Below are 121,896 nucleotides of genomic sequence, written 5' to 3'. Positions count from 1 at the left end.
CACACACATGAACTACTAGTATGGTACTAAACAATCAGAACAAAGATCAACTCTAAACATGGATATGCACATTGGAAGACATCACCTCTAGGTACAGTGGGTATGTAGGTCCACTAAGAATTCCTGGAGCTGTGTCTACAACTACAAGGTCATTTTGGCCTTTACATAATTCTGTGCTGTTCAGACCTTTCTGAGTCTAATGCCAAAATCATTTTATGGATGCTCATCAAAACCTTGGGCCACCTTTAAATCATCTGGCCCGTGTTAACTAATTACCCAGTACATGAACACCTCAGCATGCTGCATGATAGAAATAATTTTACTGTAAAATTAAGAATGGGAAATATTTGTGGCTGGTAATCACATGTACATGCACCCAAATGTGTAAGCATGCAGGTACACACCCACACTCTATTTTTCTATTACTGGAGATAATGTTTTGGGTTTCTTTGAACATGGAAGTACTCTGGGTGTAAAAGAAAATCAAAATTAGAAGTCATTATCATCCTAATTGTCAAATTACTATGACAAGACTAAAGCCAGAAATCCTAGTTCTGTTTTCTCAAAGTAAGAGAAAATCCTTGTTACGAAAGCTACCCTGGCCCAAAATGAAAAGAATGGCAAGGATCATTAACACAAATAATCTGGGGGATGTAAATAATTTTTGAGATAATAAACTAATATTAATATTCTGCAACAAACCTTTAGTCCAGGGTACAAACTTTAGAATATCAAATCTCACATGATAAAAATTCAAAGGTGTGAAGAGTGGCCACAATTATTAGGAAAATTTTTAAAGGGGTAACAAAATATCCATCTTTTATAAATTCCCTCTGCATTCTCCACATGTCATAAAAAGATTTGGTTTAGCTTTCAAATATATAAACAAACAGGACAGAGAGGGAAGTTCACTGCTGGGGTTTGCAAAGAGGAGCATCTGCTGATGGGCAGACACTGTAGAGTGGCTGCTCAAAAGCTACTTTATGTGCATAATGGTGGTCTTCTCGGCTACAGTACAAGTGCTTGTGCATCAAGTATAAAATACAAGCCTTTAATCACATAGATCTGCTTTTTAGCTTTCGTAAATTTAAAAACAAAAAGGATAAATAAGGCACTGTACTTTCAAAAACTAAAACTGCTTAGTTCCAAGTTTAAAACCCAAGGAACAAGAATATAATATATAACTTCCCTTAGTCTCAGAGAGAGACTCTGTAAGTTCCCTTCTCCATATGAGCTGCATTTTCTGACATCTTCAACTATGCTCTCCACTAACGGTAGATTTGAAAGGCTTGAGAAGCTTATAAAAGCAGATTTAGTTAATGCAAAATAAAGGGTTGCTTCTATAAAAGTTTGATTCCTAGCTACTACCCTTCCAATCATTTTGCATCCAGTCGTTTCCGTTTGCCATGGGAAGAATCTGGCTTTGCCTTCAGCTTTCGCTTCCTCTGGGCTGTACTGGTCTCAACAGTTTTTGTCAGGAGGCGGCTCCGAGTCTTTCCACTGTTCTGCTTCCTGTTTCTGGCTTTCTGTGGCTTTGAGGATTCACTTGCTCCTTTCTGCTTTGCAGGTTTTGTCACTGTTTCCAAGGTGGTAGGCTGGGTAGATTTTTTGTTTGCATTTTCTTTTTCTTTCCTGGAGGGAGGACAGCTCTTCCCAGAGGACCTTTTAGAGATCTTCACTTTATTCTCTTTCAAAAATGTTTTTCGGGCCAGTTGGTTGATTTTGTCCCTCGCTGGCTTCCTGGAAGTGGAGGATTTGGTGGCAGCATCAATATGCTTCTCTCTGCTGGTTTTTGCCATCAGTCCTTTGTCCTTCTTATCCTGAGTGCTGCTGCTTTCTGTTCTCTTGCGTTTATTTGGATTTTCTGCTTTGGGTAGGCTTTCAGACATCTGCTTCCCTTTCCTTCCCTTCATTCCATTAGTACTCTTGGTCTTAAGGGGAAATCCATTTGCATCCACTTGCAGGGCAAGTTTGGGGGACATCAGAGGATTGATGCAAACACTCTTTGAATTCTGCTTATTTTCCAAAGACAGACTAAATGGGCTTTCCATTTTCTCATTCTTGATCAAACGCTGCTGGGCTCTGAGCTTTCCTCGAATGTTGGAATATTTTCTAAGGATCCGGGTACTGGCCGGAGTCGGCGAGTTTGTGGGAGTATGGCTATTTCTACCTTCTTTAGCTTCTACTGTGCTATCTTCGGAATTGGGGCTGAGGTTATTGACATCCTCTGGCTCCACTTGGTCAGGATTCTCTCGAAATTTAGCCCAGAGCTTTTGTGTTTTCCAATTGTTACGAGCAGGAGTAGCGCCAGGAAATTTCTTTAAGTGTTTTTTCAAACGTTCAGCCTGTAGTGAACTGGGATACAGGTTGGAAGGAGAGTACTTCTGAAGAGAGTGTTTGACAGGGGGGATGTCTCCTGGAAGTCGAGTGTTGAGTTTCTTCACAATGACAAGAGATCTGGTTTCTGTTGTTTCTAGGAACCATTTACAAACATTAGATAATTTAAAGTTGGTCATAAACAGCATCTGTACAGGAGAAAACTTTTGAATTTCTAAAGAACCCCTACATTTCCGTGAGCGTTTTTTGCTTTTCCAAATCTCCTTCAGTTTATCTGACCTGTTCCTTGCTCTTGGTGTTGGCTGAGCTTCTTTCTCCAACTGGATCCAGCCCTTCTGAACTTTCATATATTGGGCATTGAAGTTGGCAATAAGCTCCTGGCTCTCTTCCTCAGCACACCATTCCACAAACTTTGGTTGTTCAGTTATCAGTGTGTCTATGTCATCCTCTTCTGAGAGATCTCTATGCTGCAAGGTTTCGTTTTCCTTTGGTACTGAGTTCTTTTCTGTTTTCGCTTTTGTAGTATCAAAGGAGTCCAGGGAATGGGTATGTCGTAGGTTGTAGGTTGAAGAGGTCAGTCTGGAAGGCCTTGGCACACATTTTGGTGGTCCAACAGCATCACTGTTTCTACTCTCTGACAGCCCAGGTGTGCTAACGGACACATCCCCATCACCATCTTTGTTTTGGGTATTTGTACTAGCTACCTCAGTTATAGCTTCTTCCAGAGGAAGTGAAGGAACAGAGCCTGGACTCTCTTTTGATTGTTCTGGAAAAGTACAAGGAGTATTTTCTGTGAGGTCATCAGTATTTTTCTCACTCAACATAGATGGAACATAAATTTCAAGTTTCTCTCCAGGCAAAAGTTGGCTATCTGTGGTTGATAAATCACTATTGGGGAAAGTATCTCCTTCATCCTCTTGGACTTCCTTTGCCAACAAGTTTTTCAAACTCTGCCTGGTGGTGACTCCACCTCCCTCACTATTCTGCTCAGCATCTTTTGCAGAGGGATTCCCATTAATATCGAGATTTTCAGTGTCTTCTTTTGTACTGAAACCACCAGTCAGAAAATCCTCCAGTACTGTACCACCAGAGTACCAGTCTTTTTTAGAATGTTTTGCACCAGAAGTTTTAGAAGCTTTCATTTCAGGACAAGATGAAGAAGAATCTAAAATTTGATGGTTTAGGCACCTATCAGCAGATGAAGAATCTGAAATTTGACTTCTCAGGCATCTATCAGAGGCTTCAAGGAACTTTCTACCTTTTTTCTTTTTGTCTAAATTCTCTTCAAGTGATTCAATGTTTTGATCATATACACCATTTTCTGAAGTCTGTTTTCTATCACTTCCCTCTTCTAGTTCTCCTGTACTACTTGGTGCTTCAGCTTCCCCAATCTCATCAGGGTTTTCACTATTCAGTGCAATGTCTTCTTTCAATAGTGGATCAGAATCTAGCACTTGAGTGTCTTCAGCCTTGGTCTCAGTCCTGATGCTCTGATGATTCTCAGCCTTTTCTGGGCTTAGGGGAGGCTCAAAGTCCATTAGGGGACTTTGATCTGAGCACAGATTTTCCTCTCTGTTGGCTGGTACAGGAGAACTGTGAGGCTCAGAAACAATATCTTCATTGCCTCCCTTAGCAATGCTTTCAGTACAAGAAACCAGGTGACAATCTTGGGGCACATTCACTTCCTCTGATTCTAGCAATTCTACTGGCTGTGGGTCTTGTTCAGAGAAAGATATCCCACTTGAAGTTGGAGCTGAAATCGTGGTGCTACCTTCTGACACATCTTCTTCAGGACGGAGATCTGAGGGAGGACAAAGCATGCTGGTAGTTTCTTTTGACTCAGAGATGTTGCTCAGACTTGCATCATTCATCATGGGGCTAGTCTCAGGTTCTGGGGGATCCTTTTCTGGTGAAGCATCTAAGTTTCTTTCCAGGAGAGAGGTTATTTCTTTACTAAACTCTTCAGGACTATCTTCTCTGGGTGGCTGTACCTCTGCTATAGATTTAGGGGAGGACATCACAGGTGTCTGCTTGGGAGTAGCCACTGTCTCTGATGACAGATCCAAGGAGCTAGCTTTTTCTTGAGGGTATAAATTTCTAGCCAGTGTGCGAACAGTTGGCAGCTCACAACAATCACCATTGAAAAAGTAACCTCGTGTACTCTTTCTGGCTGTTTTCCTAGAGGAGAGTATTGATCTCTGGTTTTCAAAATGGCATTCTGTTATTGGCTGACTGATATAAACAACATCACACTGATTATCATAGTCATTGATCCTCAACCCTGATGCTCTTTTACTTTTACGAGCGGTCTTAAGAGAGGTTGACATTATCTTGGTTCGTGCATGTCCATTAGATGCTTTGTGTACAGTTGACATGGGGCTGGGAGCTAACCAACCATCTTTGGAATGATCAAACTGGCCCCTGTCACTGGGATGTAAATGGTAACCCACTTTATTTCTTCCCAGTGAGTGAAGATGGTTCTCTTGCTTTGGCCTTGCGTCTTGTTCACTTGCCTCTAATTCTTGGTGCAATGGTGTTTTTGAGCTACACTGCAAAGCGTTCTCTTTGTCAGCAGTTCTAGGTGAATTTCCCATAAACCCTGAGTCCCAAGCCTCTTCTGATAAAGCTTTGAATACATTTCTTTGAGAAACAATATTGCTGTTACACTCCTCACTATCTTCAGCTACCACTTTTACTGTCATCAGACTTTCTACTAATGTTGAACTCTGTACACAGTCTTTTCCATCCTCACACATTTTCACACTTGTATCTTCCTCCTGTCCAGTGGTTTGCCCCTCCAAGCTCTTTGAGATGTAATGGAAATCGAGTGAGGAAGAATTAGATGCAGTGAAGTATCCTGAAGTGGAACTATCCACTGAACTCCCAGAACTGGGTTTAGTGGTTGGAATTTCAGAAGAATTGTTCTGGACCAAAGTCAAGGCATTCTCTCTTACATCTATAGAGTTTGTCTCATGGGGAGGCTCCTTCAGGGCTTGTTCTGTCAAATGAAGAGAGTCGTGAGAACCTGATGAGTCTATGAACAAATCTACAGGAGTAAGAGACTTCACATCAAGACACACGGCATCCTTTTCCTGATGTTTGGTACCTCGCTGGGCACAGCCAGCATCACAGGTGGATGCATCCATTGCTCCGGAATCAAACTGCTGCAGGTCCTCAGAGGCAGGCTGAGATTCGGTGTACAGATCACTCAGAACACGAATGAACTGCTTCTGATGATGAGTACACAACTTGACCATAAACTTCTCCAAAGGGGACTTCGACTGATTGTTAGAATCTACTGCTAGTGCTTCTGTTGAGTTCTCACTAGACGGACAAGAAAAGAGAAAGAGAAAGAAACCATTAGTATTGACATTCTCCCAAAGATCCATTTTCTACAGCAGGAAACACACCAGAAGTTATGTAGGTAAAGAACAAGTACACTCTGGCTAAAACTGCTTCTCAGTGAATCCAAATAGTTTTGATGTCATAGAGAAAATATATTGTTGAAAAAAAAGTTTCTTCTTGAAAAAAACTCCAAACATATGGTCAAAATATACTTGGGTTTTAGGCTTGGGGATTCTTGTTAAATAGTAACAATATATATATATATATTTTTTTTGTTGTTGTTGTTGTTGTTGTTGTTGTTGTTGTTGTTGTTACTCTTGGTAGGGAGTTAAGCAGTGCTAGGGATCAAACCTGGACCTCTCTCGAGTATGTGCTCTAGTTCCCGAGCTATTTCTCCAGACAAAGTAATTATTGGTTTTAAAGTTTGCTACACTGACAAAAATTCAAACTAAACTATACTATACTATTCTATACTATACTATACTATACTATACTATACTATACTATACTATACTATACTATACTATACTATACTATACTAGAAATCATGGGTTAGAAGGAGAGAACTTAGGGGCCAAAACGATAGCACAGTGGTCGGTGTTTGCCTTGTACACCATCAACCTGGGACAGACCCGGGCTCAATACCTGGCATGCCATATGGCCACCCGAGTCTGCCAAGAGTGATTTCTGAGTGCAGAACCAGGAGAAACCCTGGTGTCACCAGGTGTGGCCCCAAAACAAACAGTAGAGAACTTAGAGCTAAATTTCTCATCATGGCCAACTGGCTACACTATAAAATCTTTTTATCTTTCCTTGGAGGTATGGAGAAATAAAGAATAATTTCTTATTTCAAATACAGAGGAAGTTGAAAAGATGAGCAAATTCTCTTAGGTTTTAAGTGAACAAGTAGATATTAAATCACTCTATAATCTGTGAAGTATCTATTATGGTAATGCATGTCTTCAATCAAGTCCCACTTGTTATTCTAGATCTTCAATAAATATTTTATAGTAATTCACAGTAAGTCCAGAGGCTAGAGTGATAGTACATAGGGTAGGGCACTTGGCCTTGTATGCGGCTGACTTGTGCTTGACCACTGGCACTCCATATGGTCCCAAGTGAGTGCCAATAGTTAGATCCCTGAGAGCAGAGCCAGGAGTAAGCTCTGAGCACTGCTGGGTGTGTCCCCCAAACAAAAACAAATTCTCCTGAGGTCTATCTCTATTAAAGCACCATTTAGGGGACAGAACAATAGCATAGTGGGTAGGGCACTTGCCTTGTACACAACCAACCTGAATTTGATCCCTAGCACCCCATATGATCCTGAGCCCTCCAGGAGTGGTTTGGAGTGACCCTGAGCACTGTGGGTGTGACTCCAAAACAAAGTAAAAAGCACCATTTAAAAAAATTTCTATATGTTACTCAGAACAATACTTAAAAGTTTTATCAGGACACTGGGGGCTAGGCATTGGGAGTAAATGACATTAGTCTAGTCTAGGCAATTCCTACGTAAGACAGCTAAAGGATCTAAGAACTGCCTTGTGCTTCTGATAAATGAGTTTACTAAGTCCATGAAGTTCATATGCCCAGTTATCTAGGGATTTATATAACCTGTCAATCTTTTTCTTTCCGGATTATAAGTCCTCAGAAAATTATCATCTGACTCCTTAGGATAGCAGAACACTGAAGGGAAATAAATACAGGTGTACAAAGACATTATTTGATAATATATTCTAGCTAATTCATTTATTTTCTAGTGGTTTCCCTTAAGAGACTACACTAGTGCTGTAGTCCCTACTCTTCTCTGGCCCCAAATGCAGTATGATTTTCTTGAGAAGAGCTCAGTGTGGAATATAAAAACACATATTCTATTTCTAGCTTTGACATTTACCATTTACAGTCTCTTAGGCAAATTACTTAACTTCTCTGAACTTTGATCTCATTTCTAAGTTGAAAGTGAATTTCAGTATTTCAGATCCTGACTGTGAGATGTTAGATACAAATAAAGCATAAAGCACAGCACATGAACTCAATTTTAATTTTCCTGTTGTGAACTCAGGGAGAATTAAAGATCCAGTTATAAATAAAGGTTGCTGAAATGTCTACACACACACTAAAACCAAGAAACTAATTGCAGACTCTTCTATTTTAACTTCTTAATAAGAAAAGGTTATTTTGTTTGTATTTGACTTTTATTGACCTGTAAAATTTATTGGCAAGTTAAATGACCTAGTTTATATATTTTATAATTTGTTTCCTATTAACTGATCTTGTTTTAGTTTTCAGGTAGATACCATACTTAGATACCACATTTTATATTTTTATGTTCTCCTTTAGCAAGAATAAAAGATAAAAAAGGGGGGGTAGGGAGGATGCTTCCTTGGTTTTCTTTTGGGGCAACATCATTTACTGAGACAGAAATACAGTAAAAAAGGATGGTGTTGATAGTAATGTATATATCTGAAAAATTACGTTTTGTACTCATTAAGTTTCTGAATCTAAGCTATCAGTTGGCAACTGTAAGCCCACCAGACCCTTCACTTGAATCTGAAAGCCTTTACATTATGACTAACCTTTGTCCTGATATCATTAAGTAGACCTGTTACAATCGCTAACTTTATAACTACAGTAATATATTTACTTTTTTTTTTTTGCCACACCTGTGATGTTCAGGGGTTATTCTCAGCTCTGTACTCCTGGTGGTGCTCAGAAGTCCATATGGAATATCAAGAATCAAACCTGGGTCTGTGGCATGTAAGGCTATATACTCTGGCCCCAAAATTTCTTTAGACTATTCCTCTATATTATCTAGCTTCCTAATTTTTATTTTTTCTAGAAATTCTCAATAGTGCCTAAGCTTGAATTAATTTTAATTCTGTACCATCTGAACACTTAATTTTAAAATTAACATAACTTCTTGAACTTTGATTCTATAATTTTTTTATGTTTAAAAAGTAGAGGTTTAAAAAAAAAGTAGAGGTTTTATCTAAGTTTTATTTAATTTTTGAAGGGTTTTTTGGGCTATACCCAGCCATTTCAGAGGCTATTCCTAGCCTTGTACTTAGGAATGTTCAGGTGGTGCTTGAAGGACCATGTGATGGATGATCCCACTGGGGCCAGTAGGATGCAAAGCAAGTAGCTAGACCCCCAAGATATCTCTGGCTCAGTTCTGCCTAAGTTCTAAATAGCAAGTTTTCTTTCACTTTTGCTTCTAGATATTCCATTTTTTGGGTATTAGCTATAGGCTTTTAATGAAGTCTAAATAAGCATTTACCCTCATTTAGAATATTCTGCATAGAAAACACATAAAAGGGCAGCTTCTGTGCATAGACTACTTACTCAACTCAATGTAAGGGAAAGCATTATGTTTTAGTACAATGATTACAGCAGTTAAGCCCTTCACATTGACTATACATGATCTTTACAAGAATAGTAACTCATCACAGACTGTGAAATCACTTCTTTGATCTCATGCTTCTTCCACTTAGCACGACACATGATAGTCTGATGAATTATTCATCTACCAGAACTGCCTCATCACCACTACCACAGAGCAGCAAGATCCTGGGTATATAAATGGAGGAAAGGTATGTAGAAGAGGAGATAACTATGTTCTTAATTGTCTGCTTTAGTTTCAGAGCTTTCTGTCCTTGGTGAGAAATGGCTTGTATGAACTTGTTCTATCCTTTGTTTCATGCCTAATTCTTAGGGGTGTGGTAGAAGGATAAGATAATATTCACAGAAATTTGAAAAGGCACAGTTTAAGAATGGTGTGCTATTTCACAATCCTATCTTTAAAGATTTACTTAATGGTGTTTTTCTAGATCAGAGGTTAGACTTGTGTTAAACTCTTACTTTGTCAATACTTAAAATCCAAAGAAAAGCAATTCCATGGTCAATAAAAATGGTGGGTGTTCAATACTTAGGTTACCTTACATAAAAGAGAGATCAAAAGGAAATGTGAAAGAGTTAAAGTGCTAATTTCAAAAATTCAAATTCTAGAATTTGAAATGGGCAGATTTGGGTATTCTTTCTAATACCTGATTCCTAATTAGCAAACTACAACCAACAAAACAATCAACAACCCAAAACCAAAAGCAACACAGTGAATGGTGTTTGAATCATTCTAAAGATTGGTTCCATGGTGAAACAGCCAATTTCAGTAGTAATGAAAACAAACAAGAGTACCCCATAGAAACAAGGAAATAGAACAGACAACAGAAGATAAAATTAAGAGCTGTCAATTAATTTAGTTTGCTTCTTCACATCAATACAAGAAAATGTAGAAAAATGCTGGGCGTTTCTCCAAGGCAATGAAAGGTAAATGCCCTAAATGCTTTCTATCTAAGCCTTCAAGCAGAGAAAACTGTAACTGTATTCAAGAGCCTGGATAAGTAATACTAGCTGTACTCAGGACATTCATCTATCTGTGCCTATATATTTCATCTATATATCTTCATACCTGGATTCAGGGATATTGCAAGAGTTAGATCAAAACTATGCATGTAATCCATCCATTTGTCCTATTGTAAAGGTGAGATGGAATATACTTTGTTTTTTGGTTTTGGGTCACACCCGGCAGTACTCAGGGGTTGCTCCTGGCTCTGCGCTCACAAATCCCTCTTGGCAGGCTCAGGGGACCATATGGGATGCCGGGATTCGAACTGCAATCTGTCCTGAATTGGCTGCATGCAAGGCAAAGGCCCTACTGCTGTGCTATCTCTGACTCCCAGAATATACTTCTTTCATTTTCTATAAAGCAAGTTATATCTTTTTGCTTGTTTTGGTTTTTGGTTTTGGGCCACACCCGGTGACGCTCAGGGGTTACTCCTGGCTATGCACTTAGAAATAGCTCCTGACTCGGAGGACCACTGGGAATTGAACTTGGGTTCGTCCTGGGTCAGCTGCATCCAAGACAAACACCCTAGCGCTATGCTATCGCTCTGGCCCCATATAGTTATATCTTTAATTGGAACTACCAAGTTTCTTTCCATTGAAAACTGAAGTAGAAGAGACATAAAGGGGGTTGGATAATCAAAGTTACATGTCCTTGATATGTGAGTATACAGGATCACAAAATAGAAATGATCTCTTCAAGTAGTTTAGGAGTTGGAGTGATTCTATAGCAGATAGGGCATTTGCCTTACAAGTTTTTATTTTATTTTCCAGGCAGTATCAGGCAGTGCTCAGGCTGTATTCCTGGCTCTGTGCTCAGGGATATCTCCAGGTGGTGTTTGGGGGATCATCTCGGGACTGAACCTTAGTTGGGTGGGTACAAGGCAAGTTCCTGACCCACAGAACTATCTTTCCAGTCTTCCTTAAGAAAAAAAAAAGAATGGGCCCGGAGAGATAGCACAGCGGCGTTTGCCTTGCAAACAGCCAATCCAGGACCAAAGGTGGTTGGTTCGAATCCCGGTATCCCATATGGTCCCCCGTGCCTGCCAGGAGCTATTTCTGAGCAGATAGCCAGGAGTAACCCCTGAGCATCGCCGGGTGTGGCCCAAAAACCAAAAAAAAAAAAAAAGAGAGAGAGGCAGGAGAGATAGCATGGAGGTAAGGCGTTTGCCTTGCATGCAGAAGGATGGTGGTTCGAATCCCAGCATCCCATAGGGTGCCAGGAGCAATTTCTGAGTGTAGAGCTAGGAGGAACCCCTGAGCGCTGCCGGGTGTGACCCAAAAACCAAAAAAAAAAAAAAAAAAAAAAAGTTCTTTTTTTCTTTTCTTTTTTGCTTTGGGGAAGGAACAGAATACAAAGCCTTATATATAAGAGAGAGCATGAGTTTTACCACAGAGCCATATCCTTGGCTATAAATTATCAGGGTGCTCATATTTTCCCCTTAAAATGTATTTAATTTATGCAGTGCTAGAATCAAACCCAGGTCCTCACATATGTAAGACAGGTGCTATAATATATTTCTAGCATACATTACAACTATTTTTGAGGGCCGGAGAGATAGCATGGAGGTAAAGCATTTGCCTTTCATGCAGGAGGTCATCGGTTCGAATCCCGGCGACCCATATGGTCCCCCGTGCCTGCCAGGACCAATTTCTGAGCCTGGAGCCAGGAATAACCCCTGAGCACTGCCGGGTATGACCCAAAAACAAGTATTTTTGAAAGTATGTATAGTGCCTAAAGGTTGAACTATAGCTACTGATGTTCAAGGCTTATTTCTGGCTCTGTGCTCAGGGATTATTCTTGGTGGTACAGTACCAATTGAGACCGGCCACTGCAAGTTAATCCCTGTACTATCTCTGGCCCCATTATGATTTTTGAGTATAATCCAGGAGAAGAAAAATTTCTTACAAAGTAACTCAATGAAACAAATATGTCAAGTTGTATCAATCTTTCAGATCTATCACATTACACAAAGTATCACAATTTATATATTATTATGAGTTAAATGAACATTTGGAATTTTACCCAGGAATCCGATTATAATCACTTATATGAGAATTGAGGATGTGGAGGGTGTTGTTTTGGGTATTGGGCCACAGCCAATTGTGTTCAGGGACTACTCCCAGTGCATCTGAGCTAAGGCACTGGAAATCGAAGCCAAGCCTTCAACGAAAGGCTTTACCCTTTATGAAAGAACACACTCAACCAACTGGGCTATCCAGCCAGTCTTAACAAAATGCCCTTCCCAGATCTTCTCCAGCAACAATAACAACCAAAAAAAAAAAAAAAAAAAAAGCCAACCAAACAAACAAACAAAAAAAAGAAAAGAAAAGAAAAAAAGAAAGAAAAGAAAAAGAAAAAATTCACCAATAATTTGCTACAAACTACCAAACTGAACTCTAGCAACAACTATCTAACACACTTTGGCTCTAAACCTTCAGTCTGCAGCCATGTATCTTCTTCATCCATTCTTTTCAAACATGTCAGACTCTGCTTAGGCACACAACCCCCCACCCCCAATATTCCAGAGAAACTGCCTTTATTTGATGTATTCTATTTTCTTTTTCTTTGGGGGGGGGGGGACACACTCAGTGACAGGGGTTGCTCCTGACTTGGGGGACCGTATGAGATCAAACCGTGGTCCGTCCTAGGTCAGCGCATGCAAGGCAAATGTCCTACCACTTGCAACACCTCTCTGGCTCCGATGTATTTTCTATTTTCTAAATTATTCTATTTTATTCATTCTTCTCTAAAAATGACAAAAATGTATTACATTTTGGTGCTTAGTAATAAAATATAACACAGTAGCACCTTTCAGTAGCTACTGGAATGGATACCTAAAAAATTGTGTTAACAAAAAGCTTCCATTTAATGTGTTTATAATCATCTTGAATAGGCAAAAGATTCCCCACTCTTTATCAGAAAATCTTTTTCTTTGGTTTTTGGGCCACACCCAGTGACGCTCAGGGGTTACTCCTGGCTATGTGTTCAGAAATTGCTCCTGACCTGGGGGACCTATGGGACACCAAGGGTTGAACCACAGTCCATCGTAGGTCAGCCACGTGTAAGGTAAACACCTTACTGATGCACCACTGCTCCGGCCCCTTTATCAGGAATTTAAATCTTGATATTTATGCAATCATGAACACATTATCCTAATACCACATTTAGCTATTACAATGATATTCTAACTTTGTCACCAAGTTAAAAATAATTAAGATTTGGGCCCGAAGAGATAGTACAGCGGCGTTTGCCTTGCAAGCAGCCGATCCAGGACCAAAGGTGGTTGGTTTGAATCCGGGTATCCCATATGATCCCCCGTGCCTGCCTGGAGCTATTTCTGAGCAGACAGCCAGGAGTAACCCCTGAGCAACGCTGGGTGTGGCCCAAAAACAAAACAAAACAAAACAAAATTAAGATTCAAGGGATGTAAGATTTCAATTCTGAATATAAAGTTTTTCCAACAACTGAAATGCAGATAAATTCAATACAACTTTATCATTTTAAACCTCAGACAGCTTCTATATTCCTAAAGTCTTTTAGTACCTAAAAGCTTCCTTAAAAAGAAACAATTAACAGTTTCATAATATCCTGAAATAAGACAACTAAATACAGCAAAGCAGCATTGCAGGTTTCTATTACAGTTCCAATATTTTTTGTTTTGACTGAAGAGTTAAAACAAGATTAGCTGACCAGAATACCAGTCTAAAATAACTAAGCTGGCTGGTTATGTGGCTCAGGAACAGAGCATTTGCCCTGCTCTGTGAGGCCCTAGGTTTGATTCCTAGAGTCATTCACTTGAGCATTAACAGGAATGATGCACCTACCCACCTGCCTAACCAACAGGAGCAACCTAAAATAAATTAGTAAAACAACATCATCTCCATTTCAAAATTCTAATCAATATAGTTTACCTTACAGCTTTCATTTAATTTTATTCTAATTCCTCCCACAAAATTGACTATTATTAGGTACTTTACACACAAACATATGTATACATATGCATATGTGTGTGTGTGTGTATATTTTATATATGTAGGTTTTTTTGGGCTATGTTCAGGGTGCTCAGGGGTTACTCCTGGCTCTGTACTCAGGAATCACACCTGGCGGGCTTAGGGTACCATATGGGATACCAGGGATTGAGCCTGGATTGGCAACATGCAAGGCAAGCACTGTGCCATCACTTTGTCCCCCCACACACTAATCTTAGTACACAAGACCATGTACTAAGAAAGCAAATGAATAATGACAGTAAAGGATTTAAAGTAGGCCATCAAGGGCTGGAGAGATAGTACAACATGTAGTGTGCTCACTTTGCAACCAACCAACCCAGGTTGGATCTCCAGCATCCCGTATGGTCCCCGGAGCACTCACTGCCAGGAGTAAATCCTGAGTGTAAAGCCAGGAGTAACCCATGAGCATCACAAGGTAAAAAATTTACAAGTAGATTCATCATATTCTCCTACACTTGGGATATTCTCTTCTCTTTAAACTCTACCTTCTCTTCAAGATCTACCGCTTCCCCCACTGAGTTATTAATGTTGACCTAACTATGTAATGAAGTTATATCTACTTTATGGTAATTTCATAACTCAGATTTAACTTTCTTCCTAGAAAGCAAAATGTTTACTTGAGAATAAATCCAAATAAAGAGTTGAAATTTAAAATTCCATGTTGTGGGGCTAGAGCAATAGCACAGTGATAGGCCATTTGTTTTGCCAACCGGGATTGAGCTAAGTTTGATCCCTGGCATTCCATATGGTTCCCTGAGCCTGCCAGGATTGGTTTCTGAGAGCAGAGTAACTCCTGAGAGCCATCAAATGTGTCCACCCCCCAAAAACAAACACCAAAACCAAAAATTCCAGGTTGAGGGACCATAGTATGTAAACAAGGCTAATAAATCAAACTCCCCAAGTTTCAATGTACCTCATCTCAAGAAATTGAGGCCAGAGAAAATACCTGAGTAGAAGGTGCATGCTTGCTATGTAACAAGACCCCCAGGTTAAGCTCCTGTTACCATCAAGCATGGCTCTAGTGGACCCTATCACTACATCCTTGGGCCCTAGCATAAACGTTATATCCCTGAAGTCCCCTGAGCAGTGGCTGGGAGGCTCCTATGAAACAGAGAAGGATTAGAATAGGGCCAATGTTTTTATAACCAATGGATTAATCAAGTCCTTTGACATGACTTGATTAATGATCACAACAATATTTTGCTTAACATCACTGAACACTACACAAACATAATTACATTATATATAATTTTTACAATTAAAATTAGGGACCGAGGGGCCGGAGAGATAGCATGGAGGTAAGGCGTTTGCCTTTCATGCAGAAAGTCATCGGTTCAAATCCCAGCATCCCATATGGTCCCCTGAGCCTGCCAGGAGTGATTTCTGAGCATAGAGCCAGGAGTGACCTGAGCAATGCCAGGTGTGACCCAAAACAAACAAACAAAAATTTATCAGTTATGGGCCCGCAGAGATAGCTCAGTGGAGTTTGTCTTGCAAGCAGCCGATCGAGGACCTAAGGTGGTTGGTTCGAATCCCAGTGTCCCATATGGTCCCCCGTGCCTGGCAGGAGCTATTTCTGAGCAGATAGCAAGGAGTAACCCTTGAGCGCCGGCGGGTGTGGCCCCAAAACCAAAAAAAAAAAAAAAAAAAAAAAAGAAAGAAAGAAAGAAAAAAAATTAGGGGCGAAGTGGTGGCTCAAGCAGTAAGGCATCTGCCTTTCCCATGCTAGCTTAGGACGGACCACAGTTCGATCCCCTGGTATCCCATATGGTCCTCCAAGTCAAGAGCGATTTCTGAGTGCATAGCCAGGAGTAACCCCTGAGCGTCACTGAGTGTGGCCCCAAAACCAAAATAAATAAATAAATAAAGTAAAATTAGCTGAGTAAAAAACTTTTTAGATGCAAAAAATAAAAAGAATGATCTTTCTCACAGGTAAGATATAGAGAAACATGGCATGGGAATAACAAACGGTCAAAGATAACAGAACCTAAGAATTTATTTACAGAATTAACTTCCACAGGGGTATGTGGGGGAGGGAAGTAAGGGGAGGAAAGCAAGGGAAAGAAAGCAGGTACTTTGGTGGAGGAATACTGAAACATTGTATGCATAAGTTGATATTATAAAGTCATGGTGTTTCAAATAAGCACGCATGTACAAGTGCACACATTCACACAAATTCAAACCCAAACTCCTTAATTACATTTATCTTTGTTTTGGTGCCACACCCAGCAGTGTTTAGTGACTATTCCCATCAGCCCTCAGGGACCACACATAGAAATCTGGAGCAGAGTGCTGAGTTTACCACCTGTCTGCTGTATTTTAAAAATACGTACATGTGTCTGACTCGTATAACTCAATACAGGTGATTCAGTGTAGGACTCAGGTATCTGTATCTTTCAGAAGTTGACTAATACTGATGATATCCAAACATGCCCAGAACATTTAATGCTCTAATATTCATGGTAGAACTAGCCTGTGAACAACAGAAATAGAAACTGGGAGTGATACTATTATAAAGTAAGAACTCTTTAGGGTTTTTTGTCTGTTTGTGGGCCACACACATTGATGCTTAGAGGTTACTTTGGGTTCTGCAATTTAGAAATTACTCCTTGCGATGTATAGGGGACCTTATGAGATGCCAGGAAATTAGCCCAGGTCAGCCTGCGTTTGCAAGGCAAATGCCCTATCCACTGTACAACTATTCTAGTCCCTCCATAGGCTAATTTTTATAAAGGTATCATCATGTTCATATGGTTTATAAAAACTTAAAACTTGTTTATTGGGGGGGGAGTTCCAATAGTGCTCCCTGACCCCAGCAAAAAATCATTATATGCTAATATAAATCACTTGGTTAGAGAATCTAATACTTATAAATTCTCACATATTTTTGCTCTTTCCAGTTTATTTTCCAAAATGAATACTACCCGTTACAGCTTAAACTGTTAATTACATTCCAATTAACCTTTTAAAGTACTTGTTTCATTTTAAGAGCATTTCTCAAACGTGTAAATGTAGTTACCTCATTAAAAACAAAAAAATCCAACTTCTAGGTTAAGGAATAAAACTGTTAAAATGCACACCATTTAGAAGCACAATAGACATTTGAATAATTTTGAATGCTTTTATTTCCTATTTTAAAAGAACTTTCGACCTAACATCACATGAATTCTGTTTTTAAGTACTTGAATCAACTTGAATTGTCTTGAGAAATTCAGTTGTAGAATATATAACCCCAATATTTATGACATGTCTTGTATAATTCTTATGTCCATTAGACTTCTCTATTTCCATGGTTCAGACACTTTATTAAGACACAGTCTCTGAATTATCCCAAACTATCAGCAAAATTAGAGTAGAAATGTTTGGTTTATAATAATTCTTCACAAAATAAGGTAATAATGAAGTAAAATCCACTTGCAGATTAGATCACAAAAATAAACTCATTGGGACTGAGTGATAGTAAACAAGTAGGGCATTTGCCTTTCACACAAGCTAATCTGGGTTTGAACCCAGGTACCATGTAAGGTCCCTCAGTCTGCCAGGAGTGATCTCTAAGGGTAGAACCAGGAGTAAGTCCAGAGAACTGCTGTGTATGGCTCCAAAACAAAGTAAAAAATCATTTATGAGATGCTAAATTATAACTCAACCACAATGATCTATCTGAATATTACATGGGAAGGCCTTACAGCTTGTTTTAGCCCTTATCTCTTAGTTCCCTTAAAATAGTTTAAATGAATCCCATAAAGAAAATGAAGGTTGGGGAGCGCACTTAGATAGTAACAAGAAATAAATAGTTGTATATTTGAAATTTCAAAGAAATAATTCGATTTCCAGAAAAATGTCTATAAAAAATGTAACAAACTAAGGTGAACAAATGAAGCCGACAAACAAGTGGGTGGAACCAACACAAATTTTCAATTTTATAACTATTGGCCAGAGAGCAGAAATATGTAGGGAGCCTAACAAGATAAAATGAACTAAAAGGTAATCTAGGCTTACTACCAATGATAACATTAAAAAAAATACCATAAAAATGATGAGAATTTTTTTTTGGGGGGGGGAGCACAGCCGGTGACGCTCAGGGGTTACTCCTGGCTATGCATTCAGAAATTGCTCCTGGCTTGGGGGACCATATGGGACACTAGAGGATTGAACTGTGATCCATCCTAAGTGAGCTGTGTGCAAGGCAAACACCTTACTGCTGTGCCACCACTCTGGCCCCTTGAATCATTTAATGTATATAATTTTACTCAAATCCAATCAAAGCTCTCTAAAATATTAGATTATACATATCATTTCTAATCTTTACTATAATTTAACTGTACCCTTACTAAGTATGAGGATCACTTAATATAAAACTTTTCTTTTTGCAATTATGAAGACGAAGCCTTTGAGAACTTCACAAATATAAGGCAGATGCTTTACAATTGAGTTATATTCCTTATACCAAGATCCTAAAGACCACAATATAATTGTTGAAGAGCATGTATATGTTGTAGTTTGTCTTATGAAAAGAAAATGCCAGTATCCTAGCAATGATCAGAGTAAGTTTCAATACTGTTCAGGACTCTGGGGATGATAGATAGGAGCTTGGCTATGTGATGATGGAGGGCACCAGGGCCCACTTGGGCATTACTGGTGGAAAGAAAGGCCCTATGGCTTGTTTCACCCCTTATCTTATATCCTGGTTCCCTTAAAATAGTTTAAGTGAATACAATGAAGAAAATAAGGAAAGGGGAGAGCAGCAAATTACCAGAAGCAGAGATGAAAAGCAGTACTGATTCAAAATACTGAATCATAATTTTGAAGAAATGTCATTTGTTAAAAAATTTTAATTACCTTATGTAATTTATGGCACACCTTGAAATATCACACTTTTTGTGAATTTTCTTAAAAAGCATTTTAAGCTTAAAAATTAGAAACCAAAACTTTTAAACAGTTTTCACAACAAAATTTATTAGAAGAATAGTGGTTTTGAAAAGTCTAGCATCCAGTGAGAACTACCATACACAACATTACAGCTGGGAATGTTTCTCCAAAATGTCATGGTCAAATAATACAATGGAACCATTAAATCTTACACATGCACGAAAGAACTAGCGCCTTTGACATACAATGCAAAAAAAAAAAAGGGGGACCACATGGATTAAAGTTTTAAGTACTCATCACATACATTAAGACACAGCTTATTGTAGTCCAGTCAAAAATCAGAACTGCATTAAAATTTTTAATGTAGTGCAATCAAACCAAAAAACTTAATTTGTGATCATAAGTGCTCTACTACATACATTGATCATAGCAAGAACAAAAAGTTCAAATCACACAGTACAAAAAATCTGTAAATAAATATAAACTACAGTACAAGAGAAATATTAAATTATACAATTCCGTCAAACTGTAAACAGTATATTGAAATGAGGTCCATAGAGTAAAGGGGGTTCCTGTTTTGTTGCATGACACTTGAACTTCTAGAAATTTGTAATATGCCATTTTTCATGATCTTCAAAGGCTATGGGTTTTATATATGGAGAATTCTTTTTAGATGTAAGATATCAAATATTAGTGCAGAGGAATAATCTGTTTTGTTAACCACAGATAGTACTGTAGAAAACAAAAGGAGTTTTAAAAAGAATAAAGACCCTCAGTAGACAAGTCTTAACAAGATGCAAAGGGCTAAAACACTAGGATTAGAACTTCACATCAACAGAAACTTGTCACTGAGGACTTCAAGGCTACAAAATATACTGACAAAATTATCTGCTGATATGCAGATCTAGACCTCTGCTAATTCTTTTGGACATCTACATGCTCATATTATAGTACCAACTTTGGCAGAATCACTACTAATAAACTCAGAGCACTTCTGGCCCAATGGTTCCATCACAGTGGCCAGTGCACAGAATTCTCTATAAAGACATTGCATAAACTAGAATGTAGAGGTCAGACACCCAAGGACCAGTGCTTGAATTTAGTAGTAGTATGGTGAAGAAGCAAGAGCCACATAGAAGAGAAATTGCATCTGCTTCAGTGAACAGAAGCAAGGAATGTCATTTAATTGTGCTGGCTATTAGTGGCATTTAAAAGTTGTTTACCTGTGTGTCAGTGTGTATATAAATATATATATATATGTTTTACATGTGCTGGCTATATGTTTATGCACATTTTGTTTGTTTTTAAAATACATCATTAACAGGAACCCCCATATTATCTGTTCAGTAGTAATAACTGAATATATAGAATGCCACTATAAGAGTGTGAGGCACCGTGTGCTGGAGAGTTATATGCAGCTTTAAAATCTGTTTGGCTGAGTTATACCTGGATACCTGAACTGAGTTTTAAGTTGACATTCATCAAGGATGTGCTACCAGCACGTTGAAATAAAAGCAAAACAGAAAAATACAAGTCACTGTTAGGTTTAAAATTAGCATCAAAGTACCTGAATTGAGTGAGAATAGTGTGTAAACTGTCCCTGAGGGTTTTCAAACAGTGTGTACAAGTTTAATTCCTAAGAACACTAGTTTTACTTAACAGTATGGACTGATAAAATACCAATGTCTGACATTTTAAAGTGGAGGTTATAAAGAATTTATGCAAACACTCCATTTTCTACATTTCTTCTCAAAGCAGCAATAATCTGCTGTAAAGTATTGATCCCATCAGAATAAGCAATGTGTGGGAGTCAGATAAAGGTTTCTATCTTCGTCTGGTTCTCTGACAGCACAGCATATCAATACCCAATGACTATATCTTTCCTAGATCAGAATGAAACTAATTTTGACTAGCAATATAGGATTAGACTTTTAATCAAACACTTTGCTATTACATACTAAAATTTCATAAACTTACTAATGCTGGTATACTAACCTAGTTCATCATCCCACCCTCATTTTAGAAATATACCCTTCCACAACTTAAAAACATTAAGATCCATTTTCAGTCCTCTGATGTAAAAAGCATGTCAGTGAATTAATATTAAAAATTTACACAGTAAAAAGGCTTGAATTTCAGCCAAAGATTCTAAATACTGCTCATTCCCTGAAGACTTAAGGGAGAGAGAATCCCTACCCATTTTACTAGTGATTTATTTCTCTAAAATGGTCTGACACAATTTTTCATTTTGGGGAATTTTCCCCTTACCTCCACTCAATTCCAAATTCTTACGCCTGAAATGCTTAATGGAGAAAATGAGGCAATCACTTGGAATTGCTTGAAAGTACAAAGTATTAGTTTTATTTTTAAATAAGATTTATATAAGTGTGATCTGACCCCGTATTATGCAGTACGTTTTATATTTTTAAATAACCACCATAAAACTTACAGTACCTAAGACTCTGAAGATAAATTAAGACTTTAGTGTTGTAACAGAAAAAGTGCTGAATAATCCCTTTTCTAGTACTTTAATCATTTCTGACAAGTGCTTTCCTACTGATGGTAAAGTTGACTATTTACCTTCCCACTATGCAGGAAAAAAAAAAGTTATCAGGATAGAAAAACTTTTAGGAGTGTAGCACCGGGTATTTACCAAATAACAGATGTTATTTCACTTATTCTGAGGGGGTAAAAATACTCTATATTGAAATTCTATTTGGCTATTGAATGTTAAAAATCCCTGCTCTACGGTATCAGCATCCTGTGTTTAACCCCCCCACCCCCAGTCCCCTTACACACTATCCACTGAGACTCTAATCTCTAAAGAGATTATTTTAAAATTTATGTTTTCAGGACATACCTGAGAAAGGGTGCAATTATGCAGAACAAGGAACCCAAGACTGCACTAATACTGGTTATAGGTTCATAAATTCTTTCCCAAGACAAATCTAAAAAGTCTAAGAGGTATGGATTTTCAAATATGTCTTACTGCTTTAGATTTTTTTGGTATGTGTGTAGGGTCTTTTCCAGTGTTGAAAAGAACATCTTGAGCCTGTTCAATTACAGTCCAAGATGGGGTAAAGAGTTCATTTCCATATTCAAACAATAAAGATTAAATATTATAATATTTGCTACATCCAATAAATCTATGATTAACTAAAAGTGCTTGCTTTCCAGCTTCTGATACAGCTCTAAATGAATTGAAAATCATAAAATTAACCCCATCCCAAATACCTGCAGAATTAACCCATGCTCCATTGTTTGTGAAATCAACATTAGCCTTGATTCTAATTTTCAGGCTCTCCAAAGAGATTTTTGATGATAATATATAGTCTAATGATATCCCATTATTTTACTGTGATTTAATTTTAGTACTGTAAGACAGAATCTTTAGACTTTTCTCAAGTTTATATACTTTCCCTTTCTAGTTACCAGTCTTTCCCCCGCAAATCTTTATAACATGGGCACACAGATTAAGTTACAATATTTTATTACAAGGCTAATGTCTGCTTTTAAAAAAAGGCAACTGAGAGTTGATCTGGGAGTACGAGACGGAGGTATGTTTCCTTTCAGTCACCATGTTGACAAAGCCTACTCAAGTCCCAAGGGCTGAAATTCAAAATAAAACAAAACACTAAGAGTTTGGAGTTCTGCATTTCTTGCACTACAATTATATCATTTTACTTTCAATATATTTTAAAAACAATTTGATTTAAAAAATCTATAGCTCAATAGTTTCTTAAAAGGGATTTTTGACTAAAGCCATTAAGATTTTAATAACACTGACCTGAAGACCTAATTATTTCGGAGAGGTAACAAGAAAAACAATCTTTGATATCTTCATAATGGTCAAAACTTAACCTACTAACCTTCAATGTCTTCTAAAAAGATTAAGAAGAGCAACTCAATCTTTTACCATAGTCTACTACTAATGACAGCAACCTGAATACACAGAAGGGGAGATTACACATGAAAACCACCTTGGCATTTAAAGAAAGAATGGCAAAAGAAAAAAAAAAAAAAACCATAATGATCTCAAAATGCTATCTGTAGGAGCAGCTGTTAAATAAAACGACTCCAAAGTGTCGATCTGCTTTATGTAAAATAATTTCAGGTTCTGACACAGGCTGACTCACTAATTTGTTTGGTATAAATAACTGAATCTAGGCATCACTATTATGGGCCAACAAGATGGAAGAGAATGACAATGGCTTAGAATCAGGCCTTGCACCATGTGCTTATGTGGGGTGGGGGAGACCATGTTGCTCACTAGGAGCTCCCAGGTTGCTATGCACACTACCTAATGAATAAGGTAGGTAGCTATGATACAGGCCTTTGAAGGTAGTCAGCTTTCACCAAACTTAAAGAGTTCTCTCCTGGAAATTGGGGATTATATTTCTCATTGTTATGAGAATACTCTTTCATTTTATTATCTGAACCCATATAACTCATAGTATAGCTCAGGTAAAACACTGGGAAATGGAAATGCCAATTGGTTGAGGTAACAGTTTATAGAAGATAACCAGAGTTCTAAAAGCACTTCAATATTGTAAAGTAAAAGTGTACCAAATAAAGCTAATACATACATACTTCACACTTGTTGAGCTTGCTCACCAGAACTGAACAGTATTTAACTTCACATAAGGACCCCTATTATCACACAAAGCCTTACTCAGATTCATGATCTGCTGCAGCAAAGGTTCATCAAGCAACATCTAAAAACTTCAGAACAACTTAATATTAAAAAGTATTATACACAAATATAAATTATTTTTCCTGAAAGAGACCTTGTCCTTCATGGTATTTGGGGAACAGAAAAAAAGCGTATAGCTCATCACATAGTTCAGAATCACTTGTAAGCCTACTGAACAAAGAAATATATTACATTACTGTCAAGTTAAATGACTATGGTCAGAAATGAGAAAGCTAATGATGATGCCAACTACTTATCTTTCCACAGAATTATTTCACTTTTGATTTTAAAGCACTATAGCTTATCTACTCTAAACCAAAGTTCTTTCACAAAAATGCAAGACCTGATTTTAAATACATTACCTCTGACATTACTTTGAGTCATAAATAGTTTGAGTACTGTCATTATCCACCTATTGGCAAATGTGAGGAGACAAGGCTCTGTGACAAAGACAGCTGTGAACTATAATTTCCAATACCATAAAAATAGTCAATTATTTGGGCCTTGCAAAACTCTTGGTTAGCAGAAATTAAGCATGCGAATAGACCAATCCCTATTACATAATCATATGGACATCCCCAAACTAGAGTATCTACACTGAAAGTGCCAATATAGAAAAGAGGCAAATCAAGAGAGAAATCAAATTTTAAAAGATCACTGCGGCACCAAGAACTGACAGCCAGCCATGTGATGAGCCACCTCCAAGAAATACATGGTATAATGGAACTCTGAACACAAAATTTAACATTAAAAGTGCACCTGAATATTACAAACTAACTTTACAAAACCTACAATAAGGTAAAATATATATCTTTTGAAATATTCAGCAGCTTTCTGTTTTTTTTTTAAGGGTTTTTTTTTTTCTTTTTGAGAGGCTCATGAAATTTTAAAGGGACCACTATCTAATTTCAACCATGCTTCACAAAACAATAATGGCTATTTTATATTGCAGTTACCAATGTAATGCAATTAGTGCTTTAAAACAATCTACACTCAAATAAGGGAAAAAAAAAAAAAAAAGAGACCAACCGACCTTTGGAGGAAATATGCTTATTCAAAAGCTTCTTAAAAAAGAAAATTTACCTGAATATCAAGTCATGACTGATCTCAAGTGTAATGTTAAAAAGCTTCACAGACATGAAATTACAATCTTCAGGTCTCAGGACTTTAATCTGAGAAAGTTTAGAGTTTGGTTTGTTTTTTAAATTCACTTTCTAACCAAAACAAATAATAAGTACTCAAATTTTCACTATTTACAACTCTCAGCCTACAATCTGAAATGACACAATACAAGTTCTCTTATTTAACTGCAGCATTAAAGGGTAGGCACACCATTCTTCTGCTGCTCGATTGTCATCCACTGAAACACACATAGAAAATATTTATGTTAGTAAAATGATCACTCCATGTACACTACAATGACAAAATTTACATAACTCAACTCATACATCACTTTATAGACAACTACATTGGATTAAACCTCTCTGAACAGTAAAACTCTACTAAAAGTTAAACTTTTAGGGCCAGATTTTTAAATGGGCCTTTAATGATGCCTTTCTGAGAGGGGAGAAGGGGAAGCACAAATTAATTGCTCAAAGGACCATTTTGCAAGCAGTCTTAGGTTACCCCAAACAATATGCAAAAAGATACTGTGGGCTGCAATTAATTGTGTTTGACAAATTATTGAATATGGAACAAAGGAGGCATTTCTTCACAAGTGCAGCCTTTTGCTTTCAGCAAACTTCCTTCAACTGCTGATGAAAACCACACATTTCATAAAATATTTTAATTGCAACTTCCAGCTAGGCTAGAAAATATTGCAGAGTCATATACTGCTCTGAACCCAAATTTTTCTATTGAGACAACTAGAAAGCTAATAAGAAAACAGGCTCAGTCATCCAATGATTAAACTGATAAAATAACCAAACCAAAAGATGAACCCAAGTCCATGCTATCTTAAGAATGAGCAGTGTATGTATTTTAATAACAGCAATGGTGTGCCTAACCTTTGAACACAAAGGTTGTTGAGGGAAAACTATCTTTAACCTACTCAACTGCTCCCAAGCTTCCAAGAAAGAATGTGTACCATAGGAATATCTGAACCTACTTTTCACACTGTTAGTATCCATCTGAAATTAACTTCTCAAGTGAACAATCCAACTTTGACTTTTAGAACTAGTCTTGTTTTTGGTTAAGCATTTTAGAAGGACCTGGCCACCTTTCTCAGCAGATTAGAATATAACAAGTATATGGTATGGGATTCTGACTTGAACAAATGGTAATTTATACTAGGTCACAATGCAAAATCAATTTCATGGCCTTACTTATCACTTATTATGGCCCAAAAATTGCAGAACATTATAATTTAAAAATCTCATCTCAAAAAAGAGCTTAGATATTCTTCAAGGAGTGCTTGTACAAACATGATCTAATAGTCCTGAACTGTGTTGTGTGCTAAACAACCATTAAATAGCTAAATGCCAGGAAAAAGTTAAGAAGGGATATTAAGAAGGATGCCAAGAAACAAAGTAACTCCAAAGTAATGAATGAATAAAAATTAAATATGACCTTCCCTCATCATTACTAGTATTTGGATTACTTATAAAAGAAACTCCCAAACTTGACTTCTGGTTGGATTACTGTTAAAAGTGAAATTTGACCTATTATCATATTATGTTTCTCTCACCACATAGATCCTTCATTAACATGGATATTTGGGCAAACTACTGATGCAATAAATTCCAGGTATCATTTCTGAAATAGTACAATTATTCATACACATTGTTTCCCCTTATTTCTCCCATTCCCAATAAACAGATATTGAATATACATTAAACTAGCTGCTGTGATGACAGTTGTTTGCACATGATCTAAGCACATGACTCTATCTGTAAAAGGATTTAAGAATACAAAGTAACTAAGTCTGCTAAAATGAGGCATCCTCTATTGTTTTATGTAATGTACCCTGACTGCTCCTGAGTAAGAACGGAGCTCGTCCTCCATGAGATAAGGCTATAATCCTCACTTGTTGGTGAGACCAAATTCTACCCTTAGAAAATTCCAAATGAAATCACAGCAAAGGTAGTGTTACAGAGTAATTAACCGAAGCATTTCTGAAGGTAGTGTGTGCACATTTCCATCTCCTTTCCTTCTGGGTGAGCACTGAATAGATTGTTAATTTATTGAGTAAACTTCATATTGAGTTAGAAAAAAACCATTAATGTAAAGTGACCCAAATAAACATTCATCAGTGAATCATCCAATTATCTAAATTCAAAGGTTTGTTGTTCTTAAGAGTTTTTCCTTTAGTTTAATCCTTCAGTTAGTTGAACTGTATAAGAAAAAAAATTTTAATTTTATAAGATGACTTTCCAATTTGTAGTGATAAAGCTCCCAGTATGACGCAGGTGGTTTCTAAAAGGGGGCTTTTTTCTTTTCTCTTTTTAAATAAAGGCAAATACAAACTTTAAAGAAAAAGAAAGAAAAGCATGCAGGCTCTACAGGCAAGGAGTCCACTTCCATGTATCTGTTCTCTGTGAGGTAACTCAATTCTCTTTTGTAGAGAAACATGCAAAAGGCCAAACAATATCCCGGGCCATACTGCACAAGAAAAATTTAAAGTATGCAACATTCAGAATGCACCTTTCACATCCTGACACACAAGTCAATGCAAAATCTGCAAAGGACAAGTGTCACAGTGAAAGAAGTTAGGTGCAAGCAATGATAGCTGAACAATGCAGTAGTGCTCACCCAGTTTGTTACAGTAATTGGCACTCTACAATATCCCTACTCATTTTTTGATTCATTTGCACTTTGTGCTGCCTCTCCCTGGGGATCTAATTCAATCTTTACAGAAACATCTGGCCCCTCCGACCTCATTAATTTCATTTTTTTCTTTGGAGGGTTTTTCAAAGTGCCCAGCCTCTCCTTCACTTTGTACTCCAGTGTACTGTGGGGAATCCCATAAATACTCTGAGCTTTGGAAACACTCATTTTTCCACTCATAACCACCGAGATGGCTTCCTCCAGTATCTCACTGTTGTACTGTCTGTAACGCCCTCTTTTCTTCCGAGGCTGCTTGGAGCCAGGATCTCCTTCTTGATCCGATGTGGGATATGGCTGTCCAGAGGTAGACTGCTCAGCATCTGAGCCCCAAGAATCAGGTCCAGCATCTAATATGCTTTTTCTATTTTGTTTTGGAAGAATAGCCCTTAATTTTTTACTAATTGCGCTCTCCGTTTGTGAACCCATTACCAAAGAGCTATAGCTGTACTGATCACCAGTGCGAGACTCCCAAGAAAGATCCATTCCTCGAACTTGTGGTATCTTTAAATCTACAGGAGATGAATGGCTCGCATCCTTTTTTCCATCTTGTTTCGTGTGAAGTGCCATTTTTTGAAAGGCAGAATTTTCTGCAAGAAAAGGAAGGTCACTGATGTTGCTGAGTGCACCATTTCCTTTGAACTTCATACGGCTGAAGTTGAACTCGTAATGTGGTTTTGCCCAAGAGGCTTCCCTGGATAATATTAAGTGTTGTCCATGATTCTGTAATCCAGATGGCCCAAGGCTGGCAGCTGTGGACAATTGGTTTCTGCTCAGTAGTTCTTCACTAATCTGCAGGGATCGAGCCAATGGAACTTTGAGTGATGTGGAGTGTCCAAAACCTTCCCTGGTTCCATCCTGTAAGCTTCTTGGAGGTACCCCATCACCACTCCGAAGTCCGTCTGGGCGGTACTGGCTGGGTCTCCCAGGTCGCCTAATTGGATGGAAGGAAACTGATGTGAGCAGGACTTGCACAGGTAGGGAGGGATGGGTGAGGGGACCACTCCTTTATTAGAAGGCCTTGCTTGGGTAACATCACTTTGTGTTATTTATTTATTTTTCTCTAAAATTAAAAAAAAAAGGGCTCAGCAGTTAGTTTTAAAACTTGCTCACAAAAAAAGGAAAAGGAAAAAAGAAAAAAAAACCCAGAAGCTTTTTGGGCAAAGAAAAATTAAACCTGTCAGCTGGTCTCTGGTTGGGTTCACAAATTTTCGGAGAAAAAGTTTCGCGCAACTGTTTGAAAATAGCACCTTAATTATTAATTACAAAGTAATCATCACTCTCCATAGATCTACACAGAATTGTGTTACCAATGTGACGTTACCACTAAACAAGTACAGTAATAAAAGAGTTAAGTCAAATTATTTATTTTTAATCAACATATTCAACAGTCATAACAACCAGCTATAAAAACATTTACATTGGTGGAACCTATTAACTGCTCATTTAATCCACGAACAAGTTGATGTTTATTATAAAAAATTTAAACAGCTCCAAACAATGTTTCTTATTTTGGTTGGGGGAAAATATAGCTACTAACCCCAACGAAGAAGAACCCCAAACTAACTAAATGATAACTTACCACACTTCTTCATTTTAAAAGTTAGTTGCAAATAACTGAGTACCATTCATTATCCATTGAAAAATTATCCAAGATTGCAAGAAGTTGCCTTTATTTCCCCCCAAAACTTTGCTCCTTATGTACTCAAAGTAACAGAAATATAGAAAAAAATCTGTAGCAATTTTCTTTAGTTAAAACAACTTCCCATCTCAAAATACCAAGCATCAATTTTGCAATTTTTAAGTGGACAGCTTTTAAATAAGTATTAAGAAGTCAACAACTTAGACAAAGTCATAAAGGTTTGTTTTCACAACAGATACTATTATCAATGATCAAACTGGCAACTGATAAAGCATACCTAAAGGGAATCAATTTACTAGGCCAAAACTGGAACTTTGCTGAAATAATGAAACATTAGATATGTTCTCCAAAGTCTAAGGGGATTCTATATAAATTTTCAACTTAGAGATGGGTAATATTTTCACTGTTTTTTGTCTTCCAGAAAATAATACCATACAGAAAAATTCTACCAGAGTGATAAATACAGCAACCTCAACCATATTATACATAGGCCTGGCAGAGATAGTTAAAGGGAATCTGAAGCAAGGAATTTATGCATACTGTACTTGTAATTTTCCTGAAGTTCTTCACATAACCCAAAATTTTATATATGTATAAATTATAATGGAAAGAAACTTTAAGAAAAAGACTTGGTAACTTTGCAAAATTATTACTAGATCAAATTACTTTTAGATCAAATAAAGAAGGAAAGAAAATGGAAAATGAGAAATTTCAGAAAATATAGAACTTCAGAAATTAGCAAAGAAATTTTTCAATTTGAAAGTAATGAAGAGTGAACTGAAGAAAGTCCATTGATTATCTATTTATTTCTGTAACAGATGAACAATTTCCCCAAGTCTCTAAGTTAAATAAACTTAAATACTGATTAATTTAATTTACCAACATAACTTTTTACAAGTAAAGCTGAATTTATTTGTATTATATTTTATTTTTTGGTGGTGATAAGGATTGAACCCAGGACCTTACACATGCAAAGTGTTTAAGGGTGAGCTATACCCTCAAATCTACCTAAAGTCAACGTTTAGTTATAAAAATTTAGTTTACTCCAGTTTTATCAAAATGACTTCCTAATACAGTATCTAATTATCTTAATAACTGACTTTTATAAATAGCTACTATATATACAGAGAGAAAAAAATCAGATATTTCTTTTTTTGTTTTTGCTAGATTTAAATTGGATTTTGGTTAACACTAGTTGATATTCAGGAATTTCTCCTAGCTTTGCATTCAGGAATCATTCCTGGTGGTGCTTTTGGGGGTACATATGGGATGCTGGGGAACAAACCCAGGTCAGATGTGTGCAAGAAAAGTGCCTTACTTGCTGTACTGTCTCTCTGGTCCATATCAGATCATTCTTACACCATAAAATTAGGTGTTAAGAAAACCGTTAGTCTGCTAAGACTATCAAAATTATGTGTATTAGTAAGTCTTGGCAGCCTAAGACAGTTATCCATCCACATCTACAACCAATCTTATTTACTTCAAAAACAAAAATACAACTACACGTGCTGAACTGCCACACATTAAAAATTTCAGTTCAGATCAGCAAGACAAACAAGAATAAAACATCCGCCTCAACCCCACATATTCATCAATACCCCATTAGAGTTACCAACTTATAAATTATTAGATTTTCCAATTCAACAATAAAGAACACAAAATATTGCCTTTTTACTTGAAACCTAGAGTTATTTAAGCTGGGCTTCATACTTCCAAACACTCAACAACAAAAAGTCCAAAGACATTTTTGCCATATTCCTGATTGTTTACTACTTGTACTAAATTGGCAACATTGATTGTAGACAAGTGTAGATACAATAGACTTGTGGCTCTATTTAATTAACCTGATTTTAAAGTGCTATTCTGAAGGAGTTTTCGATCACAAGGGAGTGACATTAATTTCTGATAAATTATCTCCTAAAAATCTTTGGAAGGCTAAAATATTTTTATCTTACCCGTTCCCTTGAGTACTGGAGCAACCTGGAGAATGGCTCAGGGAAGTGCTACCAGCACATGGACTTTTCTTAGTGGAAAGATCAAGTACACCGTCTGTAGAGACACAAAAACACACCTGAGGATATTAAAAATTAGGAACAAATGTGAATTAGTTTTTCAAAAAGCACAGTAGGCCCAGGGTCGATTAGATATACAAGCAAGCTATTTCTGAGTTATTGTATCATTAATAGCATCAAGATTGATCACCTTTCCTCCTAAAAGAAATTGGCAAGCTCCTAGATGTTAAATATTTTATTAAGAGGGCAAAAGAAAGGTAAAGCATGCCCCTGAAGATGTCAGAATATAGCGGTAATAGAAAACAGTTTATATTTCCTCATTATTTATAATATAAAAGTTTATATTATAATATGAAGTCTGGCAACAGAAATGAGACAATTTTCCAAGTTTGTCTTGATCAAAGGATATTATTTTAATGCCTCATTGTCACAAATCAAGCTCTTTAAGAACTATGAAACATTTAAGGTCAAACTGAGTAAGTTACGTAAAGTTAGTTTATATAGTTAAATGACATAAATTTGTGTATATCTATATCTACAAATATAAATATATGCACACACTACATAAGATAGTCTGTAAAATGAATTAGTTGTATGCTAAGTTTTTTGTTTGTGGTGGGCCTCATGTGTCAGGAATATTCCTGGTGGGCTCAAGGGATGGACCATATGGGGAGCAGGAGATCAAACCTGGGTTGGCAGTTTGCAAGGCAAGCCCTTACCAACTGTAGTATCTCTCTGGCCTCAAGTTTTTAACTTGTGATAAATTGAAATGCCCTAATTACTACTTGAAGAAACTATATTTGAATCCAGTTTTCTGGGGGAAAAAAAAGAACCCTGCAGAATTCAACATTCATTTGCTGAAATATATGAAGACAAGAATTTTTAATTAAAAGTACAATATGTGGGACTGGAGAGATAGTATGAGGTAAGGCGTTTGCCTTTCATGCAGGTCATTGGTTCAAATCCTGGCATCCCATATGGTCCCCATATCCTGCCAGGAGCAATTTCTGAGCATGGAGCCAGGAGTAACCCCTAGTACTGGCAGGTGTGACCCAAAAACCAAAAAAAAAAAAAAGTACAATATGTATGTGGGCAACATTTAAGGAAGAAGAATGGAATAGTTTTGATGATAAAGAGACCTTTAAAAAATAAATCATATTTATAAAAAGAGTAACACATATTTTATTAAACTAAATAAAATCTCAAAACTGTTTACTGGATCATAAAACAAAGAAAACATTTTCCCCTAAAGCTGTAATTCCGGCTAAAATAAACAAAGCAAGGTAATAAAGCTTCTAATTTTCAGTTAGCAAACAGAAAGGTTCTTACTATCTACTTCAGTAGATAGTAGATAGTAGAGCCCACACCGTGCATGAATGAGATCCCAAGTTTGATCCTGGGGACCATGTGGTCATCTACCTTCAGCACTGCCAAATGTGGCCTTGGTGATTCCCTACATCTGCTGCACTCCATTTTCAAGTAACATGGTATAACTGGGCCCTGAACTGGTACTGCACTGTGCAGATAATCGCCAGGATTGGCCCTCAAATTCTATAGCACACTGTGAAGGCATCACCCAAAACTAAGTAAATAAATAAAAAATCCTACCTAATAAAGAACTCACTTAGAATGGATGTTTGAAGACACAGTAACTCTTTTTCAGGCTGCTAGAAATAAATAGGCAACTAAATAAACAAAGAAAGCCCACTACTCACTCTTACATAGACTAAAGGTCCCTCAGAGACACTAATATTTCTAAGACTAAATTACAGTCTTATAAAATCAAATATCCTGTTTGAATTGAATCCCATTAGAATCCTAATACACAAACACACTGCTTAAATGGTTTCCAACCAGTCTTATGTAGGGACTTCTAAGTCAATTATCACATACAAAAACCCACAGATTAAGGCTGGGATTAAAAAAAAAAAAACCTCTGGAACTAATTTTTTTGAAGTATAGTTTAAACTTTTTTGTTTCATTTCAAGTATATACATGATCATAATATCATCTGGCTCAAATTTCTCTTGGTGAGAGTAAGCTGTCAACCAAACACAGTTATAACACAAGTTGTAAGAAATTAAATGATACAGTTATAACACAAGTTGTAAAAAATTGAATGATACTAAAAGGAGTCATTGTATGTTAGTTTCGATTAGTAATACTAAATAAATTACTGTTTTTTCTATTTAATTTTTTTATTGCAAATAAGAAGCTTTTGATGTAATATTTGGAGCAAAGTTATTTTTAACAAGTCACCAAACTTCAAGCACATAAAACTATCCTTAAAAAGACAGAAAAGGCTGGATAGCATGGAGGTAAGGCGTTTGCCTTGCATGCAGAAAGACGGTGGTTCGAATCCCGGCATCCTATATGGTCCCCTGAGCCTGCCAGAAGTAATTTCTGACCATAGAGCCAGGAGTAACCCCTGAGCGCTGCCGGGTGTGACCCAAAAAAAAAAAAAAAAAAAAAAAAAAAAAGACAGAAAAGAACAATTCTCCGGAGAGATAGCACAGCGGTGTTTGCCTTGCAAGTAGCCGATCCAGGACCAAAGGTGGTTGGTTCAAATCCCGGCGTCCCATATGGTCCCCCATGCCTGCCAGGAGCTATTTCTGAGCAGACAGCCAGGAGTAATCCCTGAGCACCGCCGGGTGTGGCCCAAAAACCAAAAAAAAAGAAAAGAAAAGAAAAGAACAATTCTGCAAGTATGGTAACAAAAGATATATTTGGGCAACATGCATTCAGAGTTCTCACTTAGAAATCTTTCAGAAATCGGGGCTGGAGAGATGGCATGGAGGTAAGGCGTTTGCCTTTCATGCAGGAGGACATTGGTTGGAATCCTGTTGTCCCATATGGTCCCCCGTGCCTGCCAGGAGCAATTTCTGAGCCTGGAGCCAGGAATAACCCCTGAACACTGCCCGGTGTGACCCAAAAACCACAAAAAAAAAAAAAAACCTTTCAGAAATCATATAGAGATTTTGACAGTTATTAATAAATCACCAGAAAACATCAAGATAAATTTTCAAAAATAATACTCTTTAATAAATAACTAGAACTAGCTCACTCACTGAATATAAATTCCTATAAATCATTTAAAATAAGCAAAAAGAAAAAATCCTTAGGCATGAGTTTTCATAAAAACTTTCCCCCCTAAAGCTGTGATTCTGGCTAAACTGAACAAAGCAAGGTAATAAAGCTTATCATTTTCAGTTAGTGAACAGGGAGGTTCTTATTATCTATCTACTTCAGTTAAAAATCACTCCAATGGTCAAGAGCCCACACTTGGCATCAATGAGATCACAAGTTTGATTCACTCTGCAAAATACACGTATCTCACCACTATGAGGTAAGATACATCACAACTTTTCTGAACACTCTGGAAGTGTTTATGATAATAAATAGCATGAGTATGGACTTCACCAACTTATTATATGTAGTAGTTTTTTTTTTTTTTTACAAAAAGGCTCAAAGATCATTTATCTTGTGAAATTAAATGCAAAATGGGGTCACAAAGCAAAAGAAATATTTAATCTATTTGATAGCTAATATTCAAAAGACTCAAGTTTTTGCTAAACAAAATTCATAACCTCCTAACTTTTTTCACTTAATTAGGACCTTACCAGCTCTCTTTCGAAAATACTATTCTAAGGCTAGTTCATAATAATATAAATGCATGCATGTGCCTTTTTTTTTTTTGGGTTTTTGGGTTTTTGGGTCACACCCGGCAGCACTCAGGGATTACTCCTGGCTCTATGCTCAGAAATCACTCCTGGCAGGCTCAGGGGACCATAAGGGATGCCAGGATTCGAACCACCGACCTTCTGCATGCAAGGCAAACGCCCTATCTCCATACTATCTCTCCGGCTCCATGTGCTTTTTATTTGTATTTATAAAAACATGAATATACTTAACCTCATTATGTCTGTCCTCTCATTATTTCTAACCAAAGGAGCTGCTGCCACTGCTATTTTTTTAAAATTCAAGTAACACACATTTTGATCTTACGGTCTCATGATTTTGTGTAGAGAATAACATCTACCTAACTAGCATATTTACTTTTCATATAAATGCTAATCCTATACTGATGAATATGGTGGGGTTTTGTAGTTTTTTTAAAAATAGTTATGACAATAACTGGAAAATATAGAAGACAGATAACTATCAAGGAACTTAATGATTAGTAGCAACTTGCAACCTAATTTTCCTGAGTGGCACATTCATCATGTTTGTGGGTTGTTCTAGTTGCTCTTCTCTATAACTACCTTTTATAGATAAAAATTTAAATTTAAATAGGAAAAATTTAAGAATTACATTATTTTTATCCTATTTTTATAACTGGTGTCTACTTGCCAATATTTTTTTTCTCCCCAAATTAAAATATTCAAGGGCTTAGGAAACCTTGACATCAAACCATACCTTGTTCGCTAGGTTCTGACTGAGACTTTTTGACAGTAAGGTCCAGAGGTGAGTCTTGGTCAGCCATGAGAAGTTTGCTGAGCACAGGGTTCTGAGTAGTTGCAGCCGTGGGAGAGGTGGTGACTGGAGATGCTTTCGGCAGGCTTTGGTTCTTTGTGCTATTGGGCTGGCTGGGGTCCTGAGTAGAGCTATTTTTTGAGGTATATTCAGCAGCAAATTGTTGGATCATTCGCTGCATGATCTCACGGGCCACTAGGGGAATATTGGGGTCGGAGACCCAGGGACTGTCTGTAAACAAAGATTTATTTACTTTTAAAGTGGGACAATATACTTAAAAGAGAAAAAAGAGACAGCTTTCAAGCAAACAAAATTTCATTTTATATTTTCTTAAAGTGCAATAAATATCCTAAAATAGTATTTCCTCTTAACTATATTGTTAATCTTTAATCATAATCTCTATAATTGCAGAATTAAAAAATAAATTTATTTCTAAACATTTCCCACTCTGTCACAAACCCCATTAAAAATTCAAATAAAGGGATGACAAATCTCTGGGCAAAAATAAATCACTTACCTGATACAGAAATGCCCAAGCACCTCTCTTATTAAATATAAATTCCCCTATTATTTGATTGACTTTACCTTATTTCCTGTCACCTGTGCCTAAATTGTTGAATAATGGACTCAGTTACTAAGTCCTTAAAATCCAATCCTTGTTAAATTTGAAGGTATATTAAAAATCCAGAAGGAGATGCCAGAGAGATAGTACAGTGGGTACGGTGCTTGTTTTTTAGCTGACCTGGGTTGGATCACTGGCATGCCATATAGCTCCCCCAACCACCACCAAAAGCAATACCTGAGTACAGAGCCAGGAGTAGCCCTGGAGAATTGCAGGGTATGTTCCTGACCCTCTCCCTAGCAACTGCCTCCCCCCCCCAAATCCAGAAGAAGACACACACTAAAATTACAAGTATTAAGAAGGCAGGTAGGCTATAACTAAAATTATTTTGAAGGTTTGTAAACAAAAATTATGAGACCTTTTTCCCAGACTTAGTGATTCAGCAATTTTAGGGTGAATTCAAATACTGGCATTTTTAACAAGTTTCTTAGATCAGAGGACTACAATTTTAGAATCAGCATATTAACTTTAAGAATGAGTGAGAGGACCAGAGTGATAATATAGGGCAGTGGTCGGCAACCTGCGCTCGAGAGCCACATGTGGCTCTTTATACTTTTTTTTTTGTTTTTTGTTTTTTTTTTGGGGGGGGGGTCACACCTGGCAGTGCTCAGGGTTTACTCCTGGCCCCATGCTCAGAAATTGCTCCCGGCAGGCTCGGGGGACCATATGGAATGCCAGGATTGGAACCAATGACTTTCTGCATGAAAGGCAAACGCCTTACCTCCATGCTATCTCTCCGGTCCCACTCTTTACACTTTTAATTTGGCTCTTCTGTGTGCCAGGTGGCTGCTCCAGGAGTCAGAACTCTGCTCCTAGCCTTTGTCAGTGCGCACCCTGTGTGGCTATCAAAATAAATTTCAATCGTGGTTTTGGTGAGATTTGGCTCAGTTGAAAAAAAAAAAGGTTGCCGACCACTGATGTAGGGTATTTGCCTTGGCTGATCCAGGTTCAATTATTAGCATTCTATATGGTTCCCTGAGTCCACCAGGAATGATTCCTGAGCTCAGATTCACTTCAGCAGTGCTATGTTTGGTCCAAAACCAAATAAAAAAAGATGTTTAGGAGTTTAACTACCAAATCTCAAGGCATATTACCACATTTTCAAAGAAATTTTCTGAACATCTGAACATGTCCTAACAACCATTAAGCATGACAACCTAGGAAACAGAAAAGGCAAATGCTAATTTTAAAATAAAGGTTATATAAATTCAGTAACTTAGAAGATGTTCAGCCTTGGAAGGGACATTCAGTGACAAATGAAATAAAATAAAAATATTTCATATTAATATTTCCCATCCAGTGCTATTTAGGCCTGACCGCTTAGCTTCCAAGATTGGGAGCATTCAAGTTGGTAGCTGTAGACTTTTTTTTTTTCTTTTTTTGGTTTTTGGGCCACACCCGGCGATGCTCAGGGATTACTCCTGGCTGTCTGCTCAGAAATAGCTCCTGGCAGGCACAGGGGACCATATGGGACACCGGGATTCGAACCAACCACCTTAGCTCCTGGATCGGCTGCTTGCAAGGCAAACGCTGCTGCGCTATCTCTCTGGGCCCATAGCTGTAGACTTACATAAACATTTCAATCACTACCACATGGAGTGACTAAGCTTTAAGAGTAGAGATTTTTACTTTTATGTATTCAGTTCCTAACTTTTGCTTTATGTAAACAATGATTTCATATTAGCCTGAGTTACATTTGGTCAAATCAATCACTATCAAAATGTTTCTTGTGTGTGTATGGGGGTCCAACACACAACGTTGCTTAGGGCTTACTCCTAGTTCTGTACACAGGGATCTCATCTGGTAGGCTCAGGAGACCATATAAGATGCTGGGATCAAATTGGTCCAGCTGAGTGCAAGGCAAGCGCTTCACCCTTACTATCTCTCCAGCCTTGAAAAGATTTTTTGTTTGTTTTTTTAAAGAAGAAATGTGATCTAAAAATGTAATGACCTCTACAACTTGTACTAATGGCTAGTGACAACACCCTTAATGAAAAACTTGCATCTTAATGTCACACTCATGACCTTTATTAAACTTAACGTGTATAAGTGTGTTTGTGTGTATGTTTTGTTTTGTTTTGTTTTTGGGCCACGCCTGGTGACGCTCAGGGATTACTCCTAGCTATATGCTCAAAAGTTGTTCCTGGCTTGAGGGACCATATGGGACACCAAGGATCGAGTCTGTCCAAGGTCAGCCGCTTGCAAGACAAACGTCCTACTGCTGTGCTATTGCTCCAGCTCCTAAACTTGAATACATTTCTAAGACATTATAAGACAGTTCTCAGAAAATCTGAAACTGTATCCCCCGCCCCCCCCCCCTCTGTTTTATGGGCTATACCTGGGGCATTCAGGAAATACTCCTGGAGCTGTGCTCAGAACTCACTCCTGGCAGGCTCAAGGAACCATATAAAATGCTGAGGATCAAACCTGGGTTGGTGGTGTACAAGGAAAATACCCTCCCCACTATGCCATCGCTCTGGCCCCTTCTGTGCCCTTTGAAAGATTATCAGAAAAAGTATTTACTTTATCCACAATTAGAGTTGTAAAGAACTTAGGTTGATTTATAGAGAATATATGACTCATAATTATTCAATATGTCCCCAAGTAAACATCATTAATTTTTTTTTTCTTTGGTTTTTGGGCCACACCTGGCGTTGCTCAGGGGTTACTCCTGGCTGTCTGCTCAGAAATAGCTCCTGGCAGCCACAGGGGACCATATGGGACACTGGGATTCGAACCAACCACCTTTGGTCCTGAATCAGCTGCTTGCAAGGCAAACACCACTGTGCTATCTCTCTGGGCCCCATCATTAAAATTTTATGACACTTAAAAACAGATTATTTTTCTGAAAGACAATTTTCAATGCTAGAAAATAACCATAAAGTTAGAGTGTTTAATTTAAATTTTAATAAGGCTTACTCTACTGTTGATAATTATTTTAAAGCTAAGTATTATTTTAAACCTAAATTTTCTCTCTGGAAACATTCCATACATATGCTAGATGATTTAAGGAAAAAAAGGCATCAATTAGTACAGGCTCAGAAGTTATTGCTATCAACAACAATGGTTCCTAAAAAAACTTTTATGTCTTTGAGATGCCAGGGTTCTAATCCAAGGTTTCACACATGCCAAGTCAAGTGATCTATGAGCAATATGATCTGATTCCTAAAAATAAGCATTTCAGTCATACATTAAGAAAACACAACCCGGGCCCGGAGAGATAGCACAGCGGTGTTTGCCTTGCAAGCAGCCGATCCAGGACCAAAGGTGGCTGGTTCGAATCCCGGTGTCCCATATGGTCCCCCGTGCCTGCCAGGAGCTATTTCTGAGCAGACAGCCAGGAGTAACCCCTGAGCACTGCCGGGTATAACCCAAAAACCAAAAAAAAAAAAAAAAAAAAAGAAAAAAAGAAAACACAACCCTCTGTCCAAATGAAAGATTGTATGTAATTGTATATAATTTCAAATTTTAATATCTATCCTTTTATCCCCTGAAAATCTAGAAAATGTGTGATGCATGATAAATTTCCAAAAATGATGTGGCTTATGAGATATTGTTTAACTACAGAAATTTAAAAAAATTTGTGAAGAATCAAAGATTTTAGAATACCATGAATTACTACTTTCTGCTTTTAAATACCTGCAACGTATTTGCCACTTTGTTAAATGAATGACTAACATAATCATACAATATGATTTATGTTTTTTAATCGACAATTCTGTAATTTAAACTTCCGGGTTGTTTTTTGAAAGGTTTTTGGGGATATATGAGTTCTTCCACAAACATTGTAAGACACACCCAAAAACATAAACTTGAAGAACTGAGAATAAGAACACTGTCAGATCAAAATTTAAATAAGAAAAACATGAATATGGCACAGCCACTTATATATTTTAGAAATGTAAATATAGAAGTTTATTTTTTAAGAGACAAAAGCAAGCTGAACAGAAATAAAGACAAACTTTTTAAATTAGAATCTATTATAGACCCACCAAAGTCTAATTTCATCACATCTATATTTCTATCAAGCTATAGAAATATAAAACTTTCCCCTGCGGGGGGAGAAGGGGGAAAAAAAAGAAATATAAACCTTTTCATACTAAAATTATTCCAAATGCACAACTTGAAAAGCTTGAAAATAAAGGACCAAATATACATAAAGTTTATTTATTAAAAATAAATGATTCTCTATAAGCTCAGAGCTCTGCATAAAAAATATTTTGGTTTCAAATGTCAATCCTTTCATCCTTCAGAAAGTTCTAATTACTATATATATAAAAATATTATTCATATATAAAAAAGATGGAGGAAACTTTATTGTAATAAAGAAACAAGTTTTAGCTGCCAGTACACAAATTAACTAACTTTAGATACAATTCTGGAAGTTTCTTTTTGTTTGTTTTTGTTTTGGGGCCACACCTAGTGACATTCAGGATTTAGTTACTCCAGGCTCTGAGCTCAGAAATTGCTCCAGGCTTGGGGAATCATATGGGATGCTGGGGATTGAACCTTGGTCTGTCCTAGGTCAGCCATGTGCAAAGCAAACACCCTGCCACTGTGCTATCGCTCCGGTCCCTCTGGAGGCTTCTTATTCCTTGAAGTTTAGCTTAATTTTAATATTTTATTCCTCCATTATAAAGAGGTGAGACTTTGTCATATAGTAAATTCTTTTTAGAATCTGCAGTAGATTACTGACTTTTAAGCAAAAAATGGATGAAAAGTGGTTCCTCTATATAGATTATGAAGAGAAATTTCTTTTTACAGATAATAAAGTTTGTTACAGCATTAAAGATGGGCCTGAATAAATTCTTAACAAAAGAAACAACAAAGTGATACTTTTGCTTAACAAACTGATAAAATCGATCAAGCATCCATTTATAATTTAAATTTATAGTTTAAATGTGAGTTAACTTAATAAGTCTTATAATAATAAGACTAAGAAAATGATCTGACTGTAATTGTGAATTGAGGGCATAATCATTAGGGATATTAAAGTGAAAAGGTGCAAGAAAGTATTTAAAGAGAAGTGAGATTCCAGCATTAATAAAAAAAAAAAAAAAAGCTCGAGTAAAGGTACACTAAAAAATAATTCTGCCTGCAAATATGATGGAAAAATGTCAGTGAAAAGAATAATTTTGTATATTCTTCCTACTCTGCCTCAGACTTAATCCCTTTTGAGAATACTGATGACATCAAGCAGAAGTCCAGTTGGCTTTCAACTGTCACAAACTCATCAGAAGAAGCACTATTATAAGACTTTTTAACTAGTGTTCAGGAAGCTATGCCCATCAACTCTGAGTGAAGAAATGAATTTACAGAAAAATGAATAAACTAGAAAATAATAATACTTTTTTTGTTTTAGGGCCACATCTAGCAGTACTAAGGCATATTATTACTCTTGGCTCTGTCCTGAGGATCACTCCTGGTGCTTGCTTCTCAGGGGACCCTATGAGTGCTGGGATCAAACCGTACCCACATATGATCTCTGGCCCCTCAAGGATAATCAGGATTATTAATAGTTGTTAGCAAATTTTCTTAGTGCCTATCATAGTAATTCCTACCTTAGAATGATAGGGAAGGCTTAAGAACAAATAAATAAAAATTCACCAAGTATTTGATAGCAAAGCTATCTCACCAGAATATGCCACAAATAAAGCCTCATGAAAGTCTTGGTTGACTGAACTGAACTTTGTGGAAAAAGAAAACATTAATATCTTTGTGAAGAACCTCCAAACCTCAAGACCCTATAACTGGAGAATGTTTTTGTATTAGAATTAGTTTTAAAAAAATTAACTGAAATATGCAAGAGACTATCTTATGCAAGATGCTATCTTAAACATACAGGGCAAAGTTTTACTATAAAAATATATTAAAAATAAAGTCAGAGTGAATAAGGGAGAAAAAGAAATGTATACAAATCTAATTTAAAGATATAACTTTACACTTTCCTCCAAATGAATTTCATTGAATTACTCATCATTTCAGAGAAAAAAGGAAAAATAGTTCCCTTACTATTCTAAATTTAACTTGAGAAAAGTAATATATGGAACGATAAAGTATTATTAAAGAAAGTACTTGTTAAAGTAACTTCTTAAATGACATTAAGGAGAAAATAGAAGACAAGCAGATACTGAATATCATTCTTCACTGGAACCAACCTTTTCTATAAAAGACTGCATTGAGGAACTCTTCTGCTTGTCTCTCGAATCGAATGATTTTTGCTTGCTCTTGTTTAAGCAGAGCTTCTTGCCCAGCTCCCGAAGCTGGTTCATCCAGACCGACTAAGTGTCCCTGCAAAAATATTTGGTAAAATAGTTGCACAAAAATCTTTCCCCATTCAATAGTAAAAACAGATACAAAGTCAAAGTCAAATATAAATAAGATGCAATAAATCAGTTTTATTAGTTAAAAATTTTAAACCAGGATAAAGTGATTCTAAAAGAACATGGAGTGGTTTTAGGGGGTTATTGTTTGCTTGTTTGCTTTTAGTTTTTACAATAACACACATATAAATTCTTTTATTTTCTTTTTAAATTTTCTAAGAGTCCATCAAGCTCTCTAAAGTTTGTGGGCAGGGACAAATTATTTATTTTAGTTTATTTATTTTTAATAATAATTTATTTAAGCATTGTGGTTACAGAAAAGTTCATAGTTGGGTTTTAGTCATAGAATGTACAACACCCTTCACCATTACAACTTTCTCACCACCAATATCCCCCATTTCCCTCTCACCCTCTACCTCCTGCCTGTCTCTGGGAGAGGCATTCTACTTCTCTCTCTCACACACTCTCGTCTTCTTTTCTAACACTGTTGTTCGCTCTATTGTCAATGAGGGAGTGCCACGCATATCACTTTATCCCCTTTCAGCACCCAGTTCTTGTCCAGGGTGATCAGTTCTAGCTATCATTGTTCTGGTAGTTGTCAGTGCAGTTCTAACTGCACTCACAGCTGTTTGTGGTAAGCTTCATAGCATGAGCTGGTCCTCCCAACCCTCAGCTCCATTAGTCTCTGGATATTATTACCATTCTGTCTTTTATTTTTCTTATATACCTCCAATGAGTGCGACTATTCTATGTCTAGCCCTCTCCTTCATTTCATTCAGCATAATAATCTCCATGTCCATCCATGTATAGGCAAATTTCATTACTTCATTTTTCCTAATGGCTGCATAGTATTCCATTGGGTAGATATACCACAGTTTCTTTAGCCACTCATCTGTTATCTGGTACTTGGCTTGTTTCCTGATTCTGGTTATTGTAAATAGTGCTGTGATAAACACAGAAATGCAGAGGGCATTTTTGTATTGTGTTTTTGGTTTCCTATGGTATATTCCTAGGAGTGGTATTGCTGGATCACATGGGAGCTTAATTTCTGGTTTTTCTTTTTATTTAAAGAAATATCCATACTGTTTCTCAGAAAGGCTAGATTAGATGGCATTACCACAGGCAGTGAATGCGAGTTCCTTTCTCCCCATATCTATGCCAGTTCTTGTTCTTTGTGATGTGTGCCATTCTCTGTGGTGTGAGATGAGACCTCATTGCTATTCTGATTTCTATCTCCCTGATGATTAGTGAATCCACATATAAATACTAACCATGCTATACTTTTTTCTGCAGGGTTTTGACCCATCCAATGGTACTCAATACTTACTCCTGGCTCAGGGATCTCTCCTGACAGTGGTTAGGGGACCAGAGGTGATATGTGGTATCAAACTCAGTATTTACTATCTCTCTAGTCAAAACTGTACCTTTTAAAGAAAAAATTTTCTTGAGGTTTGAATAAACTGACTCAATGTACTACAAATATAAGCTGTTCACAACTCAACTTGGACTAACCTCAAATCTCAATCGAGATTCATGCTTTCCCTCCACTATGTTTCCAACAGACACAAAACATACTTTTAAAAGACCATGAAAAGAAAAATGTGAGAAAGAACTGACACCTGAGAGAGAATACAGAGGTTGTAACACTGGCCTACCGTGTGTGGCTGGCCCTACCTCTAGACACCCTGAACATCACAGGAATGAACCCTAAGCACAAAGTCAGGAGTAATCACTGAACACTGTGGGAAATGGTTCCAAAATAAAACAAAGAAACAAACAAACAAAACCCATAAAGGGCAACAGGAAGTACTCTAGAATGAATAATTCTTAGACCATTTCAAGTTCTAAAGTTTAGTAAGTAGGGCCAGAGAGTAGGGTGCTTGCCTTGCACGCAGCCAAATGGGTTCAATCCTCAGTATCCCCAGCATCCATTATAGATCCCTGAACCTACCCCTAAGCATGATGGGTATGCCCTACCAAAATATACAAACACAAAGATCAAACAAACATTTTAGTATCTATTTTCCTCTATGAAGCACATATATACATATGTATACTCATACATGCATCATGGAAACTTAATAGTATACTAAGAAATGGGGTAATATACTTGGCACAATAAAAAAACAACACTCTGAAGCATGTTATGCCTTACAAATAATTGGCCCAAATACTTAAAATATATTCAATGATAACTGCAGCTAACTTTCTATATTCTTCACCACTGGAACTGTCCACAGTACAAACAAAATTAGTATTCTGTAAAACAATTTAGCATCAGTGTAAACAAATGGTTTAAATAAGAAATCACAGCATACCCCAATTAAAACAAGGAGCCTTTAATTTTCCATGATACATAGCCACAATCTGTTTAAAATTTTATTTAACTTATTTTAAGCATTGAAAATCATTATTAAAATATTTGTCTTATTTGCCTAAAGTCTCTTATGAAATAAGTTAACTTTTAAAAATGAATCATACTCTATTTCTGGTACAGGTTTGACATCAGTATTAGGAAAATATATTAATGAGTAATATAAAATCATTATAGCAATCTATAGTGCCATTTCACTACTGAGTAACTTTTTTTAAGTCAGACATTACATGATATATGTTATACTTAAATATTCCTCAGTGCTACAATTGGTCGTTTCATGTAAAACTTTGAACGGAAAATTCATACTTTAACTTCTTTAATATGGCATGCGGGTTATTTTCTAGACTAAAGCAATATAGAGAAACTAACCTGGCACTCAGTGCAGCTCTATGTTCTCTCTTGAAACAATGATCTATTTCAAGCTAGATTCTGTTATATACTTACATGTAGTTTATTCATAGAAGTTATAGTCACTCATTTTTTAAATTGTAATTGACTTAATAGACATGCCAGCCATATAATTCACCTGAGTAGAAGTTAAATACTCAGAGCTGTGAGACCATCACCACTATTTAATGCTAGAATGTTTTTATGACCCCCTAAGGAAACCCTGTACCCATGAACAGTCAGTTCCACTATTTTTCCCACTTGTTCCAACCCTAGTCAACAATTTTACCTAAAATTTTGTCTCTAAGTTTTCCTACAAATGCAATTATACACCATTTCTATACCCCCAATAAATGGTGGTAGGATGATAAGCCTGAATACATTCTCTAAAAAAAAAAATGCAAAGCATGAGTATTTACTTTTTTTTTTTTTTTTTTTTTGGTTTTTGGGCCACACCCAGTGATGCTCAGGGGTTACTCCTGGCTATGCGCTCAGAATTCGCTCCTGGCTTGGGGGACCATATGGGACACCGGGGGATCGAACCGCGGTCCATCCTAGGCTAGTGCAGGCAAGGCAGGCACCTTACCTCTAGCACCACCGCCCGGCCCCGAGTATTTACTTTTTATTTTATTATATGGATGTACATTTTATTTATTAACCAGTTAATGAGTATTTGGGTTTTCTTTTTGGCTAGGAATATAGTAATGTTACATTTAATATATGTACATGTCTGTATCTTATGGCTTGTGCTTCATATCAAATATTTTTATTTCATATCAGATATTCATATCAAACATGCTATCTTTTTCACTATACAGTTTTAAAATAAACTTTCAGGTCTACGGTTTATTTCAAGTTAATTTATCATGTAAAAAATAAAAAATAAATCTTTGTGGGGGGGGGTCTGGTAATAACTGATTGTGCTCAGGGAACCATATGGGACACTGAGGACTGAATCTGCAAAAGCATATACCCTACCCAGCAGTCTCCAGCCCAGAACCAAACATTCTTTGAAAAAAGAATTACTGGATATAAATTATACTTCTAAGAGACTACTTCAATTGAACTGTATCACAATGCAATGTTGATAAGTATAGTTTGTTTTGTAATGTTGGGGATCAAACCCAGAATCTCAGACATAAGAAAAGTGCTTTGTTGCTGAGCTACAATCTTGGTTGAAAACTGTCATTCTGTAATAGGTTTGAGATGTGATATATGAATTCTACCAATTTATTCTATTATAAAAATGTTAATTCAGGTTCTTTGAATTTTTACATCAACTTTAGAATTAGCAAGCACATCAGGGGCCGGAGTAAAAGGCACAGCGTGCCTTGTACACAGCCAACCCGGGATGGACCTGGGTTTGATCCCTGCATCCCATATGGTCCCCTGAGCCTTCCAGGAGTAACCTGAGTGCTACCAGGTATGATCTAAAAACAAAAACAAAACAAACAAATTATCATGTCAATTGCTACAAAGGGGTGGCTGAATGTACTGAATCTACAAATTAATTTGTCAAATAATGTCATAATATTAAAGCTTTCTATCAATAAGCAAGTGCTGTTTTTCAATTTATCTAAATTTTTTCTTTTTTATAACGTAATTTGTAGCCCTACACTTCTGTTAAATTTATTCCTTAGTATTGGAATAAGGAGATAGTTTGGGCTACTATCACCCACTGTACAGGTCACCAAACGGTGCTTAGGGCTTACTCCTGGCTCTGCACTTAGATCATTCTTGGCAGTACTTAGGGTATTGTACAGGGTGCCAAGAAATAAAAGTATGCCTGTTGTGTATAATGCAAGTGTCTTTCTATCTCTCTCTTTTTTTTTTTGGTTTTTGGGCCACACCCGGTGACGCTCAGGGGTTACTCCTGGCTATGCGCTCAGAAGTCGCTCCTGGCTTGGGGGACCATATGGGATGCCGGGGGATCGAACCGCGGTCCGTCCTAGGCTAGCGCAGGTAAGGCAGGCACCTTACCTCCAGCGCCACCGCCCGGCCCGTCTTTCTATCTCTTAAGTATTTTTATGTCACCTAAATAGAAATATATTTTAGATTTCCTATTTAGATTGCTCATTGCAATACTTTTTTATTGCAAACAATTTTTTCATAAAAACTGGTCTGTGTTCCTGCTGAATTCACATATTAACTACTGTACTAATTTTGTAGATTTCTTAGAATTTTCTATATACATTGGGACCGGAGAGATAGCTTGGAGGTAAGGTGTTTGCCTTGCATGCAGTAGGACAGTGGTTCAAATCCCAGCATCCCATATGGTCCCCTAGCTTGCCAGGAGCGATTTCTGAGCGCAGAGCCAGGAGTAACCCGAGTGCTGCTGGGTGTAACCCAAAAAAACATAAAAATAGAATTTTCTATATACAACTTCAACCGTGTCATCTGTAAACTGAGATTATTTTCCTCTTCTTTGGAGGGAAAGATGGTTCTCTCTTGGTAGAAAAACAAGGCTGGTGATCAATATAAAGACAAAAGAATGTGGTGTTGTTGGGTCCTACAATTCCAGAGACTAACTGAGCCACTTACTAGTAATGTGCCCGCTAAGGCTTGTACTAGGTCATACTCAGTGACCATGTGATTGATATCAGGGATTGAACTGGGTTCAGCCTCCCATAAAGCATATCCTATCTCTCTCTTTTATAATCTAGATACCTTTCATTTATTTTTCTTCATTTCACTATTGCTTTTGCCCTAGTATCAAGGATAAAAATTTTTTGTACAATGATAAATAGGACTATTGCAAACAAACATACGTGCAGTAATCCTCAATTTAGGGAAAAACTGTTCATTCTTTTACCATTAAGTATAATGCTAATGTATACCTTTTTGTTTGTTTTTGGGTCATGTTCAGGGGTTACTCTTGGCTATGTGCTCAGAAATTGCTCCTGGAAGGCACGAGGGACCCTATGGAAAGCCCAGATTCGAACCACCATCCATCCTGGATTGGCTGCATGCAACACAAATGCCCTATCACCGTGCTATCTCTCCAGCCCCATGTTTAATTCTATTACTTTTGTTTTCTTCTATTCCTAACTTGTTCAGTATTTTTAATCATGAAAAGCTAAATTTAGGGGCCAGAGCAGTCGTGCAGCAGTAGGGCATTTGCATTGCACACGGCTGACCTAGGATGGACCTCAGTTTGATCCCCTGGTGTCCCATATGGTCCCCCAAGCCAAGAGCGATTTCTGAGCGCATAGCCAGGAGTAACCTCTGAGCGTCACTGGGTGTGGCCCCAAAACAAAACAAAATTTAAAAAAAGAAAAGAAGGGCCCAGAGAGATAGCACAGCGGCGTTTGCCTTGTAAGCAGCCGATCCAGGACCAAAGGTGGTTGGTTCGAATCCCGGTGTCCCATATGGTCCCCCATGCCTGCCAGGAGCTATCTCTGAGCAGACAGCCAGGAGTAACCCCTGAGCAAAGGGAGGGAAGGAGGGAGGGAGGGAGGGAGGGAGGGAGGGAGGAGGGAGGGAGGGAGGGGAGGGAAGGAGGGAGGGAGGGAGGGAGGGAGGGAGGGAGGGAAGGAGGGGGAGGGAGGGAGGGAGGGAGGGAGGGAGGGAGGGAGGGAGGGAGGGAAAGATAAGAAAAGAAAGAAAAGAAAAAAGAAAAGGCTAAATTTAGTCACATGCTTGGGGAGGTACATTTGTGATCATGGAGTTCATACCACTTATTTTATTAATATACGGAAATTACTTATTTCAGGGTATCAAACCAACATTGTACACCCAAGATAAACTTCACTGGGTAACAATATAGTAAACAGCTTGTTTATATTGCTGGATTTGGTATGGTTGTATTTAAAAAAAAAACAAATTACTTGAAGGCTAGAGCAATAATAGAGCTTGTCTTGCATAAAGCTGACCCAGGTTGGATACTCAGCAATCCACATGATCTCCAGAGCCCACAAAGATAATTCCTGGGCACAGAGGCAGAAGCAAGCCCTTAGTACTGCCTGACATGGAAACAACAACCTGCTGTGAAGAAGGACTGAAGGTGGAGGGGAAACAGGAACAACTGATGAAGAAATGGGACAATGATGATGCTTGGGGAGGCATATGTGGTGCTAAGAATGGAAGCAAGATAGACTGCATTATAAGACAAGTTCCTTGCCCCTCGTAGTGTCTCTCCAGCTTAAAGATGCTGCCTTGAGCATGTATAATTCTAATAGAAATGACTGGGTTCAGGTAAATTCTCTGGCAATTCTTTCTTGTCTCCCTTTATAAGCCTATGGTTGATCTTTCTTGTAGTGGTATCATCATACAGAACCACTCATTGTTGTACTGTTTTTAACCACTTCCTGAAACAAAATTACACCACCACCTGACTCAATAAAAGGCAAAGCCTCTGCAGGAACAGGTGTTGCCAGTCAATTTTTGAGGTTTGCTCCATCCCTATAGGACTTTTCACTATCCTTTTTGCTGAACTGTTAAACTGGCCTTCCATTTCATGTGTTGCTACTAGAATCAGGGTTTTACTAGCCTCCTCTCAATTGTTTCCCACAAAAATTATTCCAACATTTCTTGCAAGCTTTGTTCCAAAGAAAGTTAGTTCTTGGGAGAACTGCAGAGCTCTCTGTTCTTGAGGCCTGTCTTCTTCTCCCAGAAAAATATTTGTTCCACTGTTCAGGATTAGGACTTTAAGTGGCCCAATTCTGAGTGATATCTATACTCTATGAGAAAGGCCCAGTCAAGAAAGCAACGGAGCTTAGTATTTTCAGTAAACGAGGTCTGGAGTGTATTACCACTTTGAGAAAAGTTGAGTAAAAGAAGGGAACTCTAAGCATTTGGACCTAATCATTGTGGAAGAAAGTTTCTACAATAGAGGCCGGTGAGGTGGCACTAGAGGTAAGGTGTCTGCCTTGCAAGTGCTAGCCAAGGAAGGACAGCGGTTCGACCCCCACCATATGGTCCCCCCAAGCCAGGGGCAATTTCTGAGCCCTAGCCAGGAGTAACCCCTGAGCATTAAATGGGTGTGGCCCAAAAAAAACAAACAAAAAGAAAGTTTCTACAATAAGGGTGTGGCTTAATAATAAAAGCATAGAGGTCTTGACTTTAATACCTAGTGTCGCCCTCACACCACACCATGAGTCTTGGCCCTCCTCCTCCCCCCATACTCCCCCCATAAGTAAAAGTCAACTGAGAGTCTGCAATACAAAATTAGAAGGCATGAGATGCACCCAGAGTACGTCCATTCTGCTCAAAATTGAGCTCAGTCTTGGTTCAAAAACCACTCTTATTCCGTTTCGGCACCAAACAAACAAACAAACAAACAAACAAAAAACACCTCTTATTTTTATTTACTGCGACTTTGTTAGTTTCTTTGAACAAATACTTCTCCATTTGCTTGAGATATTTGCAGAGTTTAAATGGTAATTTTTTTGTGTGTGTATGGTTTTTGGGTCACACCCAGCAGTGCTCAGAGGTTATTCCTGGCTCCATGCTCAGAAATTGCTCCTGGCAGGCACAGGGGACCACATGGGACGCAGGGATTCGAACCAATGACCTCGTGCATGAAAGGCAAACGCCTTACCTCCATGCTATCTCTTCGGCCCCTAAATGGTGATCTTAAAATTATTTTTTTACCAATTAAATGGCTGTTGTGCTTACTTGTATTTACTGAGAATAATAACCAATACAAAAATGTAACACAAAAATAATAAGTTTTCAACTGCATGTAGTCATTAAGTTAAAAATATTTAATAATGAAGACCAGAGAGATAACATAGAAGGTAAGGTGCTTGCTTTGCACACAGCCAACCAGGGTTCAATCTCCAGCATCCCATATGGAGACGATAGGAATGATTCTTGAGTGCAGAGCCAGGATTAACCCCTGAGTCTCACTAGTTGTGGCCCAAAATAAAAAAATAAAATAAACAAATCTGGCTTTGGGCTTGAATAAAAATATTTAACAATGATATATCAACAAAACATTACTAATCCTCCCTCACTGCACAAATATAAATCAAAATTAAGTGGCTCATCAAAATGTTGGTATATGACATTACAGTATGAAGAAAAGAGGTAAGAGATAAAAAAATTAATTCTTGTCATTTCCCCTCTTCTATGTTTAAATTCTAGGGAGTGATTGTGGAAAATATACCTGAATTCTAAATAAAGCCCACTGCTGTTTCCACTTATGAGAATTTCTATTTCCTAGGAGTTGTTTCATAAAGATTCAGAATTTCAAAAAATGAAATAAAATTCAGAATTTAACTGGTTTACCTAGATTCGTTCCTAGCCAAAGATGATTCTATCACATCAGGAAATACTCTGACTCTATGTTTTTAAAAAAGCACATATGCCTAGAACATAATACCCTCAAAGTTTTGGTTCTATAGCTCAGAGAAGTCAGTATGTTGTTGTTGTTGTTTTTTAATTCTATCCTTTATAAAGAGTTAAAAACAAAAGCAATGGGCCAGAGTGATAGTACAATGGGCCGGGCTTTTGCCTTCAGCAGTTGACCTAACTTTGATTCTGGCATCCCATAAGGTCTCCCAAACCCTCCCAGAAAAATTCCTGAGTACAAAGCCAAGAGATACCCTTGAGAAACATTGGATATGACCCCAAAACAAACGAAAAAGCAAAGGAGTGGGGAGAGGGAGGAGAAGGAAGAGTACAAAAGAGTACAAAAGATTACAGGTCTGGTTTATTTTTACTTGAATGATAGTACAATTAACCCTGCCAAATTTCCTGGATATCTCTTACAAAGACCTACACTATTTATTTAATAGAATCATGATTTAAATTTCATTAATACAAAGATATTATGAACCCTACTTAGAGGATCAATTTAAAAATCATGAAGTCTATTATATTATTCTAAAGTAAGTCCATCTAGATTAAAGATCACTTATTACTTTTCTATATTAAATAGGAGCTGTCAAATTTAGAACTAAATCTTGCCAAAGCTGTGAAATGTGCTAACATAGTATTATAGGATATTTTTCTCCCTGAAAAAATATTAGAAAAATATGTTAAATCAAGTGCTAAAACTCTATTATATAACCTTAAGAAGTTATACATTTTATCACATGTATAAGCATGAATTCTTCAATAAAATTTATATAAGCTTTAGCAGAGGTTCTTCAGTCCTTACATACTAACAAGAATATCATATACCAATAATATTTATAATAGTTATAACATTTGTATGCAACAGTTCTGCCATATTTCTTTTTTTTGGGGGGGGGTTTGGTTTTGGGTTTTGGGCCACACCCGGTGCGCTCAGGGGTTACTCCTGGTTATGCACTCAGAAATTGCTCCAGGCTTGGGGGACCATATGGGACACCAGGGGATCAAACTGCGGTCCATCCTAGATTAGCGTGTGCAAGGCAAATGCCTAGCATCACTCCGGCTCCTCCATATTTCTGTTTCTTTTGTTTTGGTTTTGGGTTTTGGGCCACACCTGGCGGCGCTCAGGGGGTTACTCCTGGCTCTGTGCTCAGAAATTGCACCTGGCAGGCCTAGGAACCATATGAGATGCGGGGGGATTCGAACCACCATCATTCAGCATGCAAGGCAAACGCCCTATCTCCATTCTATCCCTCCAGCCCCTCCTCCATATCTCTTAAAACAAATATATTACACAGAAATTGTATATGTCTATGCTTTTATAATAATGCTTGTTTTTCTTTTAAAATTTTTGTTTTGTTTTGTTTGGCCAAACTCAGTGTTTCAGACCTTTCTCCTCCTCAATGCTCAGGGATTACTCCTGGGTGTACTCAGGGGTGTTAAGGATTGAATTCAAGTCAAGCTGTGTCCCTTACTGTACTATGGAGAGGGGAGAAAAGAAGAGGGGCACTTATCCATCAATGCTAGGTGTCTCTACTGGCTCTGCACTCGGGAATTAATCATCACATGGGATACTGGATACTGAACTTGGGCCAGCCTCTTACAAAGCAAATGCCCTACTGTACCCATTGTATACATTATTTTCTTATTTGGGGGGTGGTGGGATTGGTCCTGATCACTCTAGTGCTCTGCTGGCTGTACAATCCAAAGTTTTATTTATTTTATATCATGTAAATTTATAAAGCTATGTTTTTTAAGTTTGTTTATAAAGCTGTATTTTAGAAGTTTCATAACTTTAAACACTCCACCCATCACCAAAGAACCAATATATATCTACCAAAGTCAATTGAACCCTCTCCCGCCCTTTCATCCTCAGTCTATTGTTCGTCTATCCAGTGGTCCTCAAACTATGGCCTGCGGGCCACATATATTTGTATCTGTTTTGTTTCTTCATTGCAAAATAAGATATATGCAGTGTGCATAAAAATTCGTTTATAAGTTTTGTTTTTACTATAGTCAGACCCTCCAATGGTCTGAGGGACAGTGAATTGGCCCCCTGTTTAAAAAGTTTGAGGACCCCTGGTCTAAATAGTAGAAATATTTCATTGTGATTTCACTACCTCAGCTACTTATAGAATCTAATTTTTTCCTTTGACTTAGTTTCCTTACTTTGAGTCTTTACATCTCAAGTACTAGTGAAATCACCCAGCATTTCTATCTCAACTCCTGATTTATAATTACCAATTAATAGTAAATTTTTTTTGTTTTGTTTTGTTTTTGGGCCACACCCGGCGATGCTCAGGGGTTACTCCTGGCTGTCTGCTCAGAAATAGCTCCTGGCAGGCACAGGGGACCATATGGGACACCGGGATTCGAACCAACCACCTTTGGTCCTGGATCGGCTGCTTGCAAGGCAAGCACCACTGTGCTATCTCTCCGGGCCCGTAAATTAATTTTCTTTCTGTTATCATTGCACACTCTTCAAAAAGAAGAGTTAGCCATGATTAACTATATTGTTAGCCATGATTTGGGAGCTGGAGATAGCTCAATGATTTGAGCTAGGGGGCCAGAATTCAATCCTCAGGACCAAAGCATCACCTGGTGTACCCCTGAGAGCACTGACAGGTGAGTCCCCTAATCCAACAAATAAATAAACATAAAGTCATCGTTTTTACTGAAACTAACCAGTTCGTTTGTTTGTTTCTGGGTCACACTCGGCAGCGCTCAGGGGTTACTCCTGGCTCTATGCTCAGAAATCGCTCCTGGCGGGTTCGGGAGACCATATGGGATGCCAGGATTTGAACCACTGTCCTTCTCCATGCAAGGCAAATGCCTTGCCTCCATGCTATCTCTCCAGCCCCAACTAACCAGTTTCTTACTGCTGGGTTCTCCGGATAAATTGTTTTTAAAAGTCTATTTATGGGCCCGGAGAGATAGCACAGCGGCGTTTGCCTTGCAAACGGCCGATCCAGGACCAAAGGTGATTGGTTCGAATCCCGGTGTCCCATATGGTCCCCTGTGCCTGCCAGGAGCTATTTCTGAGCAGACAGCCAGGAGTAACCCCTGAGCAATGCCGGGTGTGACCCAAAAACCAAAAAAAAAAAAAAAAAAAAAAAGTCTATTTATTGCAGATTCTCATTATCTTCTTAAGATCAATTACTAAAAAAAAAACTCATGAAAGGAATTTTTTTCTTTCTTAAAACACATTATCAAACATTTTTTCCAAGAAAAATTTTATTTCCACTAAGTTTAGTGGTACATGTTTGCATTCTTACAGACTGAGTTTTATTGCTTCCTAATTTTTAATAATTTAGCTTTAAATTCATTCATTGTTTCAATGTGCACATCTTTGATTATTGGTAAAAATCCATATATTTCTATAGTTTCTCTATATATAGAAATATCGGGGCCAGAGAGGTGGTGCTAGAGGTAAGGTGTCTGCCTTGCAAGCGCTAGCCAAGGGAGGACCACGGTTCGATCCCCCGGCGTCCCATAAGGTCCCCCCAAGCCAGAGGCGATTTCTGAGCATTTAGCCAGGAAGTAATCCCTGAGCATCAAATGGGTGTGGCTCAAAAAAAAACCAAAAAAAAATCTTATATTTTTATAAGGTGCTTGCTCCGGCAAATAGCAGGCACAGTTTTGATCCCACTTAAATTATATTTAAGTATAATATAATCAACAAAAATAGAATAACCCATTAATTGATATTATTTCAGTACTGCTGCCAGATCTATACATATAAATTAAGGCAAAGAGGCCGGTTGCTGTTCATCAGCTCTATTTGTTAACGAAGTTACATGTAGACTACCCAAAAGATATGTGTGGATCAATAATTTCTCACCTAAAGCAACCTCTGGGGAGGGGGGAATAAGGTGGAGGGGATTTAGTGTTAGAGCATGAGACAAGATAAATCGGCAATGTTTTAGGTCAGTAGTAAGAAAGTACACAAGAATTATAGGGCATCAGGCCAGAGATAGCATGGAGGTAAGGCATTTGCCTTGCATGCAGAAAGACGGTAGTTCAAATCCCAGCATCCCATATGGTCCCGAGTCTGCCAGGAGTGATTTCTGAGCGTAGAGCCAGGAGTAACCCCCGAGTACCACCGGGTGTGACTCAAAAAAAATAAATAAATAAAATAAAAAATATATATATAGGCATGCCAAAGAAGGAAGCTCGAAGGATAACGTACTAACCAAATCTGTAATATTAGATCAGAGGTTCGCAAAGTTATTCCTCGAAACTTTTAAATTAATGCGAACAAAGAGAGTGTCCCCCAAACACTTGATGCTACTACCAACCCAATGGACACTTCTAGTGCCCTTCCTAGTAGACCCTTCATAGAGGGGGCTATCACTCATTTTACATTGGATGATGACAACAAATTCTAAAGAATAAGAATCCTGACTGCTGCCTAGAGGAAAAGGGAAAGATTTTTGTCACACAATTAAACCAACTAAATACAGAAAAGAGGGGCCAAAGAGATAGCACAGCAGGCAGAGTGTTTGCCTTGTATGTGGTCAACCTTGGTTAGATTCCAGGCATCTCCTCCCTAAAAATAATATAGAAAAGATAATGGACTTAAATATTACCATTTTAAAACCATCAGCAAATTAAATGCTTCTAGTAACAACTACCTTCAACATTAAAACAAAAATGGATGAAAGTTCAATGGAAAAAAAGACATTTTTCAAAGTCCTCAGTTTCTCTCTGCAAATTACTAGGTATAAAAGTAAAATAGGGGCCAGAGAGATAGCATAAAGGTAAGGCATTTGCCTTGCATGCAGTAGGACAGTGGTTCAAATCCCAGCATCCCAGATGGGCCCCGAGCCTGCCAGGAGCGATTTCTGAGTGTAGAGCCAGGAGTAACCCCTGAGCGCCGCCAGGTATGACCCCCCCAAAACAAAACAAAACAAAACCAAAACAAAAAATAATAAAAGTAAAATAGTAGCATTTCAAGTTTTCTAGCTGCATAAATCCATTCTATTTCTCCTTTAAAAAAAAACAAACATAGAAACTCTATGCACACATTACGAAAATAGGACACAAATCACTAACCTATAATAGAATTACTGAACTTCCTCCAATAATTGCAACAAAGATAGTTCCCATGGTCCTGAAGTGCAGTCATTACTGAATAAATAAGACAACACAATTATGTCACCAAAAAAATCTAGTTCCTAGGAATATAAGGAGTTAATAAAGTTATACTGAAAGCAATAAAGATTAACTTTTTTGATAACTTAATTTTGCTACCTATTGCACATTTGATAGGGTATTTGGGGAAGCTAAATAGAAGAGGTACTAATACAGTTGCTTACTGTGTAAGTAAACTGGAAAAATAAAGTTTAAAATTGAGAAAAGTTTAATGGTACATATTCCAGGACTATAGAACAAAACCAAAAGGATGTTTTAGTCTTCTCTATCTGAATTCAATAATATTAACCACTCTGTACCTGGGTTTTCCAAACATAAATGGTATTATTTTGAGTTCATACCATATTGAATTGAGAATCTGTGAACAGAAGTATGTGCTTGGATGCAAGTTTGTAATGTTAGAAAGGCCAACCCAAGATCATCAGCTACAGCTAAAGCTATGTCCGTTCCCCATGGCTTACTGACATTTCCAGCAATGAGCTAAAAAGAACTGACAAGATGCAACTTATTGATTTAAAGGCCACATACTCCGATGTCTTATTATTTTAAATGCCAGCATGTTTCAAGGAAAGTATTTCCACCATTTTAAATGCTTGTATTCTTTAAGGTCAGTTATCTAAGATGAAATCAGTTTGTATAAATTAGTGCTTTAACATTAACAAAAAATAAACTTTATATTTAATTTCTACTTAATCCTTAACACACTGAATTCTTAAAACACCACGACATTAATGAATCAAAAGGAAACGACACTGAATACACACTAAGTTAAATATGATATTCAAAATATTTAATGTACCTCCCATCAATAACTAACTCTTTACCTGTTTGCCTAATATTTATCATGGGCCATGATATAAATTCTAAAGTGTAAGTGACAAACAACTACTATTATAGGTACATTGAATTCACCAGTGTTTGTAATCAAAACAACTGAACTTTATTATCTCATATCTTTATATGTAAAAATAAAACAGTAAGAGATGACAAGGATGTGATACTTTAGCCTCTATGGAAAATGGCATAGCGATTCTAAAAAGTAATTAAGGGGCTAGTGGATAGTAGAGAGGTTAGGATGTTTGTCCTTGCACGTAGCTGACCTGGTTTCTATCCTTAGTACCTCTTGTACTAAGTATGATCCTTAAGCACAAAACCAGAAATAAGCCATACCAGATGTGAGCCAAAAACAAAAGGATAAGTTCTTTAAGAAACAAAATACTAAAATAGAGAGTCAGAAAGACAGTATATCATTAAGGTGCCTTGCACACACCTAATCTAGGTTTGATACATGGCACAACATATGGTAAATGGTCCCTCCAACCTCACTAGGAATGATCCTTGATCACAGAGGCAGTATGTATAATCTGAGCACAGCTGGTATAATCCCAAAGCTGCAGCTCCCATTATTTAAATATAACTATCATATAAACCAGCAATTTAAGTTATATATCAATGTATAGAAAAACACCAAGGCAAAAAAAAGATAAATGCAGTGTATGTTCACAGTGATGTTAATTACAATAGCAATGGTCTGGAGGTAATTCAAGTATTTCACAGGAGAGAAAAGCTATGGTATAAAAACACAATAGAATACTGCTCAGCAGTAAGTAAAAAAAAAAAATCAAGTCTTGCCTTTTGGTACATCAACAGAACTAAAGGGTATCATACTAATAAGCAAAGTCAGTCAGAAGAAGAGAGACTGAGGCTGAAGCGGTGGCACAAGGGCCTTGCCCACACTAGTCTAGGACGAACCACGGTTTGATCCCCTGGCATGCCATAAGGTCCCCCAAGCCAGGAGCGATTTCTGAGCACATAGCCAGACCCCTGAGCGTCACCGGGTGTGGCCCAGAAAAAAAATAAAAAGAAGAAGAGAGACAAATGCCCAAAAATCTCATTCACATGTAGTATATGAAACAGAAACTACCAAAGCCAAGGGTAAGGCTGAGGGTAGGGTCTGATGGGACAGAAGTGTAGGGACAACATAGTACATTAGGGGTGGGCATGATAGGTAACTCTGTACACCTCAATCTTATAAACATATACCTCTAAATCAGGTTTTTCAACATTTATATATGTATATGCAAATATGTATAAACCATATGTATCTATGAATACAATAAACAATATAAGGGTAAAATGAAAGAAAATATTTGAAAATCATTTTTCTGGTGATGATTTAATATAGAGAAAATTATTAGAATTCAACAATAAAACAGTCTAATATTTAATGGGCAAAAACATATTTCAATATCAATGAGCATGAGAAAATATGTTCAATTTCAATAACCACTAGAGAAATGCAAATAAAACTCACAATGTGATGACTGACACATCCCAACCATAAGGGTACCACTAGAGGTTAGTGGATTCTCAAAGTAATAAACTACCATAAGGTTCAGCAATTTTATGTGAGAAGCAGGATTTTCAAGAAGTATTTGTGCACCGAAGTTGACAGCATTGTTTCCATGAGGTGGAAGTAACCCACTGTGGCTGTGGAATGACTAAATAAAAAGATGGTATAGAATAATGTAATAAATAGTATGATAAAAAATAATGTAATCAGTTCTGTAAAAATAAATTCTAACACAGGCTACCAGGCTAATAACCCTTAAGGACAATTGGTAAGCCAGTCATAGTATAATGAATACTTCGTGAGTCATTTAATGAGGTGAGGTATCTGGAACAATCAAACTTGGGTACAAAAGGTAGAATCGTTGGGACTAAAGAAAGGAAGGGGAAATGTGAAGTTGTTTTGCAAGATGAAGAGTTCTGAAAACCAGTACAAAACTGTAACTATTTTGAACCTACTTACCACAAGTATGTATTTTAATAGAATTTATGTTTTGTGTATTATATGGTACAAAGTAAACAAAGACACAATCTATGATTAAGTGCAAATAATTTCAAAAGTACATAATGTAGAAGAGGAAAACTATACCCTAATACAGAATAGAGGAAGAAAAGCAATATGCTTTTATAAATAGAAATGAATAAATAGGAGTGAGGTCCATACATATGAACAGGAATAAATGAAAGAGGAACTCAGGGGGCAGAGCGATAAAACAGTGGTAGGGCGTTTGTCTTGCACACTCCCAACCTGGGGCGGACCCAGATTTGATCCCCAGCACCCCATATGACCCCCCGAGCCTGCCAGAAGTGATTTCTGAAAGCAGAGCCAGGTGTAACCCCTGAACACCACTGGGTGTAGCCCAAAAGCAAACAATCAAACAAAGACAGACAGACTCAGTACAAAACTATCAAAACACCAAAGCACTCAATATAATAGCTCTAAACCAAAATTTCATACTACTACACATGAACAATTTCCTTTAGAGCTTAAATGATAAGAATCTCCTCTTCGTGGGGCCGGAGCGATAGATCAGCTGTAGCATGTTTGCCTTGCACCCAGGACGAACCTTGGTTCGATCCCCAGAGTTCCATGTGGTCCCCCAAGCCAGGAGAGATTTCTGAGCACATAGCCAGGAGTAACCCCTGAGCGTCACCGGGTGTGGCCCCAAAACAAAACAAAACAAAACAAACAAAAAAAAAGAATCTCTTCTTCAAACGCTAGAGGAAAGATACAGAGGTTAAGGTGCTTGCCTTGTATGTGGCTGAGCACAAGCCACATGACATGAAGCCCAATCTTCCCCTCTCACACATTAAAGAACCTCCAATAAATCTGAAATAAATCTCGTCAAGTAAAATTTCACGTAGATTCTTGAGGATCAGTTTTTCTAGCTGAAATTCTATACATTATCCATTCAATGCCTATGCACTCAAACTACAATTACAAAATACCTTATCCAAACTTTTTATATTAACAAAATGTTACATGATGTTTTGCCAGAAAAGTTTAAAATAAAAACTTAGTAATTTATTCCTACATAAAAGCAATAGTAATTCAAAACATGTTGGAATGCACAGAAGCAAGTACAGATAATAGTGCACAAAACAGCACAAAAACAAATCCAATGAAGAAATTTAATTCTCCAAAAAAGAATATAATGCAATTGAGAAAACTGAATAGCATGTACAAAGAGCAAAATTTGAGTTACACAGAAAGTAACTGAAAGGGGAATGAAGAATTGGGGCCAAGCAATAGCATAATGAATGGATGTTTGTCTTGCACGCAGCCAATCATGTTCAATCCCTGGCATCCTATATGGTCCCCTGAGCCTGCCTGGAGTAATTTCTGATTGCAAAGCACCACTGGGTGTGTCCCATCAAAAAAGGGAATAAAGAATAAAGATAAATTATAAGCCTACTAGAGAATAATAGAAGTGTTAAGACCCTGAACACCGGTCTTGGCAATGATTTTTTTGGATATCACAACTTTAATTTTTAAAATTTGATATTCCAAGCAAAATCAAGGAAAGAATCAATTTTGGTGATGTGGAGGGGACTCTATGCAGTGCTGGGGATGAAAATTGGGTTGGGCACATGCAAAACAAGCACTCTATATATCCCTTCCCCTTTTATGCATTTTCACACCTATAACCCTCTAAATCAGATCCCTTTCCTGGACGTTTTACAAGATTTTCTAACTATAAATGGCTCTATAATGCCTACATTCTAATGATTATAAAAATCATTTATCTCAGTACAGGAAAGATGCACAGCAGTATAGTGTTTGCCCCGCAGGCAGACAACCCAAGACCCAGGTTCGATCCCTGGCATCCCATCCCGTATGGTCCCCCGCGCCTGACAGGAGCAATTTCTGAGTGTAGAGCCGGGAGCAACTCCTGAGCACCAATAGGTGTGGCCTCCCCTGCCCCAAAGAAATCATTTATCTCAAAGAATCCTCCTATGATATGGGTTGAGTTCTAACTCACTGATTAAAAAATGACAGTGTTGGGCCAGAGAGCTATCTCACATAATCAACAGGATACCAAACATGTGGGATGCCCTGAGTTCCATACATGGAACATACACAAGACCTCTGAGTACCACTGGCTGTAGCCCTGGTGGTCTTGATTACCTCTAGGCCATGGCAGAACTATACCACTGGGTCCTGACATCCCTGTAAGTGATGCAAGATTCCGCTGTAGCTCACTAGGTAGAAACATAATTTAAAAAGAAAAAAATAATATCAGACACATCTCAACTATTAAATGCAGTCAAATTTTAGTAACTTTAAAACACTAAATGAGGGGCCGGAGTGATAGCACAGCGATACGGCGTTTGCCTTGCATGTGGCTGACCTGGGATGAACCCAGGTTTGATCCCTGCATCCCATATGGTCCTATGAGCCTGTCAGGAACAAGCAACTGGGGGGAGGGTTGGGTTTTGGGGCCACACCAGTGACACTCAGAGGTCACTCCTGGCTATGCATTCAGAAATCGTTCCTGGCTTAGGGGGACCATATAAAACATGGGGTGGGGGGGAATCGAACTACAGTCTGTTCTAGGTCAGCCACTTGAAAGGAAAACACCCTACTGCTTGCACCACAGCTCTGGCCCCGTAGGAGCAAGCATAGAGCCAAGAGCAACCCCTAAGTGTGGCCACCAGGTATGTCCCCCAAACAAAAAAGAACCACTATATAAATAAAACAAAGGAAGAGAAGTTGAGTCTCAACATTCCCAACCAACATTTGGATTCAGGTTTCAGAGTGGAGCATGATTTAATCTCATTACTAAAAAATTTAAAAAATTGGTAATGGGTAAATGTGGCCAATCTAGGTTTAATCTCTGACACCCCATACAATTCTCCAAGTACTAGTAGGATTGATCTCTGAGCACAGAACCACAAGCAAACCTGAGCACTACTGGGTGTGGCTCCAGCATAAAGCATATAAACTGGTCCTTTGAGCTATCTCCCTGCCCCTTATATCTCCTTTACTTGTATCGGTCACCAATGAACTCATGAACATTCCACAGCAAGAAAGGACTGGTATTTCACTTCTCTAGTATACTTTCTGGCCTGCTGCAGATCTTGATATTTAATGATATTCTGGGAGAGAGGGAGGAAATCACTCAGTTGTGCTCAGGACTTGTTCCTGGCTGTGCTCAAGGATTACTCTAGATGGACTCATGGGACCATGTGGGTTGCCAGGGATTGGACCCAGGTTGGCCAAGTTCAGACAAGCAACCTACCTGCTGTAATACTGCTCTGGCCCAGCACTTAATGAACTGTCAAATGATTATTTTACTGTTTAATTCTGATCACATAAACTTAAAGAGTGGAGTTAATGGCTAATAAATGGTTTATCTCTAATTGTGTGTCATCTGTTTTACAGAAAAGGAGTTAAGAGGAGAAAGAGGAAGAGGGGTGGGGACTAAGAAGATAGACCTAAAGGCTGATGTGGGTGCTTGGAGTTCGGAAGGCAGATTCCAACCACAGAACAACATTGTTCCCCTGCTTTGGGGCAAACCCCAAAGCACTTATTCAAGAGTACCTCTAGGTGTAACCCAAAACAAATCAATACAAAACAAAACACCAATTCTGATAATTTGTTATTTTAATGAGATCTTGAACTGAGCACTGATTCAGTGTCAATTTGTTTTTCTTTAATGTTTTAAAATTATCTATATAAATGGTCTCTAAAAACATAACAAAAGTTAGGTTTGGGGGCTGAGTGATAGCGAAGCAGTATGGCATTTGACTTGCATGTGGCTGACCCAGGGCGAACCTGGGTTCAATGACTGGCATCCCATATGGTCCCCCAAAGCCAGGAGCCAGGAGTAACCTGAGCGTTGCCAGGTTTAGCCCAATAACAACAAGGTTGGGTTTTACAATTTGAATGGGGGGGGGAGTTTGGGCCACACCAGGCTGTTTTCAAGGGATCATATGAGGTATCAAGAATCAAACCTGGGTCAGTGGAGTGCTAGACAAGCACCTTATCTGCTGTACTATGCTTCTCCAGCTCCAAATTGTATTTCTTTTAAACAACTATAATATCCTAAAGTACAGATTAACAATTGTTTCCTAATCTTGAAGGTGAATCTGTTTTATCTTCCAAAAAGACTGCTCTATTTTCACCTAAATATTTAAAAATTAATAAATGTCTGCTTTATTGATTCTAACAGCAGCAGTCATGCACTGAAAATCAAATTCATTTATGTATAACTTCCACCTTTTCTTAATACAATTTAAATGTTTCACCAGGCCAATTTCTAACAAGATTCTTAATACTTTATGCTGCCATCTACTGGCTCTTACCATATCAATTATTTCATTTTCTTTGTGTGTGTGTGTGTTTTGTTTTTTGTTTTTAATTTTTGAACTTTTGGGTCATACCTGATGGTGCTCAGGGGTTATTCCTTGGGGGTGACCATATGGGATGCTGAGGATTGGCTGCATACAAGTGCCTTACCTGCTGTATACTATCTTTCTGGCCCTGTTTTTGGGAATCTTAAACCAATCTTAAAGTATAAGACTTAACAAACCCCAGAAATTATATTTAATTTCAAGATTTTAATTCTCAGATGATTTATTCCAAACGATCCTCGCAAGAAGTTTCAGAACATTTATTTTAACAAAACTTAAGATATTTACTTGACAATTTATGCTTTCTAGAGTCTTTTCCTGTTTCCATTATAGATGCTGTGTCTATCTTTAAAAAAAAAAAAAAAAAAGCCAGGCCAGAGTTATAGCACAGTGGGTACAACTTTGCATTGAGTACAGCAAACCTGAGTTTGATTCTTGGCATCCCATATGAGTAAACTGCCATGAGTAAACTTTTGAGCACCACTGGGTATAGCCACATATCAAAAGACAAACAAAACAAAACAAAAAAAAAATACAAGAAAATAAAAAAAGATAAAGAGAGGTAGTGAAGAGCTAAAGTAGTAAAATAAGAGGCCAGAGTGGTAGCAGAGCAGCAGAGCATTTGCCTTGCACGTTGCCAACCCAGAACAAACATGGGTTTGATCCCGGCAATCCATATGGTCCCCAAAGCCAGGAGTAATTTCTGAGTGCAAAGCTAGGAGTAACCCAAGTGCTACCACATGTGTCCCCCCCCAAAAAAAATTAAATAAAAAATTACAAAAAGAAGTAAAATAAAAATTCAGAATAAACTAAAGACTGCATAACTACATATAAAGATTACATAACCACAAATAGTAAGAACAACTATTTTAATGATAAATTATCCCTTACCTTACTATTTCTATACTTCTAAAAGTTTTGTTTATCTTTATACAGCAATGAAACTCTTACTACAAAAAATCCTACACTTAATTATTAAATATAAAATTTATTTCACAAACATTTCCTAGAAGAAGGCTAATGAATAATTCTTTCTTCTAATTCTGAGTTTCTCAACCTTTTTCTCCCAATGGTGCCCTTCTGACCTTGTTCTCTTCCTGTGAGTACACTTCCTGTCCTATTTATTGGCCCCCTAGTTTCATGCTGTTGTCCCATTCATAAAATTTTGGCTGTTTTGGAATAGTCTGGAGCCTACAAGGAATGTCCCTTAAGGAACTCTATACAATCATCAACTGAATGATTTGTTCAATAAATATTCAACCTGTTACATGTGGACCACACACAATTTCATATGTAATTAATTTTCTTGTGTGTCACATTAAACTTCAAGATACTTTCCTCCTTAATTCAATGAGAACAGACCATCCTAGAGATTCACAAGTTTTTTTCATGTAGTAATCAAAGAAAGATGCAACAGATTTTAAAGCTATTTATTTAACAATGCCAAATACTGGTAGTGGCTACACAACTGGGATACCAAACCTTCAGAATTTCACAATATAGTCAGAAACAAAAGATTCAGAGGACAGAAGAGAGCTGAAAGGGTTTAGAGTATACTTTGCATGAAGGAGGCCCAGGTTTAATGTTAATGGCCCCCCAGAACATGGCCAGATATGTCCCCCCACACTCCCCCAAAAAAACACAAAATAGAAAAGGGTGAAAAAATAAGGCAAAATATTGACAATCAGTACAGATAATATTTACTATAATGCTGTAACTTATTAGAAAAGCTATAAAGCAACTAAACAATTTGTGGGAAGAAAGGTAGCTTATATCAAGAACAAGAGTAAAGAGGGTTAGAATAAGAATACATTGGATAGAATGCTTGTTTTGCATCTGGCCAATCCAGGTTCAATCCCTAACACCCTATATGGTCCCACAAAACACCCCCAGAAATGATCCTTGAGCCCAGAGCAAAAGTTAATCCTGAAAACCAATGGGTGTGGCTCAAAAAACCAAAAGAAACAAATTTGCTAAGCTATAGAGAATAAATCCATATAGTAAATGAAACATTGTATTTAATACAAATGATCAGACCAATGTTACACAAACACTAGAACACTAGTAAAGCAGAATCAAAAAAGAAGACTAAATTGTAGAAGATGCTAAGAATTCAGGAGAATAGTTTAGCCGTTGGGGTATAGGATAACTTCTCTGTACTATTTCTAGAATGGGGTTTGGGGGTAGGGAAGGATGCATAGTGGTTTAATCTTTCAGGATAATAAAAAAGGACTAAAGATAAATTGGGGATCAATAATGAATTACTTCAGATGCTAATCATATCATCTGAAGGACTGTAATAGCTGTGAAAAGAAAAATAATGAACGTAATTCAATCAGGAGAAACTTATAGAACCAAGCTAAGGTGAGAGGAAAGAATAAAAACATTTCCAAAACTAGAACTAAAATAACCACACTTATTTGTACTAACATTCACTTTTCAGATAGACTAAACAAAACCATTCAGTATCCCTGCCCCTAGAAAGTTCCCTTCACTAAACAAATAAACAAAAAGCACTCCCAACTTATCAGATCCAACTTCTGCCCCTTCAATCTTTCTGATATGTGTGTGTGTGGGGGGGGGTCCCCTCCCCAGGTTTTGCCCACTTTGGGAAGAACTGCTTTAAAACACAAAACAGAAAAACTACAAACAGAAACAAAAAAACAAACTTATTAATAAAAGTTTGTATTTCCAGACCAAAATTTTGTTTAATTGTACAAAGCAATAAAACAGAAATTTAATAAATCCTATTATAGAAACTCAATTTGTAAACTGCTAAAATATTATAAAGAAATATTTTGTACTAAAGTGTTTCTGTCCATCATAAATCTACAAGAACTATTAAATACTGATCTAAATATTACTATTCTTTCTATATAAATAACTCATTACATGAATTACCTATACTTTATGCTTAAATATTTTGACATAATTTTCTGCCTACTTGAATTAAAATTAAGCATGCATGTTGGGATACAAATTTCTCAGCAGGTAGCCATTAGAGAAGTAACAGTCTACAGTGAAAAACTGAATTACTATTAAATACTACATATAACAAAATCAGACATTCCTTTTCCAAAAAAAAATCTTCCAAAGTAATCAAATCTTGAAAAAAATAAAAACTATCAAGTATAATACCATACTAGTCAAGAGCCACAAGATTCTTGATTACCTTTACTTTATCTCTTCTCAAGCAACAAAACAGACAATTTTCATCAAAAGTCCAATCAGAAATGCTTTCAGGTTCACAGTCTGTAAGAAGAGTAGAAATGACAAATTAATAGTCACAAAACTTTTTTTTTGAGAAAATAATTCAGAACTACTTTCAGAAATAGTATTTAATACACAAAACACCCTTAATAATGGTAGATTCCTTACTTGTCTTAAAATGTCTAATGACTACTCGTTGATGTACCTTATTCAAGCATGTATTATTAGCTAAACATAAAAAGATGATCAAATGAATATAGCTGCAACCCACACAAAACTAAATGAGTTCACCAAGGCTTAAACCAGCGTATCACCCTGAAATGACAAAAAATATTTTTATACCTTTAAATAAACTGAGATCTTTTAATAATGCAGGTCCAAACAGCCCTTCAAGAATACTTTCAAACCCTGAAAATATACAAAAGAAATCCATTACAATAATGTTCTCTATTCAGTATGAATCTGATAAAACATAAACACTCATTTTCTTTCAGTTCTCAAAAACCCACAGATGATTACTTAGGGGATACTGAGGAAAGAGTACCAATGACAAAACTAAAAGGTGCATTTGTATTATTTTGTCAATAATTAAAAGTAATACAAATTTGGGGCCAGAGAGATAGCATGGAGGTATGGCGTGTTTGCCTTTCATGCAGGAGGTCATCGGTTCAAATCCCGGAGGTCCATATGGTCCCCCGTGCCTGCCAGGGGCAATTTCTGAGCCTGGAGCCAGGAATAACCACCCACACCCACACACCCACACAAAAACCACACACACACACACACAAAAGTAATACAAATTCAGAACACATTCAAACATAAAACAGACAACACTCAAAATGCAAATCCACCGGTTTCTTAACCATCTTAGAAAATTCCAAATACTCTTAATATAAATTCTGCCAATGCCAATTTTTAAAAGACACCATTCCCAATGAAAGAAAATGCTTCAAAATTTCTGTAATATTCTGGTTAAAGTTCATGTTGGGTCTCTAAATATCAACTTTAAAAAAAAAAGGCAAGCTAATAATTATTTTAAAAAGCAAATGTGGGGGCTGGTGAGGTGGCGCTAGAGGTAAGGTGTCTCCCTTGCAAGCGCTAGCCAAGGAAGGACCGCGGTTCGATCCCCCGGCGTCCCATATGGTCCCCCAAGCCAGGGGCAATTTCTGAGCGCTTAGCCAGGAGTAACCCCTGAGCATCAAACGGGTGTGGCCCAAAAAAAACAAAAATAAAAAGCAAATGTGTGGTCCAGAGTGATAGCAGGGCAGGGAGTTCTTGCAAATAGCTCACCCAGGTTCAATCCCTGGCATCCCATATGGTCCCAAGTCTGCCAGGAGTGGTTCCTGAGCCTGCGCAGAGCCAAAATTAACCCCTGAACACTGCTGGATGTGGCGCCAACCCGCCCCCAATGGTAAAGCAAATCCATTTTACTAATAAAAAATATATATCATTGTGTAATATCTTAAAAGACCTCTGTAATTATTTTATATTGAAAGTGGTTTTTGGTTTAAGCTATAAACAACTACCATCATGAAAAGGAAAAAAGTTAAATATAAATATCTCAAACACTGATCAACTCAATAAAACCCATCAGAGCAAGAGATATAACACAGTGGGAAGGATGCTTGCCTTGTACTGCTCAATTGTTTAATTGCCAGCATTCCACATGGTTCCGTTAAGTCCCCCCCCACAGCACAGAGCCAAAAGTAAGGTGTGAATACCACAAGGTGTGGACTAACCACCCCCCCAAAATACACACAAATATGCCATCATGCCAATTTTTATTGGCTACAGTAGAATAAGAAAGAAAAGGGAAATATATCATACCTTTGTACAACATACCAGAAACAATGATTTGAGTTCTATTGGTTCCCAAACTGGGAACTCAAAGTAAGGAGTCTATAAATCTAGTAAGTCCTACTTTAAGCATGACCCTAGGAAGATGGATATAATTTATGTATTCAGTTAGTGTACATGTTATTTTTCTAATGCATCGAAATGTTACTGTAATTAACTTAAAAAATTGTGTTCCTGGGACTGGAGCAATAGTACAGCTGGCAGGGATAGCAGAGCGGGTAGGGCGCTTGCCTTGCACTTGGCTGACCTAGGTTCAATCCCTGGCACACATAGGGTCCCCTGAGCCTGGCAGGAGTGAATTTTTCTTCTTTTTTTTTTTTTGGGGGGGGGGGGTGTGGTATGTTTTTGGGTCACACCGGCAGCGCTCAGGGGTTACTCCTGGCTTCATGCTCAGAAATTGCTCCAGGCAGGCTCAGGGAACCATATGGGATGCCAGGATTCAAACCACCGACCTTCTGCCTGCAAGGCAAATGCCTTACCTCCACGCTATCTCTCCAGCCCCCTACAGGAGTGATTTTTGAGCAGAGAGCCAGAGTAACCCCTGAGCACCACCAGGTATGTCTCCAAAACAAACAAAAAACCAAATAGTGTTCCTGTGGTCAGAGCAATAAACTCAGGTTTGATCTCCAGCATCCAATTTGAACCTCCTAAGCCTAGAGACAGAGAGACAGTGAGAGACAGAGAGATAAAAAAAATATTTTCATGTGTCAAAAGGTGGGCAGTATTATCTTATGGTATCTCAGGCCGGTAGATAAGGCTCACATACAGGTAGTATTTCTTCACTACAAATAACATTACCTTAATAGTCAGAGAATAGAAAAGATATTAGAAATGAATTTTTAGGGGCCAGAACAATAGCACAGCAGTAAGGTGTTTGCCTTGCATTTGACAATACAGGACGGACCCCGGTTCGAATTCTGGCATTTCATATGGTCCCTGAGCCTGCCAGGAATGACTTCTGAGTGCAGAGCCAGGAGTAATCACCGGGTGTGATCAAAAAATTAAATTAAACCTAGGATTTCACTCATTCAAGTAAGATTGTTCTACCACTGAGTCACATCTCTGGCCCAATATAAGTGATTGCTTTCATTTGCCTTTTATGCATAAGGACGGTAGTTTGAATCCCAGCATGTCATATGGCCCCCCGTGCCTGCCAGGGGCGATTTCTGAGCATAGAGCCAGGAGTAACCCCTGAGCCCTCCCAGGTGTGACCCCCCCCCCCAAAACAAAACAAAACAAAACAAAACAAAAGAAGTGGTAGGGTGTTTGCCTTGCACACACTAACCTAGGACGAACTGTGATTTGATTCCCTGGCATCCCATAGGGTCCCCCAAGTCAAGAGCAATTTCTGAGCACATAGCCAGGAGTATCCCCTGAGTGTCACTGGGTGTGGCCCAAAAAGCAAAAAAAAAAAACAAAACAAAACAAAAAAAATCAAGAACTACTACTACTTTGTCCTTATAGGGCTAATTATTCTACTACTTTCCAGAGTAAAGATTTCTTTCAACTCTCACTTGTTTTTCAACTCTCCTTAATCTGGCCCACCAAAATGATAAAGAAACAAAAGCAAACTAATCTTTCAGGCAAATGGAAATTATTTGTGCCTGTTTATTACTTGCCAACTGCAATTAAAATATTTTCCATGAAATGATTAAGGTCTTTCCCTGCCACAATAGGGTAGGAAAATGGTATGGGACGAGTTTTGAAGATGGGGATGTAGTGTAAGAAAATGAAAGAATACGAACTGCTAGTCCCTGTCTACTGGGAATGTAAACTAAATATTCTCAGTACCAGCCTTTAGAAAAATGAAAGAAAAAAAATTGCATAGCTTACATCAACTTTAAAGTCCTCAAGCCCCCTACTCCAAAAAAAAAAAATCTGATTTCACAAATCTTTACAATTGTATCTTGAAAGTACAATGCACAGGGCCTGAGCCATAATACAGCAGTCAGACACTTGCCTTGCAAGCAGTTCACCTGGGTTCAATCCTCAGCACATAACCCTATGGTCCCAGGAGCACCACCATAAATGATTCCTGAGTCCAGAGGCAGGAGCATTATCAGGTGTGGCCCAAAAACAAAGAAAAAAAGTACAAAATGAAAATAGCAAAAGGAAATTATAGGTGATCCCAAAAAAACAACTGAATATGCTTTTATCTGGTTTTAAGAAATTCTAACAAATTTCAACTCTGGGGCCGGAGAGATAGCATGGAGGTAATGTGTTTGCTTTACATGCAGAAGGATGGTGGTTCGAATCCTGGCATCCCATATGGTCCCCGAGCATGCCAGGAGCGATTTCTGAGCATAGAGCCAGGAGTAACCCCTGAGCGCTGCTGGGTGTGACCCCAAAACAAACAAACTAAAAAAAAACAAAAATAAATTTTAACTCTGCATACTAAACATAAGTTTTTCTTTTTAAAGATAAATGTTGAAAATAATACCAAGAAAGTAAAAGCAAATAAATGCTTTGGTAAATATTAAAAATCACAAAGGATATTGGAATCTGAAAGACTAAAAAAAAGAACAGCAATAACAAAGAACCCCACCATATCCCTTCCAAATACAATCACGGGAGCTGGATTAAGAATATGATTCAGAGGGCTGGCGAGGTGGCGCTAGAGGTAAGGTTTCTGCCTTGCAAGTGCTAGCCAAGGAAGGACCGTAGTTCGATCCCCCGGTGTCCCATATGGTCCCCCCAAGCCAGGGGCAATTTCTGAGTGCTTAGCCAGGAGTAACCACTGAGCATCAAATGGGTATGGCCCAAAAAACAAACAAAAAAAAGGAATATGATTCAGTGGCAGAACACTTATTTTGCACATAAAAATAAACGGGAGAGGGATGAGGGACACACCACCAAAAAAAAAAAAAATTCAGAAAGTAGAGAAAGGAAAAGATCCCCCAAAAGATCCATAAATGCAGATTAACAATTAATTTTGATCAAATAATAACTATATAATCATAGTTTTGTTTATATCTGCATCACCTCACAAATACTGTTTAGACAATGTATGCCTTTTTTGCTGTCCTCTGTTAACAGAATTTAATCTCTTTTTATTAATATTAAACATTGAATTTAACAGTTGCATAGCAACAAGGAAGTCTCATGTGCTGTGCTTGACATTAACAAAAGGCAAATAAAAGAACCAATGTTTTCAAATTTTATACCATAAATTCACACAAGTCATAAAGATCAATGCCAAAATGCCATGAAAAAGTATATACAGACGGAAAAGAACTGCATCATTATATTCAATTAACAGGATTTTTATGTAATATTAAAAAATAATTTTAATTCACATAATTATTTTCCAAACAATTCCTAAAAAAATTGTTCCTAAAGCTGGTCTCTTCCTTTCAAATTGTATTTTTTTTCTTTTGTTTTTTTGGGAGGGGCTCACATCCGGTGACGCTCAGGGGTTACTCCTGGCTATGCACTCAGAAATTGCTCCTGGCTTGGGGGACCATATAGGATGCTGAGAATCAAATCAAGATCCATCCTGAGTCAGCCATGTGCAAGGCAAACAGCCTACCACTGCGCTATTGCTCTGGCCCAGGGGTCCTCAAACTTTTTAAACAGGGGGCCAATTCACTGTCCCTCAGACCACTGGAGGGTCTGACTATAGTAAAAATAAAACTTATGAACAAATTCTTATGCACACTGCATATATCTTATTTTGCAATGAAGGAACAAAACAGATACAAATACAATATGTGGCCTGTGGGCCATAGTTTGAGGACCACTGCTGAGTCTGGCCCCTCAAATTGAATGACACCCTTCCTAGGTGTGGCCCCCAAATGCTAAAAGAATGTAAACACACCCTTCCAATTCCCATATCCTTGACTTTGGAGGGATGGTTTAGGACCTTTACAATAGGAGTCACATTCAGTTTCAACTGGGGTTGGGGAGGCATTCATCTGAAATTGATGTTGCTAGGGGCCACCTCGGGATTCTGTGTGGTGACTAAGGCCCAAGCAATGCCAGTGATCAAATCTATTGATACCACTTGAGCTGTCCCCCTGATTAGTAATTTTACAATGATTCTAATTTTTTGTGTCTGGCATAGCTAAAGATCAAACAAATTAAAAATAAAGCCAATAAAACAGAAGGGCAATTGATGTATAATGAGAAAAGAATAGTTTTATGTCCTAACTTAACCAAGTTCTCTGCATTTATAAACTAAAGCCACACTATAAATAAGGCTTATTTTGTTGACCCCTAGAGGTAACAAAATTTATAGTTCATGAAAGCTGTGTGTGATCTTAGCAAAACCAGAAAAATGTTGGCAAGCAAAGTTCAGAAAAATAATGGCATTAATATTTTAAAGAGAAGAAAGGAATATATATTAAGTAGCTGGGACATAAAATAATTTCATACTTTATTTACATACAGAATACTATAAATGAGATTTCAAGATGTTTAAATCAAAGACACAAAGATAGTTTCAACAGTAGTTAAGCCAGATAAATTTAGTTCTTGGAAAAGCCAGGGGCAGTTTAGGTTCATTTTATCTATTATATCAAATAGTCTTGGGGAGAGTAATTATGATTAGAAAGAAGCCATTTAAATGCAAACCTGAATTTGATTTGATGAGTCAATTACATAAATTCACAAACTGTGGCCACATTTCCTTAGAGGAATTCAATCATTACAGGGTCAGTATATTTGTATGAGCAGTGTTTTTGTAAGTTAAATAAAAATGTGCTTGTATTTAGTCAATACAAACACTATATTCCATAAAATATGTATCTTTATAAACCACTCAGATTTTTTTTTTTTTTTTTTGGTTTTTAGTTTTTGTGTCACACCCAGCAGCTCTCAGGGGTTACTCCTGGCTCTATGCTCAGAAATCGCTCCTGGCAGGCTCGGGGGACCACATGGGATGCCAGAATTCGAACCACTGTCCTTCTGCATGCAAGGCAAATGCCCTGCCTCCATACTATATCTCCAGCCCTACACTCAGAATTCTTAGCACCATTTTGTCATTAAGTTTCTCCCTCTCTCCACTCCTTTCCCTTCTTCCCTGCTCCCTCCCTTTCAGCCATATTCTTTGGGCTGGGTCTACTCCAGGTTCCATGATCATGGGAAGCACAAGGTGCCAAGGACTGAACATGGTCTTCCAGTATGTACCGTCTTATACTAAAGCCCTTTGCGTTCTCTCCCCAATTCTAGATGAAGACAAAAACTACTAAAAATAAAATACAATATGGAATATCAGCAGTTTTATTTTACTTTTCTATTCCATGGTGTCAGGGACTGAACCTAAGCCTCATACATACAGCCAAGTTTTCTACTGATAATCTACTGATAATGCATCACTGATCCACTGGCTTTGAGCTTTCTGAATTTCTGATTTTCCTGGTGGGGGCCGTGGAGTATACCCAGCAATGCTCAGGAACTATTCAAGGCTGGTGTTCTGGGCTTACTTCTGACTGTAATTAAAGTGGAGCTCTTGCATGTAAACTAAATATCTGCTCCTTTGAGCATATATCCAGCCCTGATTTTGTTCTGAAGTAAAAAAAAAAAATTTTCTTTTGGTTTCTGAGCCTCTTTTTCCTGGTGGACTACAGAAGTTTAAGAGTTGACTCTGAGCCAGGCACAAGATAGCATCTGTAAATAATGCGAAATGCAAAGTTTTTATTCCTGAATTTCATTCTGAACTTCAAAAATCAATAAATGGTCTTGTCCATAGTAAGAATAATGAGTAGTGGGCCCGGAGAGATAGCACAGCGGTGTTTGCCTTGCAAGCAGCCGATCCAGGACCAAAGGTGGTTGGTTCGAATCCTGGTGTCCCATATGGTCCCCCGTGCCTGCCAGGAGCTATTTCTGAGCAGACAGCCAGGAGTAACCCCTGAGCACCGCTGGGTGTGGCCCAAAAACCAAAAAAAAAAAAAAAAAAAAGAATAATGAGTAGTGCTAGAAGAATATAGCAGAATATGGGGCTAAAACTAAAGTGTGATACACCTTAACATTGAGAAGTGTTGAAGAGGGACTTGGAAGACTTTTTAGAGGTCAGAAAAAAGAGCCTCTGGGGACTAAGATAACTCAAAGGCTTAAAGAGTCCACCTTAAAAGTCAGAGCTTGATTTCTATTTAGTTACAGGCACAGAGCTTTGTCTTAAGAGTTGCTATTTAAGCCTAGAAGCACTGCTATCTATGACTCCTGGCACTACAATCACAAATGAAAGGAAGTGACTCCTGGCAAACACATCAGACTGCAAATAACAGTCTGGTGTGCGTATGAGACCTGGTCATTACAATGGGAAAGGAAAATAAAAAGGGGGAAAACCCTCTAGAAAGAGTATTTGAGCACAGAATGAACTAAATGAGCAAGTCATGTGGCTATCCAAGAAGGATATCTAGAACAAGCAGCACTTCAACAGTCTATAGTCTGAAGTATCACTGGTGGGTGTGCTGCAAACTAGAGGGGAAAGGCAGTCACCAGAGTGTGCTAACACCACCTTTCTGTATGTCCCACCACAACCTCACCATTGGTACTAGGAGAGTCAAGACCTTGAAGTCCAGTGGGAGTTCTGACCTCTGAACTCTCTACCTCTGACCTCTACCCAGAGGTCTTGCAGTCTTTTTAGGGGAGTGACCACTCCTGGCTGTGCTCAGGATTTACATCTGGCTCTGCACTCAGAGATGACTCCTGATTGTGCCCAGGGGACCATATGGGATGCCAGAAGTCCAACCCGGGTCAGCCACATGCTTGATAAGCACCCTGCCCACTATACTATCTCTTGTCCCCATACTCCCTATTTTTGCAAACAAAATTTTGGAGCAGACAGTGTGAAGCAAAGAATTTACTTAGAAACTAAGGGGGGAAAGTGAAAGATGAGTAAATTTGAGAGTAAACTGTTTCTCCACAAAACAGGGTTGAGGGTTGCTGCCATAAAAAAAAAAAAAAGATCAACTCCCCTCCAAAGTATGATTGGAGGTTAACTTTATGGAATGTCCATAAAGTTAAAAAAAAAAAAAAAAAAGCACACCTAGAGTAGATTGTGGGCAACTCTGAGACAAGAGGGTGTGTTTCATAAATTAAACAGTTGCACCCCCTTGGCAATGGAAGAAACACTAGCACTCTAGAAGAAATCAGAGAAATATAGAGTCCATATAATTTGGTCCAAATTTCTATTTTTTTGTTTGTTTTTGTTTTGGGACCACACCCTGTGTCACTCAGGGGTTACTCCTGGCTATGTGTTCAGAAATTGCTCCTGGCTTGGGGAGACCATATGGGACTCCGTGGGATCGAACCACGGTCCGTTCTAGGCTAGTGCAGGTGAGGCAGACGCCTTACCACTTGCATCACTGTTCCGGCTCTGGTCCAAATTTCTAGCTTTGCCTTTAATTGTTCTACATACAAAAAATTTTCTTATCTACCTACCTCATTTTCCTTGACTATAATTTTGATAGGAAAATCACAATGAAATATTTCTACTATTTAGACCAGGGGTCCTCAAACTTTTTAAACAGGGGGCCGGTTCACTGTCCCTCAGACCATTGGAGGGTCTGACTATAGTAAAAACAAAACTTATGAATGAATTCTTATGCACACTGCATATATCTTATTTTGCAATGAAGAAACAAAACAGATACAAATACAATATGTGGCCCGTGGGCCATAGTTTGAGGACCACTGATTTAGACTATTATAAAGTATAATAGAAGCATTAGGTTATAAAGAGCTTGCAAAGAGAAATAAGGGGAAAACTGGAACTCTTATTCCATTTATGAGTTTAACTGTTTTATAGTTTATATGTCAGATTCATATAAGGAATGAACCACTGTTAACTATACAAGACAAGCCCCTACCTGCTACTACTCTCTCCTTCTGAACCAACAACCTGGTGATTTTTACATAAATCTTATCATGTTGCCTCCGCTACTACCTAAATAAAGTTAATGAATATTTTTTCTAAATTCAAAACTCAATTTCACTGTAAAGCATTGTTTGTATAACCTTGTCTCTAAATTTCTGACCTTATCTTCCTATTTTCCTCCCTATTCATTCTGCTCACATCATATCAACTTTCTTACAGTTTCATATTGAAATTATTATATAATATACAATATTTAACTTGTATAATGTATAAAAATAGTTAAGATGGAAGTTGATAGAGTTAATAGAAGCAAAGTGTAAAATACTGAAGCTAAACTGTTACTAATTCAAGCAGTCTGACAGAAATCACAATATTATAATACATCACCACCAGGGCAAACACCTTGAAAATTTTATTGTTAAAAAAAATCTCCATCAGATAGGAGAGATAGCATGGAGGTAAGGCATTTGCCTTGCATGCAGGATGATGGATCGAATCCCAGCATCTCATATGGTCCCTGGAATAGCCTGCTAGGACCAATTTCCGGGCATAGAGCCAGGAGTAACCCCTGAGTTCTGCCGGGTGTGATTCCCCCCCTTCCCCCGGCAAAAAAAAAAAATCCCCATCGACATACTAGAATAATTTGTGCAACTTGAATGAAACTGACACATACAGAAAACAAATAGCAAAATGGCAAAGACTTTTCTTATGAGTAATCACATATATATGGTTTAAATATTCCATCTGAAAGGCAAAGAAAGACAAAATGGATAAAACTATATGCTATAGGGCCACAGTGATAGCACTGTGGGTAGGGTGTTGCCTTGCAGGCAGCTGACCCGTTTGATCCCTGGCATCCCATAAGGCCCCCTGAACCTACCAGGAGTGATATTTTAGTGCAGCTGGAGTAACCCCTGAACACCACCAGGTGTGACCCCAAAACAATAGATCAATCAATCAATAAATAAATGCAATTATATATAAAGATGCTCTTTAAATCTAAGAATATAGAGGGGCTGGAAATAGTATAGGGAATAGCTCTTCCTTGCATTCCACTGACCCTAGTTCAAATTCCTTATATCTCAGTTGGTAACCTGAACATCACCTAAGCATTGGAGACTTCAACACCACACTTAAAATAGATTAAAAAACTAGCAAAAAATAAAATTGAAATTGAAAGCTATAAACACTATAAACTACACTATTAAACGCTATAAACCAACTACAGATCTTTTTTGTTTGCTTTTTTGTCACACCCAGCGGAGCTCAGAGGTCATTCATGGCTCAGAAATCACTCCTGGCAGGCTTGGGGGACTATATGGGATGCCAGAGATTGAATCAGAGTAGGGTTGGCCAAGTGCAAGGCAAATGCCCTACCCACTGTGCTCTCACTCTAGTCCCAGATCTTCCTTAATTAAGAAAGGTTATATCCAAGAGCCCTACCCACTATGCTATCAAAATTTCTTAATTATTTTATTAGCCTGCAGTTGCACAAATCATCTACTAGAGCCAGTTCTACAGTAATGTATTGAATAGACTTATATAACTTATGGAATACAGTATTAAAACCAAAAGTCATGCCAGAAAGAAAGTACAGTGTAAGGAGGGTGCTTGCCTCGCACTGGGCTAACAAGGGTTCAATCCATAGAAAAATAGGTTGCTGAGCTGGTACAATAATAGCACAGTGAGTTAGGCGTTTGCCTTGCAATACGGCTGACCCGAGTTAGATCCCCAGCATCCCATATAATCGCCCGAGTCTGCCAGGAGTAACTTCTGAATGAAAAACCAGGAGTAACCCGAGAGCTGCCAGGTGTGCCCCTCCAAAGAAGGGGGAGGACTAGGTTGGTTATCCTCATAAATCACATTATTAGCAGACTGGTAACAGCAGATCCCTGTTATTGCTCAATAATGCTACTTCAAGAAAAGCAATGCTAAAGCATGTTTTGTTTTTTTTTTGTTTTTGTTTTTTCAGGCCACACCCATTTGATGCTCAGGGGTTACTCCTGGCTAAGCACTCAGAAATTGCCCCTGGCTTGGGCGGACCATATGGGATGGGGATCGAACCCCAGTCCTTCCTTGGCTAGCGCTTCAAGGCAGACACCTTACTCCTAGCGCCACCTCACCGGCCCCGCTAAAGCATGTTTTACACTTGTTTTAAACATGGCTAACCAAGGTTCAATAGCCTGCATCCCATATGGTCCCCTGAGCCCTGCCAGGAGTGATCTATGAGTACAGAGCCAAGAGTAAGTCCTAAGCCATGGCCAAGTGTGGCCCAAAAATAAAAAGGGGGAAAAGGGTAAGAAAAGGTAAAATTCAAAGTATAGCATTTAAACACATCACTGACATAACATAATAAACTACAACAAAGTATTAAGCCAAATCAATAGCATATGTTAACTACACATTATGATTGTATCCCAGGAACACAGAGGTGAATCAACATAAAAAACCAATCATTTTAGACCTGGGACATAGCTCAAAGATATGTGCCTGCCTTACACGTTTAAGGCTTTTTGTTATTTTTTTGGGGGGAGGGCCCGCACCCAGTGGTTTTCAGGGTTTACTGCTGACTGTGCCCAGGAAACACTATACAGACATACTTGGGGTATTGCATGGGATACCAGGGATCAAACCTCATTCCTGGCTCTGTGCTCAGGAGGACAAAATCAGTGCTGGGGAACCTAACCAGTATCAGCATCAAGCAAAGTAGACAACTTACCCTATGTGCTATCTTTCTGGCCTCTGGCTAGCTGATTTTTGACAGTGACTTAAGGATTATTTCCAGTGGGTAAAGAACTGTTCTTTCAATAAGATAGTAGGTCAACCACATAAACTACATGAAAAGAATGAAGCTGGAGAGATAGTACAGTCAGTATGTCAGGCACTTGCCCTATATGCAACCAACCTGGGTTAGCTCTCCTATGGTTCTCTGAGCAACACCAGGAGAGACTCCTGAGACCAGAGTCGGGAGTAATTTCTGAACAGTGCTGAAAATAAAAAGAAATAAGTTGGATTCTTATCCTCACAAAGGAAAGTATATAATTCTACATTAAAAAAAAAAACTTAAAAAATAGGGGCCAGAGCAATAATATAGATGGTACAGTGCTTCCTCTGCAGGTGGCTGATCCAGATTCAATCCCCGGCATCATATTGCCCTCTAAATCCACCAGGAGTGATTCCGGAGTGCAGAGCCAAGAGTAACCTCTGAGCATCACCAGGTACAGCACCCACCCCCCCAAAAAAAACAAAAGCTTTAGAAGAAGAAATAGGTAAATCTTTGAGACACTAGCATGGCAATGAATTCTGATAGGCCTGGCTTTCGAATGGTACCCTATGGTAATTCGTAGGCTCTGTGTTCAAGGAATAATGTCAGGGACTGAACCAGGGACTGCCACACAAGAAACATAACATCAGTTAGTTGAGCTATCACTCCTGCCCAGAAATGGAGACTTAAAGACTGGAGAAACAAATCAAGGGTGTAGAGCACATAATTTGTGTGTATGAGGCCTGGTATACAATCCCCAAAGCCTCAGTGGGTCAGAACCCTTGAGCACAGGTAGGAGCAATCCCGGCATACTGTCAGATGTGGCCCAAGAACAAAATTGCTATAATTTAAAAATCATAAAATGAAAAACCCCACAAGAGACCATTTTGCAAGTCATATAAGTCAAGAGTCTAGTATACAGAATATAAAGACTCATAAAATTGAGCCAAAAAATAGTACAGTAAGTAGGTCATTTACTATGGATGCTGCCAACCCAAATTTGAACCCTGGCACCACACATAGGTCCCCAATCCCTACCATGAATGTTCCTGAGTCCTTCTGGTGTGGCCCAAAAGAAACAAACAGAAAAGATAGCCCTTTTCTGGGGCGGGAGCAATGGCACAAGTGGTAAGGTGTCCACCTTGCCAGTGCTAGGGACGGACTGCAGTTTGATCCCCCTGCATCCCATATGGTCCCCCAAGCCAGGAGCGATTTCTGAGCGCATAGCCAAAAGTAACCCCTGAGTGTCACCGGGTGTGGCCCAAAAACAAAAACAAACAAATCTAAAAAGATAGCCCTTTTGATAAAAATGATCAAATTGGGGTTAAAATAATAGTACAGAGTGGGACATTTATTTGTCCTAATGTGGCAGACTTGGGGGATCAATTCTTGACACCCCATATGGGTCCCCTAACCCTATCAGGAGTAATTCCTGAGTGAAGAGCCATTAGTGACACCTGAACATCACTGGGATGGCCCCAAAACAAACTTATTTATAATTTTTGGGCCACACTCAGTGGGCAATGCTCAGGGGTTACTCCTGGCTCTGCAATAAAATAATCACTTCTGACCTCTTATCTACTAAGGATAAGAACACATCAATTTTATAATACACCCTGAACGTTTGTCACGGGGACTCAACTTAGACTCCATGTGACTGAACCCCAGACCCCAATTGTAGAAATAATACAGTTCCCGGCAACAGCACCAGGAATCAAACACACTCCAGGGAGTGCCTTATACCACCCTGGCACTAACAGCTAGATCTAAGAGCAGGTTGTCCTACCTCATCACTTAATGGTAAGATGAAATCAGAAGACTAAGTTCTTGATATGTGCAAATATCAAGATCACAAATTACAGAAGACAACTGCAACTAGACAGAGCTTTTCCTGGATCAAAAAAAAAACCAAAAAACAAAAAACAAAAACAAACAAACAAAAAAACCCTAACCTAGGCTTCAGCCTAGGATATGAACAAAAACCAAGATCTCTAATTACAGAGGTCTGAATTTGACAACTACGACTGAGCAGAACTTCTGAAATCATAAGGAAATGCTACATCCTATGCTTCGTCCTAAAATCTGTGCAAAAAGATCACTAACTACTGAAAACTGACTACAATTGTAACAGAGCAGAACTTCTAGAGAACCATAAAAAGACTCTATCCTCGACTTCGTCCTATGACCTGTGCAAATACCAATTATAGAGTTGTCAGCCACAACTGAGCAGAATATTTCCTGGCACCATAAAGACTTTGGGGTTCAATAATGAGCATATCTGGAGCCTGTAGTTCCCATGACAGTATGTTTCAAGGGTGGAGAAACCCTGTATCTCTTAGGCCAAGAGAATTCCTTCTCAAATTTTCCCAATACTACATAACTGTGCCTATGCAAAAACAACAACCAAAAAAAAAAAAAAAAAAAAAAAAAAGGCACAAAACCTTGCCATACCAGCCCTCTTTATTTTTTCTTTACTTTTGTGTGTTGTTGTTTAGTAGTTGTTTTTTGTGGCTGTTGTGTATTCTGTCATTGCTTCTTCTTCATTTCTTATTCCCCCCCCCCTTTTCTTCTTTTAAATTGATATTGATAGCTCTTAGATGGATTCCTCCCATCTTTCCCCTCCCCTACAGAACCACAGAACTTGAACCATTTTTTTCTTCCTCATAAGTTAAGGGGAGGGGAGGAGAAAGTGAATGGTACCAGGAGAAAACAGTCACATGAACATTGAGTGGAAATAAATAATGATCAGGCCTAAATATCAAACCCAAAGTCAACGACAACAGAATCTAGATCTACAAGTTATATACAAAGGGGACCGATTACACTAGTAGTCCAGGGGACAAAGGAGGGAAATATGGGGTGCATGCTGGGAACAAGGATGAAGGGAGGTCAACACTGGTTGTGATTCACTGTCACTATGTACCTTAAATATAACTGTAAAAGATTTGTAATTCACATGGGTCTCAATAAAAATTACTTAAAAAAAATCACTTCTGGCAGGCTTGGGGGGATCGCATGAAATGCTGGAGATCGAACACAGGTAGGCTGCATGCAAGGCAAATGCCTACCTGCTGTGCTATCGCTAACCCTATAAAATGAAAGAAACTTAAAGTAGACCATACCAATGACTTAGAACCAGACTAACTCAAATTTTCAACTAAGCCCTTGTTAAGAAATATTTAACATTCACAGGGCTGGAGCAGAGGCTCAGGCAGTAGGGCATTTGGCTTGCATGCGCTAACCTAGGACGGATCACCTGTATGGTTCAATCCCCCTAAGCCAGGGGCAATTTCTGAGCGCATAGCCAGGAGTAACCCTGTCTGTGGCCCAAAAACTTGAAAGAAAAGAAAAAAAAAAGAAAGAAATATTTAACATTCTAAAGCTAGAAGAGAAACAAATGGCATATCAACAAACTTGCTATGTCATTTTTAAGATTTGTCCTACATAAAGATTTGTCTTATACACACAGATAACAGTTCTGAACGCTTTATTTAACTTTAGATATTCTAAATACCTGTATATCTTTGCACTTAGGTATTAAGGTGAAAATACAGAAAACTCCCAGTTGCTCAGTTTTATTTTTTCTAAGTGTGATCTTTCTATTGTTTTTAAGGGGTTCTGGGGGTAGGGGCCATTCCCATTTGTGCTCAGAGCTTACTCCTGGCTCAGCTTAGAGGACCTTATGGAATGCTGCAAACAGAACCCATTAGGTTCATACAAGTTACCCACCTTGCCTGCTGCACTATCTCTCAAGGTGAGAGATCTCATTACTTAATGTAATGAGATCTCATTACTTTTATAATGACACAAAGATATTATTTGCCTTTCACTGTTCATTTTTGTCTTCACTGTGGAACTTTCTGAACACAACAGAATCTATCATTGCTTTTGATTGCTTTGCATTGTAAGTTACTGTGTTCTTAGGTTTAAGCTATCTCTTTAAAATTTCAAATACATAAAATGTAGGCAGGGCCACATAAACAAGATGTTATTTTTTATGTACCTCATTATTTAAAAATATAAAGTAATCTTGGAACTACAATGAAACCTGCTGAAGCAAAATGCTTTGTACTTCAAATCTGTTGAAGGCACAAAAGCAAAGTATTTGGTTTCCCTAGGGAAATCCTCTTTTTCTAAACAAAAATTTTTACTTTGCTTATAAACAGCTTATTTTGTTTTGTTTTGGTTTTGCCCCTTTTTGGTTTTTGGGCCACAACCAGTGACACTAAGGGGTTACTATTGGTTATGTGCTCAGAAATCGCTCATGGGTTGGGGGACCCTATGAGATGCTGGGGATCTAACCCAGGTTCAACCTGGGTCAGACATGTGCAAGGCAAATGCCGCTGTGGTATCACTCTGGCCTCTATTTTGTTTTTGTTTTTAGGGCCATACCTAGTGGTGCTCAGAGGCTACTCCTGATCTGCTCAGAAGTACTACTGCCAGTGTTCAGGGGACAGTTTGTAATGTCAAGAATTGAATCTAGCCAGGCCTCCCCCTTTGCAAAGTATGTCCTCAACCTGTTGAGTAATCTCATCAGCCAATGGATGGATTCCCCCTGTCCCCTCCCCTAGAGTTCTCCACATAATCAATTGAGGATTTGTTTCTTTGGGATGGATGCTCATGTGGCAGGTCAGTGGACCACTTTTGGTGATAACACAGCTCTAGGATTTTTGCTTTTGCAAAAATCTTTAAGTTTCAACCTCCTTAATTCCTTTTGTCTTGTTCTTGCATGCTTGCTCTTATCCTTCATAAGTATCAAAAGCCAAATTTCTTCATACCCCCATATCCTTAGAATATCAATGCACACTCACTTTTTCTAGATTCTCCTTTCTAACCCTTGAAGAATTTCTACATTGATTTGAGTACAATTACGTGCTGAGAGAGATAAAAGTGAGGGGGTAGGGAGACTTGGATCAATAATACAGTGGGTAAGGTGCTTGCCTTGCAAGCGGCAGCTGACTTGGGTCCTGAGTACCACCAGGAGTGATTTCAGAGTGCAGAGCCAGAAGTAAGCCCTAAGCACCTACGTATTCCTTAACACTTGAGAACCTCTGTAATCATCTTGTTCTGCCTCATAAATTGAGGGGGAAATAATGGATGGTACTAAGACCAAACAGGCGTATGAACATTGAGTAGAAATAAAAAAATGATCAGACTTAAACATCAAATCCAAAGCCAATGACAACAGAATCAATACACAATCTACAACAAGCTAGACAAAGAGGGGAGGGACCACTTATTCTAGCAGCCCAGGGGTCAAAGAAGGGGGATATGGGATGCATGCTGGGAAAGGGGTGGAGGGAGGACAACACTGGTGGTGGGAATGCCCCTGATTCAATGTCAATATCTACCTAAAATATTACTGTGAAGGATGTAATTCACTTTGGTCAAAATAAAAATTATTAAAAAAAAGAATTACCTGAGACTCCCTTAACTATAAATTACCTGAGACTCCCTTAACTATAAATAACTCCTACAAAGACAAATGTAGACCTTGATCTTAAATTTTTTCCACTAGAGGCTAAGCCAATAGTAAGTAGGTAGGGTGTTCACCTTAAAAGGAATGACCTGGTTTCAATCCCTGGCATCCCATACAATCTCCTGAGCACCACTAGGAATGATTTCTGAGTACAGAGCCAAGAGTAATCCCTGAGCATTGCTGGGTGGCACAAAAACAAAACAAAACATTTTTTCCACTAGTGAGACCTTTTTGCCTGAAAAAGCAACACAAGTGAATATTGCTACAAACACCTTAGAATCACTACTATAGTTAGCTCTAAATTCATTTTTAGTCATTCCATATTCATTCCATATGGCATCATCACCCTGAGTTAAATAAGCTAAATTCTAGAAGTTGTTCATAACCTTCCTATACTATTCCTTTATGAAAAACAAACCATGCTTAAAACAATCCACTCCAATTATAACTTAAAGACAATTTGTCACAAAATGCGTATTAAAGGTCTATAAATCTGAAGTTTTAAATATGTATAAGTTTTGTTACAAATGAGACAAAATTATTAGATAAGAATATAAGTTTTAAATATTATGTTTTACATTATATAATAATGTACGTTATATGTATATGTTATATTATTTATATACTACTATATGTATATATGTATATACTATGTATGTTATACTATTTTATATTGGTCTCTGCAATAGATTTTGCTAAAAAACTACTACTCAAGAGGATAGAACAATGGGCTAAGCACATATTTTTTGCATACCAGGCCTGGGTACAAGTCCCTGTATCACATGATCCACCAGCACTAATGGGAGCAACCCAAATGCATGACTCGGTGTAACTCAAAATGGGAGATGGTGGCGAGGTAGCAGCAGCTGCCACTCAAGAAAATAAATTTTCAAGACAAAATGGGAGAAACTAATTGCACAAAATATTACCTGATGAGTCAGGTATAGCTCAAAGGGCTAGTGTACTACTTTTCATGGAGATCTAGGTTCAATCTCCCAAAACCACATGGTCTCCTGCGCATAGCTCGGAACACCACCAAAAAAGCTCTGAGCTTAAACACTGCTGGAATATGACTAAAAACTAAAACAAAACAAAACAAAAATAAAACTTCAGATCTGATAAAAAAAAAACTGTGATCCAAATCTCAACAGCAATCCCAATTACAAACTTGGATAGCATCAAAAAAGAAACACAGATTGGCAAACAAGGATATGAAAGATATTCAGCATATATCATTAGATAATTATGAACTAAAATGAGATACTAATATACATCTATTCAAATGCCCAAAATCATAACAGAAAACATCAAATTCTAGTGAAACAACAAGAACACATTAACTTCTTATAGAAAAGCAAAATGAGGGTCTGGAGCAGTAGCACAGCAGGGAAGGTGCTTCCCTTGCATAGGGTTCTATCCCTGGCATCCAAAATCACATGATCCCCCAAGCACCACCAGGAGTAACTCCTGAGCATCAATAAGTATGCACCCCATCCCTAAAAATAAAAGAAAAGCAAAATGAGATTGAAGAGAGCTTGATAAAATTTCTTAAAAATTTAATACACACCTCCCAATTACCAGCAATTGCAATTCTTGGTAACCTGCTAAAAAGAATTTAGGTGGGGCTAGAGTGATAGCACAGAGGTGGGTGGTTGCCTTACATGCAGCTGGCTCAGGATGGACCTGAATTCGAGCCCAAGCATTCCACATGGTCCCCTAAGCCTGCCAAGAGCAATTTCTGAGCACAGAGCCAAAAGTAACCCCTGAGCACTGCAGAGTGGACCCAAAAACTTAAAAAAAAAAAAAAAAAAAAGGAATTTAGTTTATAAAAAAAGTACACATAAACTATGGTGCCTAAAAATAGAAAAAGGCAAACCAAAAAAAGAAAACAAACCCGGGGCTGGAGAAATAGGACAGGAAGTAAAACACTTGGACACAATTAACAGGGAACAAAGTTTGATTCCTGGTACCCAATATAATCCTTCAAGCCTTGCCAGGAGAGATCTCTGAGCTCTAAGTCAAGAGTTAATAAGCACTAAGCATCTCTAGTGCAGCAAAAACCAAAAGTACACAGATGTTTAATACAGCTTTATTCCTAATTCTTTCAAACTTGGAAATTAACCAAGGTATCTTTCTGAGGTTGAACTCAGATACATTTAAATATTATTTAGTACTAGAAGAAATGAATTATCTAGACGTGTTATGAAGGAAATTCAGATACATACAACTAAGTGAGAAAAGCCAATATGAAGATTATAACGGATTCTTATTAAGGATGATATGCAGCATCCTCCTAAAAAGAAAACTATGCATATAGTTAGAAAAGAGTAATGGAGGAACAGATGAATAGGGAGAACACAGAAACCTTTTAACAGTAAAATTATTCTAGAAATTCCAGTGTGTCTACAGAATGTGCAATAACAAGAGTGAACCCTAATGTTTCACTGTGGTATAAGATGTGAATATTGAGCAACTTATATGTACATGGAAATAGATGTCCATGAGGAACCTCAATATAATTTTCTCAGGTATGCTGTGAACCTAACACTACTTTAAAATAAACGTCCGTAGGGCTGGAGAAATAGTACAGTGGGCAGAGTGCCTGCCTTGCATCTGGTAGACCCAGGTTCAATCCCCAGTACCCTGTATGTTCCTCTAACCAGGGGTCTCAAACGGGCCGCAAACGGCCCTCCATACAACATTTTGTGGCCCTGCCCTAGAGGAATCTTTTTTTGTTTTGTTTTGTTTTAGTTGTTTGGGTCACACCCCCCAATGTTCAAGGCTTACTACTGACTTTGCACTCAAGGATCAATTCGACTTTGCCTCCTGCGGCCCCCAGGTAAATTGAGTTTGAGACCCCTGCCACTGCCAGGGGTGATTCCTGTGTGTAGAGTGAGGAATAAGCCATAAGCATTGTTAGGTGAAGCAATTCCCAAATTTAAAAGGTAATGTCTGGGGCCCTTTTAAAGCATACTCCTCCAATGTAGCCAACCTAATCCCTAGCTCATGGTTCCCTGGACAAGCATCACTATGGGAAATCTCGGAGATCCCACCTCTGGTACCACAGCATATACCCTGGAGGCAATCCCCCAAGTACCACTGGAATGGCCTAAGTAATCCCTGACATTTAGCACCACACATCATCAGACCATCAGGCCTTTGAACTTAACTGCTGACCCAGTAGGTCAAGAATCTCAGGGAGCAAGCCCTAGGCCTTGGAGCAAAATAATTTTGAGGAGGGGCCGAAGAGATAGCATAGTGGTAGGGCATTTTGCCTTGCAAGCAGCTGACCCAGGACCAAAAGTAGTTCTAGTTCCCGCATCCCAAATGGTCCCGTGCCTGCCAGGAGCAATTTCTGAGCAGAGGGCCAGGAGTAACCCCTGGGCACTGCTGGGTGTGTCCCCCTAAAAATTGGGGAGTCCTCCCACAATTTTTAAAATGAAACAAGGTTTACTAACCTTGAAAACTTATCAAACCAAATACTAAATATTTTAGGTATCGCAGGTTACTGCTGTTTCATTTTTTTTTTTTAAGTAAAAACAACTTTTTACAAAAGTAACTTAAACCCTAAAACCCTGTCCCAGGTGTGCCTTTCTTAAGTTTCCTTTAGAAATTAAGATGGGGTTAGGGGCCCGGAGAGATAGCACAGCAGTGTTTGCCTTGCAAGCAGCCGATCCAGGACCAAAGGTGGTTGGTTTGAATCCCAGTGTCCCATATGGTTCCCTGTGCCTGCCAGGAGCTATTTCTGAGCAGACAGCCAAGAGTAACCCCTGAGCACTGCTGGGAGTGACCCAAAAACCAAAAAAAAAAAAAAAAAATAAGATGGGGTTAGAAAAATAGATGGGCACATAATTTGCATGTGGGATGCCTAGGCCTGATCCCCAGCACTACTAGGTCCCTTGAGCACTGAGTAATCAAGAACAGACACAAGTATAGCCATGAATGGTCCAAAATAAAAGCAGAAACAAAAGCCAGAGAAAAAGCAAAGCAGGTAGGGTGCTTGCCTTGCACAAGGCTGATCGGGATGAACCCCTGGTGACCCATATAGGCCCCAGAGCTGTATTGAAATGATCCCTGAGTGTAGAGCCAGGAATAAGTTTAGGAACTACCAGGTGTGACCCCAGCCTCAAATAAAAAAAATTAAATGCAAATATCCTAAGGTATCCCTGAATCAATGAATATACTTATTACCTATACATCTAGAATAACATTTGTTCTATACGTACTTCAAGGGAGAAGTGAGAGTCATCGATTTATGTTCAGTAATTGACCAAAGGAGCAAAAGAATTAAATCAGTTTAAGTAGTCTCCAACAAAAATATAAACTAAAAGATGGCCTTAAATAAAGATAGTACAGGGTATGTGCTTGTCTTGAACACAGCTGACCTAGATTCAATCCTGACACCCCAGATAGTCCCCCAAGCCTGCTAGGAATGATCTCTGAGCAGAGCCAGGAGTAAGCTCTGAGCATGGGGAATGTGTGCAAAGAAGCAAGAATAATTAAATTATATTTGTGTCTGAAGACCAGCTAGCATCACGGTCATCTATATATTAACCTCATTAGAATTCCAAGGGGGAAGAAAAGAAAATTCAAAATATATAATTAGAGACTAATAGTATAAGATTACTAAAATGTATTAAAAAGAAAATCAATAATGCCTTTTGGGACAGTACAGTTTAAATCAAATAGAGTAAAACCAATATCTGTAAAAAAAAAATCTAACCGATTCCTTAAGAATGTTTAACAGTTAACAGTCCAGTAACTGAGCAATTTAAAAAGGAAAACATCTGAAGCAACTGAAATACCATCAGTTCATAGAGGGGGCAGAGGGTAGGGTGGGGTGTGGACCACACCCAGCTGTGCTCAGGGGCTATATAAGGTACAGGGGATGAAATCCAAGTCAGCCACATGCAAGGCCTTATTCACTGTACTCTCTCATCCCAAACTAATATATTAGGCAACATATTAAGCATGTAGACAAATTTATAAAGAAGCAGTTTTAAAAACTTGTGTAGGTTAAGTGCACTGTGAAATACAATTTTTTTAACATGGCTTTTGTATCAGCACTTGTGGTTTTACAGGCTTACCTTATTTCAGTCATTTTACATTCTGAGAATAATCATGATTTTAAAAACTATGTAATACACATTAGCAATAATCTCTAGCCATGATAACTATGATAAGCTTCTGGTCTTGGGCTGAATGTTCACTCTGAATTCATGACTATAATAAAATTGTGGGAAATATAAGAAAGGCAGAATGCAGCCACTGCCTACAGTGATTCAGAACAGACTATGCAATCAAACCGTAGTGATGACTCCTTTTGTACTATGTGATCTTGGAAAAAATTTATTTTCTCAATGCCTCATCTGTAAAATAACAACATATTACATCATAAAGTTTTTTTGGTTTTTATTTGCACATTTTTGGGGGGTCACATCCAGCAGCGCTCAGGGGTTACTCCTAGCTCTACGCTCAGAAATCGCTCCTGGCAGGCTAGGAAGACCATATGGGATGCCGAGATTCGAACCACCATCCTTCTGCATGGAAGGCAAATGCCTTACCTCCATGCTATCTCTCCAGGCATTTTTTGATGAAATGAATTAGTAGTTGAAAAATCAGATCAGTATCTGGCATGCTAAATTCTATAAGCCGCATTTACAAAAAAGCTATACAGGGGCCAGAGAGATAGCACAACAGGACCAAAGGTGGTTGGTTCAAACCCCAGCATCCCATATGGTCCTCTGTGCCTGCCAGGAGCTATTCCAGAGCAGATAGCCAGGAGTAACCTCTGAGCACCGCCGGGTTTGGCCCAAAACCAAAAAAAAAAAAAAAAAAAAAAGCTATACAAAACATTATACTAATGAAGTAAATATTCAGTCAGTGAACAATACTAGGACAATGAAGAAATTCTCAGCAGCTATCATAAATGATATTTAGTATTTAGCAGTATTATATCTGTAAATAAATACTACGTGGACGATATTTAAAAACAAATTCCTGAGCTGGTGCGATAAAGCAGCGATAAGGCGTTTTGCCTTGCATGGGGCTGACCCAAGACAGACCTGGGTTATATCTCTGGCATCCCATAAGGTCCCCCAAGCCAGGAGCAATTTCTGAGCACATAGCCAAGAGTAACCCCTGAGCATCACCAGGTATGACCCTAAAAACAAAAAAAGAATTCCTTATTTTCTTCTCCAAACATGCCCTACTCAGTCTTTCCCTTCTTGGTTAATGACAAATCCACATACACTTTCAATTGTTTGAATCAAAATCTCTAGAGTTCAGAGGCCAGAGAGATAACACAGCGGTAGGACGTTTGCCTTGCAAGCAGCTGACCCAGGACCAACAATGGTTTGAATCTCAGCATCCCATATGGTCGGTCCTCCGTGCCTGCCAGGAGCGATTTCTGAGCAGAGAGCCAGAAGTAGCCCCTGGATGCTGCCAGGTGTGTCCCAAAAACCAAAAGCCAAACAAACAAAAAACAAAAACAAAAAAAACAAAACCCAAAAATCTCTAGAGTTTTTATATCCTTTCTCCCAATAAGAAACCATAAGAAAATTATATTGAACCTACCAATCCCAACCAACCTGTGTATACAAAGTCCTAACTACCTGTTTATTTTATTACTGGTACTTACAGTAATAGAATACACTTACAACCAGTACAACCAGTACTAACTGGTACAACCAGCACCAATTACCTGGTACAAATGCCATTTACCCGGACTACTGCTGTATTTCCAACTTGTTGTCTATTATATTACTATTGTGCCCTTCCCTCACCCCATTTCCCTGTTCTGAGGGAATTTGACCAGGAACCTCATACAAGCTTGGCAAATGTTCTACATTTGAACCATATCCCCAAACCATGAGGTTGCCTTTAAAAAAAAAATTTGAGCACATGGTTTACAAACTGTTAGAAGGGATTCATACATAAACTCCTTCCATTATTGTCCCAAGCCACCCCCGCCATTAAATTTTCTACTGCAGACAAGTTTCTGTTGCCTTTCGGCCTTTGTTATTCCCCTACTCTGTTTCTTCATATCCCTTCTTGTAAGAGATCACTCTGCCATTTGCCTCTGACAGATTTCACTCAGCATGATACTTTCTGGCTCCATTCATGTGGTAGCAAATTTCATGACTTCATTTTACTTTTTTCTTAACTATAGTATTCCATATTGTGTGTGTGGGCTGTGGGAGGGGTTGACAGGGGGTGGGTATATAGGTATAAGTGGGTGAGTTTGGGGGGTGGTTTTTAGGCTACTGTGAATAGTGCTGCACAAAAAGAAGAGTGCAGATATCTCTTCTAATAAATATTTGAACTGTTGTGGTAGATGACCAGAAATGGAATTTCTGGATCATATGGAAGTGCAAGTACTAGTTTTCTGAGGTATTTCTATTGTTTTTCCAAAAGGTTGGACCAGGAGACAACCTACCAGCAGGGTCCCTTTTTTCCCATATACACACCTACATTAGTTGTTTTTGCTCTTTGTAATAAGAGTTAAGTCTTATGGATGTGAGACATCTCATTGTTTTATTTTCTTTTAAGTGAGCAAAGCATTTTTTCATATATCTTCAGTAAGAAGTAAAAAAGGTACATATCCGGCCCCCTTCTCCAAAAGAAATCAGTAAAGGGGTCGGAGAAATAGCATGGAGGTAGGGCGTTTGCCCTGCATGCAGAAGGACAGTGGTTTGAATCCTGGCATCCCAAATTGTCCCCCAAGCCAGCCAGGAGCGACCCAAAAACCAACCCCCCCCCCCAAAAAAAAAAACAGTACATATCTTCTGACTCTAACATGTAAGTTAGTCAGTATAAGCACAAATAATTTTAGAAACCCATTTTATGTTCTACTATATATAGCCTTGTATATTATTTTATATCATATATTTATGTATAAATATATTTTACTGATATTCTTGCTTTAAGTCAACATTCCAGATTTTAGCCCAAAGCTACTAAATGTAGTGTAAGTTCTTCACAAGCACATAACAGTTTAAAGAAAACAAGTTACTACTGAGCCTATGAAGGGCACTACAATGAGCAAATACTATCAGATATAAAGGTCTACATCATTTTTTTCATTTGAGTGTGGATCACTGCCATACCAACTCTATCTCTAGCCATATTTCACCAATTATTAAATTCATAAGTGACTGGATCATAAATTCCCAAACTTATTTGGTAAACTGCCCCCTTTTCAGGAGGAAAAAAAATTATTCAGTGCCCTCCTAAAAATCTAACTTCTTCAAGCAAACTTGGTTTGTACAAGAGGCTACTATCCTCTCTGGATCTGATATTGCCCAATTTGAAAATATTGATTAAGGCTCTCTTCAAAAGAAGAGTGGTGACAACAAAGAAAATTATTGTATTGTAAAGGCAGCAACAAAAAAGGGGAATAATATCACTTTTACTGGTCAAGAAAAAACTGGAGATCATTTTTATCTAATAATATAAAACAATAGCTATTATACCCATATTTAGTAATCGAGAACGATAAAATAAATTTTAAAAAGCACTTATTTTTTTATTAATTTAAAAATCTAGATATAGGGCTAGAGAAAAAGTATGGCAGGTAGGAACTTCCTTGCATACAGCCTACCTCAAATTCAATCTCAGGCATCCCAGATTGTCATCTGAGCCCTACCAGGAATTATCTCTGAGCACAGAATTAAACTCAGTTGTGGCACCAAAGCAAAACAAAATAGTAAGGCTTAAAATAAACCTGGTATGGGCCCGGAGAGATAGCACAGCGGCGTTTGCCTTGTAAGCAGCCAATCCAGGACCAAAGGTGGTTGGTTCGAATCCCGGTGTCCCATATGGTCCCCCGTGCCTGCCAGTAGCTATTTCTGAGCAGACAGCCAGGAGTAACCCCTGAGCACCACTGGGTGTGACCCAAAAACTAAAAATAAAATAAAATAAAATAAACCTGGTAGTCTCTAAATATAGCACAGGGGACCATATGGGATGCCAGGATTCGAACCACCATCCTTCTGCATGAAAGGCAAACGCCTTACCTCCATGCTATCTCTCCAGCCCCAAGTCATAACATTTTTCTATATGCGGATACACATGGAATCTATTATGCTGAGTGAAAAAAGTCAGAGGGAGATAGACACAGAGAATATCTCACTCATCTATAGGTTTTAAGAAAAATTAAAGGCATCATTGTAATAAGGCCCAGAGGCTGGAAGGGCCTGAAGGACCAGCTCACAATCTGAAGTTCACCACAAGGAGTGGTGAAAGCTGTTAGGGAAATAATTACACTCACTCACTCACTCACTACACTAACTAAGCATGACAATGTTTAAGAATGAGAAGTAGAGTGCCTGTTTCGAATACAGGCAGGGGTGGGGTTGGGGGCACTGGTGGTGGGAATGTTGCACTGGTGAATAGGAGTATTCTGTTTATGATTAAAAACCAACTACAGGGGCCGGAGAGATAGCATGGAGATAAGATGTTTGCCTTGCATGCAGAAGGATGGTAGTTGGAATCCCAGCATCCCATATGGTTCCCCGAACCTGCCAGGAACAATTTCTGAGCATAGAGTAACTGGAGTGTTGCCAGGTGTGACCCAAAAACCAAAACAAACAAAAAAAACAAAACCCAAAAACAAACAAACAACTACAATCATGCTTGTAATCATGGTGCTTAAATATTTTATATCTATTAAAAATAAAAATAAAAATAAAAAAATAAACCTAGTCTCTGAAATCTTTAAGTGCTGTGAGCTGCCAATGCAGGACAGATTTGTTCTTAGTTGTAACATGCCCATACCTTTAAAAAACCTTCTAGAAATTTTAGTTATGGTTGTAGTTTTATTTTATTATTTTAATCTTTCCCTTTCATAATAGAAGTTAAAGTTTATGAGTAGTGGCTATGTCAAAGCTTATGTAAAATCAAAGCTTAAGAGTAAAATAAAAAAAGGGAGGCTCTGGAGTTAAATTCTATTGACCTTTAAATACAGCTGCATCAATCACATACTAGCTGAGCAGCAGAAAGTCTGTCCCTCAGGAAACTTAAGAGTTCATTGTCATGGGAAACTAATTTTAATTCATTTCATCCAACAACTTTTTGATCACCTCTTATTCGTCACAATGATCTATTTCCTAGTGACAAATTATAATGCTGAAACAATATGGCTAACAGTACAAATAGCTTGGTATCCTAAGGAATTACAGTAACAAGTCACAAATACATAACCGAGTGTTATTAAAAATACTTTAATAAGGAAATCTAATCTAATGACTTATGTCAGCTGTTTCTGAGAGCTGATTTAACAATTATATCTTAATTTCAGATAAGGAGAGAAAGAAGGGGGGATCTTTCCTATGGCCTGAGAAGATAACTCAAAGGAGTGGCACATACATCTAGTATGTGAAAGGCTAAGAGTTTGACTGTCCCTCCCCAGTACCACCAGGTGTGCACTGGTTAGATCTCAGCAACAGAGCACAAATATAGGAGAGAATAGTCCTTGGAGTTCCTTATATGTATGGAAGCCTTTATTTAGAAAAGATTATCCCTCAAAAGTATGTTGGAGGATTCAATGTTATTAAAATGTCCATTCTAGAGTTGAGATGAAGATGGAGAGAGAGCTTGATGGTCTACAGGGGTCTCAAACTCGGCCCTCCATACAACATTTTGTGGCCCTGCCCTAGAGGAATCTTTTTTTGTTTTGTTTTGTTTTGTTTTAGTTGTTTGGGTCATACCTCCAATGTTCAAGGCTTACTACTGACTTTGCACTGAAGGATCACCCCGACTTTGCCTCCTGTGGCCCCCCAGGTAAATTGAGTTTGAGACCCCTGGTCTAAAAGGCATTGAGAAGGCCCAAATTCAATCCTTCATAATAAAAATTGTCCCAAGCACTGCTCAGATTGTCCTCCCAGTCCAATAATAGAGCCAGAAGTAGCCCCTAACTATTTTTAAATTCAATCCACAGTATTCCATACTGTTGGTGGTTCCTTGTGCCTCACTAGAAGTGAGTTTGGAATACAGAGGCAGAAGTAAGCTCTAAGCACTGCCAGGCGTGGTCCAAAAACAAACCAAAAAAAAAAAAAAAAAAAGAATCTCTCACTTTAATTCTATTTCAGTTTTTAAAAGGTAGTGGCAAGAAAATAACCTCTTACCTGAAGCTAGAGAGTTGCCTAGAACTGAGTTACTGCTAAAATAAAATTAAAAAAAAATAGAAAAAACTAAAAAAAGTGTTTTCTTAAAAAAAACTAAAAAAGATTTTACTGGCATCAATCCACAGAAATATCAAGTGCCTGAATACATGGTCTTTTCTTCCAATAACATTTTAATAAATAATTAATCAAGTACTCCCCTCCTATGCCTATATATTTATGTTTCCCAACTTTAAAAGTATAAGAATATTCTATAGCTAAAAGAACCTATTTAAAAAGTACATGTAATTAAAAAAAAAAAAAGCTGTAGTATGAACAATCTTGTAACTATAGTGTTAAAATAAAGAATGGATAATGTCCGAAAACAAAAAAAGTACATGTAAGGTGCTGGAGCAATAAAACATCGGGTAGTGTTTGCCTTGCATGCAGCTGACCCAGGTTCAATCCTCTAGCATCCCATATGGTCCCTGGAGCCTGCCAGGAGTACAGAGCTAGGAGTGACCTTTGAGCATTGCTGGGTAGGTAAACCTAAAACAAAATAAAGCTAAACAAAACAAAATTAAGGGACTATACAAGTGGGGCCAAAGAGATTATAACACAGAGTACTTGCCTTGCATGTGGACTCAGGTTTGATCCCCAATATTTCATATGCCCTCCCCACAACACCACCAAGAGTAACTCCTGAGTGTAAAGCCAACAGTAAGCCCTAAGTACCTCCAGGGGGGACTGGAGGTACTTTCCCAATACCCCAAAAAAAGTGAATTATATGAGTCTCTGGTTGGAGAGCTCATTGGTCTAGAGTACATGCATGGTTCCTAAGTACTGAGTAAGGAATAGCTCCAGCATTGCCATGTGTCTTCCCTGCACTTCCCCCAGTACAAGTGGTAGAGCATATGCCTAGCATATTGGAGGCCCTAAATTCAATCCCTCACTCCACGACACCCCACTCCCTCCTGCACAACCAAATATGGCTCTGGCGACTTCCAATGACCACCAAGGTCCAAGCACCAATATCACCAGGCCTGCAATGCTGGGTCCCCTAGCAACACTGAATATGGCACATATTTGTAGTATGCAGTTCTAGAAGTATCATTAATCATCTTTTACCATTAGCCTGTGGAGAAGAAAACAGAAAGAGAAAGGAAATATTTGCTTGAAGGGACAGTAGAAAACTCAAAAGGTTGGAGTGTTCAGCTGAAGAGAAAGCACAGTGGGTAGAGTGCTTGCCTTGCGTACCTATTCCCAGAATCCCATATGGTCTCCAAGTACCAACGCACCCCAATGCAGAGCCAGGAGAAACCTATGATCATTGAAGGGTGTGGCCCCAAACAAAAAAAGGTATAGTGCATGCATGACAGGGCCCCAGGTGCAGATTTAAGCACCACAGAAGCCCCAATTTGACACCACCAAGCTCTGGTAGTCCCCCTATACCTCCATTCAATGTGGAGACCCCTATTAAAAAAAAAAAAAGAAAGAAAGAAAAAAAAAAGAACTGCTAGCAAATGGAGACATCAGACTCTAATATTAGCTTTAGTGTGGTGTCACAATACAAAAATTTACAAAATAACCTTTCTGATAATGTGAACTGGGTTTCTGAATTTGCAATAGAAAGAAAATTGCTATAGGCAAAATACAATACAAAGTAGCATATGATTGCAAACAGGGCTTCCTCCTCTTTAACCCTACCTTAGCTAGTTTCTCAAACTCACCAAAAAGGCAATAAGAGTCAGTAAGAAAAAAAATGTGGTCTAAATGGTAGTACAGCAGATAGGAAGGGAGCTCGCCTTGCCTACGCAGCTGGTCTGAACTTGATTCTTCGCATCCCATATAATCGGTCCCCTGAGCTTACCAGGAGTTAAGTCCAGAGTCACTTGATGTACCCCCTTCAAAAAAGTGGGGAGAGTTTCTATGCTTATCCATTCCTATGTACTAGAGGTCATCTGATACAATGGATTTCAGAATACAAAAATTACATATACAATGACTGAACTGATCCCGCAAGCAAAATATGAATACACACAAATCTCCCAGTTTAGAACCTAAACTAAGCATCAGTATCTATAAACAATACAGTGGCTGGGTGGTCAAAAAACTGGAGCATCTTCATGTGGGAATGCAGGGTCTGATCCTCAGTTCCACTATGACCCCAATCATCACTTTATAGAGGTACGTGGCCCTTGAGAACCACTGTGTGTGCCTTCTCCTCCCAAAGCAAACATAAAAATGAAGTACTCATAAAATCTTTTACTGTGGAGTGTGAGAGGGACACTGGGTATGTTGATGGAAGGAGGTACACACTGGTGAATGGGTTGGTGATGGTATACTGTACAACTCAAACTTTGTAACTGTTATTCTTGGTGATTCATTTTTTTGTTTGTTTGTTTTGGTTTTTGGGTCACACCCGGCAGTGCTCAGGGGTTACTCCTGGCTCAACACTCAGATGTCACTCCTGGCAGGCTTGGGAGGCCATAAGGGATGCCGGGATTTGAACCAATGTCTTTCTGAATGCAAGGCAAATGCCCTACCTCCATGCTATCTCTGGCCCCCTTAGTGATTCATTTTTAAAAAATGTATAATAAAGTCTTCCTTCCCAACATGGAACCCTTTTCCTTCACATCACAGTTTTAGCTAAAATTGACGACAGTTCTAATCAATACCACTAACACATGTTGGCTAGAATGGGGACAAATCAGACTGCCAGAAACTTTTCATCATCCCACATCCACAACATTCACAATGATCTCACTTTTGAACATGGCTGGCTACAATTACTCATGGCTCATTTGTTTCTATCTTAAATAAACTGTCACACACAGTGTGTCAATAACTATACCTGAACTTCCAGAAAGTGTATCAACATTTTATGATCACAATAGAAATATAGAAACATTCTTCCTTCTGTACTGAAGTTGCCCTCCAACTTCACCCACTTGTTTTTGGAAAATTCTCAGCTTTTCCTAGGTTTTATTTTCTTTTTCTTTTTTTTTCTTGCAGGTGTTTCAGAATCTCAAGTGAGCTAAATTGCCCCAAGGGGTGCTAAAATGATTCAGGGGAGTTGTAGTAAACTTAGGAGCGAACTAGGGGAGGAGGAGGGCACTTTCTGTAGATTCCCTTAAAGACTGGTGAGTATTTTTTCTGAGAATAGGGTAATAGGTCAGTTAATTTCAGAAATCTGTTTTAAACACAAAGAAAAAAATACAATGTGAAGTGTAAACAAAACGAACTATTAAAGCAGAAATCCCCCTGTTAACAGATACAGGTAAGTCTACTTGTATTTCTACACAATTCACAAGCATAGAAAATTAGTCCTGGGCCTGGAGAGATAGCACAGTGGTGTTTGCCTTGCAAGCAGCTGATCCAGAACCTAAGGTGGTTGGTTCGAATCCCGGTGTCCCATATGGTCCCCTGTGCCTGCCAGGAGCTATTTCTGAGCAGACAGCCAGGAGTAACCCCTGAGCACCACCGGGTGTGACCCAAAAACTAAAAAAAAGAAAAAAAGAAAAAGAAAAAAAGAAAGAAAGAAAATTAGTCCTTAGAATCTCTTCTATACAATGACTCTAAAAAGGGCAATCCCTCCTGCCCATCCTTCCTTAAAAATCATTGTGGGCTAGGGAAATCATATTCTATGACCTATGTGTTCTCCCTCTGCACAACTCCGCCTGGCTGTCCCCAAGACCACTGGGCAGATACAAGTAGAGGTGCCAAAACAATAATAGCACTGTAGGTAGGACATTTACCTTGCATGTTGAGGACCCAAGTTCCATCCTTGGTATTTTTTTTTTTTGTTTTTTGTTTTTTGTTTTTTGGGTCACACCTGGCAGCGGTCAGGGGATCCTCCTGGCTCTATGCTCAGAAATCGCTCCTAGCAGGCTCGGGGGACCAGAGGGGATGCCAGGATTCGAACCACCGTCCTTCTGCATGTAAGGCAAACACCTTACCTCTATGCTATCTCTCCGGCTCCACCTTGGCATTCTATATGGTCCCCCAGGTACCCAGGAATAATTCCTGAGTACAGAGGCAGGAATAAATCTTAAATATCTCTGGGTGTGGCCCAAAAAACAAATTATAATTTAAAAATAGCAATTTCTTTAAAAATCAGTGTTGAAGCTCCAGAGATAACACAGGGCTGAAGACATATGCCCTGCATGTGGCCAACCACAGTTTCAGTTCCAGGCACACACAGCCACAATAAGCCCTGTGCACTACCAATGTGGCCCCAAAACTAACATCTGCTGAAAGCCATCAAGCTTACTATAATTGTGTTCAAATATCTACACTTCCCAATCTACTAATAATAAATAATGTTATTTTTCTCTTAAAACTTGATTAAGAGAATCAAATAAACTATTAAAAATAAAAGAAAAGGTGGTATTATTTTTCAATTTAATAAATTCAGTATATCTTTCACATATTATACCATTATTTTACTTTCTGGTTTCTGGTTGACAAACAATGTTTCCCCAGCAGCGCTCAGGATTTACTCCTGTCTCTATGCTCAGAAATCGCTCCTGGCAGGCTCAGGGGAGCATATGGGATGCCGGGATTTGAATCATCAACCTTCTTTTTTTAATACTGTCTTTTAAATCATTTTACTGAGGCACCAAGATTTGCAATACAACATATGCCACACAGTCTCTCTGACCAATGATCATGCATCAGTCACAGAAATCCATCTCAAGGGCTTGAGAGATAGTGGGAAGAACACTTGACTTGCTGGGATCCACCCAAGTTCAATTCCTGACATCCCATATTGTTCCCGAACCCACCAAAAGTGACCCCTGAGTACAGAGGCAGGAATAAGCCCAAGCACTGCCATAAGTGGCCCAAAACAAAAACACATTAAAAAAAAGAAATTTCCCTCATCCTAAGCATATGGCATAAGAAAAAAAGCACTCAGGGATTACTCCTGGTTCTGTGCGCAGAAATCACTCTTGGCAGGCTAGGGGGACCATAGAGGATGCTGGGGATTAAACCCGAGTCTATCTAAGGTCAGTCGCATGCAAGGCAAATGTCCCTACTGCTGTGCTATCACCAGCCCCTGGAATAAGAATATTAAGAGAAGTGACCTTCTAAAGGAAAGTCAAGGTGCTACTACTATACTATAAGAGGGAAAAGACTTGGATGTCAAGAAAAAGATAACCCATGCAGAAATACTATTTTCATAAATTAACTACAATCCACTTAAGTTAGCCTAGATTTATGAATTATGGTTATTGTTTCTTTATAGTAAAATAAAAAAATATACTCTCTGAAGGTTGACTGTATAGATTTAATGAGAAAAATTGTTTAAGTATACAGTGCCTAATTCACTAGGTATTAATTTCTGAATGGTCCCCTAAGCAAGTGTTTTTCAACCTTTTTGTGCAAAGGCACACTCTTTTCATGAAAAAAAAAAAATCACGAGGCCCACCACCACTAGAAAATGTTAAAAAAAAAAAAGGGGCTGGAGAGATAGCACAGTGGCATTTGCTTTGCAAGCAGCCGACCCAGGAGCTAAAGTGGTTGGTTCAAATCCTGGTGTCCCATATGATCCCCGGTGCCTGCCAAGGGCTATTTCTGAGCAGATAGCCAGGAGTAACCCCTGAGCATCGCCAGGGTGGCCCAAAAACCAAAAAACAAAACAAAACAAAACAAAACAAAAAAAAAAAAAACAAAACAAAAAAAGAAAATGTTAAAAAAAATTAACTCTACCTATATTGACTTTATATAAAGTAATTCTCTTGAATAGGAACCAAATAGACACAAAGAAAACATTTTATAATGACTTATTATGAAATAATCTAATAATTGGTCTATTTGTGAGCCAAAGCCGCATGTTACAGATGAAACTGGAATTTTTCCCACGGCACACCAGACAGTATCTCACGGCACACTAGTGTGCCATGGCACAGTGGTTAAAAAACACTGTCCTAAGCACTACTCTTGAACACAACACCCTTCCACCAAGTTCCAAGTCCAATCGTTAAAAAGCACCACTATAGAGATTGTGGTCCCTCATCTCCCCATCCAAAAAAGAGGGGGGAAAATGATTCCTTTTGAACTCTCATCTACTGCTGGTGGAAATGTTAGCTAGTTCAACCGAGCTTCAATATGACCTAGCAATCTCACTTCTGGGCATCTACTCAATGGTCCAAAACTTTAGTCAGAAAAGACATGCACTCCTATGTACACAACCCAAATATCCAAGAATATCAGATGACTAGATAAACTATATACATAATGAGATACTTGTTGGGTAAAAGTGGAAATTATGCAATTTGCTACTACATGAATGGATCTGGAAGAGTACCATGCTGAGTGAAATCAGTCAAGAGAGGTATAAATACAAAATTATCTTTCTCATTTGTGGGATATAAAAAGCTATTATGGATTCCAATGTCATAGTACAGTGGATAAGCTTCTTAACTTGCACATGGGTGAACCGGGTTCAATCCCCAGCATCCCATAGATCCCCTGAGCACCACAGAGTGATTTCTGAGTTCTGAGCTAGAGAGACCCCAGAGTATCACCAGGTGTGCCCCCTCCCAAAAAATAATAATCAAGCAAAAACCATAGTATGGCAAAAGCAATAGAATCTAAGATCTGATCTAAAGAACAGAGCTTACCACAGCAGTGAGACAAGGATGGAGCATCAAGGCAGGAGGTAAGAAAAACACAAGGCAAACATTTTACCCACTGTACTATATCACTCTAGCACCTCACTTTAAAAATATTAATTAAGGGGCCGGTGAGTTGGCGCTAGAGGTAAGGTGTCTGCCTTGCAAGCGCTAGCCAAGGAAGGACCACGGCATCCCATATGGTCCCCCTCAAGCCAGGGGCAATTTCTGAGCGCTTAGCCAGTAGTAACCCCTGAGCACCAAACAAGTGTGGTCCGAAAAAACACAGCAATAGGGCATTTACCTTGCACAGTTTTGATCCCCAGCGTCCCACATGGTTCCTCCCTGCCAGGAATGATTTCTGAGTGCAGAGCCAGGAATAACCCAAGTGCCAATAGGTGTGGTCGAAAAACCAAAATATAAGTAAATAAAAGGAAAAGTGTGTGTGTATATATATGCACACACACATATATATAAATATATATATATATAAATATAAGGCCATGTTTAGAGACTTGGGGATTGCAACTGCACTGAATGCCCCCCTGAGCATTTCTGAGTATAGTTCTGAAATGTGATCTCTGGCACGTTAAGGGTCTGAGGAGCACAGTATTCTCAGGCACTTTGCACTGAACCATCTGGCCAAGTGGCTAAGTATCACAGGTAAAAGTTCTTGGGCCCCATATACTTTTGAGGGTACGAGTGGGGAATATGGAAAAACCTATATTTCAACAGACATAAATTTGTTCCCTCCACTTATTGATGTAAAGGCAAAAAGCTTTTCCCAGTTTCTTTTTAATTTCTACCTATTAATTTTTGTCATACATCTTTCTCTATGTACTAAAGAAGCATTTTGTCTAAGATCCAGTGATGTTTGAATTACCAAAATAGTATGTGTTTTTAAAATTTGGCCAGTCACTCCTCCTCAGCAATTAAACTACTCGGCAATTTCCGTCTGTCACACATTTTAAAATAACTATTAGGCAGCTGGAGGAATAGTACGCAGGTAAGAGGATTGCCTTGCACACAGCTGACCTGGGCTTGATCCCTGCCATCCCATATGGTCCCCTAAGCCTGCCAGAAGTAACTCCTGAGTGCCACCAGGGGGTACCTCCCCCCCAAAAAAGTTATTAACAACTGCATCAAATCAAAATCATGACAGATTTAGAACTGAAAGGTATTTGGCTAAAAACCACAAATTATGAATCTTAATGTCAATCTGCTTTGCCTATTGCCCCCTCCACTCAAGTCTCTGTAAAGATATGAAAAGAAAAGGCCAGGCAGCTATATTGTTACTATAGACATTACAAACTTCAAAGTGCCCTGTTAACTATGTTGGACCATATGCAAACGTCACCAAGTTTAAAGCTTATAACCAATTATCACTTAGATATATTTTTCTGTCTCTCCTCTTCAAAACTTATTCTCAAGTCTCAATCAATAGCAAAGAAAGGCCAGACTCTGGCTCTATACCCCACAGGATCCTCTAGGGCTGCCAGCAGTGATTCCTGAATGCAGAGCCAGGAGTAATACCTAAGCACAGCTGGGTGTGGCCCAAAAAAACAACCAACCAACCAACCAACCAACCAAAGTATAGAAAGGTCAGTCTAACAAAACATGGAATCATTCCACTCCGAAACCTATTTAGTTCTGAATGCCATAGATCAGCGATGGTGAACTATGGCACACATGCCAGCTGTGGCACACGAAGGCCTTGCAGCTGGCATGTGGGAAGGTCCACAATTAATAAATTTATAAAATTTATAAAGTTTTTAGATACTAAAATCTTGTTATTAAGGTATAATTGACGTGCTGGCACTTTGAGGAAATTCTTTGGTTTTGTGCGGTAACTCGGGCTCAAAAAGGTTAGCCATCACTGCCATAGATGAACCTAGAAAAAGCAAGGGAACAGAGACAGTGCAGCAAGCTGAAGTACTTGGTTTGTGTGCAATAGGTCTTATTTCTTTTCTTTTCTTTCTTTTTTTTTTTTTTTTTTGGTTGTCATTTTTGGGGGAGCTCAAGAGTTACTTCTGGCTCTGTGCTCAGAAGTTGCTCTGGGCGGGCTTTGGGGATCATATGGGATGCTGGGATTAGAACCACCATTCGTCCTGTGTTGGCCGCGTGCAAGGCAAACAAACACCTTACCGCTATTATTGCTCAGGCCCCTATAGGTCTTATTTCTATCCTTAGCACAATACAGCCCCCTGAACACCAAGCCAGGGGTAGTTCAAATAGTGCCAGTTGTGCCCCCAATACTAAAAAAATTTTTTTAAAAAGCAAAAGACAAACAGGATTGTAATGCTAAAGTGACGGGGGCCAGACAGGTCAGTAATTCAGGAAATTAAAATGATATGGGGGCTGGAACGTTAGCACAGCCGTAGGACATTCGTCTGGCCCGCAGCAGATCCGAGTTCAATCCCCAGCATCCCATAGGTCCCCCAAGCACCACTAGTAGCAATGAACAAAGCAGTGCTAGGTGTGGCCCCAAAACAAACGAAAGCAAAACACATACACACCCCAAAACAAACAAAAGCACTAGCTTCTAAATTGCAATCCCAGGTCTTTAGCTAGGAGGCCAGAAATGAAAACCTTAATCTTCCCAAACTGGTTTCTCTAACTGTAAAACTGATATTAACATCATAGAGCTCTTGGCCAACTCATATTAAATTCCAATTTTAAGAAACAGTCAAACACAAGTTTGTCTTTGGTTTTTGGTTTTTATTTGGGGGGGAAGGGGTACAGGGTTGGGTCACACCTAGCGGTTACTCCTAGCTCTGCGCTCAGAAATCACTCCTGGAGGGCGGCTCAGAGGACCATCTGGGAAGTCAGATATCAAACTGGATCAGCTGCGTGCAAGGCAAAGGCAAACACCCTACCCACTATGCTATAATGCTCTGGCCCCACAAAAGCTTGTCTTTTTCCATACTTAGATATCCTAGTTCTTTAAATTTTCAAAATCCTTGGTGGTAAAAGAAAATGATAAAAATGAGAGGGTACTATAGTTGGAAAAAGAAAGAACTATATTTCCAACTATAGTTGGAAAATTTAAAGAAAAAGAGGATTCATGCCATATTTTCCGGCGTATAAAACGACCCCCAATTTTAGACTTCCTCTCTGACTCTGTCCATTCTGAGCAGGCTTTTTATAGCGTAGATTTGAGTACAGAACATTGTATAATTTGCATGCATAAAAAGACTGCTTGGGTTTTTTTTTTTTTTGTGGTGCTTATCGTTATTGTTGGAGTCCTCACGGGATATTTGACACTTCTTTTTGTACTGGTGGAGTGTTTCACCTTCTTTTTCTCCTTCGTCTCTCAAACCGATGATGAGAGCCTCTAGAAGAATTCCGCTTATTTTCGGCGTATTAGACTTTTACCCCAGTTTATTACTTTTCTTCAAACAAAACCATGTAACTTGAACTAGCTAGTCCTGCCCCCCAGTTAGAGGGGGAAATAAGGGAGGCACCAGGACCAAACAGGTGCAAGACTACTAAGTAGTAGGCTAGGTATAGAGAGGACCACATATTCTGGCAGCCCTGGGGGTGAGGGAAGAGCATATGGGAGGGTAGGACAAAAACGGAGGCGTAGGGAGGACAAATTGGTGATGGGAATCCTCCCTGATTTTATGTAAATATGTACCTAAAATATTATTGTCAACAATATGTAAGCCACTATGATCAAAATAAAAATTATATTAAAAAAAAAAAAAGGGGCCGGAGAAATAGCATGGAGGTAAGGCGTTTGCCTTTCATGCAGGAGGTCATCGTTCGAATCCCGGCGTCCCATATGGTCCCCCGTGCCTGCCAGGAACAATTTCTGAGCCTGGAGCCAGGAATAATCCCTGAGCACTGCCGGGTGTGACCCAAAAACCACAAAAAAAAAAAAAAAAAAAAAAAAGACTGCTTGGATTGGCTGAGTTAGAGAGGCGGTCCGAGCAGCCTTGCAGTGATTGGTGCAGGATCAAGTTGGAAAATTCGTTTCATGGCAATATCCAGACGATTTTCGTGTAGCAGCATATCAAAACGTTTTTCGGGATATACTCGGCATATAAGACGACCCTCGAATTTTCAGTTGACTTTTTTTCGTTTCAAAAGTTGCCTTTTTTTTGTTTGTTTTTTGTTTTTGGGTCACACCTGGTGCTCAGGGATTACTCCTGGCTCTATGCTCAGAAATTGCCCCTGGCAGGCATGGGGGACCATATGGGATGTCAGGATTCGAACCTCCGTCCTGCATGAAAGGCAAACACCTTACCTCCATACTATCTCTTATACGCCAGAAAATACGGTACTAAATTTGATGTCTAAAGAAATTCAGTGGGAATGAAATAAAAGCCATATATTTGCTTTCATTGGGTACTCAAACTGTAGTATTCTTTCTACTTTTGTGTATGTCTGAAATTTCCCTAATTGACAGATTATTTAAGTTCCTTTCCCTTTGATACAGATAACAAATTCTGGCATTCCCCCCTTTTGAGAAATCATGAATCTAAAAGATGTCAATAAAAGTAAAAAGAGAACAGAATAGGACCAGAGAAATTGCACAGCGGGTATGCTTCTTGCCTTGGATACAGCTAACCAGGTTTGATCCTGAGCATCCCATGAGGTCCTTCAAGCCTGCCAAAGTTAATTCCTGAGTGCTGAGCCAATAAAAACCACTGAGCACTGTCAAGTATGATTCCCCTATCAAACAAACAAAAGAACCTAACAACATATCCAGAGAATATGTGTAGATTAAATCTACAAATGAGGGACTAGAGTAATAGCACAGCAGTAGAGTGTTTGCCTTGCACGCTGCCTATCTGGTTCGATCTCCAACATCCCCATATGGTCCCCCGAGCCTGCCAGGAGCTATTTCTGAGCACAGAACCAGGAGTAACCCCTAAGTGCCACTGTGTCTGGCTCAAAAACCAATAAATAAATAAATCTACAAGTGATAAAGGGAGGAGGAAGAGGGAACGGTAGAAGAAGCAGAGGAAGAGGAACAAGAGGCCTAAAAGTTCAATCACCTAGCTCCCCCAAAACACAGTAAGAAGTGACATGCCCCTCAGAGTCAGGGATAGCCTCCGAGCACCACTGGAGCCCCAAACGAAAGATCCAAGAATGGGCTAAAGAGATAGCTGAGTGAGCACATGCTTGCATTTGGGTGGCTCTCTTGGATTCAGATACCATATAATTCGTGGAATGAGATGTGGCCTAACACAAACACAATGCACATATGGCACTGTCTTTTCTCAGAGACTTTGGGGGCTGAGGGCACGCAAATTCAGCTAGGATCAGGTCATACTCATGGCTCTAATCTTAGGGATCACTGGCAGATCTCAGGGGACCATACTGAGTGCTGGGGATCACACTGGGATCAGCTGCGTGCAAGGCAAGTGATTTACTCTCTGTACTATCTCTCCACCCAGCAAATCCTTTTCATATTAATTTTTTTCCTTTATACATGTCTTTATTCTTTTGAAATGTTTAAAAGTCAGCCACTGGTGGGCCAGAGCAATAGTACAGAGGATAGGGTGTTTGCCTTGCACATGGTTGATCCAAAGTCAATCCCTGGCATCTCATATGATTCCTGAATACTACCCGAACAGAATGCAGAACCAGAAATAAGCCCTGAGCACCGCCAGGTGTGCCCCCTCCCAAAAAAAGTAATGACAAAATAAAATGACTGGATAAAAACCAAGCTAACATGGAAGTTGAGACAATAATGGAGGAAGCAGACTCTGAAGGGACAGTGGTGTTGGAATAGTGTGTGTAAGAAATCCTATCTTAAACTTTTATAAATCGAAATGCCAGTGCCTAAAATTAAACTTTTTTTTTTTGGTTTTTGGGTCACACCTGGCAGCGCTCAGGGGTTACTCCTGTCTCTATGCTCAGAAATTGCCCCAGGCAGGCACAGGGAACCATATGGGATGCTGGGATTCGAACCTCAGTCCTTCTGCATGAAAGGCAAACACCTTACCTCCACGTTATCTCTCCGGCCCACTAATTAAACTTTTTTAAGAAAAAAATCTAAGCTAATCAAGCTCTTAGTGCAATAGCCAGCATATGAAACCAACCCAGATACAACAGATGAATGAATATAAAAATTATAAATACATATGCAGTCACAAGATAACATAAAGTCATGCAGTTTGTAGCAATCTAGATAGAATTGGTGGATGTTATGTTGAGAGAAACAAGCAAGACCTAGGACAAATAAGGGATTACCTCACTCACTAGTAGAATATGGAAAAACAATTCAACGGTATGGATAATATCAATTAAAAATGAACCTCAGGGGGAGGGTCGGAGCGGTGGTGGCGCAGGCCCTAGGGTGTTTGTTTGCACTGCATGTGCTAACATAGGACAGACCATGGTTCTATCCCCCCCCCCCCCCCGGCGTCCCATATTGTCTCCCAAGCCAGGGATAGGGGTGATTTCTGAGTGCCTAGCCAGGAGTAACCCCTAAGTGTCACTGAGTATGGCCCAAAAACAAACAAACAAACTGAACCTCAGTTACTTTGTTACAAACCTGAGTGACACTTTTACAGGAAGGGATGATACAGTTGACAGGAAGGAAATCAATACCAGAACATAGGTCCAGAACACATATATGGTAGCTAAAGGAATTAATGATATAAAAGAAAACCATGCCTGTCAATTAACAAATAGTAAAGGAACAGATTTGGAGCTGAGGGAGGCAGGGAGAGAAGACCAAAAGACAGAGGGTTGCAGAGACTTCCATGATGATGGTATGCAACAACATTGTACATTAATACTATAAACAAACACTATTACAATCCTATTACTTAAATTATAAAAACTAAAAAATAAAACAGAATATTTGCCTTAAAAAACTAAGTAAGGGGCTGGAGAGATAGCATGGAGGTAAAGCGTTTGCAAAAGGTCATTGGTTCAAATCCCGGCATCCCATATGGTCCCCGGAGCCTACCAGGAGAGATTTCTGAGCGTGGAGCCAGGAGTAACCCCTGAGCGCTGCCGGGTGTGACCCAAAATCCAAAAAAATAAATAAATAAGTAAGGCTAGAGCCATAGTACAGGGAGTAGGGAGTCTGCGTTGCACATGGCCGACCTGCTTGATCCCAGCACCCTATGTAGATTGAGTGATGCTGAGCACAGAGGCAAGAATAAGTTCCAAGTACTGCCAGGTGTAGCCTGAAAATAAAACAAAAAACCCTAAGCTAATCATGAGACTAAGTCAATTTACTATATATACAGAACTACCAATAAAAACGAAAATGTTCATTCTCTAATCAAAAAGTTTTAATTCTTTGTATGGTAGCAGAGATGTGCTTTACTACTCAATCATATCCCTGGTCCATTGAATAATAATTACACCTTTGTTTTTTTTTTTTTTTTTGGTTTTTGGGCCACACCCGGCAGTGCTCAGGGGTTACTCCTGGCTGTCTGCTCAGAAATAGCTCCTGGCAGGCATGGGGGACCATATGGGACACCGGGATTCGAATCAACCACCTTTGGTCCTGGATCGGCTGCTTGCAAGGCAAAGGCCGCTGTGCTATCTCTCTGGGCCCTAATTACACCATTTTTAACTCATAGGAAACTACCCGATAATGCCAGGCAGGAACTGGAAAAAGTTATATTAAAACTATGTTTCTATGAAGAGTATTCAGTGTTTTACTCTTACATGAGAAATTAAAGTATTTCAAACATGAAAAAGAATTATTACTATAGATAAAAGCACTTCTATGCTCTGGGAAATTATCTAACTACTTTAACAAATATTATTATCAATGTTTCCCTACTGACAACTGTTTCTGAATACTTTTAAAACTATCTTTAGAACCAGAGCAATAGCACAGCGGTTGGGTGTTTGCCTTGCACGAGGGTGACCCAGGACAAACCCGGGTTCAATCCCCAGCATCCCATATGGTCCCCTGAGCCTGCCAGGAACAATTTCTGAGCACAGAGCCAGGAGTAACTCCTGAGCACTGCCGGGTATAGCCCAAGAACAACAACAACAAACAAACAAACAAAAATCTTCCTACATTTTTAAAAGACTATAAAACTGTACACAAAAGTTTTCCAAAAGTATTCAACATAAGGATGGGGTACAGCTCAATAGTGAAGCACTTATTTGTCTTGCACATGTGAAGAAGTCCTATATTAGATTCCCCAGCACCACAAAAAATAAGGCAATACTTTGCCATAAATAGAACCTGTCAGATAGTAAGTTTTATAAAACACAAGCCAAAAAAGTAATCTTTAACTTAGTATTATTTACTGTATAAAAAAATCCTCTCACGGGGCCGGAGAGATAGCACAGCGGCCTTTGCCTTGCAAGCAGCCGATCCAGACCTAAAGTGGTTGGTTCAAATCCCGGTGTCCCATATGGTCCCCTGTGCCTGCCAGGAGCCATTTCTGAGCAGACAGCCAGAGTAACCCCTGAGCACCGCCGGGTGTGGCCCAAAAACCAAAAACAAACAAACAAACAAAAATCCTCTCACTTTTGAAGCTTAGAACAATAGATTCAGACAAAATATCTGTGATAGGGTAGACCCAGACTAAAGAAATATCTTTATCCAAAATGTTAATATTTACTTTCCAAAAATTCAGGCACAAAAGAAATTCTAAGAATGTGAACTTCGTATACTAACCTTCACTATAGTAATGCAGGAACTGAGAAGATCTAAGTATCACAGTAAGTATAGTGCCATAACAATAGTAAAGGGAACAGCATTTACTTCTTTGCAGTGCTTAACCCAGAATTTGATCCCTGGCCCTTCATATGGTCAATGAGCCCAATTACTATTGAGCACAGCTGGGTGTGATCCAATAACAAAAAGAAAAAAAGAAAAAAATATTTTTAAACAAAGAAAGTATACAGGAGTTCGTACACAACTCCATCAAATAATTTATTTTAAATAGGAAAAGGATAATTTCAAGTGATGCTAACTAAGGGCCAAAACTGTTGAGCCATTTCCCCAGCTCCTAATCATCTGAATAATTCATTTAAGGAAGACTCTCTTTAGTAATTTAGTCTTTCAGTGCAATCCCTGCAGTACTATATTCATCATTTTCTTTAACAGAATACATAGTAATTTATATTCTAACCTTTACTTATACTTAAGGTTATAAATTTTTGTTTGTTTAGCTATGGGCCACACCTGGCAGTGCTCAGAGGTTACTCCTGGCTCTTCATTCAGGAATTACTCGTGGAAGGGCTCAGGAAACCATAGAAGATGGTACAGATAGAACCTGGGTCAGCCTTGTGCATAGAAGTGTCCTATCTTCTATGCTCTGGCTGCAGGGTTATGATTTTTTTACAAAGCAAAAAAAATGCCTAATGTGGATCAGATACCCTGAATATATTCTTATAACAACAAAAAGAAATAGTAATTGAAGAATGAGAAAGGCATCTAAATAGGCATTCAAAGGAGGCATTAAAGGCATGTTAAGTGCATGAAAAGATGTTCATGGGTAAGGGCAGCGACTAGGGCAATTGCCTTGCATGCTGACCAGGGTTCAATCCTTGGCATCCCATATCATCCCCTGAGCCCGCCAAGAGTGGTCCCTGAATGCAGGGCCCTGAGTAATTTCTGAGCACTGCTGGCTGTGCCTCCCCCCAAAAAGTCAACCCCTGATACAGTTGGTCCCCAAGTACTACTGGGAATGACCCCCAAATACCAAACGAGAGTAGTCTGAGGGCTGCCCAGTGTGATTCCCCATAAAATAAAACCAATCTGTTAGCATATGATCCAGCAATTCTACTCCTAAATATAATCCCTAAAGAAATCAAAAGCATATATTAACACAAACAATTCTGCTTAACGTTCACAACAGCAGTACTCATACTGAGCAAATGGCAGAAGCACCCCAAATGTCTTCTGTCAAATGATGGTTAAAAAAAAAAAAAGTAGGGGCCGGAGAGATAGCATGGAGGTGAGGTGTTTGCCTTTCATGCAGGAGGTCATCGGTTCGAATCCCGGCGTCCCATATGGTCCCCTGTGCCTGCCAGGAGCGATTTCTGAGCCTGGAGCCAGGAATAACCCCTGAGCACTGCCGGGTGTGACCCAAAAACCACAAAAAAAAAAAAAAAAAAAAAAAAAAAAGTACCATGTCCATACAATATTTTGCGCATTATTCCTGGGCCACAAAAAGCAACACTGTACTGAGACATTAAAAACACAAAGAAGAATCTTCAAAACCTGCTAAGAAGCCAGTCACAAAAGGTCACCTACTGTATGTTTACAATTATATGAAATATCCAGAACAAGCAAATCCATAGAGACAGAAAGTAGGTTAGTGGTTGCCAAGGGCTGGGTCACACACAGCAGGAATGGGAAATGAACTGCTGTTGAGCATGAGATTTCTTTTTTGGATAATAAAAGTGTTCTGGAATTAAATGGTGATGTTTGCATAAGCTTGTGAATATACTGAAAAACATTTAACTCTATTCTACTAAAGGGTAAATTTTGAGCCAGATATTAATAGGTCTTAAAGTGCTTACCTGCAGTGCAACCGATCCCTCTTGATCCTCACCACTACATATGATCCTGTAAGCACCAACAGGAGCAATGAGCAGAGCCAGGAGCAAGCCTGGAGCCCACGCACAGTGGTGTGCCGCACCACCCCTGAGGTGAATTTTATGATTAAGTTCTATTTTAAATGACGCTGCTGTTTTTGGGGCCACACCTCAATATGCTCAGAGTTTATTCTTGGCTCTGCATTCAGGGGTCATTACTAACAGCATTAAGGGGACAACCAAATGTGATTCTGGGGACTCAACTAAGGTCAGTCACATGCAAGACAAAATACACAGTATAATATTTCTCTGGAAGTCCATTTTAATTTCTTTAAAAAATTAGTGTATGAACCATTGGAGTTCGGATACTTCCTACATACAAATCAATAAAATGACCTAGAAGTTCACACCAGAATAATCCCAAAATGAATGTTTAAGTGTATAAAAAAATTTAAAACACTAATATTTGAAATAGATAATAACTTGGAAGATAGTAACTATTTTAAACTCGAAACTAAAAAGAAAATAACAGATTTGTTCATTCACTTTTACTCTATTCCCAAATTTCATTTAGCACAAAGAAATAAGAATCAAGAAATGTGCAAATGGCATGTCAAAATAATCTACTTAACTAAACTTTTAAAAAGTTTACAAACCAGAAAGAAAAACAAACCTTAGTAAAGAATTGTGTACAAAAACCTATTAGCAACAGTACTGTAAACCACAGTGCATAAACTTAAAAGAAAAAAGCAGTTCTCAAACTCTTGTAAAAGCAGATTGGTCAGAGAAAAAAAGAGAGGGCACTGGTGGAGGAAAATAGACGGACATTAGGGAAGGGTTTGGGTTGAAACATTGTGTGCCTGAAACCCAATCATAAATAATTTTGTAATTTCACATGACTAAACTTTTTAAATAATAAAATAAAAAGGAAACCAATCTCAGTATTTTATGCTGCATTTATTTACCACCAAAAATAATTTTGACTGTTCCCAAATATCAAATCTGATCTCTTGAGATGAAAATTTGCCAGTACTAATAATATCCAAAAAATATGCCCCCAATTTTAGGCAATTCCAAAAATAGGTCTGTGCAGTGAAACAGTCTCTCCAAATGAGCTTGAGAGCACTTACATAAAGGGACAAAATTGTCCCAACTAACGCAATTTAAAAAACAACAATAGTCATTAGAGTTCTGAGAAGAATCCGTAAGAAAACATTCTTCCCTTGGAATGAGAAATGCATTATAATCCCCAAATTGACCTTGAACAGAGACCTTACTTTTAAAAAACACATTAAGAAAACTTTATAGCCTATATTTGTAAACCTATCACTAATAGCTGTCTATAGGATTCAAGAATTCTTTGTTTTTTCACACTCTTGTTCATTCACTCCTTGTCATTTTCTATTTTGGTTCATTTGTCATTTTGCCTTATTAACCAAACACGCTGCATACTTATCTAAGGCCCAAGTTAGGGCAGCTTCACAAATATCTCTGTAGAGTGTGCTAGGTACAAGGTAGATGCTGAATAAAAACTTAAATGATACACTTACCTAAATCACTTTCCTACTTTTGTTCCTAAACACAGCATTGATACATGTACCTAGGTGATCAGACAGGTACTCAGAAATACATATTCTCAAACTCTGAATATCTAACTATCACTCTGGAAGCAATTTCAGGCCATCATCCCATGTAACGTAAGGCATTCAGAATAACAAAAAGTATTCAGAGGTTTCCTAGAACTGCTAGCAGAGAAAATTTGAGTACAATCCGAAATAGCTCTCTAAGTCATTCTAAGACTAAGTCATTCCCTGCTTTTTCAAACGAAACATTTAGCAGGAGTTTGATGGAGCTAAAGAGAAATCACAACTTTCTCCACATTTGGAAGAACTTTTGAAAAGAGCAAAGATGGGGAGCAACAAACTACACAAGGCAGCAAGGGCGATTTGAACTATGTGAGCTGAATCAGTCCCAAAGGACACTTCAATTATTACCTGGTCACCAAATAACCACCTTGATTATAATCACTGTCTGAACTTGCTACCAACAGTCAAATTCATCTAATGATAGAAACAAGAAAACCTCCACCTCACCATTCTATCAATCTCCAACTCACAAAGGGGCAAATCAGATTTTAGAAATGAGAATTTTAGAAGACAAAAACTGTAACTCAATACCACTTTAAGATAAACTTTTAAATACTCATTAGGCAACAGGATCAAAAAGGTTAATTGCTCAAAACCAATCCCACTAAATTAAACATAATTATTCATCTACTAGTAACCAACAGTTGCCTTTTGGATTGTATAAAGATCACTGCCAGCCTTTTAAAAGAAAACAAACCCACTCACGTAGAATTATCCCCTTAAAGAACAAAATTATACATGACAGAAAAAAATAAGAAACAACTGATTTCAGTTGAGGGGCTATCAACTATTTTATTATTGCTCAAATTACTCTAGACTCCAAATTTTTACTTTAGAAGTAGAAATTTGGGATTTCACTACTTTGGACATGGAAATTTGGAGTTACTCATACGGTGTGAGAAAGCCAATCATTAGGTTAAAATTCTTAAAAATGTGAATCTAAGTTTTAATATTCAATTCAGACATTCACAGAACTTTATTCATTTTTTTAAAAAAAGAAAATCTTCTCTACCACTAACAAACACTGATAAAAAGACACAAGGCTGAAGGCAAAGATTCAAATCACACAAATTTGAATAAGGCAAATAACCCACTGGTTTGGGGCCAGAGCCCGAGTACAGCAGGTAGGTCTTGGGTTTGATTCCCAGCATCCCCAGTGGTCCCCACAAACGAGTAATTCCTGAGTGCCAAGTCAAGGAGAAACCCCTGGTATTGCCCCTCCCCCAAAAAAACCCACCATCAAATCTAAAGAAACAGTTAACTGTGAAAAAAAAAAAACAGAAAAAAAATCTACTGAGTAATAGTCAACTTCAAAATTATTTTTATAAACTAAAAAGCCCTACTAAAGAAAATAAGTTTTTTAAAAAATAATGCAACAAGTACCAGAACTAAAAAATGTTCAAGGTAATTTCAGGATTTTTGTTAACTCCCAGTTCTGAAAACTCACTATTCCATCATCCTTCCTAAACCTACTATATATAAACTGTTACAAATAATACACGATGCTGAAAGTATCATTGTTTAAGTACCATCTCAGCAAGCATACCGTGGGCCTGAAAGAATGACAGCCAGCAGGAACAAAACAGTAATAACTAACTGAAAACCGAAGACTGAATTCTGGAGGATTCCTCTCATCCAATCCTAAGGCTTGGATAAGAAGGAAAAAAAAAAAGAAAGAAAGAAAAAACAATCTCCGATCTACCCAGAAGAGAAATTACAGCCCCAAAAAATGATTCATGCCTTTATTATTTACACAAGCATAGGCTTTAAAACGTACTTTTAACCTTTGGACAACCGAAGCATATTATCAGGTAATAAGCATAGTGGCCAATATTTATAGATTTGGACGTGAGGCTCATTTCCTGGACAAAAAAATAAAAATAAAAAAATTCCTATTAGTCGACACGATGAAGCCCGGGCAGAAACGGAAAGGCTTCTTCTTTCTATATTCTTTTACAATCATGCCTGGCTCTTTTATTTTTTTTTTTTTTTTTGAAAGTTTCAGCTTGGCTTCCTCTCCTCTCCCATCCACCGAGGAGCTCGGCTCATCCTCCCAGGCGGGAGGGACCTAGAGTAAAAACGCAGAGAGAGAGAGAGAGAAAGAGAGAGAGAACCTTCCTGTCAAGCCGGGAGCTCCGACACAAAGACGCGGAGCAAAGCAGCCTGAGAGAGAGAGAGAGAGAGAGAGAGAGGAGAGAGAGAGGAGAGAGAGAGAGCAAGTGCAGTAATTCTTCCAAACTGCGCCTCTCCTCTCCTCCGAGAACCCCTCCACCCTTCCCCACCACCCCACCCCGGCAGATATATCTATTAAATCAGTGTCTGTGCTCCCCCTCGCACAACAAAGAGAACTTCTCACCGCATGAAATTGCCGCTGAATGGACACCCCAAAGCAGGATTTGCATAATTCCTGCCCTGGAGAAACCCGGTGGGGAAAGAAGGACGGGAAGGAGAGGAGAGGACAGAGGACGGGCCCCCAGCGAGCCAGTGCAGGGGAGAGAGAGAATCGCCCCAGATTCGATGCCTGGGGGGTGGGGACCACCAGGCTCCCGGAGGACTGGGCGTGGGGGGACCCCGAGACGGTGGGGATGACGGCGACGAGGACTGGGCCCCCCCAACATCAGCAGAGCCCAGCAGCCAGCCAAGATGGGGAAATAACTAACAATGCTGGAAAGGGCCCCCGGCGAGGCACGGCAAGCATACACACACACACACACACACACACACACACACACAGGGGGACGCGCCCACCGGGATTTGGGGGTGCGGCGGGCGGGGCGGGCCACTTACTTTTCGGAGGGGGGTTAAAGATTTGAGCTAAGCCCTTGTGGTCCCGCCGGCCGCCGCGCACAGGGAAACGGGACCTTGGGGGAGAGAGAAAACACAAGACAAAAACACAACAGTGTGAGATCGCGGGCGCAGCGAGGGCCCCCCCCCGCTCCACGGCGCGACCCCCCCCCAGCGCCCCGGGACCCGGCAGACCCGCGGGGGAGCCCCTGGGATGAGGTGCGGGAGCGGGTGCGTGAACGAGTGAACGGGGGCGCGATCCAGGGCCCCCCACCCCACCCCGTTCGCCCCTTCCCGCTGCAACGCCAACGAGACGCACACACCGACCCGAGCGCCGAGCAGGGGCTCCCCCCGGGCCGCCGCCGCCGCCGCCTGCGCCCGCCGAGGAAGTGCAGCCGCTGCCCCCCGCGGCCATGACACCCCACTTAGCTCGGGCGGGCAGAGCCGGGGCCGGTGACAGCTCCGGCTCCCTCCGCCCCCATCCCCGCCTCACGCCTCGCGCACGCACGCACGCGCGCACACACACACTCACACACACACACAACACACGCACACGCCCCGGAGCCAGCGCGCCCGCCCGCCTCCCGCCCTCCCCACCCCTCCCGTCCCGTCCCGCCGCGAGTGCGCGTGCGCGTGCTCGCGGGGCCGTGCGTGGGGGAGGGGCGGGGAGGCGGCGCGCGCAACTTGAGATTCCCGGGAGGGGGGGAGGGCGAGGCCGCGCGCTCCGGGGAGGCTCTAAGTTGCTCCCCCCACCCTCGGGGGGCGGGGAGGGGGGGTCAGCGCGGGGCCGGACTGCGGCGGCGCGGCAGAGCGAGCTGGGAGGGGAGGGAGGGAGCGGCGAGGGGAGGGGAAGGGGAGGGGCCCACGCTGGGAGGGAGGGAGGGGCGGAGGCGCGCGCGCGCCTCCGCGCCGAGTCTGAGAAGCCCGCGCACGCGCCCCCGCGCTCCGGGGGTGGGGGAGGGGCGGCCGCCCGCCCGCGCGGAGCCGAGCTGAGCACCAGCCGAGCAGAGCGGGCGGCCCGGCGGGCGCGCCAGCCGCGAACGGAGGCGCCTCGCCCGCGCGCCGCGGCGGCTCCCTCCGCCGACGGAGGGCTGCCAGGGCCCGCGAGCGGGCGGCGGCCGGGAGGGCGGCCCGCGCCTACCTACGCAGTGGAGGAGCTTGTGGCGCCACGAGTCCAGTTCCTGCCGAAAGCCGCGCCTCTCAACGGAGCATTGCTGCCGCCTGCACACCCTCGCCATCTTCTGCCGCCCGCCGGCCCGGCCTCCGCCTCCGCCGCGGCCCCGCGCACGCCCGGCCGCGTCGCCCGGGGCCGCGCACGCAGCACCCCGGGCCCGGCCGCGAGTCGCGTCGCCTCGCCTCGCGTCGCACAGGCTCGCTCGCGCCTCCCGCCGGGGGCGGTGCGGGACGCGCGGAGGGCGAGGCCGGAGGGCGGGAGGGCCGGGCCGGGCCGGGCCTCACCTCGCCGTGGCCCCGGGGGCGGGCGGGCGCTCCGTCGGGTCGGTCGGTCGGTCGGTCAGTCTCCTCCGGGACGCGCCTGCCACGCCCGGGGCTCAGCCCTGCCCCGCCGCCTCGACCCCCGCTCCCCCCCCCCCAGGCCACGGCTGCCCCTTGCAGGGCTTTTTGTGCCCCAAAAACAGCCCCTGCAAGGACCACCTCACTCCAGCTGTTGCAAGCTGCCTCCTCGCCGCTTCTTGGAACTTCTCGGTCCAAAGTGCTCCCTTCGCCCGCAGCCGGTGGAAGAAGCAAATTGAAGACTCCCCGGATAGCCCCCCCCCCCCGCCATTGCTGGAGCCACGGGGCTCAAGTTTACAGCGTCTGGCTTCATCATCAGCACGCCCACGTGCAAAAAATATATATATTTATTGATGAATAATCATTGAACTCTAGCGTTTCAAATCAGGGTTTTCCACCAGCAAGTCTGATCAGAGGCGAATCTTGCAGGAGGGTTTTGTTTTATTTTGTCGTTTGGTTTGTGGGTCACACCCGGCAGCGCTCACTCGGGTTCCTCCTGGCTCTGCTCAGAAATCGCTCCTGGCAGGCTCTCAGAGCACCTTATGGGATGCCGGGATTCGAACCACCGTCCTTCGGCATGCAAGGCAAACGTCCTACCTCATGCTATCTCTCCGGCCCCAAATATTGCATTTTTTTTTTTGCAACGGGATGTGAGAAAGTTGCACCAAAATAAGAATGGCTTATCCAAAGAAGCCTTAAATCGCAGTCTTCAAGTCAGACTAGAGAGCGGCTTAATTTTATGTTTCAGTATAGGATGATTTTTGTCAACAATGATGGGAATTTTTAATGATTCCTGAAATAGATGAAGGGCCCCTAACCGTGCGCAGACATTCGTGCTTCGTGTTTCTTTTCAGTGTGATGCTGAAGATTCCACTACCAGGCTGTTAATCTGGGAGAAAAGTAATGGCTGAGAGGAGAAAGGAATGAGGAATAACAAACCTCATGTAAAAGAAAAATTCTCTTTTTTAACCTAATAGGCTGGTTTCTTCCCTAACTTTTGGGATTCAAGACTACAGATAAAGTAGCTTACGGTAGTAAAGCCCTGCATTCCAGCTTTCAGGTATTTAAAGTCTCAATCACTGTAGAGGAAGGGAAAAAAAAAAAAAAAAAAACCAAGTCGTTAAATACTTAGCACCTAGGACCCCTTTGGTGTGTTGGTCTTAAAGTGGTGGCCCAGCTCAGTGGGTCGAATAAGCAGTGGGCACGCCCGGGCCTCTTGCTAGGAGACATCTGAACAAAAAAGAAAACTTCTGGGGCCGGAGAGATAGCATGGAGGTAAGGCGTTTGCCTTTCATGCAGAAGGTCATCAGTTCGAATCCCGGCGTCCCATATGGTCCCCCGTGCCTGCCAGGAGCAATTTTTGAGCATGGAGCCAGGAGTATCCCCTGAGCACTGCCGGGTGTGACCCAAAAACCACCAAAAAAGAAAAGAAAAAGAAAACTTCTGACCCCAAATCTTAAAGCCTGGTTCTCAGACTTCCCAAAAATCTGTCCTGCTGCATTGATTTAAGATAACTATCGATTGAATTTGGAAGAACTGAATCTCTTGTATCAAGACTGAGTTGAGTGGTATGGGAAAAGGACAAGTGAGAGAAAAGGTTCTTTGATCGACATCTTACATCGCCAATCTGAAACTTTCTTTCTTCACCACTAGATGGTGGATTCGAGTCTTAATTTTCAGGTTTCACAGCTTTGGGAAGGAAGTGTTTCCTAAAGTTTCTAATAAAGGATCATTTAACTCCAGTTCATAGCTAATGTGTTACCCTGTTTTAAAAAATTATTTTGTTGGGTCTGGAGCGATAGCACAGCTGTAGGACGTTTGCCTTCCAAATGGCGACCAGGGATGGACCTGAGCCTACCAGGAGCAATTTTTGAGCAGAGCCAGGAGGAACCCCTGAGAGCTGCTGGGTGTGGGCCAAAAACAACAGCAAAAGGTTTTGTTTAAGAATAAACTAAACCGGGGCCGGAGAGATAGCATGGAGGTAAGGCGTTTGCCTTTCATGCAGAAGGTCATTGGTTCAAATCCTGGCATCCCATATGGTCCCCCGTGCCTGCCAGGAGCAATTTCTGAGCATGGAGCCAGGAGTAACCCCTGAGCACTGCCGGGTGTGACCAAAAAACCAAAAAAAAAAAAAAAAAAAAAAAAAAAGAATAAACTAAACCAAAGGTAATAATCCCATGCCATATCTCTTTTTGTTGTTATTGTTGTTGTTGGTTTGTGTTTGTGCTTTTATTTGGGAGCCATACGAGGCTGTGCTGAGAACTTACTCCTGGATCTGTATTTAGGAATTACTCCAGGCGGTGCCTGGGAGTCCATATGGGATGCAAGGGGGATGGAACCCAGGTAAGAAACTTACCCTCTGTACTATGTACTCTACGCTGTACTATGGCTCTGGCCCATTGCCATAATATCTTAGTTATGTAAAGTCAGATGCTCCAAAGCACGTTAGAAATCAACTCTAGGGGCCGGAAAGATAGCATGGAGGTAAGGCATTTGCCTTTTATGCAGGAGGTCATCGGTTCGAATCCCAGCGTCCCATATGGTCCTCCATGCCTGAGAGGAGCAATTTCTAAGCCTGGAGCCAGGAATAACCCCTGAGCACTGCTGGGTGTGACCCAAAAACCACAAAAAAAAAAAAAAAAAAAAAAGAAATCAA

The 121,896-nt window shown here is 39.2% G+C and overlaps 1 protein-coding gene across 1 annotated transcript; it reads right to left on the bottom strand.

Moving 5' to 3' along the window:
* Positions 1-669: 669 nt before the first annotated feature.
* LCOR (ligand dependent nuclear receptor corepressor) lies at positions 670-118,118 on the bottom strand. The gene is made up of 8 exons (XM_049790795.1): positions 118,056-118,118; positions 117,732-117,805; positions 67,524-67,589; positions 67,144-67,223; positions 42,383-42,515; positions 35,546-35,833; positions 31,073-31,166; positions 670-5,661 (listed from the first exon to the last, which is right to left on the bottom strand). The coding sequence occupies exons 6-8, from the start codon at positions 35,781-35,783 to the stop codon at positions 1,377-1,379; spliced, it is 4,617 nt and encodes a 1,538-aa protein (XP_049646752.1). The 5' UTR covers positions 35,784-35,833; positions 42,383-42,515; positions 67,144-67,223; positions 67,524-67,589; positions 117,732-117,805; positions 118,056-118,118; the 3' UTR covers positions 670-1,376.
* Positions 118,119-121,896: the final 3,778 nt, after the last annotated feature.

Source organism: Suncus etruscus, chromosome 17 (assembly GCF_024139225.1).
Source record: "Suncus etruscus isolate mSunEtr1 chromosome 17, mSunEtr1.pri.cur, whole genome shotgun sequence".
In the NCBI taxonomy this organism is placed as follows: domain Eukaryota; kingdom Metazoa; phylum Chordata; class Mammalia; order Eulipotyphla; family Soricidae; genus Suncus; species Suncus etruscus.
Note: the sequence above shows the minus strand (reverse complement) of the source record. Positions and strands in the feature narration are given on the sequence as shown.

Coding starts and splice junctions, on each gene's coding strand:
- LCOR (XM_049790795.1), bottom strand. CDS start 35,783: ATGCAGCGAATGATCCAACAATTTGCTGCTGAATATACCTCAAAAAAT. Junction 31,167..35,545: donor GTCAGAACCTAGCGAACAAG/GTATGGTTTGAT, acceptor GTGTCTCTACAG/ACGGTGTACTTGATCTTTCC. Junction 5,662..31,072: donor TCCAGTACTCAAGGGAACGG/GTAAGATAAAAA, acceptor TTGTCCGTCTAG/TGAGAACTCAACAGAAGCAC.